The 144,179-nt window shown below is 39.8% G+C and overlaps 3 protein-coding genes across 6 annotated transcripts; 2 read left to right on the forward strand and 1 right to left on the reverse strand.

Annotated features, from left to right (window-relative positions):
• The first annotated feature begins 31,717 nt into the window (after positions 1–31,717).
• Positions 31,718–50,797, forward strand: LOC308692736 (tripartite motif-containing protein 16-like). Its single transcript, XM_081369048.1, has 6 exons — positions 31,718–32,374; positions 42,547–42,642; positions 42,730–42,963; positions 44,773–44,932; positions 49,532–49,579; positions 49,819–50,797. Exons 1-6 carry the CDS (start codon positions 31,796–31,798, stop codon positions 50,451–50,453), a joined length of 1,752 nt encoding a protein of 583 aa, XP_081225174.1. The 5' UTR covers positions 31,718–31,795; the 3' UTR covers positions 50,454–50,797.
• A 14,981-nt stretch (positions 50,798–65,778) lies between these two features.
• On the forward strand, positions 65,779–98,921 carry crfb1 (cytokine receptor family member b1). Of its 4 annotated transcripts, none has more exons than XM_081369052.1 (10): positions 65,779–65,989; positions 66,287–66,364; positions 71,625–71,718; positions 76,059–76,179; positions 78,093–78,262; positions 78,372–78,529; positions 80,732–80,912; positions 88,300–88,424; positions 91,619–91,795; positions 95,757–98,921. In XM_081369052.1, exons 3-10 carry the CDS (start codon positions 71,667–71,669, stop codon positions 96,351–96,353), a joined length of 1,581 nt encoding a protein of 526 aa, XP_081225178.1. In that variant the 5' UTR covers positions 65,779–65,989; positions 66,287–66,364; positions 71,625–71,666; the 3' UTR covers positions 96,354–98,921. The 4 variants fall into 4 exon arrangements, with proteins under 4 accessions (XP_081225178.1, XP_081225181.1, XP_081225180.1 ...); XM_081369055.1 differs by having other exon boundaries at positions 65,873–65,989; positions 78,099–78,262; XM_081369054.1 differs by having other exon boundaries at positions 65,899–66,086.
• A 12,735-nt stretch (positions 98,922–111,656) lies between these two features.
• Positions 111,657–141,842, reverse strand: LOC308692745 (uncharacterized protein). Its single transcript, XM_081369073.1, has 4 exons — positions 141,779–141,842; positions 130,606–130,738; positions 123,599–124,204; positions 111,657–112,978 (listed from the first exon to the last, which is right to left on the reverse strand). The coding sequence occupies exons 2-4, from the start codon at positions 130,688–130,690 to the stop codon at positions 112,227–112,229; spliced, it is 1,443 nt and encodes a 480-aa protein (XP_081225199.1). The 5' UTR covers positions 130,691–130,738; positions 141,779–141,842; the 3' UTR covers positions 111,657–112,226.
• Between the last annotated feature and the right edge of the window lie 2,337 nt (positions 141,843–144,179).

Consider the following 144,179-nt stretch of genomic DNA (forward strand, 5'->3'; position numbering starts at 1 on the left):
GGGACCACAGTGAACTAATGTGGCGGGTGGTTGCTCTCTGCGGATGTGAGCTTGTACACCTGACCAATGCCCAGACATGTTTGCTGCTCCATCGTAGGTTTGACCACGCAGACTGGAAAGGGAAGGTTTAGACGGAGGAGAACATCAGAAGCAATCTTGCCTATTTGCTCACCAGTTGTAGAAACCTAGGTCTAAGCTCTTGGTCCCAGGTCTGTGTCAACATAAAGTATGCAGATAGACACCTGCTCAACACCACTGATGTCCTGCATCCCTTCCATTATTACTGAATACTGCACTACTGGTAAAGCAGAAATTTCCTGTGCAATTCCGCAAATTATGGTGTTGCTCATTAAATTCATTACTTCATTTGGCATTGCAGGGCTTGTGTAGCAATGATTACGTTAGAGCCATGCCAGACCAGGATTACTCTCTGCCATGAAGAGGAGAAAATGGTGGAAATGTCCTTCCTCTTGGCCGTGCCCCCTCAGAGGCAAGCCTTGTTGGGTCAGGTATTTAACAGCATTTACTATTTTTGACTAATTTAACCTGGCCTCCTCTTGTGCCTTTGATGAAATGCTGCACAGTTGCACTTTTATTGGCTTTTCACAGTGAATGAATGTGTTCACTGCAATGTTGTGAGCTTTGCTGTTTGTATGTCTCTCGAAAGCTTCTGGACCATGTTTCCAGTTCCTGAAATGCTGAGAGACGAATGCTTGCTCTGTATTCTTGGCCAGTGTGGACGTCTGTTCGGAAAAGGCATTGATGCCGTAAAAACACACTACCCCTTTAAGTTCAGAGCAGGAGTGCAGCCATGAGAAGCTCTTAAACCAGCTCTCCTGAAATCTAAGAGTTTTGTTTGACAACTTCTGAACCTCAATGAACTTGGGATCAGGCTGAAATGGTTCAGTTGTTCTGTATTTCTCAGGTGCCTTGCCTGCTGTCCTGGCTCTATGGAAGGAGTTGGCTGTATTGATTGCTGTGTGATCAACTCTGTGATCTCCACAGTCAAGTTTTGCCCTGCTCACCCAAGCTATCAGCTGCCTGCCTCTTGAGGCGATAACAGTCCCACATTGTAGAAGGCCTTCTACCAGACACGCTGGTCCAGCTCAGCCCTACATTGCGAATACAGATGCGGTGTACTGTCGTGTGCAGATCTTCCAAGGTCTTGATACAGTGATGACACAGCTGACACATCGATTTGAACAGGAGGGTCTGCGCATCATTGTCATGCTTGAAAATGTCCTGATCTCTGGGCAAGTCAACAACACTGTTGAACTTTACCCTGAGCTGAAATCCCGGTCCCTAAAGATGCAGATGGCCCTGTTTCACACAAATTATAAATACCAAAGTTGTACAGAAGTGGTCAATATTTTGAAGAACATGGTACCTGAGGTCCGTAGACTCTTCAAGCAAGTGGAGACTCTGGTCCGCTTTCTTCTCGTAGTTCCTGCATCATCAGCTGAGGCGGAGAGAAGCTCCTGAAGACATGGCTTCGATCGATGTCCCAGAACCGTCTGAACAACGTTGTTGTTTGTCATGTTCACAAAGACAGAACCAATAAATTAGACACAACAAAAATAAGCCAGGGATTCATGAAGGCCTCAGAGAGACGTGCTTTCAGAGAAGGTTTTTGGTTCATTTAAGTGGACAAAGCTAACTAAACCTAAAAAGATGTTACTCTGATACTCTTTTTGACATCCATTACAATATTATTTTTATTTCTTATTAGAGTTCATTCTGATGTGTTCATAAACATATTGATGTTATTGTTAATAAACAAGATTACTGTTGACTTCTAACAAAAGCATGTATCTTTGTTGCTCAACGATTTGTCATACTATACATTTTCAACTTTATCACTTATTAAATGCTTAAAATACTATGTAGCATTACCTTAGAGGCAAAAATATATAAAATGATATACCAAAAAAGTAAATACAATAGACCCCTTCACGGTCGACGTCACAGGAAAATTCTAAGTTCGCAGTGCGCATGTCGGGGTCAGAAAGTTCATTCCATCCCATTGAATTGTGTGTTAACCAGAGAATTTCTCGTCAAGAAAAAATGCCTTATTGTTGCGTCGTGGACTGTGAAAATCACACCAGTTGTGGAGTCAAGTTTTTCAGGATTCCTGCAGGATCTCATCCGTAAAAAAAAAAAAAAATAGACGACATCTGTTCAGATCTATTTTTTTACAGTCTATGGTTCAGATACTGCTGCTATCTGCTAAGTAGGCTAGCATGACACAGGTCACAATTAATGCCAGATATCGAACTTCACCTAACTATTAAACCAGTCTACAGTTTACAGAAAACATTTGTTTACTTACCAGGGCTTAACTATACCGTTGTTGTCACAATAACTGTCAATAACACAATAAACACGAGCATCTTTGATCGTAGCATTGTCCCAGTCTGCCCGTTTATTATATAAAAAATACACATACTTAACAGTGTTAAATTAAAAAAAAAAAACACTGTTCGACAGAACTGCTTGGTTTTGTTACCACAGTTATCTGCGTGCTTCCTCGGCGATGAAGTTCCACATTTACGGCTATCCAACACGAAAATGCATGCAGCAAATAAGCCGTTCACAATATTTTCTTCAGATAACTCCAAATTTCTCCCACACACTGGACTTGATTTTTGATGACTGTCGACAACTTTACAATCTCCACTAGCTATTCTTCTCTTCAACTCCTCAGCATCCATCTCGACGACTGCAGGCAGGTCGCGCGCGCGCGGTTATGATGCATTTTTAAAAGTGAAAGATCCTGGGAGGGCGTGGCGCGTGGGCTAAAAAACTGATGTGGATTTTAAATTATTTTATCAACTTGAAATACAGGCAATCAGGCATATTTTTGTAGACGTGTTCCTAAAAATCTGAATATATTTTTACGTTTGCATGTGATTGTTTTAAACCCGTGTTTAGACCCGTGTTTCCCCCGTGTCCGACCCGACACACTTTGGATATTTTTCACCCGTTTGAGCAAAATTTGCGGGTCACCAGTCCGAACCCGTGCAGGACTCTAATCAGGCAGACAATCGCCATTAGCTAAAACAAGTTTATTATGGTTCTGTTCCCGTTCCTGTGATGGCAAAGACAGTGCATATATATGCCGGTCTATTAGCCGCACCATTTTTCTGACCCCATGCTGCGCGCGCACCCAACCTAAGCGTTCGATTTTTACAAACATTGAAGGGGTCTATTGGACATAAATAATAATAATAATGAAATAACAACAACAATAACATTCTATGCTAGCACAAACTTCCCTCTTTAGTCCGCACTTGTGATGGGTGAAATCCTGGAAAAGGCTGACATCAAACGTTTTCACTAAAACGATGTTACAGAAAAAGCCAATTCATTGTATTTTCACTTTCAAGAGTTCTCAAACCTATATGAATCTATATATGATTCTTACCACTAAATCGCATTTGCTAGCTAACGTCAAGCCTAAACCTCTTCACGTGCTTGTTTGTTACTACTGAATTAAGACAAGTTTACAAAATGAATTATTTACTTCTTACGTAACTTAATTTTTCATATAACACTTAATCATGACTTGTAAAAAAAACCATGACTTGTGGCTTTTCAACAATGCCTCAAGTGAACTCACTCACTGCGTGGTTGAAGAAGAACCATCGTCCACCGTCTAGTCATCACTTGATGACTACAGTAGTGATATGACTCGTGGACCAGAGACATTGTCCCATTCATTTTCTCAAAAATCTCAAATAAAATATTTCAACCTTGAAACAGTATCCAAACAATACGAACATCGCAAAAAGAAAAGGTACAGGAATCTGTAGACTAATTATAAGGAAAGGAAACTACATATCCCATGACGCATATCGAGTGTCTCGCGATAGTTTCACAAGAGATTTAATATTCATCGTTGAGGACGTTGAAAAGCTTCTGACCGACGGAAAAATTTGTTTAATGAATGAATTAGATTATGAAGAATGACGATTTGTAGATCGTGCTTTTCCTTTAATACATACCTTCCACAATCTATTTTTCAATTACTTTTAAAAAGTGGTGGGGACAATATCGAGCCTGGCAAAAAGTGGTGGGGACAATATCGAGCCTGGCAAAAAGTGGTGGGGTCACGTCCCTCCCGTAAATTACGCCAATGATGATATCTCTTGGAATGCAACAACCTCACACGTTTAAAAATAACCCACCCATATCTTCTCTACAAACAAAGGGAATCGTAATACAGGGAGCCTATTTAATGTTTAATATAGGCCACTATATTATGGGCGTGCCAGATGAAGCCGCGATTCGAGGTTTGTGTTGTTAACATGAAAATCACGTGACTAATGACAAACGAGGCCGCGGTTTGTGTGGATACGTCATCGGTTCGGTCCGAGTGTCGCTTCCGGATAAAGGGGGTTCGAAACTCAGGCCACCTTGTGGGTGTTGTCAGGAGTATTAGAAGTAGTAGTGTCAGAGAGTCAGAGAGTTAGAGAACTCCCATTGGCATTGTCGTTATTGTGTCTTATAAGTGTTAGGGCTGTATATTATTACATTATCAGGTTAGAATATATATAGTATATTGTTATTATTAATTATAGTAGGCCTAGCTATATTATAGTCTTGTTATATTAATTAGATACGATTATTTGGATTGATTTGGATTTTTGCATCTGGACTGGGTTGCTTTTTGATTTGGATTGCCCTTTTGAATTTGATTGCTTTTTGTGACTTTTTCCTTTTTCCTGGTGATGGACCAGCAAGAAAGAGGGAATCCTCCCCTGTCTGGGCTCAACAGAAGCATCAGTGTCCTCATTTATACCAGCTGGCACTGGCATTTTATGTTCCCCTGCATCCTCTGTTCCTTCTTTTCCAAGGTTGGAGAGATTGTGTCCGAGAAGAGGAATCGTCTAAACCCCAACACACTTGAAATAATTCTGTTTCTCAATAAAAATCTATTGTAATCCTTCCTTCACCCACCTCAAACTGCAGTGTTGCAGTTTGCACCTCTATATCCCCAGTTCAATAAGCACAACACTGCACTTAAACTAGTAACAGTTCACTGCACAATAACCCCCAGAAACTATTTTTCCCAACCCAGACTAGTATGCAGTTTACTTTATTACACTCCCTCCACCATAAGCACTGCACTCAACACAGTGTCACTTTTGCTGTTCATACTGTCACTATCCAAACAATTTATGAATAATTAATTAACTGTGTGTGTGACAGTTGTCTGCACAAGTAAATTCAGACAGAGAAAGATACGTATTTTATATTATACCCAGGCAATGGACAAATGTATGCTCAGGTCTTTTTATTATTGCAAATGAAAGGTTACAGACATTAACAGTGAGAAGAAAATAAATAAATAAATAAATAAATAAAATTAATTTGTCTGCTATTTCATTGCACAGTATCTAGGTGTCACTAGTGAGCAATGCTGAATGAAGCTTCGAGTGATGAACCTTTGGCTGAAGCAATGGGCTGCGAGGTCTCAGTGGTTCAGGAAGCCTCATTTTGCCATCACTAGTTCCCACAACAGAGACGTAAGCGCTGTCTCTCTGGCATTTTCAATTGGCTCGAAAATTCGTTTGGCTTGATACACAGTTTAATGGTCTAACAACTCTAACGAAATCCAAATTGTAAACATATTTTACTGTAGCAATTTTATGGGCCTCAGCCTTACACTTCCTATTTGAGCCAATGCAGATGACCGAGCAAAGTTAACTCAGGGCAAGACCGCCCAGAGTGTAAAGCCCTACCGTGATTGGTTGTAGAGAGAACGTGCTACGATTGGTCAGCTCAATGTGGCCGTTATCTGATTGGCTTGAGTAAACGGAGAGTGGAGTCCACTTATTTGTGGATTTGTCTGCATGTCGACGCTAGAAGCGTTTCAAAATCCACAGACGCGTGAGGGGATTTACAAACGCACAAGAAGAGATTCACAAATGTGTGCAGCGGTTCACAAATAAATGCCAGGCAGAGTTGAGTTTGTGACATAAAACACATTTATAAGTATTTTTTATTTTATTTGCAAATTTCATTTTATTTATTTGTGAGTTTTATACATTTTTGGGAAACTCTTTACATTTATTTGTGGATCTTAATCTATTTATTTGTGAATTTGATACATTTTTGTGAATCTCTTTACATTTGTTTGTGAATATCTATTTATCTGGAATAATGCAACAATTCTAACCCCATAGTAATTTCACAGGTTTTGGAGTGTGATACTGATACAGTAAACATAAAAAATTACATAAAATGTTATAAAAAAAAAACAAAAACAAGTAATAAAAACTCAGTGAGTGTTTTTAGCGCAATTTTCTGACCTCATGGGATCACAACACTAAGAGATAGTAAATCTTTTCCTGGATTTGTTTTGTGCGTTCCCGAGATTAGACCTTCCTTAACATAATGCCGAAAACCCGAAGTCTCTAGGTGGTCTGGTTGAGGAGGAGATAGAAGTGCAAGATTGGTGCGCACAGACGCACAGAACAGAAATCATGAGTTAACAATCGCAATTTGTCCGGTGGAAAATTGCGCTAAAAAGTCAGTATACTGTTTTCATTTTCATAAATATGTTCAGATATATATTTTTTGTACTGTTTGACAAATGTTGATATTAAAAGTTTACAGTTTGTTCCTGAATCTTTGTTGTTTTTCATATTGTGATTTTGGAGAAATTGTATTGAATCCAATTAAGGTCAATTTGACCCACTCCAGAAAGGGTGTACACAGAAATCAAGTGCACAAGGGTTAATAATTAATTAATTATGATGTGCCTTCTCAAGTAAAGTCATGACACAATGATGCACTTACATGTCATTAACTAAAATATGAATAAACATATACAATAAGAGTGCCATCATTATTCCTTTACACCCATGGTACAAAAAAAAAAACAAAGATAAACATTATGTGTAGTTCTTTTATTTTTATTTATATAATTAAACATATATGGACTTAAAAGAAAGCCCAAACATACCTGTAAAGACACACAAAGCATGTTTACCTGTAAAATAGGACATAAGCTAATGCTAATCGAAGCATATACATTTAAACAACAAAAAATACAGTTAATTACAGTACATTACCTCCTGAAAACTCCCAAATACAACATACATGCAAACATGTCTTTAATTATTAATTCTGTTAACCAAAACAGTCAACATTTATGAGATTATGCCAGCATTACCATAGGAACACAACTACCATGCTGAGCGAGCAACGAGTACACCACTAATGAGTGTCCCACCAGAAACAAACCCTACATACTGTAGTTCCGGGAAGAAAAGTAGCTATCACTAAACATAGGCCTAAATGAACTATAAAAATCAGAAAAAGGTTTAGATCAAATTAAATTTATTAGTGGTAGTTATTCGTCTATTTTCCACATTTGATTAAACAGATCTGTGTAATTAATGGCTAAATAATCATGTGCCATTCCAACTATTTGTCACAAAGCTGCAGATGGCAGATTGTGATATCACAGTTAAATTATGGCAGTATTAAATAATATGTTTAATTCAAATTAAGATTACTTATTATTTATTCTTACGGAGCCTGATTGATTTAGTTTACCCCTAAACGTTAGTTAATGCATTAACTATTAAACATGTTCTAACATGTTTGAGGCTGCTGTTATTCATTCATGAATCATTATGACTCCTGTCGTAGTCAAAGGGTAACTCTCGCCAAAGTGCAATCTAGGCTCTTTTTGTTAATCTACCCGAGGCAAACTTTCATTTAAAAGCATAAGTAGAATGGAAAAGCCATTTTTAAGTTTGACCAATTTTCATTTTAAGTTAAATGCCTTGTGAATGGGAGTGAATGGGGCACTTTTATAGCATCAAAAATCACTATTTTTAAAACACTAAGAAGGCTCTACACATGAACTTGTGCATTGAGAATATTGTTTGTGTACACAGAGTTTACTAAAAAGAAAGATTTTGAATAACTCACAGTAGCTGTGTCTGCCGGCATTTTGACAGTCAAAAATAATCGATTTCTGAATGTGAACTAACTGAATTTTAGTATTGTTTCTTATATGAGGATCCTTTTTCAAATACAAGGTCAATATTGATTTTCACTAACGACAAAATAACAAATTATCCGTGAATTTATATGGAACTAAGCTTTAGGAGCTTTCCATCTTTACTTTCCTCCTGTTACGTTGCATTCGGATCTTGGAGTCAGGATTAGGAGTCCTATCTTGGAGTCAGGGTTAGGAGTCCTGTCTTGGAGTCAGGGTTAGGAGTCCTGTCTTGGAGTCAGGGTTAGGAGTCCTGTCTTGGAGTCAGGGTTAGGAGTCCTGTCTTGGAGTCAGGGTTAGGAGTCCTATCTTGGAGTCAGGGTTAGGAGTCCTGTCTTGGAGTCAGGGTTAGGAGTCCTGTCTTGGAGTCAGGGTTAGGAGTCCTGTCTTGGAGTCAGGATTAGGAGTCCTGTCTCAGAGTCAGGGTTAGGAGTCCTGTCTTGGAGTCAGGATTAGGAGTCCTGTCTCAGAGTCAGGGTTAGGAGTCCTGTCTCGGAGTCAGGGTTAGGAGTCATATCTCGGAGTCAGGGTTAGGAGTCATATCTTGGAGTCAGGGTTAGGAGTCCTATCTTGGAGTCAGGGTAAGGAGTCCTGTCTTGGAGTCAGGGTTAGGAGTCATATCTTGGAGTCAGGGTTAGGAGTCCTATCTTGGAGTCAGGGTTAGGAGTCCTGTCTTGGAGTCAGGGTTAGGAGTCCTGTCTTGGAGTCAGGGTTAGGAGTCCTGTCTTGGAGTCAGGATTAGGAGTCCTGTCTCAGAGTCAGGGTTAGGAGTCCTGTCTTGGAGTCAGGGTTAGGAGTCCTGTCTTGGAGTCATGGTTAGGAGTCATATCTCGGAGTAAGGGTTAGGAGTCCTATCTCGGAGTCAGGGTTAGGAGTCCTGTCTTGGAGTCAGGGTTAGGAGTCCTATCTTGGAGTCAGGGTTAGGAGTCCTATCTTGGAGTCAGGGTTAGGAGTCCTGTCTCAGAGTCAGGGTTAGGAGTCCTATCTTGGAGTCAGGGTTAGGAGTCCTATCTTGGAGTCAGGGTTAGGAGTCCTATCTTGGAGTCAGGGTTAGGAGTCCTGTCTCAGAGTCAGGGTTAGGAGTCCTGTCTTGGAGTCAGGGTTAGGAGTCCTGTCTTGGAGTCAGGGTTAGGAGTCATATCTCGGAGTCAGGGTTAGGAGTCCTATCTTGGAGTCAGGGTTAGGAGTCCTGTCTTGGAGTCAGGATTAGGAGTCCTGTCTCAGAGTCAGGGTTAGGAGTCCTGTCTTGGAGTCAGGGTTAGGAGTCCTATCTTGGAGTCAGGGTTAGGAGTCCTATCTTGGAGTCAGGGTTAGGAGTCCTGTCTTGGAGTCAGGGTTAGGAGTCATATCTTGGAGTCAGGGTTAGGAGTCCTGTCTCAGAGTCAGGGTTAGGAGTCCTGTCTCAGAGTCAGGGTTAGGAGTCCTGTCTTGGAGTCAGGGTTAGGAGTCATATCTCGGAGTCAGGGTTAGGAGTCATATCTTGGAGTCAGGGTTAGGAGTCCTGTCTTGGATTCAGGATTAGGAGTCCTGTCTCAGAGTCAGGGTTAGGAGTCCTGTCTTGGAGTCAGGGTTAGGAGTCATATCTTGGAGTCAGGGTTAGGAGTCCTGTCTCAGAGTCAGGGTTAGGAGTCCTGTCTCAGAGTCAGGGTTAGGAGTCCTGTCTTGGAGTCAGGGTTAGGAGTCATATCTCGGAGTCAGGGTTAGGAGTCATATCTTGGAGTCAGGGTTAGGAGTCCTGTCTTGGATTCAGGATTAGGAGTCCTGTCTCAGAGTCAGGGTTAGGAGTCCTGTCTTGGAGTCAGGGTTAGGAGTCATATCTCGGAGTCAGGGTTAGGAGTCATATCTCGGAGTCAGGGTTAGGAGTCCTATCTTGGAGTCAGGGCAAGGAGTCCTGTCTTGGAGTCAGGGTTAGGAGTCATATCTTGGAGTCAGGGTTAGGAGTCCTATCTTGGAGTCAGGGTTAGGAGTCCTGTCTTGGAGTCAGGGTTAGGAGTCCTGTCTTGGAGTCAGGATTAGGAGTCCTGTCTCAGAGTCAGGGTTAGGAGTCATATCTCGGAGTCAGGGTTAGGAGTCATATCTTGGAGTCAGGGTTAGGAGTCCTGTCTTGGAGTCAGGGTTAGGAGTCCTGTCTTGGAGTCAGGATTAGGAGTCCTGTCTCAGAGTCAGGGTTAGGAGTCATATCTCGGAGTCAGGGTTAGGAGTCATATCTTGGAGTCAGGGTTAGGAGTCCTGTCTTGGAGTCAGGATTAGGAGTCCTGTCTCAGAGTCAGGGTTAGGAGTCATATCTCGGAGTCAGGGTTAGGAGTCAGGGGCCGTATGTATAAAGCCACTCAGAGTAAAATTTTAGTCTCAAGTCTGTCAAAATTCTAAGAATGACGTCATTTTACTTTTATTCCTAGACTTAAGAATAAGTGTGATTCATAAAGGTTCCTAAGTATCAAGACTAGGTCTCAGCTCCTAAATTATTTAAGAGAGCTGAAGAGGTCTCTTAACCTAGTTAGGAGTAACAAGATGACAGCAGAGAGGAGGAGGCCACGCACTTTTCAATGAAAATATGATGTATTGGAGTTACAGTAAATGATGACGGAGTTGATTTTACAGCAATTAAATGAAAGGAAAGTAATAATTACATTGTTGCTGACTAGAAAAAAGCAGCAGTGCACCAGGTGATGACTTGAGCTCATCATTCCACAGTAAGCAGGGTCTCAATAGCACTATTGTGGCACTGACCACACCAAACACATTAGTGGCTAAAAGTGATGTGTGGAGTTTTTTTTATTGTTTTTTTATGACCCAACAAGTTTGCTTAAACCATCAAAATATAAGGAAAATAAAACTTAGTGAAGATATTTATCTGACAAAATTATTTTAAGTCAAGTCACTTTTTACAGTACAGATTGTTTCAAAGCAGCTTTACAGTGATAACAGGAAAATAATGCAACAAAGTTAGTTGGGCTGTACAGCAGCTCTAGAAGAAAATAGTGTCATTGTGCAGCTTAAGTTAGTTCAATGATGATTCATTTCCAATGTAAGAGATCATTAGTTATCTATTTAGTTCATTATACAGCCGCTCTGAGAAAACAGTGATGTCTTCGTTCAGCTCAGTTCAGTTCTCAGACAATGGTGTCAATCCAGGCAGATCAATAATATTGTTGAAAAAATGGCAAACTACAGCTACAGGTTTTTTTAAAAAAAAAAACTAAAAAGCTCACAGGAGAAGAAAAAAATCATACATTGTCTGCAACATAGTCAGTTATTAATATTTCATTGTCCTCTCTTGTTCATTTGTTTAACAGCCTTGGCTAAAAATGTTGTCTGTACAGTTTGGCATGTTTCATTGTGTTGTCACAAATAAACAATTGATTCCAAGCACAACTACACAATACGCGTACAAAATCTTTAACACATTTTTAATACTATTTGAATAAAGGGTGAGTCTGTCAATTTTCCTTGGCCTCACTTTTGGCCAATACTATATGGCAGTTCTTTGACTTTCCAATTGATCTTCAAATCTCGCAGTAAAATAAAGCCACTTTATTGAGTATTTTGGGCTTTCCTGAGTTGTTGGATCCATTGATTGAACTCATGTTTGCATAATTGCTCCAACTGTAAATGAGGAGACACACATAAATAGAAAAGGGTTTCCACAGCATAAATACTAATTTGTGATAATTTTTCACAATGCACTGCAAAGCATTTTTTTTATAAATTTAAATATTAAAGCTTCAGTGTCTTAATTAAATTATTTTATTATAATTAGATTAAATGATTGGTGTCATGCTGCAGTGACCTCATCCTTGCAGGCTCACTATTGGCTGATTCAGTGGTTGAGGGCGGCCATTTTGGGTTGACGTCACTGTAATCCTTAGTTCACAACACTTAAGTGCCACTTCAGTCAGCACTTAAGAATCAGTCTTATACTTTACTGAAAGTTGCTTTTAGCTGCTTTATAAAAGTCTCCTACTCTTAGAAAAGTCCTACTCTTTACTAAGTATTTTCTGACACTTAAGTCAAAGCTTAAGACTATTCTTAAGATCATTTCTTAGAAGTTTTATACATACGGGCCCATATCTTGGAGTCAGGGTTAGGAGTCCTGTCTTGGAGTCAGGGTTAGGAGTCCTGTCTTGGAGTCAGGATTAGGAGTCCTGTCTCAGAGTCAGGGTTAGGAGTCATATCTCGGAGTCAGGGTTAGGAGTCATATCTTGGAGTCAGGGTTAGGAGTCCTGTCTTGGATTCAGGATTAGGAGTCCTGTCTTGGAGTCAGGGTTAGGAGTCCTATCTTGGAGTCAGGGTTAGGAGTCATATCTTGGAGTCAGGGTTAGGAGTCCTGTCTTGGATTCAGGATTAGGAGTCCTGTCTCAGAGTCAGGGTTAGGAGTCCTGTCTTGGAGTCAGGGTTAGGAGTCATATCTCGGAGTCAGGGTTAGGAGTCTTATCTTGGAGTCAGGGTTAGGAGTCCTATCTTGGAGTCAGGGTTAGGAGTCCTATCTTGGAGTCAGGGTTAGGAGTCCTGTCTTGGAGTCAGGGTTAGGAGTCCTATCTTGGAGTCAGGGTTAGGAGTCCTGTCTTGGAGTCAGGGTTAGGAGTCCTATCTTGGAGTCAGGGTTAGGAGTCCTATCTTGGAGTCAGGGTTAGGAGTCCTGTCTTGGAGTCAGGGTTAGGAGTCCTGTCTTGGAGTCAGGGTTAGGAGTCATATCTCGGAGTCAGGGTTAGGAGTCATATCTCGGAGTCAGGGTTAGGAGTCCTATCTTGGAGTCAGGGTTAGGAGTCCTATCTTGGAGTCAGGGTTAGGAGTCCTATCTTGGAGTCAGGGTTAGGAGTCCTATCTTGGAGTCAGGGTTAGGAGTCCTATCTTGCACTGGTTTTCTGTCAGATTTTGCATATATTTTAAAATTCTCATGCTTACCTACAAGGCCCTGCACGATTTATCGTCAGAGTACCGGTCTGAACTTTTAACTGTCTACACCCCAAGGCGTAATCTCCGCTCTTCTGATTCTGGCTTTTTAACTATTCCCGCTACTCGTTTGCGCTCTATGGGTGACCGGGCTTTTTCTTCTTTGGCTCCAAAACTGTGGAATTCTCTCCCCACTGAGATTAGACATGCTGAATCCTTTAGTGTTTTTAAATCTTCTCTTAAAACCTATTTATTCCGGCTAGCATATTTGTGAATTTGTTTTTTTCTCCATGTCTTTTAAATTGACTTTGTATGATTCTATTTATTAAATTTTTTGTATCTTTTCTGTACATCTTTGTAAAGCGCTTTGAGATGCAACTTTTAAAGGCGCTATATAAAATAAAGTTTATTATTATTATTATAACTTGCCACAACACCCATGGCCTTATTTACGCAATTTTTTTGAAGAAGTTGAAAAGAAGAACAAGTCCTTGATTTTTAAGTGCCTTCTCCTGCCTCGGCCTGTACAATTACTTCTTACAAGAATTCTCCTTCCAATCTAAGGAAACACGCAGAGGTAAGCCATTTTCAGGTCACTCATTTCTTAAATGAGACATCTAACAGTAGCTTGCTGAAAACTGTTTCATTGTGCATGTTAAAATATAGACTATGTGACTTTACCATGAACATTGTGTACGTCGTCAGCTAAGTTAGCTGTTTCTCCCTATTTCATATTTCATATTATTTGTATTTGAATCTCTTCAAGCTGAGTGCTCTGATATTGTTAAATGGCAATCAATCGATGTTAACATTTTATGTTGGAACATAAATTCAATTTTGACTAGCGTATTCAATTCACTTTTATTTGTATTACCGTTTTTCACAATACATATAGTTTCAAAGCAGCTTTACAGAAAGTATGTGTCTACATTACTATCTAGAGTGATCTGTTATCAGAGACTGTGTCCAAGTTATCTATGTCAGAAATGTACAGTTCTACGATAATACAAATCATGCTGTTATTAGCTAACATCATGTATTGATTTAAAGAAGGAAACAATGAGCTAATTAAAGTAAGTTGGGAACATGATTACATTTTAAGAATATTAGCATTGGTGCATGTACGATGCTAAATACAGTTGACTGGTGGAGTGGAGTGTCCTTAGTAGTGATAAGAGACACCTGATGTCAAAAATGATTGTTGGCTTTTTATTTAATGATGATTGATGGGTTGACCTTTGACCTTGCCCCTCCCCTTGCCCTTCATCTTCCCCTTGCCCTGACCTTGACCTGACCTTGCCCTAGTGTTGACCTGCCCTAGCGGTGACCTTACCCTCTCGCTGACATTGTCACCTTTGACCTTGTATCCTCCGGGGGTTTGGAAATGACCTATGACCGTTGATTAATTGGTTAATGGTATTATTTATGACCTTGTGAGTATAAGGGGATCCATTGATGAATATTTGAACTTTGGCCCGGTTATAAAGGCAGAGTATAAGGGGATTCACTGATGAAAAATGGGGAGTATTTATGACCATGTGAGTATAGGGTTTCCATTGATTCATATTTGAGCTTTGATATAATGGAAGTGATGAGGGTTATTTTGACATCAGCTCTGACATCAGCATGTGTGATAATAATGGAAGTTATTAGGGTTATATATATCAGGATGTGTGTCACATGCAAGCATCAGCATGGAGTTCCCTCCTTCCCACCCTCAGCATTCCAGAGTGCAGTGGGGATTGTGAGGCACTGTGGAAGTGTGAAAAAGAGGTTCTCTAATAATGACGTACATTTCACACTAACTAAAGTTGAAAAACATTCTGTTCTTTAAAGGTATATAAATGAGATGCTCATAATATAAAATAAACATCTTACTAATTTAACTTAAGTTGAAAATCATTCAGTTCTTTAAATTAAATATCTTACTAAAAGTCTACTGAACCAATTATTTTAGTTTTAGATAAACAAAAATAAAAATAAAAATCATCTTGCATTTTTAGAGAGTTGAAGAACTCCTAACAGTTTTCCCCGGGAGTCTCCTTTATTTCACACCCATCTCCCGCCCCCCTCCCGTTTTGTTATTTCTCCCGTGAAACTCCTGTTAATTGTATGGCCCAAATGTCGTTATATGAATAATCACATCAATATATTATTCCAAGGTTGTCCAGTTGTCAAATCTTGAAACCCATCCTACTCGCGCAATCAACACATCATACACATTTCAACCCATTTGTGAGCTCAACCTGGCAACCTACAACCCAGTTGTGCCGTCGATATCTGCGCAAGGAGTAGACGCGGGGAGTTGAATAAGCGTTACTGGTAGAAATGGGAAAAGACTCTGTGTTAAGTAAATATTTAACGCAATTAACGCAGCATCCGTTTTTTTTCTGTCATCCTTTGGCTGCATGGCGGCTGTGCTCAGATTTGTAAACCGTACAGATGCTTTGGTTTTTCAATCCATACCCGTTTCGCCCCGTGGCTCAAAAGGGACACAACAAAAATAGGGACACACGAGAAAGCCAAAAGAATGCAAAATTTATTAACAAAATAGAACTATACAGAAAAAAAAAACGAAAAAAAAAACTACGTACAACGGTAACAGTGAACAAATTCATAATGCGTGCACGCTTTCGCAATCGTTGTTTTGTAAATCGTTCCTTCGCAATAGTTGTTTGTATTCAGTTCCTGTGAAAAATTGTGAAATACTGTTCCAATAGGTGAAGTTACACAACAATATGGTGATTGATTACATAACAATATTTGGATGTAATATTCAGTTCCTGTGAAAACCTGTTCCAGTTAATGGGAGTATACACAGGTGATGTGTAATATCCAGTACCAGTAAACTCCACCCGCTGGAACAGTTTCTTACAGGAACTGAATATTACACAACATCACCTGTTCAGTCTTGAAAACTGTAGCCTACTCACAGATTTGTGGCCTATACCTTATTTTAGAAATCTGTTTTTCTGTATATTGATTTGATGTGTATTGTTAAGATGAATACAACTGTCTTAACTGAAGTTTTCTATGATTTGGCGATGGGGTGTGTAATGCATAGATGACATGAAACCGCATGTGGTTGAACTGAATACGCATACGGTCTCCTGTATTTTGGTACCCAAATGTTGACAGGTATGTACCACATGAATGGGCTCTCAAAAATGCAATGAGTTTAAAGTTGTAATACAAAAGATCCCAGAGTGTTTACTGAAGCGCCTCTCACACCAGCGTTTGACAGTCTCTGACTCAGAGGGGTGTATTCCGTGATTACAATGTGCCATTGTGATTGTTTTGTTGAATTTAATTTCAAAGTATAATCTTAAAAGTTTAAAGTATATCTTTTAAAAATAAAAGATGTTTTAAATTAAATTTCAATGAATTATTTAAATGTCTTAATAAAAACAAATATTCTACATCGATGGTCTGTGGAAAAAAGTATATTTTTTATTTATCAGGGGTATGTAAAATAATTTTGAAATTTGAAGCGTCACAAGTCATCTCACACCTGTGAAATCTTTAATAATTCCTTAAGTTGTCTCTGTGAGAAAATTACCACATAGGCCTATCTTCAGAGAGAGCAGGGGCGGTTTCTTCATTAGGGCGATTGGGCGACGCACCACCAAAGTGTGAAAGGGACTTTTTCAATCACATTCACAATCTCATTCGACCACAGAGTTACGCTAGCCGTCACTGTATGTTCTGCCTCTGGATATAGTCCAATCAGCGTCATGTCACGTTATGTGGAGTACCGCCTCTTTTTGGGCGATTTCACTCTGGCTGAGAATCGCCCAGAGTGTTCCCATAGACTTACATTCAAAGATGTTTTTTTTTTCGAACTGCAGGCACTGCAATGCATTCTCTATGGCCACGGTTCTCAAACTGGGGTACGCGTACCCCTAGGGGTACGTGGACTGATTTCAGGGGGTACGCGAAAATAGATCTAAGTCATATGACTTTTCATATGCGAAAAAAAAAAGAGATTTTGATTAAAAAAAAAAAAACATTCATATTCATATATTAAATAACAATTAGAAAACCTGTATAAACTGAACACCAAAGAATAATATTAACTATTGAGCGGTGGGGACGCGTTCATGTGTAAGGGTGGCGCTGCCAATAACACCTAAAAGCTGCCACAAAGAACTGGGAAAAGTAATGATAGATTATTAATATGTCAAATATATCAAGGAGACATTTCAATTGTTTATTAATAAACAAGTGTTTTCTGTGTCAAAGATGAACTCGCGATCTTCGCAGCAGTGAACGCGCCAGAGAGAAATGCATTTTTACGGATTAGCCTACATAAGCAGAGCAGTCTGTTTTCTTTCGTTTTGAATTGTTTTGTTACACATGTTTAAGTACACATTTCATGCTTTCTATATAGGCCTATCTCAGGTCTGTGAGGCAAGTAGCTTATACGCTGAGTTTCGGTTAATTTAAGAGACGATCTCCAGTTCACGCGCCGGCGACTCCGTGTCCTGATTTATTGCCTGCTATATTTTCATCTTATTTATTAAATCTTATTTCTTAAATTTATTAAATTGGTAGATGAAACATTGATTAAAATTAAGATAAAATTAACACAAAACGAAATTCACTTTAAAGAAAGGTTTTCTACAAAATCTCAATGAAGTGGTCAAAATATTGTCTGCCCACTCCATTTGTCTCTCGATATTTTCGGGATCATCTTATTCATGCTTTTCACTTTTAATATAGTCAACATAAAATAAAATAAATATATATTATTTTATTTAAACATGAATATGAAACTAAATCGTTTTTTAATGACTGGGCTACAACGCATAGGCTAAAGTAGCCTATAGGCTACAGAGAAATTTAATGTCGGAGCGTCTTACCGGTGAGCATGTGGGGAGAGATACGATTTTCGTTCAATCATCGAATATTATTTTGCTTGATATTCCAATTCTTAATATTTGGTGTTTTAAATGCATGTTTGAGATCTCTGTGAAAGTTTTAAAGCAGTTTTGTAGTGTCGCTTTCAGAGTGCTCACGTCCGTAACATTGTTTGTTCCTCATAAATGCGAACACGAAAAATTAAATAAAATGAATATATTACGTTCTGTGGAGAGCAAACCCTTCTTCATCCGGTGGGTATATTACTTTAGGTTTGCCAGTGTAATTCATAGAATTACTACTAAAACATATTTTACCACCTAAAAGTTAAAGATTTTTTGTGTCAAGTCCGGACCGTAACGCAAGTGTTCCCGCTTCTCATATTAAATATTAAACGCATGTGTATAGCCTACTGATATTTTTCTAACGTCTGGGCTCCTTTGTTAAGGCAGTATGGATGTATAAACAGACGTTTCAAGATATTTAACGCATTTTCTGATGAACGCATTTTTCTCCCTGAGTGTCGCGATTTCGGTTTCATTTCGCATAGGCCTAGCCTACAGCCCTTATAATCATAGATGACGCCACAGGTTTTTTTTTTTTTTTTAAGAGCCTAGCCTACGTTTGTATGTACGAGTATGGGTCATTTATATTGACAATACTTACTAAAATATAATTAATATAATTTTATTGCATTTGTATTAATTGTTTGAAGAGTAAAAAATAAAATAAAAAAATCAGTTGGTCTTATTTTTTAACAGTCTATGGTCTTAACGCAAATTTACAACCGGCAAGTCGGTCGGACTAAAAGAGGGAAAAAATATTATTTGTGTCGGCCCTAAATTGACAGGGTCGATCGGGTTACGGCAAACAAAAATATTTTTAAGGATGGCCTTAACTTCCGCATTTGCACTGCACATTAAAAACTTATTTTCTCCGCATTAACAAAATATTCGAGAGTGACAGAGAGGGTAAAAGTAGAGCTTTTATTATGATCTTTGCAATGATCTTTGCAGCCTGCTGCAGTGCTGATTCCAGCTCTGCGCGTCATAATAAACGTTGCTATGACTACAAATAGTATTTGTCGCGCAGCGCGCAAATGAAAAAAAAATAAAAAAATCCTGTCAGAAATCATCCCAGTTACGTCTATTTGACAAAAAAAATCAATTGCAATCGATGGATAAATGGCTGAAACGGGTTCAGGCCATACCCAGAACGACAACAGAAACTTCACAGGAGTCACCTGCTGTCCATAGACTGTAAAAAAAGATGGACGACGCCCCTTCGCTCTCTTCCATTGATGAGAACTGAAGCCGCCAGCGTCCCGATATGGCGCTGACATATTGGAACTTGAGTCTGCGCAGTAGCGATCTCGGGACCAGACCTGCGCAGTAGTGAGCAGGAAGTAAAGCCGCGAAATCAGCGCTCCGCCCTCACTCTCGCAGAATACACTCAGGGAGAGTGGATTCTGCACACTTTTTTAAAAATTGATTGCAGTACGACAAGAGGCTTGTTAAAATAAATTAAATACAATCTCCTCAGTCCTCCGAAGATCCCGAAAAAAATGTCCGTTGGTGCTTCAGTGACTACTTCGCTCAGAGAACCTGTCAATCACAGCTGTCAATCATGACGTTACACCACCGCATCACGTAACTAACTAAAAAACAACTTATTTTTGAAACAGACACTTGAACTTACATCAGCGTGATAAAAACGACAGCAAATGAAAGAAACCGCATTTGGAAAAAAGATATTTGAAGTGTAATTTAATTGTTTAGTTGGTCTCACGTCCCGTCGAATAACACAGGGAGGCGGGGCTTATGACCTATACTAGGACCAGTCACTGGGGGGCGATCGAGACGTTTTGGCTTCACTTTTCAGGGCTTGTGCGGCACGCTTGCTGCTGTCGGGACAAGCTTTTCAGGTCAAGACACTATCATAGCAAATCCTAACTCTGACGAGAGGCCTGATGCTAGCCAAACCATTAACATGGACAGTGATGGAGACGGGGGGAGACAGACTCTTCCCTCAAGACAACAAGGTGATGGTAGGGAGGCACACTCAAAGATAAGAAGATATAACGAAGATTATATAACTCTGGGCTTCACATACACAGGCAATGCGAATTTCCCTCAGCCACAGTGTGTCATATGTGCGCAAGTTCTGTCTAATAACTCATTGAAGCCTTCACTCTTACAAAGACATTTAGAAACGAAACATGGCAATTTGAAAAATAAGCCACGGGAGTTTTTTGAGCGACAATTGAGACTGCTTTCTAACACCAAGAAATGTCTGATCGCGCCAGATGCTGTAAATAAGGCAGGAGTAGAAGCGTCTTACATGGTCAGTTACAGAGTGGCTAAGGCAGGCAAGCCTCATACTATTGTGGAGGAACTGATTGTCCCTGCTGCTATGGACATGGCTGAGAAAATGTTGGGGGAAAAGGCTAAACATACTTTCCAGAAAATGCCTTGATCAGACAATACCGTGTCCCGACGGATCAGTGATATGTCAGCAGACGTTTTGAGACAGTTACTATGTCGCATACATGCCAGTGAATTCTATGCATTACAGCTAGATGAGTCAACAGATGTAGCAGGCCTGGCTCAGTTGTTGGTGTACGTCAGGTACATATATGGAGGGTCAATCCATGAGGACATCCTCTTTTGCAAACCATTACCGACGAGGACAACGGGGCAGGACTCATAGACTGTTTCATACGATCACACGGAATAACCTGGACTAAATGTGTTGGTATATGCACAGATGGTGCCAAAGCAATGACGGGGAGGCACAGCGGAGTGGTCACCCGTGTACAAGCAGTGGCTCCAGATGCCACTTGGGTCCACTGTAGCATACATAGGGAAGCGCTTGCCGCCAAAGGAATGTCAGACAGCCTGGCACAGGTGTTGGACGACACAGTTAAGATGGTTAACTTTGTAAAATCAAGACCCCTAAACTCGCGCATTTTTTCCACCTTATGCAGTGAGATGGGCAGTGACCATTTGACGCTTTTGCTCCACACTGAAGTGCGATGGTTGTCCAGAGGGAAAGTTTTAGCACGCTTTTTTGAACTGAAAGACGAGCTGAAACTGTTTTTCATCGACAATCCTTTTCGCTTGTCAGATAGGTTGCATGATGATGAGTGGCTCACAAGACTGGCCTATTTGGGAGATATCTTTGGTCGTCTAAATGAGCTCAATCTTGGGCTGCAAGGTCGCTCTGTGACAATATTCAATGTGCGAGACAAGGTAGAGGCCACGATTAAAAAGCTGAACTTCTGGTCTGACTGTGTCAAAGACAACGACATTGGCGCATTTCCATCACTGCAGGATTTTCTGTGTGAAAACGAACTACGGCTTGCCGACAGTGTCAGATGTGACATACGGAAACACCTTGGCGACTTGGCAGCGCAATTACGCAAATACTTCCCCGAAACAGACGACCACGACACATGGATTCGTAATCCTTTTTCGTCACCCAGCACATGCCAGCTTCCTATGCTCGAGAGAGAGAGCCTCATTGAAATATCCACGAACGGGTCGGTCAGAATTGAGTTCGGTCAGAAGACACTGACAGATTTCTGGATTAGTTTGCGGGCAGAGTATCCGGACCTGGCAAACCGAGCGATTAAGACGTTGATGCCTTTTGCTACAACGTATTTATGCGAGACTGGATTCTCAGCTTTGGTCTGCCTTAAGACCAAGTATAGGTACAGACTGTTTGTGGAAAATGATCTAAGACTGAAACTGTCCCCAATTCGGCCTAACATCGCTGCATTATGTAAGAACATCCAGGCACATCCCTCACATTGATTAAACTGGTGATGTGGATGGAGAAGTGGTAGGCCTATTCTGTGTGGTTTACTACAATTTAGTTTACTGTTTACTATTTAGTTTACTATTGTTAATGTGTTCTCTTTTTTATTATTATTTTACAGCAGAGAAGTTAAGAAAATATACAATGTTATCATATGTGAAAAGCAATACTTATCAGTATGTGAAAAGTTAACAATAACTTTAATGAGATGTTGGATATGTGTTTAAAATCATTATATTCAGCACATTTGTATCATATGTTGACTTTTGATGAGATTTGTATCGTTTGTTTATGATTCTATTCACTATTCTCGACAAAATTGATAAAAATAAATATTAATAAAAAAAAACAACTTGTTGTTAACAATTGGTGGTGTTGGGGGTACTCCGGAAGATCTATAATGTCTCAGGGGGTACATGCCTGTTAAAAGTTTGGGAACCACTGCTCTATGGGTTCCGGAGGGCTCGCACTAACGTGCTTACGTCATCATACGTATCCGTAACTTGTGCAGCGATTGGTGGGAACAAACATACACTATTAAAAATCTTTAAGATTAAGTGACAAATAATATTTGAAAACAATTTTGAATTTGAACAACAAGAAAAAATGAAACACTACTTTAATATCTTTATCAAATGTGATTAAAAAAATAAATAAAAAAATGAGAGCGAGAGAGACTGTTGGGACATCTCGCGAGTTGAGGCCAGTTGAACTTGAACAACGTCATGGCAAACGCAGTTAATTCTATCGTGTCATTAAATTTTTGATCACTTTGCTACTTTGAAAGAGAGAAGAGCAAAATTTCAGTATAAGTATTATAAGTATATAACTATATTTCTTTCACAACAAATATTTATCTGAAGGAATAGTTTGTTTATTAAATGGAGAAATAAAATGTAGCCCTTCAGATTCAGAGCGATTTGCGCTACGCTGGCCTGAGCAAGTAACGTAAATATTGAGTTATGTGATTTCAGTTGTTTCTTATTAAATTGAAACTGTTCATTTATCCATTGCATGGGTGGACCTTATCCTTATCAATCATCCAAACATTTGCCCTCCCTGAGAGATTTTACAGGAGCCGCCACTGGAGAGAGCAACAATGAAAACATTTAGAAACTGTGAAGCCTCAGGCTGTCCCCATTGATAGGCTGCTTATAAGGTCCTTCTGATCAGCGCTGCGTCTTCTGAGAAAGAAGTTCCTTGCCCATCATTAATGATAGCTTCAGGATATCGGGTGACAGACCAGAGGAGCCTCTGTGCATCATGTCACAGCGTATGTAATGTTAGTCTGCTAACGCCTTTCCAGAGACAAAGTTTTGTTCGTACTAAATTTATTTCAAAGCATAATCGTAAAAGTTTAAATATGATCTTTTTAAAATGAAAGATTGTTTAAATTAAATCTTTAAAGTTTAAATACATTCGTATCTTCTATTCATCTTTTAGAAGATTACTGTAATGATTTTGTTTAACGGTGACCTAAAGTATAATTGTTATTAAACAATGTCTGTTCAAAAAACTTTAGATTGTTCAAAAACTGTACTTAGTCGTCTTAAATCTCGTTTATATGAAAAGATTCAATCAGTATTTATTTGTCCATGCGGGGTTTAAATTTTTATGGTGGGGGCTTTCCATAGCCATAATGATTTTTGTACCGTAACTGCATATTGTATCCGGTACACCTAAACACGACCATCACAGAAAACTACATTTGTACATTTTCAAAAATTAAATAAATAAATAATTTAATATAATTTCTAAGCTGTTTTGCGCGCGCGAGCACACACACACACACACACACACACACACACACACACACACACACACAGTTCTAAAAAATGAACTAATCTCTATTTTTAAATTAAATTATTATAAATAAAATATATAACCAATGAATAATAACATATGTTTCTAAAATGTATTTTTTTTAAATGTAAACATAGTTTTAGCTAAATGAATATATTTATAAAAACAACCTTACATTTTCAGAGCACTGAAGAAGTAGTTGTTTATGCAATGATAAAAAACAACCCAAAAAGCAAATAGTTTAAGTTGTCATAAACAAAACAGCCCCAGATCCTTCAGGGATAAACCACAGTGTGAAATGAATGTTCCAGACCCGTACAGAGACGAGAGGAGTTACAGGCCAGATGATCCTCGGGGGATAATGTCACAGTAGAGCTAGTCTGCACTCCAGAGCACACTACATCCAGAGTTTTATACTAAATTCATTTAAAAGCATAACCTTAAAAGTTTAAATTAGATATTTTAAAATTAAAAGACTGTTTAAATAAAATCTTTAAAGTTTTATTAAAATCGTATCTTCTATTTTTCTTCTTAGAAGACTTATGTATGATGTAAATGATTTTGCTTAAATTTAACCTAAGGTATTATTTTTACTAAACAGCGTCTGTTCAAAAACTTTAGATTTAAAAATAAAAATAAATAAATAAATAAAGCAAAAAGTATGCTTAGGAATCTTAGATCTTATTTATACACAAATATTTCAAACAGTATTTTTGTCCATACAATATGAAACACGTTGTCAAAGTTTGTCACAATGTTTTGTTTTTAAGAAATCCGAGGACTCCACATTGCTCGTATTTAGATTAAGTTGTATCTTTTAGAAAATCACCACACATTTTTCAGAGATGCTGGTGGTCCGTGGCGCGGCACAAGTAAAGTTTGTCTTGAGCGAATATTTAATTTTACTCGTCTTAATTCAAAGCATGATCTTACTTTTTCTACTGTAGCTATGATCTTTTGCACTTATAAGATGTATAAGATCTTTTTCACTTTTCTTGTATCTCCCGAACTATCCTTAATCAGTGTGGAAACACAGTGTGGAAACACACAGTACCCTTTACTGAGAATATACTATCGGTTATCTACTCAAAATATATGTAGAAGTTTGAAATGTTAGCATTTGTTGATGCGACAGGCTGTCTGTCTGGTGGCCGCATGAATAGACTTCGGGGAGAGCTGATGATACTATAGCAGGAAGCATGACCTTTGACCTCCTTGATTTTGGAGGCTTTTTTGTTAAACTCGATGAAGTGCTATTGGAAGACATGTTGTCATAGCTTCTTGGCACATAACGGCTATCGTAATTGCAACAAGCATTTGAAAAAGCAAGGCGCTAGAGAGCACTATTCGTTTAACACTAGAACGGCCATGGCGGTCATTTTGACCGTTTTGAATTTTATATCTGCAATAACTTTGTTGAAAAAATAAATACAATGCTGCTGGTACCTGACTTTTCCTAAAAGTGTCTGTATTTTTATTTAAAATGTTTTTCATATAAATTACACATAAGGCAAAAAAATAAATGAACATATTTACCTATTTCGGCCATAGACGGTCATATTGACCGCACGGAATTTCGCGGTATTATTATAGGCTAAACCAATATACACAACAATAAAATGTGGTTAAAAATACACTAAACATATTCAACAACAAATCATTTAAATGTAATGATATTCAGAACAGAACAAGAATGAAAAGAATAACTATAAACAAGCCAAAATGAAATGCGTTATAAGCGAAAGTGAAAGTAAGCGGCGTTATAGGCTCACGTAACTCTCTAATTAGAATCAAAATGTTTCAACATTTGCGATGTATTTGGATTTTAAACTGTTTCTTTATTATAGGCTTTGTACTTCACTCACGATCCAATATCGACGGAAAAAATCATCCTCTTCACATGCGCAAAATGGTACGAATTGTAGGTATAGCCTACTATAGGCTACAAACAGAGCAGTGGAATTTTTATATGTTAGGTTGACTATTTCATTATTATATTTTATTGTGGCTATAATGAACAGGCTGCAATGTCAAGATGCAATAGGCTACTGGAATATGGTTGGTGTGTGTGTGTGTGTGTGTGTGTGTGTGTGTGTGTGTGTGTGTGTGTGTGTGTCGGCGGGTGCGGACGCGGACGCGATCGAACTGTGTAAACAAATATGGGCTACTCCGTCATTTTGTTCAGGACATCTACGGATATTATTTATTTATAAATGTATAATTAAACTTGTTTAAATGTACAGTTTGGTGTTGTTTTGTTTTTTAAAGACATATTAACACAATAAATGCATTAATCTCTCAATTGGGTATTTATCATTAAAATATGAGTTTGGAATATAGCGGTCAAAATGACTGCTTGCGGCAGTTCTAGTAGTTATGGAATTCTGGCACTTCTAGTGTTAAATGCAAAATAGAATTTCACCGCTAGATGGGAGAAACTCCTACACAGCGTACCTTTAAGGACTAACTTGTAGGGTCCCCTTACCTGTCAGGGATCACTGGTGATCCCAGATTATTTTAGTTCAAAATATGTTTGAGCTTATATATCTCAATATTAATAACAGTCTGGTTAATTTTGAGTCTTGAACTATAAACTCTCAAGGGTTGGCTTTCTAAATGTATGTGTGTTATGTTTCTATTCAGAATTACTTATGAGCAGTAACCTTTTTATTTTGGGCATTTCATGTATGCAGCACTTGCCAAAATTGGGGGTGATGAGGAAGGGGTTAACTATACATGTTCTACTGTTATGCTGCCTATATAATGATTTAAACAACCAAGCAATGAAAAAAAGCTTGTAATTTAGACCGTAAATTTGACTTACCTGTAGAGAAGAAAGCAGGAAACGTCAGCGTCCCTTTCAAAGTCTTTCTCCTTCATTAGCTCTTTCCACCTGGGAAAAGCTATCCCGATATTTACCCTCGTTTTGAATTCGCTGGTCACGGTTCCTTTTAAATTAAATTTTTGCTTTTTGGCGACGAGGATTCCTTCTCCTGTGGCTCGGCATAACTATGATCCTGCATTATATTGTACCGTGCAGTGCAGCCTTTCAGATGTGCCGGGGCAGTGACCAGCGCCTCTCGCTGATCTCCGTGTCCGCCTCAGCTGGTCTCAGTCAGCCGGCTCTGAACGAACACGCGTTGATGAAACGCATTGAGGTAACTTGTGCTTTTTTTCCCTCTTTGCTATTATAGTTTTTCAAGATGGCGGAATGACATGGAAGCCTCCATGGACTTACCCGTCCCATGTAAATAAAGATAAGAAATTCTTCGCTTACGAGGATGAGTCAGATCATTGGCAGAGGTCATTTTACACCAATGAGGACATATTTATGAATAAAGACAATGATTTTAGTTAATAAAACACATTTAAAAAAACTACTGTACCTTTAATTTCAGATGTTTGAATTACAAAATACCATTTTTCAACCGAGTGAATCTACACATGAGAGGCCTTCAGAAGTCATAACTTCAGGGGCCGGTTTCACAAAGCTATTTTAGACCGATCTATAGTGTTAGGCATGTCTAAAATTTGCTCATAGACTAGTCTAATGCAAGTTAGACTGTTTCACAAAAATAAAGACTGACTTAATTTAGACCAAAAAATTAGACACCTTACCCCCAGGCTAACTTAGGTCTAATGGGGGTCGCACACCGGACGAGAAGCGTAGCGCCGCGCCGCGTCTAGGACAACTCGAGGTATCGCACACCGGACGCGCATTTTCTCAGTTTATGGCCAGCAATATTGTTATGTTTAAGGATATTATGGAATTAAGATAATGTCTGTACTATTTTATGATTGTATGATTGTATGATTGTACAATTAAATACAATCGTTGCAAACTAAAGTCTGCAGTCTGAACACTTTACCTCAGAGCGTACGTTAACTGAATGAATTGAGAATATCACCTGAAAATCCGATAACATCAGCAGTTTTCATCCACGCAACTGATTTCTGTGAATGAATGTAAAACTAAATACATATTGCAGGACAGGGTGAAGTCAGTATATACATTAACGACGATTTGAGACAAATATGAGACAAAAATTTAAAAGGGCGCTCTGTGGCGCGGCAGGATTTTGAACAAGGTCCTGAGCCGTTGCTGGGCGCCGCGGACAGACGCCGAATGGCGCTGCCGGTTTGCATTGCGTTGAGATTTTATGCAACAGGAACTTTCCTGAATGCTGTTGGTGACACAGTGGGTCTCAGCAAAGCTTCTGTGTCACGGGTGATATACAGGGTATCTTGTACCATGTTTTTGTATCTTTTGTGTACGTCTTTAACACTCCGCTCAACGATCGGATTAACGCTGTTAACTGCCGTAGCAATCTTTTTCCAAATTAAACATTTCTTCTATTTAGTAAAATTAACTTAGAGCATGCGCAAAATGAAATACATCCTAGCTACTTTCTAAATGCTTGTTACGGAACTTATTGCGAACAATTCACACATTAATTAATTAATTAATTTTATTTTTTTACCTCCTAAAGAATCAGTTGTGTAATACTATTTTTATGAGCTCAGACATTACCGCAACAGATTTAAAAAAAAAAAAAAAAAGTATTAATCAATGGTCATAGGTCATTTCCACCCCCGGAGGATACAAGGTCAAAGGTGACAATGTCAGCGAGAGGGTAAGGTCACCACTAGAGCAGGTCAACACTAGGGCAAGGGCAGGTCAAGGTCAGGGCAAGGTCAGGGCAAGGGGAAGGGCAAGGGCAAAAGGTCAACCCATCAATCAATTAGAGTCAGGTAAGTAGTGTCGTAGGAAGAGTCAGGTAAGTCCTTTGGTGTGGAATGACGAGACCAGACAATGTAGTGCTGTGGGTATGGTGACTAAATAGTGCTGGTGATTAGTGGTGCTGAGTGCAGGCAGGTGATGGTGATTAGCATTCAGGAGGCAGGGAACGAGTGGGCGGAGTGTAGAGGTCTGGTGCTGTTGATGCTGACTCTGTGACAGTAACAAAGCATATATTAATTAACAGCCCAGCAAGCAAATATTTATAAAGTTATTTGGCGTAGGGAAGCGGAAACTGCATTTCATGCCTGAAGGCGACAGCAGGAACGCAGCCGACCCCTGGGAGGTATGGGAAGGGACAATCCTGGTGGAGGTGGGGGGGGGATGGAGGGGAAGGGACAATCTTAGTGGAGGTGGGGAGGATGGAGGTAATTGGCAACGTCAGCATCTGCAAACTCAGACATGTGTAAGTACCAGTCTTTTATACTGCAAGTATTAAAACATGAATGGTTAGATGTGGAGGTAATAAGTGACGCAACGATTGAGTCTTCCTAATATGGTGGGACGTACAGAGTTTCGTTTTTAATTAATTTAATGCTTGTGGGTAATGTAGTGTCCAATTATATTCCGCGAGGGAGTGTATAAAAAGGGATTCGAATGCACCGTTTGTGTGTGTGTGGTCACCGCCTGTGCGTCATTGCCGGGGACCGTCCATTCCGGTTTGTTTCATCCCTTCCGCTTGAGGTATGTGTTTGGCTAACTAGTTAGCACATAGATTTGTGACTTTATGTAACAGTCATTTGGTTTATAGCATTATGGCGGATGTTTCGTTGCTGGGCGTTGTTGGCGGCGGCTATTCATATGCCCCTCCTGCATTCCCGTGCTTTTGTTGGCATGGCGATAGTCTTCTGTGTGCATGACTTGGATTTGCGACCCGCTATGAAATGAAGGTACGTGTAATTACCGCTACTGCGCAACGTTCATTAATAGTTATGTTGGGAGTAATTGTAATGTTTAAATTCTAACAGGAATAATCTGTTCTCGGATACCGTGCGTTCAGTGAGGCCTGCGGGGCAACACTATTTGATGCTGCTGCTTTGTCGATCCTGGTTTCTCCTGGACAACTCGCTCGTCAGCGCGTGTGCGCTCGGTTCATGTGTTTGTGTTTTTCTTTCTTTGCTTTTTGTACATTTACTTTATTGTTCTTCAGTGCCATTGTTGTATCTCTTTTGTTTGTTTCATCTACCCTGATTTCTTCTGTGACAAACTCGCTCGTCAGCGCGTGTGCGCTCGGTTCATGTGTATTGTGACACCTGCTTTCCAGCATATATTGTTTGTGATCGCTGGGTTGCTGGTGAAGTATGAAAGCGGAGTGAATATCCACCCAGTTTTGGTGCCCAATTCTTAACCTCAGTGTGGTTTGATGCATGATTCTATAGTTTACTAATTAAATGTTTTTCTTCTGTAACGTTTAAGTTTCAGTTGTTGTTGTTGTCGTTATTTGTTTATTTGGAGACCATTTTGTTAATTTTGTATCTCATTATAGGAGCCGATCAGGGCAGGCCGCTCATAGGCCCTTGTGTGCGGTGGTGGGGTTCTGTCACGGAGTGCTGTGTGTTCATTCTTGACCTTATTGGTGTGCTTGTGTTGTGGTGAGACCTGTGCACAGGGTGGTATACTGTAGGAGTCTTGTGCTCATTAAACTAGTTTCCCTGCCATTGGTAAGCCTCTGCCTCCTTTTCATGTTTGGTTTCTTTAATGTTTGTATGTGTAACCTGCTCCATCAGTCTTTTAATGTTTCAAGATTACTGATTGATGATTGAAATAAAACTTTTGTATCTTGTGGTATCCACGTCTCAGGCCCTTCTTTCGATAACCACGTTCCTGTGTGTCCTGGTTAGATTCATTAATATTTATATTTCCCTGTTTAACAGGGTGGCGTAGTCAGCTATATCGTATAGAGGTTACTTGCTCTCACCTCAATGCGGCGTCCCGCTACACTAAATTACGCTAAAGCTTTCATTTCACTGTGGATTCTTTAGTAAATGATTTGCAATTTCGGCACAGGCTTTGCAAACAGACTTCTAAGATATGGGGCCCTATCTTGCACCCAGCGCAATTGACTTTGTACACCGACGCATGTCTCATTCCTATGTCTCATTCCACACCAGTCTTGGGCTACAGGGTGATATGGCTGCTGGCATTATTACGATAGATAGATAGATAGATAGATAGATAGATAGATAGATAGATAGATAGATAGATAGATAGATAGATAGATAGATAGATAGATAGATAGATAGATAGATAGATAGATAGATAGATAGATAGATAGATAGATAGATAGATAGATAGATAGATAGATAGATAGATAGACAATTTATTATAAAAGCATACATCTAGCTTACACATTTACCCAAATTATCATATGCCTTTTTAACCGAAGTTAATTTGGGTGGGTTTCTCCATCCCCAACGTCCCTGACGAGAGCGTTGCTCTCCTCGGCTGTGAACCGCTCCTGGCAAATCCGCCGTTATAATAGGAATCCGCTTTAGAACAAGCGCGCCTGCTCTTAAAGGGAATGTGAGATGACGCTCTGATTGGTTTATTTGACGTTACGCCCAAACCACAACTATGAATAATGAAGCTACTTCAGAACAACCCATTTTAGATTTGCGCCTGGCGCAAGAGTCATTTATCCCACCGGGAAAATAGCAACAGCGCCAAGACCCACCCACAAAGTTACTTGCGCTTTGTGCTTTGACACTTGCGTTTCAGATCGTTAAAATAGGGCCCATGGACTCGATAGTAATGCCACAACATGTAAGTAACTGTTAATTATAATGCCTGATCTGTGACCAGTGATTTCTGATGTAATGATTAATGTACAGTCAGATGTTCTTTGTCTATGTGTCAGTCAATCAAACCAGTGACTAAACGATCAACTTCACATAGTTTCTCTTAGTAGGATGAAAATATTCTGTTATTTAAACTGGGAATAAATTATATAATCGCTGGAACTGTCAATCAAACAGAGTTTATCAGTGACTTACGCTGAGGCTAAAATCAGGGTAGCAAAAATGCCTTTTATTTCTAAATTATGACAATTTTTGATGTCAAAATCATACTAACATTATAAGTGCACACCCCAGGAAACATTATAAAATGATACAACTTCGGTAGAGACGGCCTGTACGGATCGACTCCACTTTCCAAGAGTAACAATGCCGGCTCAAACGTTTACAACGGCGCTAACGCCTTCCTCAGGAACGAGAGCGAATCCATGCAACCCTGTTAGTATGAAGACAAGAGCCTGGATTCTGGGGAAAAGCTGAGTGATTCTTTGCTGAACATCCTGGTGTTTTGATGCACATTTCCAAGTCGGAATATAAACTCTAAGCTTTTGTTTTAATAGCTGTTCCTGCCATGCAAACCTTTCGAACAAACATTCTTCAAAAGAGTGCGTCATACGTAGCAACGAGCTCAGCCCCGCCTCCTCACTAAGATGAAAGTTTTTGTCTTTTCCTTGCTCAGAGTTGCTCTCAGATCGACAGATAAACCTGTTTTGCACACGTCACTCAAACACAGAACCAGGAAGCAGGAAGAGTTTGTGAAGGAGAAACTGAAGTTGATTTGTTGTGTGTTTGTGTGTCTCATGCAGTAAAATGGCAGAAGCCAGAATTTCCGTGGATCAGGATGAGTTCCTGTGTCCAGTGTGTCTGGATCTCCTGAAGGATCCAGTGACCACTGCCTGTGGACACAGTTACTGTAAGATCTGTATTACAGGCTGCTGGGATCAGGAGGATCAGATGAGAGTCTACAGCTGCCCTCAGTGCAGACAGACCTTCAGGCCAAGACCTGCTTTAGCTAAAAACACCATGCTGGCTGAACTGGTGGAGAAACTGAAGAAGACTAAACTTCCTGCTGACTGTTACGCTGGAGCTGGAGATGTGCAGTGTGACGTCTGTACTGGAAGAAAACACAAAGCCATCAAGTCCTGTCTGCTGTGTCTGGAGTCTTACTGTCAAACTCACTTTGAGCGTCATGAGGAATATTTCTCCCGTAAGCCACATAAAGTGACTGATGCCACTGGACGACTGCAGGAGATGATCTGCCAAACACATGATAAACTCCTTGAGGTTTTCTGTCGCACTGACCAGAAGTTTATATGTGTGCTGTGTACGATGGACGATCATAAAAACCACGACACTGTATCAGCTGCAGCACAGAGGACAGAGAAACAGGTATGAAACTACACACTGATGAAATAATGTTGACACTATTTATATTGGCACCATATGATCAGGAAACATCATTCACACTGCAGACGTCACAGAAGTGAACAGAAGCTGTAAGTGGACTTTCACTGCTGAGCGTATTTGTGCTTCACATTTAACTTAACAGAAAATATGGTGAAAATACACTGTAAACACAGGGGTGTGAAGTAACGAATTACAAATACTCACGTTACTGTAATTAAGTAGTTGTTGTTTTTTTCAGAAGTTGTACTTTTTTGAGTAGTTTAAAAATTGTGTAATTTTTCTTTTACTTGAGTATATTTTAAGTGATGTATCGGTACTTTTACTCCGCTATTTTCCTTCTGTTTGTGGTCGTTACTCGTTACATGCTTGTTTTAATTTTATTTTTATCCATCAACGTGATTGGATCGAGTAATCGGTCTCGTGACTGTCATCAAATCAAATTAAGCATAGAAAACTTTAACCACCTATTCCTGCTGTTACTCGTGACTGCTGTGTGGAAGTGCATTCTTCAAGCATCAATTCAGTCCAGATATCAGCGTCTTCCTCTAATATGCTTAGGTACATTTCACATTTCTGCTTACTATAATATTTATATTGGCTGGGCTATCTACAGGGCCTAACATTTGGTGTGAGGTTGGGTTGGGGGTATTGCAGCGTGACGAGTTTATAATGCGGTGAATTCCCGCTCACATTTACTTCACAATCACATTATAGAGCTGGTAAGTCCCGCCCATCCGTAAAACCCCGCTGGACCTCTAGGTTGAAAAATCGTCAATGCAAGTGAATGGGAGAAAATAATTATTTTCTGGTCCTGTTTGAATTGTGCCATGAATGTGAACATATGTTGTCTGTGAATTTTTTATATAATTTTTCATGTTACGAGTTTGACAGTATATGGTATGATTCTTCGGCTAGCAGTTGTGGAAAAGACAAAATGAGAAAGACTACATGTCGCCTATGTGACGTCACCCCATAAAGTTGACTTACCCGTGGTTTTCGCCAACCTCAACGATTTAGTCCTCTCCCTGAAAGAAGGCGGTGAAGTGCACCAAAGACACAGCCATGTTTAGCAGGATCCGTGAGCTAGTGTCCGTGTGATAGTGGTGTTGACGTTTCAAACGCGTCGAAAGCAGCAAACAGTTGTAGTCCACAAAGTGCTCACACACAAAGTCTAACCGTATCAAACTTCTACCCGCTAAATTGTAGCATTCTTTACACGAAAAATTATATTAAAAATTCACAGACAAAAAAAGATGCTGCTGATAAAACAGCTTCGCAGAGACTACAAAGAGACATGCATTTGTGTGTGTGTGTGTGTGTGTGTGTGTGTTTGTTTCTTTTGTAAATGTTTCCTGGATATAACTTCCCTATTTAATGCACAATTTTCCTTACAAATGATATTATCAGCATTACAATGTGAGTAAATGTAGCCGTGTAAAATGTAAGGGATGACGCCACCCTTCTAGAACAATGTGCATTTACGTTTAGATTGTAACATATTTAATAGCATGGAATTACAGTGTAATTAGTGTTAGCTCACTATCTTAGCCTTTTTCAGTGCATTAGGTGAGGTAATCTGATAATATTAGTGATTCTCATTTATCAAAATACTAAAATTGGTACCGTTTTGGAGAGAAATTGGGTATTTTTTAATCTCTCTATTTAACCCATCTCATGGTGTGTGATGCTGAACTATCATATGAGTTTCTAAAGGTTTTTGAATTCTTTGCACAGTTATGAATATTGATATTGTATGTGCAACAATAGCATGCTCAGGCTCAGTGGCCTTACACCTAATTTTAAATGTTTTTGTTTTTTTAATAATATGATTTAAATGGTGATGAGTGTACTGATTTGATGCATTTTAAAAAGATAGATGATAGATATTCTTCAATCTTTCTGACAAAGAACAAAATATAATGGCCCTCATTTATCAAAAGTGCGTACACCAAATTTCCAGCGTACACCTGGCGTACACCCAAAACCACGGTGACTTTGAGATTTATCAATATGGACTTTGGCGTACGGCACGCTCAAATCCTACACCTGCTCAGGAGGTGGTGTACGCACGTTTTGAGTGCGGGAATGCGCAGAAAAACAATTCCTAACACCACAAAACGCACTGACAAACTAAAAGATATGATATATTATGACCCACTGTAAAAAAAACAACAACATAGTAATTATAAACTTCAATGTTTATTTTTGTGCAACATGGACTTCAATGATTAATTTGTGTGACTTTACCAAATCATTTGATTTGTAGGCATATGTATTCCTTCAGTTGCGAGCCTGTGCGCTTTACCTGACGTTTCAAGCCTTGTTTATACTTTCGCCTGGCTCCGCAGCGCGAGTCTCCGCAGACTGCGCGCGCACCTCCCCAAACTGACGAGGCGTTTATACTCGACGCGCTCGCCGTTGTACTATTCTTTGAAACGATGGTTAGGCAGGGTTAGGCCCGGCAGGTATGCACGGACTGGGTTTAGTAATGAAAGGCTTTCAATGACCAAAAAAATAATTCAGACTGACAAAATAATAAAAATGCCATTCTTCTTCTTTTAAATAATAATAATACAAATAATAATAACGACATTCTTCTTCTAAATAACAATAAGCGTCATTAATAATAAAAATCTGGAAATCAATTTTGTTTCTTTCCACTTCTCTGGTTTCGCTTTCTCTTTCTCAAAGAAGTTTCTCTTTAATTTGCCGTCTTCCGTGTGTCCATGGCGTAAAATGAGGGCGTGGGGGGAGCGGAAACTTGAATATATAGGGGCGTGTTATTCTAATGACGATCGATTTCAGCCGCAGCATTTATCAAGGGAAGGTATTGCGTACACCAGAATTTCAAAGGTACGCACAGCTTCATAAATCAGGCGATGAGAGGAGTGTAAGCATAATCTTACGCCAATATATACGCCCGTTTCTACGCAAGATTGATAAATGAGGGCCAATGTGAATTACAGTATGTGCATTTTTTTTTTTATAAATTGTAGTGCACAGTGTTTATTATAAGGGGGTAGAATCTGCAGCTCAGTACTCACTACTCACTACTCATGAGTACTTTTAAATAAGCTACTTTTTTACGCTTACTCAAGTAGTTTTTTTTTTTTGACAAGTACTTTTTACTCTACTCACACTACATTTTTTGGAATGTAATGGTACTTTTACTTGAGTATGTTTTTTCAGTACTCTTTCCACCACTGAGTAAACATTGATTTACAAACATTTACAAACTTTTGTAAAACAGCTTTAAAGGGGTCATGAACTGAGGAATCAAATTTTCCTTGAGCTTTTCACCTATAAGACGTCATCATACTATAAGAATGTACTGTAAGTATCAGATCTGAAAACTTCCTTGTTAGTCTAAAAACAGCTTTTACTGTAACCAAGCCCAGCGAACAACTGGTTGTGTCCACTGGCGTGTTAGAGAGATCAGATCACGAGGAGAGAAGATGCAGGATCACTCGACTAAAAACAACATTATCTTCTAAAGGATCGTAATGATAGGAATGTGGTTATTAATGTGAATGTCTCAGTTGAGCATTATTTATTTGTATTCACTACATTTCACTGTGGATTCTTTAGTAAATGATTTGCAATTTCGGCACCGGCTTTGCAAACAGACTTCTAAGATATGGACTCGATAGTAATGCCACAACATGTAAGTAACTGTTAATTATAATGCCTGATCTGTGACCAGTGATTTCTGATGTAATGATTCATGTACAGTCAGATGTTCTTTGTCTATGTGTCACTCAATCAAACCAGTGACTAAACGATCAACTTCACATAGTTTCTCTTAGTAGGATGAAAATATTCTGTTATTAAAACTGTAAATAAATTATATAATCGCTGGAACTGTCAATCAAACAGCGTGAGTTTATCAGTGACTTACGCTGAGGCTAAAATCAGGGTAGAAAAAATGCCTTTTATTTCTAAATTATGACAATTTTTTATGTCAAAATCATACTTACATTATAAGTGCACACCCCAGGAAACATTATAAAATGATAAAACAATGCAGTTCATGACCCCTTTAATAAAGCAACATAAAATAATGGACAATATTCACCCATTGTTTGACAAGATACTGTATATCTCTGTCAAGAATAATGCAAGTTCAATGGGTAACACTTTAGAATAAGGTTCTTTCATTAATGAATAACTACACAGGAACAAATGAGTAAAACAATATTAACAATCCAGTAACTACTATTAACTAACAAGAAACGTACTCGGTTACCTATTGTAACCTCGGTTCTCTCTAGAAGAGGGAACGAGTATTGCGTAAGTTGCTTACGCATCGGGAAAGTCTTCTTTCTTCGAGATCTGAAGCCAAAAATTTTCCTTAATTTTGTATTCATTGTCAACGCAGTGCGGCAGCAGGCAGACATGGCAGGCTGTATAAGTATGCTCATTGGCTGCTCAGCGGCAACTGCTTAAGCCTACCAGTGAGCCCTGTGTGACGTCACATCCAATGGGGGCGCTTCGCGCCCTCCACACCTCTCTAACCGTCAAGATGGGTGTGGCCAGTGTGTATATAAGGAGGGCTCACAGGCTGAAATATCTGGTTTTCATAGTCTGAAGCGCAAAAGCTCGTGGCGCGTAACGGCAGGTTACGCAATACTCGTTCCCTCTTCTAGAGAGAACCGAGGTTACATTAGGTAACCGAGTACGTTCTCTTACGAGAGGTTCTCTTGTATTGCGTAAGTTGCTTACGCATCGGGAACCTCTTGTCAACGCCGTGCGCGCCGAGCATCCAGCACATGAATCCCAGGGAGACCGGGGAAAACATAACGCTGAAAACAGGTGGCCGGTCGGAGAAACGGGCCAACACATGTACAAAGCACTTCACTTCGTATATAAATAGAGCGGCACAGCCAGTCTATACATATCAATGTAAACAGTGCGGCCGGCAGCGCGGGCCCACACAGTACATAAGCACATATTAGGGAAAGAAATAGAGCGGCTTTACTAGTCTATTTGTGGGGAGAATAATCCCCGGCGTGACAGGGTGTAAGACGGGCGGCCAGCAGCGCGGGCCAGCACTGGTACAGAAGCGCGTAACGGGGGAATAAGGAACAGAGCGGCACAGCCGGTCTGAGTGCAAAATACTCCTTCCCTTTGTGCCATACCAGAAATATCACCAGTATATGAACGTAATCTGCTCATGAGCGACTGGGCAGAGAATACATGCCACTTATACTGATAACAGTTTAGTCTGCAAGGCAGGAACTTCCAGGTTATAAAACCTCACGAATGTCGATGGGGAGGCCCAGCCCGCCGACATACAAATATCGTGAATAGAAATTCCGCTGGACAAGGCCCACGAAGAGGCCATGCCTCTAGTGGAGTGGGCTCTGATACCCAAAGGGCACTGCAGGTGTTTGGAGGCGTAAGCTGCTGCAATCGCGTCCACTATCCACCTGGGCAGGCTCTGTTTCGAGGCGGCGAGACCCTTGGTGCGTCCGCCGAAAGAAACGAAGGGCTGATCGGAACGCCTGAAAGCGGCGGAGCGTGTGATGTAAACTCTCAACGCCCTAACAGGGCATAGGAAGTTATCACTGTCCCCGTTATCGGATGCTGGCAGAGCCGAAAGGGAGGTGATTTGTGCCCTAAAGGGGGTTCCAATCGCTTTGGGGATGTAACCGTGTCTCGGTCTGAGAATGACTTTTGAGTCATTTGGTCTGAACTCAAGACATGCAGGGCTAACAGATAGCACATGCAGATCCCCCACACGTTTTACTGAAGACAAAGCTATCAGAAAAATGTTTTTGAGCGAAAGGTACTGTGGATCCACGGATTCAAGCGGTTTAAAGGGAAAAGCCTTCAGGGCCTCCAGGACCAAGGACAGATCCCAGATAGGAACCGAGGGGGGCCGCGGGGGATTCATCCGTCTAGCTCCTCTGAGGAAACGGATAATAAGCTCGTTCCTTCCTATTGCTCGGCTGCGCGTCGTCTCAGCGAACGCTGCAATAGCCGCCACATATACTTCGAGCGTGGAAGGGGACCTGCCCTTATCCAACAGCTCCTGTAGGAAGGAGAGCACTCGCGGGACCCCACATGTACGTGGATCCAAGCTCTTAGTAGCGCACCATTTAGAGAACACAGACCATTTAGACGCATAGAGCCGTCTCGTGGAGGGGGCTCTAGACTGCGTGATCGTGTTCACGACCCCTTCTGGCAGGTCAACGGGTATCCGTTGCAGAGACGATCGTTCCGGATGGGGATGCAAGATCGATCCACCGGCTTGAGAGAGGAGATCCTTCCTCACCGGGATCGGCCATGGGGGTGAGTGCGACAGCCTCACTAGCTCTGGGTACCAGATTTGGTTCTCCCAACACGGGGCTATAAGAAGCACTGGGTGGTGCGTTTCCCTGATCCTCGCTATGACCTGTGGTAACAGGGAGATCGGAGGGAAAGCGTACAGCGGGAGGCTGGGCCAGATTTGGGACAGCGCGTCCACGCTTTTCGAGAAAAATATCGGGCAATGAGCGTTGTCTTTCGACGCAAAGAGGTCGACCTCCGCTCTGCCAAATAGGTGCCAGAGGAACTGGACTGTCTGGGGGTGCAGGGACCATTCTCCCGGGGGAATAATGTTTCTGGACAGTCTGTCTGGGCCGACATACAGATGGCCCGGCACGTGCGCGGCTCTCAGCGAGCGCAGCGAGCGGTAAGCCCACACGAGAAGGCGTTCTGTCAGTTTGTACAGGTTCCTGGACCTGACACCGCCCTGTCGGTTCACATAGGACATCACGGACATGTTGTCCGAGCGGACTAGCACATGGTGATCCCGTATGAATGGGAGAAAGCGCTTGAGCTCTCGACCGCTATCATCTCCAAACAGTTTATGTGGAGGCATTTCTCCTGGTCTGACCACAGGCCAAAGACCGGGTTGCCCTCGAAAAGAGCGCCCCAACCTGAGGTGGAAGCGTCCGTCGAGATAACTTTGCGGTGTGAGATGGCTCCCATTGTCACTTCCCGCTGGTACCAGTCGGCCGCTAACCAGGGCTTCAGTGCTGAAACGCATCTTTGAGTCACTCTGGTTCGAATGCCGCCGGAAGCCCAGGCTCTGTGAGGCACTCGGGCGTTCAACCAGCGTTGTAGCGGGCGCATACGCAATAGACCCAGCTGAAGCACTGCTGCAGCTGAAGCCATACAACCCAGCATCCTCTGAAATGTCTTGATAGGTGCGGTGCTGCCCGGTTGGAAGGATGCGGCCAGGAGTCGAATGCAGCGCGCGCGCTGAGTCGACAGGCGGGCTGTCATTGCCACAGTGTCCAGATCCAAACCCAGGAAAGAGGTTGATTGACTGGGCACTAATGAGCTCTTGGTCCAATTGACCGTGAGCCCCAGGCTTTCCAGGTGGCTGAGAAGCACTGTCCTATGGGCGATGAGTTCGGCCTCTGACTGTGCTAGAATCAGCCAATCGTCCAAATAGTTCAAAATTCGCATTCTCCGACCTCTCAGGGGAGCGAGAGCCGTGTCCATGCACTTCGTGAATGTACGGGGTGCTAAAGACAGGCCGAACGGCAGGATGGTGTATTGATATACCTGACCGTCGAAGGCGAATCTCAAGAATGGCCTGTGACGGGGTATTATCTGGATCTGAAATCTGCGCCTTTTAGATCGAGAGAGATAAACCAGTCCCTCGGGCGAATCTGCGCGAGGATCTGCCTGGTTGTGAGCATTTTGAACGGTCTTCTCATAAGAGCTTTGTTCAAATATCTCAGATCCAAAATCGTTCTGAGAGCTCCGTCCTTCTTGGGAATGAGGAAATAACGGCTGTAAAAGCCCAACTCGCTCATAGAAGGGGGAAACCGGTTCTATAACCCCTTTGCACAGAAGTGTCACTATTTCTGCTCGAAGTAGATGTGCTACTTCCCCATTCATTCTCGTCTCGGTACGCGCCTGAAAGCGCGGGGGGCGGCGAGCAAACTGCAGAGTATAGCCCTTTTTACTGTGCTTAGCACCCATTCTGATGTGCCTGGAATAGCTTCCCACGCTTTTGCGTGTGCAGCCAGGGGCAGAATGGCCTCCGGGCTCTGATCGCCACGCGTCGCGGGCTCGAGAGCTCGAAACGGAGGGGTGGGCGCAGCACGCGTGCTCTTGGTGCTTAGATACGGCGGATTGCACGCAGCAATCTGCACGGCCCAACAAGGGGGAGAGCGGGTTCGCTTTCTGTATGTAAGAAAAGCTGGCCTCAAGCTCGGAGAAGCGAACAGCATACATTTTTAACTGCCGCGAGAGCCGGGATCGAACACAGGTCTCTGGCGCGAAAGCCTAAGATTCCGCCACTGAGCCACAGGGGAGAATACACTAGCTTTTGGTTAGAGCGAGCATATAAGAGAGCGTCATCATGAACAATTCCAGTCGCCTGAACTTAAGAGGGGACTGAGAAATGTGTGAGAAATGGAGGTAGGTCCGGCCACGGCGGGACGAAAACACTCTGTTCTCCTTTTCGCCGGTGAGTGACGCGCGAGGACAGAGTAGCTTTCTTGTAACGTAAAGAGAGCTCCAAGACCGTCTGCTTCTGCCGTCCCTTGTGAGCTGCGCAGTTTGCGCGGCTCGAACAGAGGGAGAGGAAGCTCGCTCCGAGACCATCCGCTTCTGCCATCCCTTGTGAGCGGCACAGTAGCGCGGCTCGAACAGAGGGAGGGTGTCTATCTCATTTGCAGGGACATTGAAAGTTCTTCGCACTCAGGGCAGCCGCCCGTAGAGAGTGCGGTGGCGGCGTGCTCGCGGCCCAGGCAGAGAGCGCAGAAGAGGTGGCGGTCTCCGTTGCTGAGCGGGGCGCGGCACGAGCCGCAGGAAAAACGAGGCATTTTGACAAAAACGCCTCGTGCTCTTTTAGAACAGTGAGAGAAAGTGTGTGTCGCAGGGCGAACACACACAGCAGTAATAAAAGGATATGTCGCCGGATAGCGTAGCAGGCACGGATGGCTGAAGGCGGCCAGCTTCCTCAGGCGCTGTCCTAGGCTTGCTGGTCGCTGGTTTCAACGGTGGCGGCTCTCAAGATCCAGCGATGCGTAGAGCTTCACTGAAGACAAGAAAATCTGAATTTCAGCCTGTGAGCCCTCCTTATATACACACTGGCCACACCCATCTTGACGGTTAGAGGGGTGTGGAGGGCGCGAAGCGCCCCCATTGGATGTGACGTCACACAGGGCTCACTGGTAGGCTTAAGCAGTTGCCGCTGAGCAGCCAATGAGCATACTTATACAGCCTGCCATGGTCTGCCTGCTGCCGCACTGCCTTGACAATGAATACAAAATTAAGGATAATTTTTGGCTTCAGATCTCGAAGAAAGAAGACTTTCCCGATGCGTAAGCAACTTACGCAATACGAGAGAACCTCTCGTAAGAGAACTCTGATTAACGAATTAGTAAGTAATAGCACACAGATGAAAGTCTTAGTTCACTATTAACTAATCAATAACTACTATTTTGTAAAGCTTCCCAGAGAACTACTGAAACATTTTCATAATTCATGCAAAACTAATCAATAACTAATGCAGGACAAATGACTAGCACTACATTATTTATTTATTTACGTTATTTACATTATCATTATGTAGTAGCATAGCAGACTTATGATTTATGAAAGCTGTCAATAATTAGCCTATGCTGTCATATAGAAATAATTAGCTAGCTCATATATACATATCTACGTGTGTGTGTGTGTGTGTGTGTGTGTGTGTGTGTGTGTGAATATCTTGTGAATGATTAGAAGATTCTACACTTTAGGATTGGCTTTTCATTAGTAACTACTGTAAGAATCATGGTAACTAACTAGTAATGACTCAAGTGTTACTGTATACTTCTATGGGACTTACTAGCTAAAACTTCACCAAAAACCTCAAAAGCTTAAAATGATTTCAGAAACTAGTTAATTACCATGATCTTCACTTTAGAATACGGATCCAAATGATTAGTAATTTAACTCATTTACATATAAATTGCACGATAAACACTATGCCTTATGCTTCATGTAAATTCATGTACAATGGTGGTAAAACTGATCAATCATCCCTTCAGGGGTTTGAACCTCCAGCCATTGGTTATTAATTCTACTGTTACTGGATTCAACTCTTCACATGATGATATAGTGCCAGTATAAAGTGCCATCTGTGTTACTGGTTTGTGCTGCAGAAGCAGCTGAAGGAGACGCAGAGGTCGTTCCAGCAGAGGATCCAGCAGAGAGAGAAAGATCTTCAGCAGCTGAGAGAGGCTGTAGAGGCTCATAAGGTGAGTCTGGAGAAGAAGAGAAGTTTGAGAAGTCTCAGTCAGGACTCACTGAAGCTCACTGTGTGATTGTGATGTGTGTCCTAACAGCGCTCTGCACACACAGCAGTGAAGAACAGTGAGAGGATCTTCACTGAGCTCATCCGCTCCATTGAGAGAAGCCGCTCTGAGGCGACACAGCGGATCAGAGATCAGGAAAAGACTGCAGTGAGTCGAGCTGAAGAACGACTGGAGCGACTGGAGCAGGAGATCAATGATCTGAGGAGGAGAGACGCTGAGCTGGAGCAGCTTTCACACACACAGGATCACATACATTTCCTGCAGGTAACAGAGATCCAGAAGAACAGGATCATAGTGGACTTGAGCAAGAGACTCTCAGAGAAACATTTCATGAGAGCAGAATGAGCCGCTGACTGAAGTGTTGATCTGTGTGTTCGGTTATTATATAATCATCAGTCAGACTCTCATCTGATCATCTTCACTCACAGTTCAACTTTTTTACATCATTTTCCTTCTGATTTCTTATATAATGGTGGAATCAGTGAACTTCATGGTAGCAATTTGAGTAATGCTCATCAAAGTTGCATCAGATGATTTTAAAACTTGACAGAATTGACAGTATTTTCATAATGGTTTGCCTTTAACATGTTGATGAATTTGACCATGAAGACCCTAAACATGAAGTCTGTATATTAGCAATGCTTCAACATACTGAAACCACACAAAACCTGACCTTGGGATCGTGTCCTAAGAGTCCTTGTGGATTTCAGTGTCATTAACTGCTCAAAAGTTATAAATAATGTTCAATCTGCTCATAGATTTTGAACTGCTTTTCCTGAGCGAATCTACTCGAGTCTACAATGAGACCAGGGCCATTTCTCAACATTTTGCCCCTTCCCAAAACTTACACTCTCAAAACTTAAACTTAACTTAAACAATTAAGTTTTGAGTGTGTAAGTAAACATTGATATGATTCTTTTTTATAAAATATATGAATAAGTTGTTTCTTAACATTGAAATGATTCCCAACTGATGTACATTCATTCTTTTTTTCTGCTCTCATATTGGTTGTAGGAACAACATTAGTGTTCGGTGGTTCACCGTAGTTTGTTAGCAATGAAAGTTTCACAGGTTCCAGTTCACAGTATCCAAATCTAAACTCATTTATAGTAAACTGATTGTTCAGTTTATTTTCTATGGAAATTTCTAGTTGATCATTTCTCTCTCCTCATCACTCGCTGCCCGATCACTAATAAAAAACGTCGCTCTGTATTCACTCCATGTCAAAATTAATTCAGTGTGCTTTTAGATAAAGCCAATCTCTAGACACACAATGAATTAAACGAAAAATAAATAGACAACAAATAGAATAAATGAGAAATGTTTTATTATTTCCTTTAATACAACAGTATTGTTTCTTCACTTTTAATAATGCAACAGTAGCCTATTGTTTTTTCAATAAAACTTAAAGTGCTTTATTAAAAATGAAATGACCCCAAACCCAAGCATATATTAAATTATATAGTACTTCACATTTCATAGAAATTAAAATTAACGGGAAAAAATCACATATTAATGCATTTTCATCACACAAATATGAATTTAGCAAACTTTGCCCTATAATTCTGTGAATAAAACAAAGGTTTTAATGACATTCCCAGTGTATTAAACTTGTTAAATTTACACAATATAATACAGCAAAGATGGAGATTGATGCATTTGATCAGGATAATGACATGATTATTTCTAATATTTAATGTGAGAGAGATGTTGGTATATTACTGACCTCTAGATTTTATTCACATGTGATTTTTTTATTCATTTTTTAAATAGATAATTTCAAAACACACTAAACATTTGGATTTATGATCCCAGCATTTTTAATAAAATTATGTATTTCTCAAGCTAATATTGAGCTTAAATTGATTTCCTAGGAAGTTCACATATAGTGTAAACGCTAGAACTTGTGTCTCTAATGTCACATAATGAATATGAGAAGAATGAAGCTGATGCTGTGAAAGTGCTGGATTGAGGAGAGTTACTAAAGATCAACAAGAGCCGCACAAATCTGACAGTAGAGCAGGTTATTGATGAAGTGTGGAGGTGATGAGCTTTGATTTCTGTTTTCTCTAGAGTTTCCAGTCTCTCTCAGCTCCTCCTGAATCTACAGACGTAAATGACAATCCCTTCAGTTCTCTCTCCTCTTTTGATGGCGTGAGAGAATCTGTCCGTCAGCTGAGAGACAAACTGGAGGATTTCTGCAAAGAGGAGCTGAAGAAGATCTCTGACAGAGGTAAAGTCCTGGAGATTCTGCTCTCAGAAATGATCCTCCATCAGATCAGATCATGTAGAAGATCATATTAGAAATGTCTTAAAGGGGACCTATTATGCCCCTTTTCACAATATGTAAAATAAGTCTCTGATGTCCCCAGAGTGTATAGAGTGTACAGAGTACAGAGTGTGTATGTGAAGTTTTAGCTCAAAATACCCAACAGAATTTGATTTACAGCACAATATTTTGGGTCTGTGAAAAACGCACCGTTTTAGTGCTTCTCCTTTAATGCTAATGAGCTGCTGGTTCACGTCACAGGGGGCGGAGCCTAAGCAACCGCGATCAGAGCCAGAACAGGGAAGATGATAATAATAAAACAGACAGTCACAGTAATTGTTATGAATTGGAAGACTCAGAGGGATCCATTTGCAGCTTGATTTATTAATAAGAGTGGTCAAACAGGCAATGGTCAGAACCAGCAGATACAGCAGTGAAGACAGGACTAAATCGTAGTATAATACCAGGCAGAAGATCAGGGCAGGCAGCAAACAATCAGAGTCAGAGATCAAAGCAGAGGTAACGTAGGCAGGCAGCAGACAGGGAGAAATCCAGAAACGGGGAAGGTCAAAAATACAAACAGGCAGTCACAGGAATAAACGCTCAGAAAAGTTCACAACAGTAAAACAAGACTTCGCACTGGGGTGAGAATGTGTGTGACATAAATAGTCTATAGAATGAGGATCAGGTGTGACTGTAATCAGAAACAGTGCAGGTGTATAATGCAGTGCAGGTGTATGAAGTAATCAGTCCAGGTAGATGCAGGATGGGAAATGTAGTCTGTGAGTGAATATAATAAGTCCGGTGTGGAGTGCCCTCTGGTGGCTCTCAAGGGCACTCCAGCTGGTGACCGTTACATAACCCCTCCCCAAAGAGCGGCTTCCAGACGCTCAAACTGTCCAGGTGGGAGGTGGCCCGGAGGCGGATCCGGGGGCGGGATGGAGGGCCAGGTCCGTGGAGCGGAAGAGGATCTTGAGACTGCGGTAATAGAGAAGGCCAGGGTTGAGCAGGCTGTGCAGGCGGCCAAGGCGGAGCAGGCTGTGCAGGCGGCCAGGGCGGAGCAGGCTGTGCAGGCGGCCAGGGCGGAGACGACCCTTCAGGCGGAGACGACCCTTCAGGCGGAGACGACCCTTCAGGCGGAGACGACGGTTCAGGAATATGAACGGGCTCAAGAACAGGAACGGGCTCAGGGGATGCGGTGGCCATCTTGTCCGAAGACACAGGCGTGGAGTCGGCCATCTTGTCCAAAGACACAGGTGTGTAGTCGGCCATCTTGTCCGAAGACACAGGCGTGGAGTCGGCCATCTTGTCCGAAGACACAGGCGTGTAGTCGGCCATCTTGTCCCATGACACAGGCGTGGAGTCGGCCATCTTGTCCGAAGACACAGGCGTGGAGTCGGCCATCTTGTCCGAAGACACAGGCGTGGGCAGAAGAAGAGGAACAGATTCAGGTTCAGTATCAGGATCAGATTCAGGCTCGGCGGGACGAGACTCCTGACGGGCAGACGTGACGTGAACAGTCTCTGGATCGGCAGAAGTGACGTGAACAGTCTCTGGATCGGCAGACGTGACGTGAACAGTCTCTGGATCGGCAGAAGCGACGTGAACAGTCTCTGGATCGGCAGAAGTGACGTGAACAGTCTCTGGATCGGCAGACGTGACGTGAACAGTCTCTGGATCGGCAGACGTGACGTGAAGCGTCTCTGAGCTTGACGGGACCAGCGGCGGCGAGGGCTTTGAGCTGGTTAGGACCAGCGGCGAAGAGGACTCTGAGCTGGACGGGACCAGCGGCAAAGAGGGCTTTGAGCTGGGCAGGACCAGCGGCGAAGAGGGCTTTGAGCTGGGCAGGACCAGCGGCGAAGAGGGCTTTGAGCTGGGCGGAACCAGCGATGAAGAGGGCTCTGTGCTGGGCAGCGATGAAGAGGGCTCTGTGAGGACCAGCGATGAAGAGGGCTTTGAGCTGGGCAGGACCAGCGGTGAAGAGGGCTTTGAGCTGGGCGGAACCAGCGATGAAGAGGGCTCTGTGCTGGGCAGCGATGAAGAGGGCTCTGTGCTGGGCAGCGATGAAGAGGGCTCTGTGCTGGGCAGCGATGAAGAGGGCTCTGTGCTGGGCAGCGATGAAGAGGGCTCTGTGCTGGGCAGCGATGAAGAGGGCTCTGTGCTGGGCAGCGATGAGGGCTCTGTGCTGGACGGGACCAGCAGTGAAGGCTCTGTGCTGGACGGGACCAGCAGTGAAGGCTCTGTGCTGGACGGGACCAGCAGTGAAGGCTCTGTGCTGGACGGGACCAGCAGTGAAGGCTCTGTGCTGGACGGGACCAGCAGTGAAGGCTCTGTGCTGGACGGGACCAGCAGTGAAGGCTCTGTGCTGGACGGGACCAGCAGTGAAGGCTCTGTGCTGGACGGGACCAGCAGTGAAGGCTCTGTGCTGGACGGGACCAGCAGTGAAGGCTCTGTGCTGGACGGGACCAGCAGTGAAGGCTCTGTGCTGGACGGGACCAGCAGTGAAGGCTCTGTGCTGGACGGGACCAGCAGTGAAGGCTCTGTGCTGGACGGGACCAGCAGTGAAGGCTCTGTGCTGGACGGGACCAGCAGTGAGGGCTCTGTGCTGGACGGGACCAGCAGTGAAGGCTCTGTGCTGGACGGGACCAGCAGTGAAGGCTCTGTGCTGGACGGGACCAGCAGTGAAGGCTCTGTGCTGGACGGGACCAGCAGTGAAGGCTCTGTGCTGGACGGGATCAGCGGTGAAGGCTCTGTGCTGGACGGGACCAGCGGTGAAAAGGGCTCTGGATCGGTGGGCATGTCGTTTGCTGTCTCAGGGGCGGCGGGCACGACGCATACTGCCCTGGCTTCGGCAGATCTGGCGTAAAGTGTGGGCTCGGCTGGATTGGCATGAAGTGCAGGCTCGGCTGAACTGGCGTGAAGTGCGGCCTCAACCTCGCCCACTATGAAGGGAGACCCACAAAATAGCAAAACAAAATCTATATATTGAACCAAAGTCCATCTGGGGTCAACCTCAGGCAAAGAAAAACTCACGTCCTGATCCAGTCCCATCCAAAAGCAATCCTTGAGTTCCCCATCGTCCAGCGGTGCCAGGTGGCAACAAGCCACAAACTCACCCACATAGTCCTCTATGGGGTGACCATCCTGGAAGATGGAGCAGAGTCTAGTTACTGGGTCCATGTTGTTGTTGCTGCTGGATCTGGGTATGGCGAAGTCTTCTGTTATGAATTGGAAGACTCAGAGGGATCCATTTGCAGCTTGATTTATTAATAAGAGTGGTCAAACAGGCAATGGTCAGAACCAGCAGATACAGCAGTGAAGACAGGACTAAATCGTAGTATAATACCAGGCAGAAGATCAGGGCAGGCAGCAAACAATCAGAGTCAGAGATCAAAGCAGAGGTAACGTAGGCAGGCAGCAGACGGAGAAATCCAGAAACGTGCAAGGTCAAAAATACAAACAGGCAGTCACAGGAATAAACGCTCAGAAAAGTTCACAACAGTAAAACAAGACTTCGCACTGGGGTGAGAATGTGTGTGACATAAATAGTCTATAGAATGAGGATCAGGTGTGACTGTAATCAGAAACAGTGCAGGTGTATAATGCAGTACAGGTGTATGAAGTAATCAGTCCAGGTAGATGCAGGATGGGAAATGTAGTCTGTGAGTGAATATAATAAGTCCGGTGTGGAGTGCCCTCTGGTGGCTCTCAAGGGCACTCCAGCTGGTGACCGTTACAGTAATGGTGTTCATTTCGACCATAAAAATGCCTACAGAGTCAGAGAATATATGCTGTATGGAGTTGGAACAGGTATAGTTTAGTTTAATTACGATTATAACCTATTTGGCATTGCTTGTATACACTATTAATGCAAGCCTGCTGTAGGACTCCGTCTGACGATCTAATTGTCTGAATGATGACACAAAATATACTGATGAGTTTAATAAAGTTTACTGTATGTCACACAAAAGATGAAGCATCAGTTTTTCTTCAGAAAATCACTGTTAGAGCTGAGTAAACAGTATAAGAAGTGCATAAGTAACTTATATAAATTTCTGTAGAGTTGAGGGAGCATTTTCTTTGAAAACAAAATGAATCCACCTCGTCTTCAGTGGCTGGCAGATTTCAAGAGTAAATAGAGAGAGCTATGTGAATGAATACATCCAGCTACAACACCTTAAACGCTTCTCGTGAGTGCATTGCTGCAGCAATGGCTGATGTGTACAACTCGCAGTGAACTCGATCCGGGCGGGTCTAAGTTATAACGGTATGTCAGTCAACACTCGGGGGCGGGGCCTGTGGCTTTAGTGATGTCACTAAATCCACATTCTGAAAACGGGTCGTTGGGAGACACTGCTTTTGATTTATGGAGATTAAAAAAAAAGGAGTGAGTGGATTTTTATCACTGTAGGGTGGTTGTGTACACACACTGCCAACACACATTTATGTCCAAACACCATACAAAAGTGAATTTTGCATGATAGGTCCCCTTTAGGAACGGATGCAGGGATCATTTTCTCTTGACATGATAATCACACTCTTCATTTCTGTTGATTTCCACAGTCACTTTCTCCAACATTGTTCCCAAGACCAGGAACAACTTCCTACAATGTAAGTCACCGAGAAAACAAGCAGAAAAACTCACTGAGTGTGTTCATGTTCTTCCTGGAGAAGTGAAAGAAAACATGACAGAAGAGTTTTAGAGTTGATCATGTAAATGATGATTTGCTCAGGATATCTGGTAAACTGCACTGAGACACTGATGATATATTGAACATGAAGAGTTCAGATACATTAAAAGATCAGACAGATTCATAATTCCTGATTCTGATGTGTTTTATCTCCATCAGATTCCCATCAGCTCACTCTGGATCTGAACACAGTGAATAAATTCCTCCGTCTGTCTGAGAGGAACAGAGTAATTTATAACACTAACCCAGAGCAGTCGTATCCTGATCATCCAGACAGATTTGATCATTATGCTCAGGTGTTGTGTAGAGAGAGTGTGTGTGGACGCTGTTACTGGGAGATTGAGTGGAGTGGTGGTGTGTTTGGTGTGTGTATATCAGTGTCATATAAGAGCATCAGCAGGAAGGGACGGGCTAAAGAGTGTGTGTTTGGACGTAATGATCAGTCCTGGAGTTTGTTCAGCTCTTCTGACAGTTACTCATTCAGACACAATAACATAGAGACTGAACTCCCTGTAAAGACCATCAGCAGTAGAACAGGAGTGTGTGTGGATCACAGTAGAACAGGAGTGTGTGTGGATCACAGTAGAACAGGAGTGTGTGTGGATCACAGGAGAACAGGAGTGTGTGTGGATCACAGGAGAATAGGAGTGTATGTGGATCACAGTGCAGGAACTCTGTCCTTCTACAGCGTCTCTGACACGATGAGCCTCATCCACACAGTCCAGACCACATTCACTCAACCGCTCTATCCTGGGTTTAGGGTTGGTATTGGATCATCAGTGAAACTGTGTTGATGAATCAGGATAGATTGTAGAGAAATTCTACCCATAATGCTTTGAGCTGCATGATAAATCAGAGACTGTCACACACTGGCAACTAGATAATCCAAGATAAGAGGCTTGACGCAGAAAGACGATGAACACTCACATTTAATAAACACCAGCACAAAACATTAACCCTCTGAGGTCGACAAACGCGCGGGCGCGTTTTGCTGGATCTTCTCCACATTGTAGCACTATAAACTTACATTTCCCCGTCATTTATAGTCATACAGAAAAAAGAAATATAAAAAAAGAATCTGATATTTCTCCTTTTGTATGTGTCCACTCACAATCAAATCAAAACATTGTGCTTTTGTAAAATAAAGAAAATAAACAGGGTGTGCGTTCTGCCTCTCTGTCGCGGTGAACTTTTTTTTCTTGAGCACGTCTATAAACTGAAACAAAACTCAGCGAATACTTGTCACACATTTATGAGCCATATACCTTTATAAACATTTAAGTATGTACTTTTAAATGATCGGATTCAAACTGAAAACAAATATTCTCTGTTTAAGTCATTTGTATAAAACCAACAAGATGTCCAGCTTCTTAAACGCTTCCTAATTATTTTTAATTTGGCAGTGTTCGAATTGAGGGGGGGCTGGGGGGGTCCGGGACCCCCCATAAGCATAAAGGGACCCCCCATAAGGCCCAAAAAAATTACCTCGGGGGTCCCCTGGTTTTTCATTAAAACTAAAATAATAGAAACATAATTTATTATGTGATATATATATATATATTAATCAAAGTATTGCGCTGCCGCTCCCATTAGAAAGTAATTCAAATTAGATTTGTGTCTGAAAAGACGCTCAAGTGCGCCACACGCTGTTTTCTGAAGGAATTTACAGACTGTTGAATTTATAAACAGATACATTTTATTTATCGTGCCATTTATACGCCAAAAATAGTTTGTTTGTTTTTTTAAACCCCTTGGGTAGGATTAGGGGTGTGGAGTACGTGCGTATTACACACCATAAAGTGCGTATCATATGCACGCAAAAACTATTTTTGGCGAATAAATGGTAGGCTACGAGAAATAAATTTCGTGCTATAGATAAGCACTTTCACGAGAGTCTGGCAGAGTGGATCCTCATTTTCACCCATGGACAGTATATAAACGTTTTCACCTCACGATGACGGTAAGATAATATTTCTTTCTTTTATGATTGTTTGGTAATTTACTGATCTGAATAGAATTTCGACATTAACGCTTGTCCGGGACACGTGCGTGTGTTTTTTAAGGGACAAGTGAAAGAGAATTGTACCCAACCGGACAAATGCCCTGATTAAAACAATTTTCAATATCAAAAAAATAAAATAAGAAATAACGTACTCGGTTACTAACGTAACCTCAGTTCCCTGAGAGTAAGGAAAGAGTATAGAGAGTAAAAATTAGGGAAAGAAATGCCCTTTAAAAAGCTAAAATATTATTCTGATAAGAGTGTTTTCCAACAGTGATGTAATGAAACATTGACAATTTAAGTTTGAAGGGAGTAAAACCTCTGTTTAGGCTGGAAATGTAATTTTGACAAAAGAAGAACTTTTATTTTAAATCAATCTTAATTTTAAATCAGCCAACTTCAGTGTGATATTTTATCATATTATCATGCTTAACACTGAGAATTTGAATAATTGAAATGTGATGATCAGATGCAGATATCTAAATCAGAGAATATCATATAGGTTCGGGAGGTTGGCGGGTGGATTATTTATTTTTAACAGCAGATTCGGGGGACTCAAAGTGCACCAGATTAATGAATTTATCTTTAAAATGTACAAAATTTTCTTACGGGGGGGCATGCCCCCGGACCCCCCTAGAGGTACCGAGCTCAACCCACAAAAATACTGTGGGAAAAACAGTAGGCTATATGATGGTCTACAAAAAATACACATTTAATTGTCTTATTAAAATACATGATCGGGATTTTAGCACCTACGCTTCATTTCGAGCCAGGAAAAACACAGATTATTAAATAGGTTTTGGGTGGATAAAAGTCTTTGTTCATCAATTATGCACAGAGTTAATGCTCAGCTGCAAAAACATGTTCTGAAACACTAAAAGTTCAGTAAATGAAATTATAGTATTATATGAAATATATATATATATATTAGGGTGCATCAAATTTGAATGGGAAATTTTAATTTCAAAATATAAATTTGGCTGGCATTGCATTTTGTTCCAATTAACATAAAAATGACTTTTGCAAAGTTTTGAGGAATTCCATTGAGATTTAGGGGTGCCACCTAACACATGAACTTTGGCGAAATTTCGAAAAATTTGCAATTTTTAGTCTAATTGCCAAAAGGTTGACCTGGAAATGTTGAGTACAGTGAACTTTTATACAGTAACATGTTCTATAGGGTTATCAAAGTAAAAGTTGTTTGTTTGAACCCTTTGGGCAACTTGGGCATTTCTCAGAATTCAACTTTCAAGATTCTCCATTCATTTGTCCTATAGACAAAATGAATGGAGGTCAATGGGACATGTTCACGTGGCCTTACCCTGTTAATTTACTGTAACAATTACAATGCTACTCTCAATACACATGAGAAATCTACAGTGGGGAGAACAAGTATTTGATACACTTCAGATTTATCAGGTTTTCCCACTTACAAAGCATGTAGAAGTCTGTAATTTTTATCATAGGTGCTCTTCAACTGTGAGTGACGGAATCTAAAACAGAAATCCAGAAAATCACATTGTATGATTTTTAAGTAATTAATTTGCATTTTATTGCATGACATAAGTATTTGATACATCAGAAAAGCAGAACTTTGGTACAGAAACCTTTGTTTGCAATTACAGAGATCATACGTTTCCTGTAGTTCTTGACCAGGTTTGCACACACTGCAGGAATTTTGTCCCACTCCTCCATACAGACCCTCTCCAGATCCTTCAGGTTTCAAGGCTGTCGCTGGGCAATACAGACTTTCAGCTCCCTCCAAACATTTTGTATTGGGTTCAGGTCTGGAGGCTGGCTAGGCCACTCCAGGACCTTGAGATGCTTCTTACGGAGCCACTTCTCAGTTGCCCTGGCTGTGTGTTTCGGCCCATCTTCAATGCTCTTACTGAGGGAAGGAGGTAGTTGGTCAAGATCTTGCGATACATGGCCCCATCCATCCTCCCCTCAATACGGTTCTGTTGTCCTGTCCCCTTTGCAGAAAAGCATCCCCAAAGAATGATGTTTCCACCTCCATGCTTCATGGTTGGGATGCTGTTCTTGGGGTTGTACTCATCCTTCTTCGTCCTCCAAACACGGCGAGTGGAGTTTAGACCAAAAAGCTCTATTTCTGTCTCATCAGACCACATGATCTTCTCCCATTCCTCCTCTGGATCATCCAGATGGTCATTGGCAAACTTCAGATGGGCCTGGACATGCTTCGGCTTGAGCAGGGGGACCTTGTGTGCGCTGCATGATTTTAATCCATGACGGCGTAGTGTTACTAATGGTTTTCTAGACTGTGGTCCCAGCTTTCTTCAGGTCATTGCAGGTCCTGCCGTGTAGTTCTGGGCTGATCCCTCACCTTCCTCATGATCATTGATGCCCCACGAGGTGAGATCTTGCATGGTGCCCCAGACCGAGGGAGATTGACCGTCACCTAGAACTTATTCCATTTTCTAATAATTGTGCCCAACCTAGCATCCCAGCCTTGTGCAGGTCTACAATTTTATCCCTGATGTCCTTACACAGCTCTCTGGTCTTGGCCATTGTGGAGTGGTTGGAGTCTGTTTGATTGAGTGTGTGGGCTGGTGTCTTTTATACAGGTTCTGAATTTTTGTTTTAGATTCCGTCACTCACAGTTGAAGTGTACCTATGATAAAAATTACAGACCTCTACATGCTTTGTAAGTGGGAAAACCTGCAAAATCGCCAGTGTATCAAATACTTGTTCTCCCCACTGTATACTCTGAATATGACATTGTCCACTCTTGAATACTGTTGATGTTAAGCTTAATAGCTTAGCTAACATAGATAGCTAACTGTGGTTAGCAAACTGTTGCTAGGTAACATTAGCTAGATGTAATGAGCACCAAATACCTATAAATATGACTTAAATGACTAATGTTAAATAAGTATACAAAGACAAAATTACAGATATGATAGTAATTATGTAATAATACATACCCAACACAGAAAGATCACCTCAAACAGAAAGATCATCTCAGTTTTCTTGAGCTGTAGTATTGTTTACCTCAGATCTCCATTGTGACCATTGAGCACTGTTGACCACTTTATCCAATAAAAACAGATGTGCGGTGGCACCCCTAAATCATCATGTACTGGAAAAATATTTTGCATGTGTTGTTTCTACATATATTGGAACATTTTTAGCACCCAGCCATATCAAAATTCAAGAATTGTGTTTTTTGATGCACCCTAATATATATATATATATATATATATATATATATATATATATATATATATATTATCACGTTTGTTTTTTTTGTTTTTTTTGGGGGGGGGGGGAGCCCCCAAGAGCTTTGACACAATTCGAACACCCACGCCCACTCGCGCAAAAGACATTCACATGCAAATCTCCACATGGAACGCGGACTCGCTCATTACCTCAACAACAAAACACCAAAACACTTCACTTCACTTTTCGTCGAGTTTGAAAGACGCGCCTGAGCTTACATTGGATTTAGGCTACCTCAGAAGAAGAAGAACGTGATTAGGACAAGAAAGATAAGGTAAGAAATTCTTACATATTAGTTTGTTATTGTTGCATAAATGTCACGTTGCAGTTGAACTGTTGCTAGATATATGGGGAATATTATAATATTTAGAACCGTGTTTACTGTTACTGTGTTTGTGGATATCTGCTCAAACGTAGATATGTATATGGTAACCATAATGTTTTATATTTGAGCGCGATCGCGTTTGAATGTATCATATTTTTGATAGCGATCGCGTTTGAATGTACTGTATCATATTTTGGATGAAAGCAAAACGCACCAAACGGCTTCATGTTTTTATTATTATCTCATTTCATATCATCATAACGAATGGAAACATTTGAAGTAACATGATAATCAATATATTTTTCTCTAGCTTAGTTGTTACTGAAATCTTTTGGAAGATTTATACTGCTATAGGTTATTTATTGTTATTATTATTTTATCCGGCACTGCGCATATACCTTATGCCTACAAGGCACAACAAACCTGGTGTTCATTATATTATGTTGGAAACATTTGTGTGTGTGTGTGTGTGTGTGTGTGTGTGTGTGTATTCTGTGAATTTTAAAAAGCAATTTTAACCAGAAAAATCTAATATTTATTTCCAAAATCGTGCAGGCCTTTCTCTTGATATCAGTATGTTCACTTTTTTTTTTCAGGGCCCAGATGCCACTGAGGACTTCAACATTCACATGAGTCTCTGTACGTGAACACGGTAAAGTGAAAATCTTGGAAATGAAAGGTATGTACAATGTTTTTAGGAATGGCACAAAGTTCTCTGTCTTTGAAGTGCTTTTTTGTCATTTGTTGTTTATCTTTGGATTATGTTGTGTTGTAAATAAATCCAAACAATCTAAAAGCCATTCTTTTTTAAATCTCCTCATTTACAGTATTGTGCAAGGTTGCTCAGAATGATAGGGTCTGATAGCTCCTAATAGGGCCGTTAGGGGAGGTTCTTTGTCTTTCTCAGGTGAGAAAAGCTTACATATTAATGAGCTCCCGCATAAAGCTTTCTAACACAAAACACATCGTAAAATCTTTAAATCAATATATTATCTTATCTGAATGAGCAGTCAGGTTGATTTTCACATAGTTTTGCAGCAAATATTCTAGGCTACGTCATACAATTTTCAAAAGTCTTGTGAAGAAATAATCAGTATGGGTTTCATGACCTTATTTCAGTGAGGATTTTTTTTTTGTATTTTCACAAACCGCGCATAAATGTCCATTAACCATGTAACCATTAAGTAAAATACAGACAAAGACACAAGCAAACAACAAAGCATAGAAAGACAGAACTCATGAATTATAAGCCAGATCGAATAAAAAAGATTTTAACTTAGATTTAAAGAGATAGATATTGTGGAGCAGTTCTGATTTGAACAGGACATGAACATTAGATGACTGAGGGCTTAAATACACTAGATAACAAGAGACTGAATGAAGGAAAGGTGATGGTGCTAAGTTGTCATGGTTACAAACAAGGGTTGCTATGGAATAATAATACTACAGCTGGACTTCTGTCACTGAAATAACATGTTCAGGTTCTTCAGTCGAGCGCTAGAGCCGTATTGGTGGAGTGAACGATGAGATCCCACTAAACTCCATAATAAAAGTCAGAGCATGTTTAACACGGTGTCCTACCAGAGGCGACACGAAATGTAAAGATGAGTGAGAGACTGTAAAGTGATCCACTGGAGGCAAGTGTAAATGAGAACCCAAGTGCAGTTTATTATAAACAATACTAAACATGAAACAAAAACATGGTGTAGCATGAAAACAAAATCCAAAGCATGACCATGAACTTACAAACAGTGGTTACAGGGGACAATACTTGACCAAGACACATGGCAAACATGAGGGCTTAAATACACAGACTAATGACTAGACAAGGGACACCTGTGCACAATGAAACAATGAACCAATGACAACATGACACATCAGACAAGGGAACACATGGCAGGATCACATGACAGACAAGGAAACATGATGTGAGCAAACCCAAAAACAAAACCGTGATAGAGACACAAGGTGAAGAAACAGGCCAGGATACTAAGACAAAAGAGAGAGGAAATATGAGACAGAAGAAGTTGGAGACACAAAGACACTCACTACAAACATGTCTGGATGATACGAGCAAATCCAAGACTTTCAACTCTAAACTGAATTTAAGACATTCAGGGCCCTATTTTAACGATCTGAAACGCAAGTATCAAGTGTGAAACGCAAGTAACTTTGTGGGCGGATCTCGGGCGCTGTTGCTATTTTCCCGGCGGGATAAATGACTCTTGCGCCCGACGCAAATCTAAAATGTGTTGATCTGAAGTAGCTTCATTACTCATAGTTGTGGTTTGGGCGTAACGTGAAATAAACCAATCAGAGCGTCATCTCACATTCCCTTTAAGAGCAGGCGCGCTTGTTCCATGGCGGATTGCTATTATAACGGCGGATTTGCCAGACGCACACCAGGAGCGGTTCACAGCCGAGGAGACCACATGATCTCAAAAGACAAAGACGTTAATATAGAAGCAACAAGGAAAGAAATACAGGAACAGAATATCAAAGTTGAGGGAATTTAGACGCAAATTCAAGAGAATGAATCAGTCGCAGTTTGTTGATCAATTCCTGTTTAATTGAAGGATTTGAGGATCTCAAACCTGTGTGTGTGTGTGTGTGTGTGTGTGTGTGTGTGTGTGTGTTCAACCATACATCTGTGTTGTGCTTTAGTTTCTTTGATTTGATTTTTAAAATAATTTATAATCATTAGTCATGTATGAAGCTGTCATTTGATTTACACACTTTATCATTTATTCATTTTATTATTATTCATGTCATGTTATGTTTTTTTATATGTAATATTACTTATTGTTTCCTGAATCTTCTGATTGTGGGGTGTCACATGTTTGTCTTCATGAATAAGAGATCAGAGGAATCTCAGTTTCAGGGTTTTATGGGATGTTGTTGTGAATCAGTCTGGAATAAACACACTTGTTGTATTTGTGCTGGTCAGATAGTGATGGAGAGTCGACTACAAAAGAGTGAAACAAGCACCACTTTAATTTACAGCCCGCACTGACCCTGTAACTACATGAACAAGAGTGTATTTCCCCAGTATTATTACACAAAAGTTTATGTCTCCCATAAATTGCTCCCAGATGTAAGAGTGTTGTATCATATTAGAAGAATAAGTGCCCCTTTATTTCTAAAATACTTACAGTGTAAATAATTAGTTAATTTTCCTGGTTGTTACCCCTTTATTCCCCAAACTTCCCTTATTCCTACACATACATAATGTATATTACTCTTGTTTCAAGGTGTGTGTTCTCGAGCCGCCAGACACTGTTGTGTGAATGAGCGGCCGGAGTGTGTTAAGGGTTTTCTGTGAGAACGGTGTCGTGTTAGCGGCCACTAAGTTAATAAGTAATGATCTTTGCAACGGAAGTGAATCAATCAAAACTAACTTTAGCTGGACAATAACTTTATTCTAGATCTGCTGTAAAGCCTAAACAATCTCTGTTACTGTAATCTCCTATTATCACTGTAAAGCTGCTTTGAAACAATCTATATTGTTAAAAGCGCTGTATAAATGAAGGTGACTTGACTTGACTCTACGGCTGTAATCTAAAGCGTTACTCTTGTCTACTACTCAGTGTTTTTGATTATATCCTTACGTAACTTTTTAGTAGATGATTACATGTATAACATTCTGATTAATCTTAATAAATTAGTTATGGTTACACCATTTACTAAATTATTTCATATGTTGGATCAGTGACTGCTGTAAAAACATACTATTTACATCTAATGACAATTTGTTTTGGTGCTCTGGTCCCTGAAATATTGCACCTCTTCTTAAATCTGTCAGCGAGAGACGTAAGAATCCTGCAGTGATCCTCCATCATCCACAGATCCCTCTCCTTGACCATCATAATCCAGGAAGATTACACTTCTCTTCTCACGGTCAAACCTGTTCATAACACAGTTCATAACATCAGACCTGCAGATGTTCATCATGTTGACGGTCAGCGTTGATTCAAAGTCACAGTGGGACACGAGTTCTTGAAGAAGAAGTGAGACCTCTGCCCTGTAGCGAAGTTCAGGAAAACTTGATTGTATTTTATATACAGTATATATATTTAAAATCTATAAGATTATTAACTAGATGTACCGCATCGCGTTACAAAATATGACCGCCGCTCAGGCCTGCACTGGCTTTCCACAAAAATAAATGACGTGGAGTAATTTGGCTGTATTGCGTGTTTATGTATATACCTAAAAAAAAGTAATAGTATGTGCATGTCTGTCTGTGTGTGTGTGTGTGTGTGTGTGTGTGTGTGTGTATGTGTGTGTGTTTGTGTATGCGTGTGTCTGTGTGTGTGTGTGTGTGTGTGTGTGTCTGTGCGTGTATGTATGTGTGCGTACATGTGTGCGCGTGTGTGTTTGTGTGTGTGTGTCTGTGCATGTGGATTTGTATGTGTGTGTATGGGTGTGTGTCTGTGCGTGTGGATGTCAGTGTGTGTGCATGCTTGCGTTTGTTTGTATTCCTGCATGTGTGTGTGTGACAGTATCATCCTAAACCAGCAACCCTTCGCTCAACAGCACCATCTACAGGCCGATGAGTGTACAGTCACTAAATGTGCACATAAATGAATTTATTTTATAACCCCCCATGGATGAAATTCTACAAAACTTAGCAGAGGATACCCCCAGAGGATGTCAAGTTAATCATACACATGAAATATGGTGCAGTTCTGAACATCTCCACTGAAGATAGGGGCGATTAAAGCAGAATAATATTGCATTTTCATTTTTTATGGGAGGGGCGCAAATCACAAATGAGTGATTATGGGCTAGGTTGATGTGGGCCCTTAAGAGCAACATACCATAAAAATTTCTTCATCCTCGGTGCCACGATTCAGGTAGTTATTTAGGAAAAACTGCATTTTTTTGGGTTTGGGGGGGCCCAGCGCAGGGGGGGGAAGTGGCCCCCGGGGACCAAACGAAATTTTTCCGTAAAAGTCTAGTAGACCAACATACCATAAAAATTTCTTCATCCTCGGTGCCACGGTTCAGGTAGTTATTTAGGAAAAACTGCATTTTTTTGGGTTTGGGGGAGCCCAGCGCGGGGGGGGGAGTGGCCCCCGGGGACCAAACGCAATTTTTCCTTAGAAGTCTAGTGGGGCTACATGCCCACCAAATTTCATGTTCCCCGGTGCTTCGGTGTCCCTGGTATCGTTGACGAAAAATTTACGGGGGCCCCAGCGCGGGGGGGGAAGTGGCCCCCGGGGACCAAACGAAATTTTTCCGTAAAAGTCTAGTAGACCAACATACCATAAAAATTTCTTCATCCTCGGTGCCACGGTTCAGGTAGTTATTTAGGAAAAACTGCATTTTTTTGGGTTTGGGGGGGCCCAGCGCGGGGGGGAGTGGCCCCCGGGGACCAAACGAAATTTTTCCTTAGAAGTCTAGTGGGGCTACATGCCCACCAAATTTCATGTTCCCCGGTGCTTCGGTGTCCCTGGTATCGTTGACGAAAAATTCAGTAAGGTGACGAAAAAAAAAAAAAAAAAAAACTTTGACAATCCCTATATGACCGCTTTCGCTAGCGGCGGTCATAATTATTTTAAAGCTATGATCTTAAAAGCTTTCATAAAATCAACAGTAGCAAGACTGACACTGTTCTAATAAACCCAAGCATTACATTTACTACTGTAGGTTATTTGAAGTGCTTCAGTTTTCTCGTTGCTCCTCATTCATATCAATAGCAGAACAAACAACACATAATGAACATGATTCAAGAAAAAATCATAACAGAAGCTATCAAAACAGAACACATCATAGTAATTAAGCCTATTCAGACATTTTTAATTGGACAGTTAAGGTAGATTTGTAGCTCACATTCGTAGCCCACCTAAACTAATGAGGGTGATGCCTGATGGGTCAGCCTCTCTCTCACAACACTTTTTGTTTATTTGTGGAGTGTTGGACGCGAGACAGACTCTCAGATCATTCTCCACATTCAAACGAACCCTGAACTTTATTGCAGCCAAAGTGGAGAATGAGGACTCCCAGAGATAAGTGGTAGGAAATGGGAGCAATATTGTCATGGGCTTGGCAGTGAGTTCAGGACACTCATGTGAGAGGGAGGTCTAAAAGCCTGCATGAGGCCTTCTGTGTCCCATCACAGGATAAGTCCAACAGCTCTTCTTCTGTGTTACCAGCAAGGCCACTTGTTGCAGCTGGGGCAAAAGGATCCCGCACCCAGTCCCAGATACCCGTGTTCACATCCCAGAAGTATGAGCTGAGGTGAGTTTCTCCACACAAACAACCTGTCTGTGGCTAAAGTGAGAGAGACAGTCAGTTGGGGAACTTGTCTATAACTCCATCTTGTAACCTCCTTCTCCATAGCTCTGTTTTCTTCATGAAGGCAGTGATTTTGTCACAAAATGAACAGCAGTGACAGCTATGTTTAAAACAGAGTAAAGGTCCGCTTCTATGCTTCCATGCGAGCGCATGCCGATGCAGAATCCAATAACTCCACTTTTTGGGCCTGTCATCACCGCTGTACCATCAGTATGAACAGCCACGCATTTATCCCAGCTCAGTCCTGATTCAGTCACGAAAGCATCCAGGAGTCAGTCAAGTCACATGTATTTATACAGCGCTTTTTACAACACATTGTTTCAAAGCAGCTTTACAGAGTTAACAGGAAAATAATGCAACAAAGTTTGTTTCCAGAAGAAAATAACGTCACAGTCCAGCTTAAGTAAGTTCAGTGATGTTTCATTTTTGTTGTAAAAAGTTATTAATTTAGTTCATTTATAGACGAATCCGACGAGCGTTCTGTGTAGGCTGCCATCTTGTGGCGACGCCATTACTGAGCTGTTACTAGTATAAACAAACCTCCGTGATAACGCACCCTCGATGACAGCTACAGCCAGGCAGAATGACTTGTTGGGTTGATGATGTTAGACAGTGGCCTCCAGTCACAGATGAAGGCACAAACGATCTTACAGATTATTTATGAAAATAGCTTGGCAATAACTATGCTAGCTAGGCTAGCTAACGAGGAAACTTTAAAAAGATATGTCCATTTGGCAACAATAAATAAATGAATATCAAATAAACGAATTCATGTTTTTCATTTGTGACCATTATTTATCTCATTTTCACATTTCAAAAGGAAAGGGTGGTACAGCTAACTGCTAGCGTTGTTGGTTCTCAGAGTGAGAGTCACAGTCAAGCAAATCAAACATTAACAACAGACATAAGTAATGTTACTACTGCCCCAACGCGCCCCTTCGGTTGTTTTAAAGGTATTCAAGAGTATTTTCTCCTTCGCCTGGCATCCGATGATCAACAAAATGCCAACTACAGGTCACTGATAGAGGGTCAAAATGATCTGAGCTCCGGATGGTTTGGATAATGCACACTCTACCAGATGATAAACACATAACGTTAGTTCTAAAAGGACCTGTCCGATTTTCACAGACCATTAACAACACTCATACTGTACAAATAACTCGGCAGAGGAAGAATAGGAAAGTTGTAGATGTAACGTTAGTGACAGTCGTAAATCGCGGGCTGTATATTCCAGTGGACGCAACCAAACCAATAGGAGGCAATGGCGCAACGCTACCCAGCAACAGCTCAGTAATGGCGCCCGCTTACTTCCGGTAGTTTCGCCGGATTCGTCTATAGCCGCTCTGGAAAAAAGTGATGTCATCGTCCAGCTCAGTTCAGTTCTTGTATAATAGTGTCAATGCAGGCAGATCAATAATATTGTTGAATATTAAATTAAATATTAAATTTAATGTCCCCAACTAAGCAAGCCAAAAGCCAATGGCAACAAAGGTGGAAAGGCGTCAAAGGCGACAGTGGCAGGAACCAAAACTCCATCAGTGGCAGAATGGAGAAAAAACTTTGGGAGAAACCAGACTCAGTCGCTCAGTTCTCCTCCGACCAATGAACGAACAGTGTGTGATTATGATGCAGGCAGCATTACAGGTCAGAGGTCAGATTGGAACAATCAGAATATTATCCAGTTCATCTGGTTGAAGATCAGAGTCACGCCGGTATGGAGACGAGTTTGTTGAGGATCAGTGCCGATGGCTGTCGTGTCGATGAGGCCTTCACAGGGGAGAGTCTAGTAGACATACTCTCTGCTGACACTTCAGGGATGCGTTGTGGTCGTGTCTAGGTGCAGGTCCTCCATCTGATCTGGATACGGCCCGGTAAACTACGGTAAACCTCGGGATAAACAGAGAGACTAACATTAGCGTAGACGCCATTCTTCTTATGATGTAACGAGTACATCAGTTTATTTGCTGCCTCTATGCCGTGCATAATTTCACACATTTTAACGGCCGCTGGAAGTATGAGTTCTTGAGCAATTGTGTGAGGTTTTTACTTTTAGCGGTTCATTGATCCACCAATAAGAAACTTTCTGTGCTTTTTCTAAAGCTGTGGCCTGGTTCACCATCTGTGTTTTCTGGTGGACGTATTCCTTGCTTTTTCAAATGAAAAACTCTTTTGTTTTGCCGTTATATTCTGGGGGCTTCGTAATCAGACAACGCTTTAACTTGACTGGCTTCATGGCTTTGTTTGTTAGCACCTGAAGACACAAGTGGTGTCCGCAAAATAATATAGAATTCATAGACGATTGGAAAAGTTTTTGGGGCAGACCTGACCTGTTGAAAAGAGATGGTATTAATCCCTCCTGGGATGGTGTCGCTCTTCTCTCTAGTAATACGGCTCATAGTCTTAGAGCTCAAACATGACAATCTGGGGCTCAGGTCAGGAAGCAGACAGACTGGCTAAACCGACCGTCTGCTAGCCATCTCACGTCACCAAGGCCAGATAAATCCCATCACATAGAGCCTCTTTCACCTATTAATCCGTATTAATGGTAAATTTAGTTATTTAAAAGTTTTTTTTTTTTTTTTTTTAGATTTACAATAAAACTGTCTAAGTTCCATGTACAAAATACCATAATATTTTAAAAGTACAATAGAATAAATAACAATTTAATTTACAGCGCCCTCATAAATTGAATAAAAACATAAAAAAACATTTACATAAAAACAAGAAGTTAAACACCTGTCTTTATTAAAGGTGCTGTATGTAAGTTTTTCACTCACTAAAGCATAAAAATACCATAATATGTTGCAGATATTTAGGAAACATGCTAAGTTCACATACTCGTTTCTCTGAAAAACACTTCTACTGCCAGTTATTTCACTTATTATTTTACACAAACCTGTTGTCAGTTGGGTTTTGTTTTGGTCTGTGTGACTCCGCCCACTGCCAGTTCAGCCAATAGTATTTCGACACCCCGGGATGCCAGTTGGCGGGAAACACAGCGTATCGTAGCCTTGGAAACGAAAAAATAAAAATAAAATAAAAATAAAAATCTCTATGAACGAGAGCATATTAAAACGCAGATAAATCAACTCATTAACTTACAGTCTGTAAGTCTCCTTGGTTTTCGTCATCAATTGCGCTCGCTCCTGTTGTGTCCTCACACTGGCGACCCGCCTTAGCGTCGAGTCTGAGGAGGCGGGGCGGGAGAAACAACGATCTAGGATATTTTGAGTTTGGACTGCAGTTACAATTTCGACCACGAGTTGTCATTCTTACAGACTGCACCTTTAAAGTTAAATATATACTGTATATAGGGGAAAATAAGCGTATTTTGGGTGTCTTGATCATCATAATTATTTTTATGACAGGCCTATTCAATGAGCAACAAACCACAAGAAAAAAAATATTTATTTACCCACAACTCTCTTTGCAGAAACACACTCCTTGCTCTCGTCCCCTCAACCATTCCCTCCTGCATAATCTGGTTTTCCTTTTCGCTGCAAATCAGCGCAGACCATTCAAAAGCCTCAAACAATAATAAGGCACATATTTTCATCTAAATTACACAAAAAGAGAAAACCATTGAACAGCCTGACTAGATCTAGAGAAAGATGCAGTATACACGCATCATATGTGAAGCTGCTAGTTGCAATTGTTAAATAATAATTGTTCGCTAATAACACAGCATGTTATTAGCCTGTTCCAATAATTGTTGTTCAATGTAAGAGAAAAATATGCTTTAAAAATGGAAAAGATATTGGTAATTTTCTGCCTGGACGTTAAAATACAGTTAAAACACCTGTGAAAAAATCAATAGGGATGATTCCTAATATTAACACAGTACACTGCGCCCTATTCTTACTGACTTTAAGAGTGTAGCACACACACTAACTACCAATACACTGCTTAAATACTGTTAATTAGAAAATACATCAATGTAATTGTTAAAAAATGTTGCAACTCTTCAATAATTCAATGCTGTATTTAAAGATAAATTCTGATCATAAAGACTGTTGTTTATAGTACTTTTACAAATAAAATGTTTATATTATGTTTTACGAACAAATCTAAATGAACATATTTGAGTCGTTTGTGCCCACGTGATTTCAGGCAAACTTATTATTAAGGCAGTGGAACAAAACAGAAGCCGCAAAACACTTAAAGTCTGCACACACACACACACACACACACACACACACACACACACACACACACACACACACACACACACACAAGCGAGTGTCTTTCCCGTGAACACAGCTGGTTGTGTTTGAGTGAAAATCACGTGACGCGCCGCTGTGCCGCTGTGCCAGGGAAGCGCGTGCGTGTGTCAGTGACGTGTGGAAACAGAATCAGGAACCCCCTTCAACGACGGATCGTCTATTAATATATGCGCTATTAATCTTCATAACCGCTCGCTCTCGCATGATTACCCGAGAGGACAGATCGCCATGGAGTTACAGGTAATGCGAAGAACTTTTAACGTGTTTAGACGAGTGTTGTAAACAAGTGGACCTTGATACATGTAAGTTATGACACCTGGCGCGGGCTTTAATACAGGTAACGTTAAGTTAACTTTATCTGTGTTATTAATCTGGTATTTAACATTTGTGCTACACGATATCGATTTACATTTTAATGATTTTAAATGACACATCAATGTACTTCAAAGAATAGCAACATGCTAACTTACATGTTAATAAAACCTAGCCATGTTTACGTCGAGTTCTCTAAGTGTGTTTTTCATCTTTCCTGAACAGATCTCAGGTCAGTCGCCAGTGGCTTAAGAGTTTACAGGACTGAGACTGGCTCAAGACCACATTTACACACCGATAAAGGTAATTATATTTAATATGAATGGTTTGATTTTGAGATTTAACTTGTGTGGTCATCCGGAGAAGCTGAGGACATGAATCAGGAGATGAAGAGGAGAATATATAAAGGTTTTTAGTCTATATTGACCTTAACATTACGTTAATGAATGAATTCTGTAATGTTCCAGTATATTAAAGACAAGGAGGCAGTTTAACAGAGACTTAACTTCACTCTGTTCATAGTGCAATACTGTCTGGTTCCTTGCTTTTGGAAGAAGCCACACACACACACACACACACACACACACACACACACACACACACATGTTTGCATCTGTCATTACAGGGACAGTTCGCCCAAAAAATGAAAGTCCTGTCATCATTTACTCGCCTCAAGCTGTTCCACACCTGTGTGAGTGTCTCTCTTCTGCTGAACACAGAAATACTGTGGAAGTCACTGGGGTCCATCAGCCGTCTGGTTACCGACACTCTTCAAGATCTCTTCTTCTGTGTTCAAGAGAGGAACTCACACAGGTGTGGCACAGCTTGAGGCGAGTGAATGATGAGGGTCTTCATCTTGAAGTGAACTGTCCCGCTAGCAGAGAGGAACTGTTGACATGTGTTTGACATCAGTATTGTCCAGTTTGTCCTGTTGGACACGATCACACACATCTACACTGTTAGCCGTTGATCTGAGTCCTCCTGAACCTTCCTCAGCGCCGATGATGAGGGGTCAGCTTCATCATCATCATCATCATCTTCTTCACCTCTCATTTCAACAGAACAAGTTGCGTAATGTTGTGTTTTTATTTTTTATGGGGACTTTCCATAGACACACACTAACCAAACCCCTGAACCCACCCATCACACACACACACACACACACACACACACACACACACACACACACACTAACCCAACCCCTGAACCCACCCATCACTCACACACACACACACACACACACACACACACACACACACACACACAAACCCAACCCCTGAACCCACCCATCACACACACATACACACACACACACACACACACACACACACACACACACACACACTAACCCAACCCCTGAACCCACCCATCACTCAAACACACACACACACACACACACACACACACACACACACACACACACACACACACACACACACACACACACACACACTAACCCAACCCCTGAACCCACCCATCACTCACACACACACACACACACACACACACACACACACACACACACACACACACACACACACACACAAACCCAACCCCTGAACCCACCCATCACACACACACACACACACACACACACACACACACACACACACACACACAAACCCAACCCCTGAACCCACCCATCACACACACACACACACACACACACACACACACACACACACACACACACACACACACACTAACCAAACCCCTGAACCCACCCATCACACACACACACACACACACACACACACACACACACACACACACACACACTAACCCAACCCCTGAACCCACCCATCACTCACACACACACACACACACACACACACACACACACACACACACACACACACACACAAACCCAGCCCCTGAACCCACCCATCACACACACACACACACACACACACACACACACACACACACACACACACACACACACACACACACACACACACTAACCCAGCCCCTGAACCCACCCATCATTATTCATATCAGACAAACATAATGGAAGTAACTATATTAGTTTACTCTATTCTTCTCAGTTCACCGGCCACTTTCTTGCATTTATTTCGGGAGAAACTGATGAATTCACGTGCTGTAAATCCGACTGACAGGACAACATTGCGGCGCCCATCTCATGTTATAGATCAAGATTATTTATAAAGGTTTTTAAACAGCCAAACACACTCACTCACACGTATTTGAGAATCGGAATATCAGATAGGCTAGTTGATGACATAAGCAAGTTTGTGAATATTTTGAATAAATAAGGAAAAGCGAAATAAAAGCGACACATCTGTCATACAGTATTATTGTGGCTGCGGTGTATCGCGTGTCGCGTCGCCATAGAAACAATAAAGGGAAAGTTCGGCTTGAAAAAACTCACTCTGGGGGTGGGGGGGGGGGGGGGGGTCAGTTAGAATATTTTAAACTTACACGTGAAAGGGTTAAAGAAAAGATCAAAAATAAATATTTGTGTGTGCTGTAAAGTGGTTAGAAAATAAATAAATCGGAATCGGCTAAAATCAGAATCGGTGCATCTCTATGTCTACAAAATTATTTTAGATATAGTATACAGTAAGTCTAACTAGCTTGTCTAGCTAGCTTGCAAATACTGAGGATACCTACAAGAGTCACCACTTCCTCTGGTGATGCACTGCACTCCAGCGTGCAAAGTATTAATTTGTATTATGGAGTCTGGAGATCTGGAGATCCTTATTTCTTGTTGAAGGGGAACTCTGTTCTTGGGACATGTTCCTTTCTACTGTTTCAACTGAATTTTATTAACATTGATAGTGTTTGGATGCTTTCAATGGTTTGTTCGAATTCTGCATTAGCAAAACACACAAAAAAAAAAATGATAAAATTATAAATCTTTACCCGGACAAGTGACTTTTGTGCATGGACAAGTAAAACATAAATTTACTTGAAAAGTTAATGTCAAGCCCTGCACACACACACTGACCCAACCCCCGAACCCACCCATCACTCACACACACACACACACACAGATGCTTTCCAACAGGTGTTTTACCATTCGCTGTAAAACTGTGGACCTATTTTTCCAAACGCGTCACACCCGTGATTCTTCCGTTGAGAGCTTGAATAATAAACACTCCAGCCCAGTTGGTGGCGATAATGCACCTTTGCCAATTGCAAGCAAACCACTGGCATTTAATTGAATACACAGAAGAAGCAGAAGAAGAAGTGGCAGAGTATTACCGTACCGCACACAGCCCATCCAATTCAAGTCAATGGAGTTGGACAAAAACTACGATAAAACCTGTTGGAAAGCATCTTTTGAAGCGATTTTTGTGTGAGCATATCAGTGAACAACCCTGACCACTCGGTGAGTTTCACGTCTTTGTAAACGAAAGTTTAATGCGTTTTGTGAAGGATTGTTCCAGTGCCCATAGGCTGCCATTGTGGAGGTGGGGGGGAAAGCGAAATAAACCTAAAATTCTCGGGACAGCAGCATGTGTCCACATTTTATCTCAACCGTTCTATTTCATCCGAAACGATCTGTAAACAGGGCTTTAAGTGTAAAATACCGAACTTGTCCTTTAATGAGCGAGTCATTGAGTCATTCATTCAAACGATTCGTTCAAACGGCTGATTTATTCAGATTGAGGCAGTTTATGAATGGGTCATTGAATTTTTGACTCAACCGATTCGTTCAAAACGCTGAATCATTCAGTAATGCTACAAGTGTTGCTGTGAGATGCGCGATGGTTCTACTGTGATCTTTGTTTGGAACTATTTTCGCTGCTGAAACAGAACAAAAACAGTCATTGCGTCAGAAATGTAAGTGACTTAATTTTAACTGTTTAATGAACTGTTATGAAATCAGTCTCGGTTTCAGTCTTGATGGCATTCAGGAAAACAGCACTCTTGTCGTGTGTAGATTAGGCTATTGTTTCTTAACAACATTGTTGCAACATTGTTACCGTCAGTACATTAGGTAGGACTATATTATTATCAACTATAGGCTATCAATCGCCACTTACATTAAATTAAATAAAACAGAATCATCCTCACATTTTCGGTGATTCCCTAGTTATTTTTTATTTTTAAATAAAAAATTGTTTTAATCAGGGTATTTGTTCGGTTGGACAAGTAGTACAATTCTCTCTCACTTTTCCCTTAAAAAAAAACAAAAAAAAAACACGTGTCCCAGACAAGCGTTATTGTCAAGCCTTGATGTTTTCCTTGATGGGTTTTCCCTGAAGAGAATTAACGTTACGTTGTTGAAAATGAAAGTAAAAGTGACGCACGTTCATTTCGTTTTACCGTGATGAGAGTTCCGTGTCTTTATTAAACTCAACACATTATGATTTATCGGTCATCCACCCTCGATTAATTGGAATGGAATGTTTGTATTACTTGGCCCGCCCGACCCGCGGATTATCCGCGATCCCGGCAGCACTATACGGGTTGAGAACGGACACAAGCCGGTAACCGCAACAGAACCGTCACGGTGGAAAAACTGTATCTGACCATGTGACTGTCCGAATTTTGTCGAGAGCCGGAGGCGGCACGAAATTTTACGGAGGCGGCCGCCTCATAATTCTCTATGCAGGAAAAGCACTGAATAATTACCGGCCCATATCAATTCTACACACTTTTTCTAAAGTAATGGAGAAGGTAGCATACAACAGACTTAGTGGCTATCTTGATAAATTAGATATTCTTGTTCCCTCTCAATACGGTTCAGAAAAAAGATCCCAACCTGTATGGCAATACTAGACCTAATTGACATAAGCCTTTGATACCATTGATTTTGACCCAACCCCTGAACCCACCCATCACACACACACACACACACACACACACACACACACACACACACACACACACACACACACACACACACACACACACACACACACACACACACACACACACACACACACACACACACACACAACCCCTGAACCCACCCATCACACACACATTTTTTATAGTTTTCTAGAAATCCCCCCCCAATGCAAAGTCCTCGGATCACCAGCCTGTGTACATGAGCTAGACCACCACACACACACACACTGTGTGTTTCTGCTCAGAACTGTTGATTTCTCCCGGGATTCCCTCATCCAGGTTTCCCTCGCTTCACACAACACACTCAACCACAGCCTCTCACACACTACAGGAAACACAGAGCCAGTCAGTGTGTGTGTGTGTGTGTGTGTGTGTGTGTGTGTTCAGCCGGCGGGATCAGTTTTGTGTGTGTCTATCAACCGCTCAGAACGTTTATCTAAATTACATGTTTCCTGGATACATAAAATAAGTAATACATAAAAACCACAAGCCGGACATCAGTGGTTATGTATATAAATATATATAATGTATGCATGTAATGTAATGTGCACTAGGACATATTGTGCTTTATTGTCTTATAACGGGAGCTTTGTGAAATCAGGGCTTGTCATCTGTTGATAACGTCTTCTGAATGTTTATACCGTACACACGATTCACACGTCTAATATTATCGCTCTCTGATCTCCGTGATTAATGCACTGGTGTCTGTCCTCATCACTTGTGTGTGTGTGTGTTTCAGTGTGAGGTCGCTGCTGTTGCTGAATTATGATTGACAGTCATAATGACGTCAGCATACGTGGGCCATCTCTTCCTCATGTCCCTCCACATTACAGGTACAGTACGCTCTGAGAACATACACACACACACACACACACACACACACACACACACACTGAAGAACGAGTTTGACCCTGGTGTATCCTGGGGGAAAGTTTCTCTGGGTTCATGTTGTGAATATTTAGATCTGGTGATTGTTCAGCATTCAGACACAGTATGTCGTCCTGTTGAGGGAAATCTGCTCACCTTCAGATCAAAGTTCATATAACTTACATTAGGGCTGAACGATTAACTGCATTTGCGATAATATCGCGATATGATGAAATGCGATTTTTTTATTTTTTTTTACCGCAAAGCTGCGATTACACTCTGGTCACGTGACACGCGAGAGTAAACCAGTCTGTATTGCAGATGAAGCATCAACTTGGCACGCTACGCGCATAGGCCTGGCGTAGGCTACAGGAAATAACAGTTTATGTTTAATTTATGTGATATTGTGTCCAACGATTCTGTCTCGATTAAGATAATTTCAGATTTATGTCTGAGCTTAGTTTTAAACACAAGATATGTGATGACGCTACGTGTGCTTTATAAACAACCATATTCTGCTTGCTTCTAATTCCTCTCTCTCACACACACACACACACACAAACACACGACACACGACACCACTCGAACCTTCCGAAAAATAATCTTTCATAAAGTTCGGAAAAGTTGACGCGAACTACAAGGACATCCGCGGGCTTCATTGCACAAGATCTGCGCGGCGACGCGACACGCGATACACCGCAGCCACAATAATACTGTATGACAGATGTGTCGCTTTTATTTCGCTTTTCCTTTTTTATTCAAAATATTCACAAACTTGCTTATCATGTCATCAACTAGCCTATCTGATATTCCGATTCTCAAATACGTGTGAGTGAGTGTGTTTGGCTGTTTAAAAACCTTTATAAATAATCTTGATCTATAACATGAGATGGGCGCCGCAATGTTGTCCTGTCAGTCGGATTTACAGCACGTGAATTCATCAGTTTCTCCCGAAATAAATGCAAGAACGTGGCCGGTGAACCGAGAAGAATAGAGTAAACTAATATAGTTACTTCCATTATGTTTGTCTGATATGAATAACATATGTCGGCAAATTATGTTTGAATAGATTGTTATTGCTGCTTCCACAGACATCAGTGTGTATTTTACAAACTCCAAATGCATTGTTTTACTCGTGCTTGTGTGTATTTAAATATCTGAAACCTAAAATAAACATTATGAGGTTGAAAACACTGCTTAGTCGTGATATATGACAGCGCTGAACGCGTCCGACTCTGGCTCAGCGCCAGCCAACGCGCGAAAGCACAGTTTGAATCTGGCAGTGATGCGACGTCAACATTCTGAATGTGGCGCCGTACTCTCAGGGGCACAGAAATAACAATCCCACATATGAGACCGTACCGCTCAAAAGGTTAATCATGCGGCGCCCGAGTGCATTTGACCGGCATAAAATCGGCATATGTCAGACTGACCGGCCAGTCGATCACGTGAAAATCGGCCAATTCCGGTCACCAGCCGATCAATCGGTGCATCTCTAATAAAATTATTAACATGTAATTGTATTAATTTAGTTTTTTAATATGTAATTATTTTGTAAAAGTAGGCCTACTTATAATTGCATATGTAATTAAATATTTTAAGTTTTATTAATAAGATTAATTAACTAATAAGAAAAAAATTAGATCGGCTCATGAGGTGCCTAAAGATTCCCATCTCTATTTTACAATGATTTATTGCTTGTTTTTGTTGAATAATAGAAAAGATAAAGAGCTTAAAAAAATAATCGCATATTAAATCGCAATCGCAATTCGGTTATTTTCCAAAATCGTTCAGCCCTAATTTACATATTTACAATATTTGGAGGGGACTCAGAATGTTGTAGCTTATGTTTTTTATTTTTATTTTGGTAATCTGTCTGTAAATGTTTGTATCTGAGGGGAAATGTCGTTCTTTTATGTATAAAGAGAAAGAGACTGTGTTGTGTAGACTTTATACTTGTGGCCTGTTTTAGAGAATCGGTTCAATAATTTAATATTAGTCATTAATCAATTAGTTGGCTATATTGAATTCAGTTTTAGGTCAACACAAACGTGTGTGTTTGTATGAAATATGATACGCAACAAAAACACGTGTAATTTTGTATATGTATTCATATGAGTTGTTTGTGGCTTTTATGGCTCATAATCATGGCAATTCAATGATAATTGAGAGATGGAAAAATAAATGTTTCTCAAAAGCCTGTTGTGTCATATTTGAAGAAAGTAAAAAAAATGTAAAAAAATAAAAACATAAAAAAATGATGTATGAATACTCAATTAAAAGTAAAAAGTTGCTTCTGTCAATAACATTACATTTACTTTATGCAAATCATTAAATATTTCACAGCGAAAAAGACTATGGAGAGTTATGAGCTCAGTCAGAGGACAGAAGACATCGAGCACACCAGGCTTTAGGTCGTGTTGATCATTTATAGGCCCTAGAAATGTGCGTATTAAATATGATACAGTAGGCTAATATATTCAGGAATAGGCATTATACTTATGAGTTTTCACAGAATCTTTGCTGTAAGTTATGAGTGAATACACGTTTTAATAATGTGGCACTCTAAACAAGCACTATTTTTTCAACACCATAACATTAAAATAAAAACTAAATGCCATGTTTTTTTGTTTGTTTTTAAATCATGAGATTGTATTTTGGATGTCATAATCCGATAAAAAAATTGCCATTTCTGATGTCTCTTTATGATCTTGGCCTTTTGAGAGTTAAAGAGTTAGGCTCAGTGTTGAAGAAAGCTTTATTAGCAGACTAACTCTTCAGAGTAGTGTTCTGCATCCGGCCACGGGTGCTCAGTTTGAGGAACTGGTGTGTGTTTCCCAGATGTTTTACTTCTTTATTATTGTAGAGACCTATAATCATATTGAACTGACCAGAGTAAATCAGTACATGGAGGATTTTATGTTTTGTCTTATTATTATGTTGCTTTTTGTTGAAATGTACAGCACTTCAGAGCTACGGTGGCCTGTAAGGTGCGATATAAATAAGCGAAACGAAGCGAGAGTAATGTTCTTCATAGGGCCCTGTGATTTCCGTGATGATGAACGCGGATGGAATACATTCATAAAAATGGAATTCACTGTATAACGCGGAATTTATATAAAAAAAAAAAATGTCACTTAACTCAAATCGCAATATAGACGTGTGTGAATATTAAACCGCAAAAAAGACTATTTAAATATGAATCCTGCATGTTGTGTGTGTGAATGAATGGTCTGATTTCCCACACACACACACACACTGAAGCTCGCAGCGTTTTCAGCCTCTGACGCCTCAATATGTGAAGACATGAACGCATGAACTTCAGCTCCAGAGTCACTTCATCAGCATCTCACCGCTTCATTTGAGAAAACTATCATATCATAAACGCACAGAAACTCAAAGGTCTTCACGGCGACCCATCATAATAAACATTTCTGTTTAATTGTGACAGAAATATATTGCTGTTGTACAGTAGAATTTAGCTACGTCTCAATTTCATAATAATACTAACGCTAATAATAATTTACTTTTTAAAAAAATTTAAAGGAATAATCACTATTTTTCTTCCATGTTTTAATTTAACAGTAAAGCTCTGTTGTGCAGCACTTTGTTTGAAAAAAAAATCATTCGATTTTCATTTGATTGCCAGAAGAAGAAAAAAATGCACAAAACAGAAAAAAACACTTAATAAAAATTTGATTATTAAAATTTTATTAAACCATTACAATGGAATCGAGAAAACTTAAAACAGAAAACACAGAATTTGGTTTTATTAAAAAAAAACTGAATTTGATAAACAATTTAAACGTATTTCATAGGACCCCCTAAACATGTAATTTTTCATAAATTGTTGTGAAATTGTTTGTTTCATGATTTCAATTTATTAGAAATGCATTTAGATTTATTTAATTTAACCTTTAAAATGGATTTAAAAAAAAAAGAAAAAGAAAAAACGAATCCAGATATTAAAACTGAAAGAAAAAAAATGGAATTTGGAAAAAATACAACGGATTTCGTAGGGCCCTATCTTTATAACTATTTCATGTTTGTATTTTATTTTATATACTGAGCTAATATTGTGTATGAAACACAAACACTGCAAACATCTTTAAAACAAGATGTGGAAAACCACATGACGAATATGAAACCTGACCAAATTGACAGGATGGTGAATGAAATGAGGAATCGTGACTATGAAATCTGCTCATTTCTTTTCCTGTTTTGTTTATTGAATTATTTGTGCTTTATTTTCTTTGTGACCATGTTTCTGCTTAGTGTGTGATGTGTGTGTGATGTTTTCTTCTAGTGCTCCACACACTCCCTGCTCCTGCCAACCTTACTATAGTGTCCCACAACTTCCGGCACATCTTACAGTGGAATCCTGGGATAGATTCTCCTCCACGCACCGTCTTCAACTTTAAACAGCGGTGAGTCTTCTCAAAGAACAAACCAGTCGAGCAACACCAAGGATAAAACACTTCTGGAACACTTTATCTAAAGCCTTCATGTGTAATGCATTAGAAAAGTATTCATAATGTACGTTATAGTGCATTATATATGTTCAATAATAAATTGTAACAAGTTAAAATGCATTGGAATGTTTGCAGATTCCTATTTCAAATATTCATGCAACCACACAATCATTACACAGCAGCACATAATTAATTAATGAATACTACACTGCAAAAAATGCTTTTCTTATTTTTGTTTTGTTTCCTGTCCAAATGTCTAAAAATTCTTAAATCAAGAAGCGTTTACTAGAGAAGTAAAATGACATTGTTTTAAGATAAAAAGAAAGTAATTTAAGTAATTTTTGCTTAAACCAAGCGAAATTATCTGCCAATGGGGTAAGAAAAATAATCTTGGTTTCCATTCGCATTCAGATTTTTTTTCTTACCCCATTGGCAGATAATTTTGCTTGTTTTAAGCAAAAATTACTTAAATTACTTTCTTTTTATCTTAAAACAAAATAGAATTTCTTATGTCATTTTACTTCTCTAGTAAACGCTTCTTGATTTAAGAATTTTTTGATATTTGGACTGGAAACAAAACAAAAATACTAAGTAAGAAAAGCATTTTTTGCAGTGTAGTGCTGTCAATCGATTAAAATAATTAACGGTTTAATCACACATTTTTCTGTAATTAATCATGATTAATAATATGAATGGTTTTTCTCAATTTTAGCTATTAATTATAGACATTTAACATTACAGTGTAATTGAAAGCTGTAATTTGTAACATTTAATAGGCTTTAAAAAAATCTCCTCATAAACCCATTGTAATAAATGTCATATTTAGCTTGTGCCTGTAATATATCAGGGCTCAACGCTGAGGGTTTCCCTATTGACCCAATCGGACCGGTTCAGATTTTTACCTGCACTGCTAAAATCCACAAAAAAGTTATTGTTTTTGACCCATGTAACCTTGTGAACAGTGCTTTAAGATTTCCAGGTAGATCTAACAGGTGAATATAATAATTTCTGTATCTGTGCTGTTAATAAACACTGCATAAATTATAAATTGAATAGAGATTAGTTCCTATTAAAGCTACTGAAGTTGTTCAGTCAAGAGCAGAGAGTGATGATCTCTGTGTTTTGTTGTTTGATGAGCATTAATGACAGACAGCAGCAGGTTTATTAGGCTTCTGTCACTTTAAGACCTGAAGCACATGACGTGGATCTGACTCACATTAACATTCTCACTACTCTTTACATTTATTTAAAGCTGCAGTCGGCAAGATTGTTTTGGTCATATGAGAGTTTAAACAGTCAACATTTTGGCCAAGTCCCCTCAATCTGCCAGACATCCTGACTGCAGCTTTAACACTATTAAACTCATTTAATTCGGTGCTTATGAGATTACTCGCCAATAACGGGCATTTCAACATAATTTTGTGTGTTTTTGTCAAGCGTTAAAAAGCGGCGCGCTGTCTAAAGTGGCTTACTTTGTGTGTTTCAGATGTTTGTTTGTTGATGCCAGGAAAAAGCAGATGCTGCATTAATTACATTAAATATTTTTAACACGGCCTATATTTCAGTATGTTGTGCAGCCTTAGTGGCAACATTAAGAGATCCAGCGTTCAGTCATGATTCACTCTCAGGAGCTTTAAGAAGTTCAGTATTCAGCACAAACTCCACAGTCCACAAATGTGCACAGCTCTCACTGACGTTCCTGAAGACATGCACGTTTCCACTGTGACTTAAACGTAACTGTAAAAGACAGCTTTTGTCAGTATCACACAAATCCTAAGAAGTGTTTCCTAGCGCAAGCTCACACTTTCTTACATTTTGTCCTATGTTCACCCTCTTTAAATAAAGACTGATTGTTTTTATTTTCCCAGCTGTAGTGGAAACTCAACAGAGCGTCTGAACATCACAAATACATCAGTAGATGTCTCAGAAATGCTGAGCGACATCAACATCCATTCACACTGCACTTTCAGTGTTTGGGCATCGCTTGACAACACAACATCATCGAAAGTTAAAAAAAGTTTTACACCCTATGAAGAGAGTAAGTACCTGAACATCTGGGGGTTGATGTGATGCGAGTCATATTTTCTGTTTCAGATGTTTCTCAGAGTTGTTCACTTTTAAAATGGCTTTGATTTTGCTTTGTTTAGCGATCATCGGCCCTCCCATTATATCCCTGTCTGGCTGTGGAAACTGTCTGAACATCAGCATATCTCTACCTGTCGAAACAGCAGCTACAGATGAAATCAGGCGGTTTTATAAATCTGCGTCCTTCATTATCAGCTGGAAGAAAGCGGGACAGAGTGAGGTGAGTGCTCCTGTGGGAGAAGTGTTTATCTGTGTCTGCCCAGAAGGTCACAGTGGTTGCCAAGTCGTATTTCTCCACCAGATTGTGTTACGCTGTAAGCCAAAGGGGTTCAGCTGATACTAAACTTTGTGAATCCGACAAATCAACGTCCAGCTCGATCGCTCGCATTTGTCCATCTCAATGCATTATCTGTTAGTTATCTTTTTGTTAAAGGTGCTCTAAGTGATGCCACGCATTTTTTAGGCCAAAACATTTTTTGTCACGTACAGCAAACATCTCCTCTCTATCCGCTAGCTGCCTGTCCCCTGAACACACTGGAAAGAAACGCGGTCTCTCTAGACACCACAGAGTCCACAAACGGCAAGAAAAACAAACTGGACTCACCCACACCACGAAACACAGCAAACAGAGTTCCAGCCAATAACCGGCAAGAAGTATTGGAGGGTGGGGTTTGGGGGGGTTAGCGCGCGTGCACGTGAAAGGGGTGTGGAGGAGAGAGAAGCATGAAGAGGGAAGTTTGAATTATGGCCGAAACACGACCAAAGAGACGACGTTCCGATGAACAAATTGCAAACAAGAGGGACAACGATAAGGAACGTGCGAAGTCCCGAATTTACATCGGAGAACTCCGCCGGCAGAAGGGCTTCCAATCCGACATTCAGTTGCTCTGTTTTTGCAGAACAGGTAAATCCAGATTTTTAAACTGACGTTCATGTTCGCCAAACCAACACAAGGATGTAATTAGCTAGAACTATGCAGTCAGCGTTAACTTTGGTGAATACAACATGTATGTTTCTAGCAGCGATCAATCTCTGTTGTAAATGATCAAGCAAATTCACAGAAGGGCGACAATTTGTGAGAATGATTGTTTTCATCCACTGTTTATGAATTGTTCATATGTTCATATATAGGCTATTGACAACTTTGACTAAAATTGTTTACGACGCCGCCGTTGTTTATGCTCACTGGGAAACGCGAAGCTAACGTTATCTTGTTATTATTGCGTCCTTGTATGGGAGCTATAGTTATAACCTCAGGTGGCGAGACGATTTTAAGATAATGTTTCTCTTTTTCTGCAATATATAAAACCCTTTATCTAACTTGGCGATATTACACATTGAATGAAGTATCAGTAAAACTTAACTTTGTTTGTACTAGTGACTACTTTGACTTTCCTTTATTATGCCGGAAGTGAGGGGAGGAGGGCGGAGACGGGATGAGGAAGAGGGAGGAGACGGGATGAGGAGGAGGGAGGGTCTAGCTAGCCTCCGTTTTGTTTGACAACAATTCAAATGTCAACAAGAAGTTACGACTCCCGGCATCGCTTAGAGCACCTTTAATAAAATTCACTTTATTGTGTGGATAATACAGAAAGTGGCTCTACAACTGTTTCCGTATCTCACAAATCCTTCAGATAGTTCAGCTGACAAACTCCCTTTAAACTACATCACTTCTGTGTATGGTGTGTTACGGTCGCCTCCTAAACACTGTGTCTGATCCAGCATTCATTTATTTACACATTCATTTACTGTGAGATTCACCCAATTACGAGTCGCTCTAGGCTGGTTGAGATTGAGAATATAGATTACTCTTACTTAAACTGTTGAATTATTAAATTTGGTAAATTATTTTGTAATATCTTAAAATCTATATTTATTGGTAATAACTTAATCACTGTTGATTAGGGATGCACCGATATGAACATTCTGACTGGTACCGATAATTATTTATATTTGAAAAACGATAACCGATATTTTGGTCGATAAATCTAAATCAAAATTTTTTATATAATTTTTGAGAGCCTGATTACAAAAACAAAAGTCTCACCATTAAAAGCCACATCCCAAACACACAATTATAATGATGTTCTCATGATTTTATGTAGCCGATATGATGTTATGTAGCCGTATTTTCCTTTTCCTTTTTTAAGTGATGCCAATCATATTTCAAGCAATTCAAACCCATCATGGTGAGCACATCTGAAGGAAATAATCCATTATTTATCTGCTTTAATATATTGGACACATTTTCTTATCGGGCCAATAACGAAAACATCAAAACTGAGCGTATATCGGCCGATCCCGATATGATTGCAGATGTACTGTTGATGCTCACGCGCTTGTTGACTGTGTTTAAAGCTACACTTGTAAAGTCACGTCAGCTGAATTCTCACGTCTTGTGCTGGTGTTTTGTCAAACCTAGGCCGAGCAGATCTCTACATCAGTGCTTCAGGATGTCCTGCAGAGCTTTCAGCATGTCCTGGAGAACCTTCAGCCGGGACATCAGTACTGTGTGAGAGTTCTTCCCGATATCAACTCCAACCGCAACACTCGAGCTTCTGCGTGGCAGTGTGAATACTCCAGTAAAGTGGAGCCCAGAGGCGGTAAGAAAACACCTTTTAACAGCAGCACTATATATATATATATATATATATATATATATATATATATATATATATATATATATATATATATATATATATATATATATATATATATATATATATATAAATATATATACACACACACTAGGGGTTGCACGACTACTGATTTCTACTAGTCGATTTCTTATCAAAACAATACTCGAGTTACTCGACTACTCGTCGTTTATGCTACTGTATATGAAAAGACATGAAATAGCTAGATCTTATCAATAAACATTTATTAATTCATAGCCTAATGCAACAATTACATAAGTAAATTCTCAAAACATTATAATTATGACATTTCATTTTTAAATTTTCATGTAACAGTCTAAAGCCAAATAAATAGCCGTTCTTGCCTTTCATTTCAGACGTCTGCTTCTAGGGGCCGTTCACATATCGCGTCTTTTCCGCGCTCAAGGTCGTTATTTCAAATGTAGGCGCGCGGCGAGCGCGCTCATAATGAAAGCAACGGACCTGGTGCGCTAGTTTGTCCAGGCGGGTTTTTCCTTCTCATCTCCAGAAATATATCTAGTAGTAAAGCTAATGCAAGGGCTAGAAATAAATGAATCATTTGCTGAATGATACTTCTTCGTCGTCATCATGTGGAGCGCAGTTTGGTTGCATAGCAACGACAGACGCCACGGGAGCGCAAGCGCTTGTAGGAGACAGCGGCACGGCCGCGCGCGCTTTCCACACGTTTTTAGAAGCAATATGTGAACGGCCTCTTGCAGAGTTGGCCAAATTACAATATTTTTGTCATCCTTGATGAAATTCTTCCACACATCTGACGCGTGGTGTCTGTTGGTGACGTTCGCCATTTTTAATTCATTTATGTTTAATGGACGCTCGAGTAATCGATTGTTTCCGACAGCGTCGACTAGTGGTTGAAGTAGTCGATCTATCGACTACTCGACTAGTCTATGCAAGCCCTAACACACACACACACTACTGGTCAAAAGTTTTAGAGATTAGAGAGAAAACAGCTGTTTTAAATTGTAATAATATTTCACAATATTACTGTTTTTGTTTGTATTTTTAATACAAATAAATGCAGCCTTGGTGAACAGAAGAGACTTCTTTTAAAAACTTTAAAAATCTTACCGATCTAAAACTTTTGACCGGTAGTATATATGTTATATATATATATATTAGGGGTGTAACGATACACATATTCGTATCGAACCGTTCGGTACGAGGCTTTCGGTTCGGTTTTCGGTACGCATTACGTACCGAATGGTTCGTTGGACCATTTTTTCTGCCGACCAAAATTTCGTATGAAAGCGCGTCGCGGGTGGCAAGCGTGCTCATAGAGGCTGGCGCGACCACAACATCAACTGGCAAATGCAATGTAAGTTACGAAACTGACTCTTATTGTGTTTGTGTGGACCGTTTATCAGTTTTGACCTGTGAAGCGGGACTCGAGAGAGCCCTATGCGCGAGCCTGATCAAGCAACACCACAGCGCTAAGAGATCCAGATCAGTAAAGAAAGCATTTGAACTTCATATGCTTTTCGAATTCGCCACTGAAGTAATAACATCGCTGCAAGATCTAGTGAGAAACATTCACATTTCTCCGTTATTAGCGGATCAAACAGCGCTGACGTGGAAACCAGGAAGAAACATCGTGCCATGAATGAACTATCCAGTGTCCACAGATCTGCAACATTTACCATGGATTTACTGTAGTAACACTCACTGCAACCATGGAAGTTTGGCAGGAATAGTGGGCTATAATGCCTTCAAGTAACATTACGTTGGTTTTATTTTGACATTATGAATACAGTTGCTGCCCTCAAATGTTAATCTGAACTAAAATAAACCTTTGTTTATAACTACTACAATATTACATTTAATTTTGTCCAAGGAGCTGTTTTGCTTTATATGCTCATAAGAAGAGTCAAGTATAGTTCCATTATTGCTCAGTAAAAAAAGCAATAAAAAATAAATAAAAAATATTTTTTTTTTTAAACCATGACTTCTGGCCAGTTTTGTGGATAGAAATGGACATTTTGAGACATACAAATTTGACATACCATCAACAGAAGGCATGATTATTGCAGCACGTACCTTGAACTGGTAAGAAACAGGATTAGGACAGGATTATTCATGTTTTTCATGTCAAAATTCATGTTAATTTTCAGATGTAAGGTAGAAATTGATCTTTTTTCTCCCTCACCTGCACTACTGATCCTTTTTTCTGTAACACACTTTAGCACTTAGATACATCATCATGTAACCAGTACTTTCATTTATTTTATCCTGTTGACATTTTGAACATTAAAATCCAAATGAAACTTTTCATTAGTTTAAAAGGTGACTAGCTTGCATAGCCTATTTTACTTCACTAACCTCCAGGGACGTGCAAAGAGTTCATCAGGGGCAGGGGCTCCAATGTAAGAAAGGGGCAATATGTATATATTACAGCTGGGAATCATTTAAGAAATTAATTAATCGCATTTCCCCCAAACTTGCAATCATCAATATTTAAATGTAGAATCACTAATTAAATCAAACACTCAAAAAAGGGGAAAAAAAGAAAAATGTCCACACAAATTGGACAGAAAATAGCCCTATATTAAAATATAAAATATCAATATATTATTCTTCATTCAGTTTTATGGAACATACTCAGGTTTAACAGATTTATTTTTGACTATCAAAATAAAGTATAGTCATACAAAGCTCTTATTACTAGAGCATGTGATCTGAGCAGGTAATTTTACCATTGTATGTTGCCCAGCATGGCTATAATACCAGCTCAGCAAACAGAAGTCTGTGAGCGGACTTTGCTTTTCCAGTGCGTGATCGGTACATGATTGGAGCGTTTGGGCCATTAACGACAGAGCAGAACACGCAGCGCAAACACAGAACGGAACATTGAGCAGAGAGCGCAGTGCGCCGATACACACACAGTCACACACACACACGGAACCGAGAGCGTGGCGCAAACACGGAGCGGAAAAGACCCGCACGTGAAGCACGCTTGCCGCGCCCCCACATTTGAAATATTTGCATTTGAACGTGAATGTGAACGGTCCCTTATGGCAACGTGACATTAGCCTAATCAAAAATATTGCGGTGCCGCCGATCACCATGTTTCAGTGTTTTTAGGTGTGTAAGTGACTGTCATGATACTACTGATCATGTGAAGATTTTGCTGCGCCGCTGCTTAATACATTGTAAGGGAAACACTGATATGTAACAGTAGTCATCCTCTCAGTAGCCGCGTTTCCATTACCCTTCAAATTGCGCAAATTGAAATTGCGAATTGAAAATACGCCCAGTGGAAACACGTCAATTTCGCAAAAACTCGCATTTATTGCAAAAAAGTTTTTCCGCTCGCATGAGGAGGTTTTTCAGGCAATCAGAAAAATAAATATTTTGCAAAACTGCAATGGAAACAGTTTTTGCACATTTACAGGTCACCTGACGTAGACGAAGCGATATAGGACAGAATTCTTTAGAGACAGAGTTCTTTATTCAATTCATAAAAGACAAAAGAATTACAGGAATACTGGATTCTAAACCTCAAATAAATGCCACAATCAAGACCTCGAAGCAGAAATGAGGGAGTAACACCCAGAAACTCCTCATATCAGCCACTTACAGTATAATAAGGGTCATTCCTTACCATTAATGCTTGAAAACACACACACATCTCCTTCCATTAATAATAATGGCTAGTGCAGTGGCTGGGATATAGTACATAAACCTACCAGCATCCGTTAACATGGTTTTTGGAATGATTTTACTTATCGCGAAAGGAAAAAATGAAGTTTCAGTCGCATAACATCGGTTAACCCCCTGAGGTCGGCGGTATCGCCAGCGATACCAGCTCGCTTTTTTTTATCAGTGTAAAAGAAACTCATAAATACTCTGTTGACTTTGATTGTCCATAGGAGTTTCATACATCAATCGATTCTGTTAAATGTGTATTATTTTTGTGTATACTCACAATAAAAACAAAGTGTTGTGCTTTTCGCCAAATAAAGAAAAATAAACACGAAGCGAGTTCTGCCTTCTCTCTGTCCGTGTAGTCCATTCTGAAACGCGTCCGAAAATGAATCATAACTCAGCGAATACTTCTCACACAGGCACGTGAGATATGTCTTTATGAAGCTTGAAATCTCTTCTTTTAAATGAAGTAATTTATATAAAAAACAAATGTTTTCAACTCATGTAATCCGTTTGAAAGCAAGGAGAGGTACCGTTTTTCCTTCTCCCTTCATTATCTCTAAATGAGCTGCAGCCGCCCCGCCCCCGGCGCGATTCACATGTAAATAGTTAGGTGATCTAGTATGCATCGCATACGCCCCCCATCAATGCCATAAAAACACAGTTTCTTCATCAGACTTACTGATAGTTCGTCGCGTTTTGAGTATGGCACGCTTCTCCGGTAATAAAGACGCCCTTCAGATGATTCTGGACAGCGAGGAAGAATGCACCTTTTCCTCAGAGGAAGTAACTCAGTAACTTGTAACTCAGACGATGAACGGCAGCATTTTGAAGAGCGAATTCCGCCGAGAACACAATTTCGGAGTAAGTTTTACTTAAAAGTCTTTTGTCTTTTATTTTTCGTGTTCGCATTTATGAGGAAAAAACAATATTACGTGACAGTTCTCCATTATGGACGCGAGCGCTCTAAAAAAAGCACTAAAAGACTTTCAAACTTTCACAGAGACCTCAAAACAGAAAGTACAAATCCTTTCTTTAAAACGAATTTCGTTTTGTATCAATTGTATCTTAATTTTTATAATTTTTTCATTAACAAATTTCCTGGATTTAAAGTAAATATAGGCTAGCAATCACAACATAAGGTGCTTGAACTGGAGATCATCATGAACCAGACCGTAGCCTACTCGCCTCACATGTCTAAAAAATGTGAAATATATTTACAGAAAGCTGGTTCTAAACAAAACCATCCAAAACACTAGCCTACTGCGAAGATCGCGAGTCAATAGCCTATCGTCAACTTCATCTTTGCCAGAAGTTAAATTTAAATCGCGTGTGTGAATGAATGATGATGTTTTAGCAAACTGTATTGCTATACTGAGATGAGTAAAAATCGACTGAAATATGAATACATAGATAAAATGTAGGCCTATAATAGTTTTTTTTTTACAAAGAAAGAGTACACTTGAAATATTGTTGCAATTGTAATTATTGTTGTAATTGTAACCTTTTTAATAAAATAGCAAAACATATTTACAAGATAGATGTAAGCAAAATCTTAAATGGTCAATTTAAGTCTTCTTCTAAATATTACTTTTGTCCTTGCATTGTGGCTCAGCCAGTGTCACACCTGAATGAATGGCTAATTATGCAGAGTGGGTGGGACATTCTATTCTCAGGTGTAAACCACTCCTCGTTCACGCCCCCCTCGCATATTGGCTTTCCAAGCAAAACCTGTTTTACATCAATTTAAATCAATGTATGGTTTTATGTGAACGATAAAGCAAGACTATTTTCACATCATTTTGAAGAAAAAACTCTAGGCGAGGACATCCATTAGTCAAAAGTCTTATTGACACATATTTACTATGTGTTTTGTGGCCTTATTTCAGAAATTTTATTTTTAATTTTTTTCAATAACCATGCATAAACATTATTCTCTCAAAAATGAAAACATGTACATACACGTGGCTCACATATTATTGTAGCCCTGTTTGTGCTTTATAGAGTGAATTTACACCTTTGCCATTAATATGTTTATAAGTAACTGAAAAAAGCACAAATGTCAGGGCATGTCAGAACATCTCAAGGGCCCCAAAAACACCTCAGACCCCAGAGGGTTAATGGTACTGCCATCATTTTGAAATAGTTTTTTGTCGAAATTTAGAAAAAATCGCAAAAGTTTTGCGCAAATCTGTAATGGAAACGCGCCTAATGACATTATATAGCAGCATTTTTCTGTGCTTGAACATGATTGGCCAGTGAATTTACACTGCCGTTATTTAATCCGGCTTCGGTATATCTGTGAAAGAGGGTTTCCTTACAGCGTCAGCTACTGACGTAATGTTGAGTGAGCCAACTCCAAAGAAAACTATAGGCTTACTTGTCAATTTACTTTTGAGTAGTGAAAGGTCTCAATTGACTTGCTTTTTTTTTTTTTTTTTTTGATCTACTATTGAGTTCTTACTAGTAAAACGTTTAATTTGAGGGCTCGCTAATTAAGAGTTGTAACAATTCAGACATTTCCGATGTCTAGAAAGAACATGTAGATGTGTGTTATTCAATTTTAACTAGATCTCTGTAATTTAGAACTAGTAATAATTGATTTGACCATTCAGAATGACTTTTCTGATATCATATTAATGCTATAGATAATCTCTCAAAGTGTTCTCTGTAGGGATCATCTCTTCTCTAGTAAGAAGAAAACAAGAACTAGTAATGATTCATTTTAAAATTCTGTATAAGTGAAATTGAGTCGTCAGTATAATTACAGATATCATCAAGTTGATTTATCATGTGAAGTGTAAGACAGACCCATGTGGGATTTGAAGAGAGGAAAGGTGTATTATCAGTTCTGCTCTGCATATGATGCGTTTTAAGGATAAAAAATTGCAAAGCTCTATAATGAGAACTGTCAGTGGGAAGTTAGATAACATTTGTTGATAGAATAATCCATTTGTAGATCACTTGAATTAGATTGAATAGAATTTAATCATGAATTGGATTTGTAACAGAATTGGCTCAAAATTTGAGCTTTATGTAGCGATATATGGTTTCAGTGAGAAACACCAAAGTTGGTCGGGGGTCTGTTGAGATGCACCCCAGTCGGTGTGTCAACTTTCACAACTCTTTACCATATGTGACCCTGGACCACGTCACCAGTCTCGAGTCGCACGGGTATATCCGTGGCAATAGCCAACAATACACTGTATGGGTCAAAATTATCCATTTTTCTTTCATGCCAAAAATCATTAGGATATTAAGTAAAGATCATGTTCCATGAAGATATTTAGTAAATTGCCTACTGTAAATATATAAAACATGTATTTCTGTGTGTAAATGCTGCACAATCGTCAACATAAATGAACAACTTTAAAGGAGATTTTCTCAATGTTTCGATTGTTTTGCTCCCTCAGATTTCAGATTTACAATAATCGTATCTCAGCCAAATGTGGTCCTATCCTAACAAACCAACCATCAATGGAAAGCACTTTCAAGTGATGTAAAAATCTCAAAGAGTTGACCCATGTGACTGGTTTTGTGGTCCGGGGACACATGGTCCTATGGGCTGCCGTGGACTCTTGTCCAGAAGAACGATCTGTCCTAAATGCAGTAGAGCTGCAGTTTTCCTCTATAATGACTGATAGTGATAGTGATGTTTGTGTCTCTGCAGGGCTGTATTTGATGAGCTGGATACTGGGAGTGTCAGTGCCGGGTGTAGCTCTGCTTCTGATAGTGTTGAGTCTGGTTTACACTGGGTTTCTTTGTAAGCTGAAGACCCCTCCTCCTAAATCACTGGTAAGAGCCTGTCCGCACTCGCATACAGCATCAGGAATCTCTTGTACATTTACATCATTACTTTCTCTCGCCTGGTAGCACTTCTGATTTAAGAAATGGTTATGATTGTTATGAGTTCATTTCATCTATAAAGCAGCTCTGCAAAAAACAGTGATGTCATCGTCCCGCTCAGTGCAGTCAAATCAATAATATTACTATTGAACTGCTGTATAAAATCAATATTATTAGGGATGCTCTGATATGAAAGTTCTGGCCGATAAGGGTAATTCTTTATATTTGACAGAGCCGATAACTCAATTTTTAGATAATTTTTAGAGCTTGTTTCAAAAACAAAAGTCTCGCCATTAAAAGCCATTCAGCTCTTCATCGTGAATCAGACATACGCAGGACAGTAGCCTATTATAGTGAACCTGTGTGAGATTTAAAATAATGGTTTTAATTCTATGGTCAACTTTCTCAACAAAAAAAACAAACATTATATTGCCTTACAAATAAATAAAATAATGCAAACAAGTCATTGGACAACATCACTTGCATATAAAGGGCCCTATTTTAACGATCTGAAACGCAAGTGTCAAAGCGCAAAGCGCAAGTAACTTTGTGGGCGGGTCTTGGCGCTGTTGCTATTTTCCCGGCGGGATAAATTACTCTTGCGCCAGGCGCAAATCTAAAATGGGTTGGTCTGAAGTAGCTTCATTATTCATAGGTGTGGTTTGGGCGTAACGTGAAATAAACCAATCAGAGCGTCATCTCACATTCCCTTTAAGAGCAGACGCGTTTGTTCTAAAGCGGATTCCTATTGTAACGGCGGATTTGCCAGGCGCGCGCCAGGAGCGGTTCACAGCCGAGGAGAGCAACGCTCTCGTCAGGGACGTTGGGGATGGAGAAACCCACCCAAATTAACTTCGGTTTAAAAGGCGTATGATAATTTGGGTAAATGTGTAAGCTAGATGTATGCTTTTATCTATCTATCTATCTATCTATCTATCTATCTATCTATCTATCTATCTATCTATCTATCTATCTATCTATCTATCTATCTATCTATCTATCTATCTATCTATCTATCTATCTATCTATCTATCTATCTATCTATCTATCTATCTATCTATCTATCGTAATAATGTATGATTTGCAAAAATGAAAACTGCTGCTTCTGTGTAGATGAGAGAATCAAAGTGTATGTGCGTTGTGCACACGCTACATTGATTATGGCCAAGCATGCGCCCTTAAAATAGCATATTAATAACATGCGCAACGCGCCACTGACTTTAAACCATTTTTTCCTGGTTAGTAGCGCAATTGTTTTCTAAACCTGCAAAATAGCATGAAGGAACGTTTGCGCTGGAACACGCCTCCTCTTTGCGCTGAACCGCCCCGGGGAGCGCAAGTGTATTTCTTAGTTAACCGACGTGCTTCTGTGGAGGGAAAAGCGCGCTTTGCGCGAGTGCAAAATAGGAATGAGACATGCGTCGGTGTACAAAGTCAATTGCGCTGGGTGCAAGATAGGGCCCAAAGAATCAGATAAATGAAATGGTTTACCCTTCGCACGGACAATAGTACAATTATTTGTATTAAAGGAGAACTCCGGTCAATTTTAACATTGAGCTAATTTTTTTTGTACATTTGGAGTGCTGTCAATACAGAACGACAAAAATCGTTTTTTCTATTTTTAAAATTTGCACCCTGTTGACTTCAATGGGGCAAGTACTAAACTAAAATCGATTGCCGAGTTCACGCGCGTGATCATAGGTAACTAAACCTATGCGCGTGAACTCGGCAATCGACTACTTTGGACTTCGACTGAAAACAGGATGTAAACACAGGTATTTGCGCTGGCATAAATAACATCATTTTTATACATATCTTTCACATCTACTGCAGTCAGATCCACTCGTGTTCACTCAGAAGGAATCACTCACCTTTTCTGTGCACTTGTAATGACACATCAAGGATGTTAAGAGGCTAAAAGCCGGTTTAAACATTGCCCCATTGAAGTCAACAGGGTGCAAATTTTAAAAATAGAATAACTCGGTGTAGGCAACACCGATTTTTGTCGTTGTTCTCTGTATTGACAGCACTCCAAATGTACAAAAAAATGAGCTCAATGTTAAAATTGACCGGAGTTCTCCTTTAACAATATTGATGAAGTAATATTAGATTCTAGATGCCGTAACAACGGCTAAAAGACGTGCAGAGAATTTACAACTTTCTTTTACAGTAGTGTTTTCATTTTTATGTAGCGTATATCTGACCCTGGATCACGTCACCAGTCTCGAGTCGCACGGGTATATCTGTGGCAATAGCCAACAATACATCATATGGGTCAAAATTATCCATTTTTATTTCATGCCAAAAATCATGAGGATATTAAGTAAAGATCATGTTCCATGAAGATATTTAGTAAATTTCCTACCGTAAATATATAAAACATGTATTTCTGTGAGTGAATGCTGCACAATCGCCAACATAAATGAACAACTTTAAAGGAGATTTTCTCAATGTTTCGATTTTTTTGCTCCCTCAGATTCCAGATTTACAATAGTTGTGTTTCAGCCAAATATGGTCCTATCATAACAAACCACACATCAATGAAAATATTATTTATTCAGCTTTCAGATGATGTATACATCTCAATTTTAAATAATTGACTGGTTTTGTGGTCCAAGGTCACACATATGACTTTTCCTTTTCAAAGTGATTCCAAATAGATATCAAGCAATTCAAAACCATCATGTTGAACAGACCGCATCTGAAGTAATCCATTATTTATTGGCTTTAATATATCTGGTTAATAACGGTAAACATTAACATATGTCGGCTGATACAGATATATCGTGCATCCCTAAAATTATTATTAATAATATTAGAATGAAGCTTCTAATCAGAAGTTGAGAGCTGCAGTTTCAAGCACACCTCTTTGCTCTGCTGTTGGTGAATGTTGGAGCTGTGGTTAAACTGAGGCGTTGATCTGTGTTGGTAACGAGGGAAACTGAGACTAGTTTGCTAATGATGTTTTAGGGAACACACCCCGGGCCATTAACTGTTGTAGCTGATCTCAACACTCCAGTGTCTCTCTTGTGAAAGAAACCTTCGACTAGTAGAGTTGAGCAAGAGCTCCTGAATCTCATGTGTCCTCCTGCCACTTATAATGATTGTTCATCTCTTTCTCTCGGTTGTTTTTCCTCATTCAGAGTAACATGGTTCAAGCCCACTATCTGATTCCTGAAGAGACGTTATGTGAGATCGTGTCATCAACCAAGGCTCAGTTAAACAGTGCATCTAAAAACTATCCCAGCAAAGCCAGCAACCCTCTGAATGTGGAGGAGGACTCATGGATCAGCCGACACGAGGACAACTATGCCAATCAGGTCTGGGTTTCTATTGTCATGGGTTGTGAAATTTTTGCCTTTAATATTCTGTGATGTTCCAATCAGCCTGTGTCTATAATGCAGATGATCTGATATCAGTTCATCAGCTCGAGTCCTTCATTTGCTGGAGTCATGCAGTGGTGGAGAGAGCATGATCATTCACTGAGGACAAGTAGAAGTGCTGAATAATAATATGACTCAAGTAGGAGTAAATACGTAGTTTGTAACGTAGTAACTTGAGTAGTTATTCAGCAAAGTACTTTAGTATTATTATTATTATTATTATTACCCAAAATGAGACGATGTTAGCAATATGGAGAACTAAACACTCATGTAGGGCTGGCCAAAAAAAATGATTTTTCGATGAATCGTTTTTTAAAATGTTCGCCACGAATAGATTTTTTTTTCCATATTTATTTATCTATTACCCAAAAGCTATTACCCAGTATTAGTTTTCCTCCACTGTTCATAGGCTTGCGAACTCCATTTTATAGCTAATGCTGTGAGATTTTATGTTTGTTTTATATATTCATTGAGTCGAATTGAAATCGAATTTAGAATCGAAATCGAAAATTGAATCGAATTGTAACATCTGAATCTATACCCAGCCCTACACTCATGTCATTTCTCTTTCTCTTTAACACTGGAAGCCGGAGGGCGTCCTCATGCAGAAAGTGCACAAGTCTAAACTTATCTTAATCTCAAAACTTAAGACGTTACAATCAGGGTTTGAAATGAACTTTCTCACTCACCGGCTACAAAATGTTTAAGTTACCGGCCATTCAGAACTTCTACTAGCCAACAAAAGAGAAATAAACCAGATTAACTTTGTCAGAGCTTGTGTGTATATAGACATAATGTGTGTGTGTGTGTGTGTGTGTGTGTGTATGTGTGTGTGTGTATATATATATATATATATATATATATATATATATATATATATATATATAATAACAACTGTTATTTGTTGTGTGGTGACGTGTGTGTTCAAGGAAGCCAGATATGAGCAGATTCTGTGCAATACACTGTATTTAATACATCATGATGATCAGTATTAGAGCTGAATCTGGTTTACACAAACTTCCCCAGCAAAGTGATTTGCCAGCGTTACACCGACACTGTTGATTTATACCCGCATTTTGCAGGTGTTCATTTCTAACCCTGATCACTACAGCTGAACAACATGCAGATAGAGACAGTCTGACTAGAGGAACATGAAGACATGAACACGACTGCGATGATCTGTGTTCATCTGTGTTCTTCAAGCCATAAGAATGGCTTTCATAAGAATGATGTATATTAGGCTATAATGCATCGTTAATCAACATATCCTGTATCACAGTACAGAATCCTCTAAGTGCCATCTGAAGTTTTCTTCTAAAATTAGTATTTTTATCAAGCTCGTATATTTAATAGGGCTGGGTAAAAAATATAGTTTTCTCGATTTTAATCGATTCTCATTTTTACAAACCGATATCATTTCTTAAATCCCAAGAATTGATTAGTCATCAGGCTTGTGAAAAATTCAGAATTTCAGAATTTGCCTCCATTCAATTCATGAATTGGAATTTGAATTGAATTTACTCCGCCCCACAGGACGTTGAATTGAATTTGAATTGGAATGACAGGAAGTAGAATTAAATTCATGGCAATTCAAAGAAATTCCACACAGTCACACAACAGAAAGAATGTGTTGAGTCTCGCATGCATTCAGTGTTAGGAAGGTTACTCTGGAAATGTTATTGCTTACTGTTATTAGTTACCCTTTATAAATGTGGTTTGGATTACTTTATTTGGATAACTTTATCAATGCAAAGCAATTTTGTTTAAGTTGATTAGTAACTAATTGAATTAAACATTTTACCTCAGTAATACAACTAAATACAATTACAATAAATCAAACTTAATTATTTGTTCTGTGACTAGAGCTTTTAAAATTCATTGCTGGGGGAAAACATATCATTTTAATGTAATCTGTACAAGTAGTTCAAACTAATATCATTTGAAGAGTTCAGATGCTAAAGCCTCTAAGTGCCATCTGAAATTTTCTTCTAAAATTATAAATTTTTATCAAGCTTGTATATTTAAGTTCAGTAATTTCACTTAAATGGCAATGAAAATGACCTATTAATTGTCATTTAAGTGAAATTACTGAACTACGGGCTTGATAAAAATGATCATTCTAGAAGAGAATTTCAGATGGCACTTAGAGGCTTTAGCATCTGAACTCTTCATTTATAATGCAATCATATCTGACATGTACTGTAAAGCTTCATTGTTAAACACTTCACTTAAAATTTTTATATGAATTTCTTTGAATTTTTTTTTAATTGCAATTCTGCTTCATTTAATTCAAATTCGAATTGTAATTCTAGATCCTGTTTTTGACATCAATTCAAATTCAAGAATTGAATTGGAATTAAGGAGTCATTCTCAATTCAATTCTGAATTGTGCACAAGCCTGGTAGTCATCCTGTTGTCAGCTGATGAATGAATGGAACATTGTAGCGCATCCCATCCAATAAATCACAGTAATCTTTGTGCTTTGTTACTATTGATATGAAACAAATTCTCAGATTTCAAATTACGTCCATTTTCTTACGAAATTCAAAAACATAAACACTGTTTTGTCGCTGTGGCGTGAGATCGCTCTGGCTCAGCTCTAGAGAAGCACGTGATCTTCTCTTCCACCTTAATAACAGTTACAGCGCGAAATAAACATGAATGAGCTTCTGAAAGTGTGTTAAAGATAGAGTACAACTTATCGAAGTCCGTATCATGTGACATGGAGTCGCTCAATCAGTGTTTCAGCCGTGGAAAGACGTCAGTAAACAATGTCATGTAACGTCACATTTACCTCAGAAACACCATATCCAGTGACCATAAACTCGTCAGTCAGAGAGAAATATTAACTCTAGCATTTTGCTAAATATATGCACCATATTACATATTCATTATAATTTATGTTCTTCAATTTTGAATGCATGTTTGAATAAATCTGTCAGGTTTTTATGACAGCCACCATTTACATGTTTATATTTCATATAACTTTATTATTATAAAAATAAATAAGTGTTTGTAAACAAATCAGTTCATTTGTACCTTCAGTATTACAGTAGGCTAATGAAGCCTATAGGCTACCACTGACTCCCATAGTTTACAGCATTAGTGAAGAGATCTGTTTTTCTTGAGAACATTTGCCATGTATTGAACCTGATATCCAAAATAATCCATATTGAATCGAAATCGAATCGAATTGTGAAATTTGTGTCAATACCCAACCCAGCCCTAATATTAAAGTTCAGTAATTTCACTTTAATGACAATTAATAGGTAACTTTCATTGCCATTAAAGTGAAATAAGTGAACACAAACATACAAGCTTGATTAAAAATGATCATTCTAGAAGGAAATTTCAGATGGCATTTTGCATCTGAAGTCTTCATATGTTGTGTCTCTCTCTGTGATAGGAAGCAACATGGACCACAGAAACAAGTTATTTCAGACACGACTGACGTGTATATATATAGTATATATAGTGATTTTGTAGCAAAACATGATATTAATCTCATAAATTGTGTGCTTGACGTTATGCTAAGCAAACCTACTAATTCCTGTTGCCAAGAATGATTGTTTTGTTACTAATTTTGAAAAGTAAGTCCACGTTTAAGAAGGGAAAAGGCAAAGAAGGGCAAGTGAGTGGTTCGATCAAAAGAAATGAGGGATTAAAACAGTATGAATAGAAAAGTGGCAGTAAAAAATAAGTAAAAAAAAAAAAAAAATGCTCTTCTTTTTTTCCTTTCTCCTGAAAATACGCCGGGAGACCATTGTTGCTATAGTAACGAACTACACTTTTACAAGCTCCTGATTGACAGATGAATCATGTGATCTTATTTCACTGTTGTTGTTGCTTCCACCACGGAACATGTTTATTGACCGCTCCTGCACTGTTGTTCTCACAGGCCGACACAGACGACGAGGAAGACTACGAGGAAGAGCATAAAGGCACTTACACGGGGTGTGTGATTGATGACAGTGGTTTGGAAACTCATAAAAGCAAAGAGAAGGCTGTAGTTTCAACATTGCACGGGAGATCGCAGCACTTTTCTGGAGAGGCGAGGGAAGCAGTCATAGAGGAAGTCCGTCATGATGAACCCGAGTGTGCACATGCACTCAGATCAGAAGTGTTTGGAGACAGACATAAACAAACTCATTCAGAAGCAAAGGGGAATGAAGACGGCTCAGGGAACATCAACTTGTTTTCAGTCACTCTGAGGGCTGTGGAGCCACCGGATGATGAGGATGAGGTATGTGAACCTCTGCTACTGGAGTCAGTGCTGGGATTATCTACATCTGACGACTCCGTGCTGGAGGAACACACTGAGGAAGAAGAAGAGGAGGAGGAAGAGGAGCTCCTACTGGAAGCCACACTGACAGACACGAGAGCCGGTGTGGACTCGCCGTCAGGATATATGGCGACCCACACTGGAAACATAAGTGAACTACAGAGGTCCTCGTCAGAAGAGACGGATTGTGACATGGACTATATAACACGGTGAAGACACGGATGTTTTTGTGAAGACTTGCAGAATTTAAAGCAACACAAAGGAACATTTTTTACCTTAAAATAATGTTTCCAAAATCGTATCAGTGGTTCAGCAAGTGGTAACAGGGTGAAAGGCACTTCTGCCTCTGCTTTGCGTCCCTATATCTGCTATAACCACACGATTGCCAGATCGGGTCGCGTTTCTGTAGTTGGAATGAGACATAAGAAAACTACACATTTGACTTGCGTTACGTCAAGCGTTACTATAGTATTATTTAGTTTTTCTTCGTTTCTGATGTCGCAATACATCATGCTTTCATGAAATCATGCAACATACTCTACCTTGTCTGTGGACATCATTCATTCCAAAGCCGGCGCTGGATAAACAGCGAGTAGGGCTGCACAACATATCGAAAGATTATCATTATCGCGATAATAGTGTGTGCGATATCCGTATCGCAGAGAGGTGCGATAAACTGCATTTATTTTATGTGCCAAGCATTTGTGTGATGCATGCATAGGTTGTTTATCCAAATTCAACCAATCAAATGTGGCCTTACCCCGTGTGGTTTATACCCGCCTCCCCAGTAGGTGCTATTATGCTATTGGCTAGATCGGGCCCAAAGGGGAACCTAGCGGCTCAGAGCAGAGAGTGGGAAATAAAAACTAATGGCGGGAGTAGAGACAAGCGAGGAAAATGACAACAGCGAAGAACCTGTGCCTAAAGAGAACTGCACGTCTGAAATATGGCAACATTCTGGCTTCAATAGAGAAGACGTGTCATTAATGCAGGTACTGTGAAAGGGGCCGTTCACTTATCGAGTCTAAAAACGCATGGAAAGCGCGCCCGCGCCGCTATCTCCTCCTCACAAGCGTGTGCGTCTGTCGTTGCTGTGCAACCATGACCTGCGTGAGCTTGAGGAATTCTGAAAAGTTGAGATGTTCTCATCTCGTCACGCACAGGAGGGCCGGGAAAATTGTGCTTCCAATTTGCACGCAAAAAACGCGATATGTGAACATAAGTGTCACTAAGTCGTGCCGAAAAATGCTGGCCACATCAAGAGGAAACTAATCTCGTCATCTGGAACGCCACCTCAGGGAGCTATATGAAGACTTAAAGTGTTAGCCCAAATCTACCAAAACTGCTAACGAAATGCCAAGTAACAACAACAGAGTCTCACAGACAACCAGTAATCAAAGTGTTGCATGTATGCGTTAACTTTATGAACAAACTGAGATATTCTTCTGAAGATCAGCATATCGCATGTTTTCCCAGTATCGTGCAGCCCTAACTGCGAGCGAGCGTGCGACAGTCGGCTGCGGGCGGCCAAATTATTTACGACAGCGGTAATGGACAATTCCGTTTCCAACCTGTAGGGGGACCGCAGAGGAAAAGTTCCTTAGTGTTGCTTTAATGCACTTATCATAGAATGAAGCATATCATTGTTATTACCGTTGCATAATTTAGTGAAGATGTGCCTCAATCATGGAAATTATCAGAATTAAATGAAGAGACAGATGCAACAACATGGTGATAACCCTGGTAATACACTGCAACTCAATGAGCGAGAAATGGAAGAGCTTAGGGTTTTATTTTGTGAAGGGATGTTGTATATTTATAGGTCTGGTCCTCGAAACTGACTGGCCACTATAATTGTGAAAATACCGTATTGTTCCGAATATAAGATGACCCCCTGTTTTCAAGATGTGGGCTACCTTTTGGAAAAAGAGATTTTGAAGACTATATTTTTATAAAGAATATGCTTTTAATTAGAAAATATTTTTCATATTGCATATTTTTGTATTGAAAGTATGCTAAATACTGGTAAAATGTCCCAATTTTTCCATTTTTTTAACATTTAAAAATAAACACTTTTTGGCATACCATAAATAAAGCCTGTAGCCCGTCTGAATTACATAACAATTAGACTATCCATCTCATAGTGAAAACCATGTAGCCTACCAACATTTCATTCACAGTAGAGGTGAAATCTTACTGTAGTTTTGAAGTCTAGGTACCGTTTTAAGACTGTCTTTTTGCGCTCGCGATTACACTCTGACACACTGTATTTCTTGGTTTAACACGTGTTTGGCGCCACCTATTGTTGCAGGCGTATTATTGCCATGTATTTCTAAGAAAAAAAACATTGTCTTATATTCAGAAGAATACGGTACTACTGTTGTTGTGTCAGAATGTGGTTTTACAGGTAAGAATGTGGTGTTTAATATAAAATCTGTGGTTTATATATAAAAATAGAGCCTATTTGAAAATATGGTCCAACTTTTTGTGAAGTTTGTGAGGATTCTGCAGTGGCTAAACTTGATATAACCTGAGATACTGTATCTCATGAATCTAGTATTTGACCACAGTCAAAATGATTAGCTTTGGAACAAAGTAAAGTTTTATAATTTTATATTTAATATAATTTAACTGACGGACTATGGCACTGCTTTTGTTGCCCACTTTTGACTAAATTGTTGGCTTTTATATGTCCTATTGTACAAATTTCTTATACTTCTATAAGTGCTATGTTTTTTACATTTAATATAACTGTTCAATAAAAAATATTTTGTATAAATACTTGGTTGAGAAACAGTCTCTGTGTTAGTTTTGGGGTTTTTTCAGTGACCTTAATGCAGGTTACATGCCGAGAGCTAGCGTCCACGACTAACTTCTACTTGACAAAGATGCAAGTAGCGTCTCTGTCAAAAGTAATTTTGTAATTTCCTACTTCTAAATTCTGAAAAAACAGAGTTTCTAATTATTGGACAAAAAACTTCCTCACGTAATAACCTAGAATACTGTCTAACACTTGATGGCTGCTCTGTTAAGTCTTCGTCGTCGGTTAGGAACCTGGGTGTGCTCTTTGATACCAATCTTTCATTTGAAAGTCACGTGTCTAGTATCTGTAAAACTGCATTTTTCCATCTTAAAAATATATCTAAATTACGTCATATGCTCTCATTGACAAATGCGGAACAATTAGTTCATGCGTTCATGACCTCAAGGCTAGATTATTGTAATGCTCTACTGGGTGGTTGCCCTGCACGCTTAATAAACAAACTACAGCTGGTTCAAAACGCAGCAGCTCGAGTTCTTACCAGAACCAGGAAGTATGACCATATTAGCCCAGTTCTGTCAACACTGCACTGGCTCCCTATTAAACATCGCATAAATTTTAAAATATTGCTGATTACTTACAAAGCACTGAATGGTTTAGATCCCCAGTACTTGAGCGAGCTCTTAACACATTATAGTCCGTCACGTCTATTGCGATCTCAAAATTCCGGCCAGTTGATTATACCTAGAATATCAAAATCCACTGCTGGCGGTAGATCCTTTTCCTATTTAGCACCAAAACTCTGGAACAGTCTTCCTACCATTGTCCGGGAAGCAGACACACTCTGTCAGTTCAAAGCCAGATTAAAGACACATCTCTTTGACCTAGCTTTCACATAATACATTATAGACTTCTATAATTTAATGTTAGGCTGCATATATTAGGTCAGCCGGAACCGGGAACACTTCCCAAAAATCCTGATGTACTCGTTACATCATGAGAAGAATGGCACCTACGCTAATTTTAGTGTCTGTGTTTATCCCAAGGTTTTTCCTGCAGCCTGCCGGATCCAGGCCGTATCCAGATCTGACGAAGGACCTTCGCCTGGCCCGATGACAACGCAGTGCTGAAGTGCCAACTAGTCTCTCCCTATGGAGGATCCCACTACCACTATACAGATAAGGCGTTTTCGGGGAAATTCGTCTCACGGTCCTACCCCAAAGCAACAAATAAAATAAAATTCCTTATCAAAATTTATAAGGAAAGACAAGTATTTTGTTTAGGCTTGGCTTGTAGGGAATTCCAAACCTGCGTATATTCAAACGCACATAACTATAGAACCCATTCTAAATGCGCATGTGAACGCCATCAGCGTTTCTCACAGGTTCGCGTTTAAAGTCTGTGTAGAGAGAATGGTGTCGTCTTAGCGGCCCCTAATTTAATAACAAATGATCATTGCGACGGAACCAAATCAATTAAAACTAACTTTAGATGGAAATAACTTAACTCTGCTGTAAAGCCGAAACAATCTCTGTTGCCTTAAATTATACGCTTATCTCTGTAAAGCTGCTTTGAGACAATCTACATTGTTAAAAGCGCTATATAAATGAAGATGACTTGACAAAGATGCAAGTAGCGTCTCTGTCAAAAGTGTTGCATGTACTTTATTAGACAAGTGAGCAAATGTTTTAAAACTAATCAATGTTATATAGTTCAACATGATGAAATGTTAGAATATGATCAGTATGTTATTCTAATGTTAATCTAGCTTACTGCTAGTCTCATACAGCCAACAAACTAACATTTAGAATAACATTCAACACACTCAAATGCACTTTAGTGTGATAGTGAAACTGTTAGACCAGGTGAAACAGCGCTGCGTTACCTCACAAGTTTCATTCGTCTAATAAACTGACCTGTGTGAGTAGTAATCCAGACATGCGTGTAGTTTGGTAGAATGAAATGTCCTTATTCCTTTATATACGCGGGACTCGTGTGTGACGCTGATTTCTGTCTCTCATTAGCACTCGCGCCCTGCTTCATACCACAGTCATGTTAAACACATCAGTGTGTTCACTCATCCATAAACATTATTAGATCCATCAACTTGACGACAAGATCCATAATTCTGCTTAATGCTTGTGCAAAAGCAACCAACGCCTTTGTTATTGTAAGAGGTTAGCAACCCCTAGCGGCCAAAAAAAAAACTATTTTTAGCTTAAGTGGACTCCGTATGTTTGTTTGGCAGGATATGAGCAGTTTCAAGAGTTTTCAGGGTCACACATCACAGAGCTCTTGCTGTTGAATTCAGCGACATGTTTTGAGCATAGGGAATCCTGAAAGAAAAAGTGTACCTTTATTCTGAGGGATAATGCAAAGAACATGGAAAAGGCCATGAGGGATGTCAATCTACCCAGCTCACCGTGGCCAAGGGAGTTATGTAACAACGCAGCGTCACTGATATAATTGCCTCTTGAAGACGCTTCATTTCAATTCAAGTCAGTCATTTCAAAAACTCCCTGCTTGCCTACTCTCAACTTCAAAGTGTCTGTAAACATCCACCGGTGGTACCTTGGGGTACGTACAGACGAGAGCAGGAAGGTTTGCCACACATCAAACTTTACTGAACATGTTTTAAGAACAATAATTATTGTCACAAAAGAAACATGAAATTATCAATAAAAAACATGATTGTAACCAGGCTCCTCGGTAACATTGAGGTAAAGTGTGTTGCAACAGGAACAAGGTAATGCCAAGTCTTCGGGACGACCTGCAGTAAAAGGCAGGCATTAGTGATGTGCTGACAAAGGGAAATGGAAGTAAAGTGGAAGTGGAAGACATTACTAATGTGCTGAGGATTTATTTATTTTTTAATACCAAAAAAGGAAACACTTACTGAAAGGAGTCACTACCTCTTGCTTCTGAATGCTTTGAAGGTTCTTGCAGGCCTGCCTCTAACCAGGTCTACTTCCTCATCAGACCAACCACCTCCATCCACGGCATCCCACTGTCCAGACGAGCGCAGCTGCCTGTGTCTCTGTGGCCTTGCAGAGCTCAATATAGTCTTTTTTGTCCCATTTGACCTTCAGGTTTCTTAGTTCAGCCTAGTAGATGAACGCCAGGAAGAACTTGAAGCCCGAGAGGCCTACCTCAAGGTAGTTGTGGACGTCGTGGCCTGCCGATTGTGCCAGTTCCACTGTCCAGGCAAATACCCAGAGCCTTTTCTTTCTGCCAGGTGTTTGCAGAACTCTGTGGTTGTCCGGCACCCAACCAACTTCGCCAGCTAGTTTCAGGCTTTCAATAGAGATCCTGTCATTCCTGTCGTGCAGGTCACAAAGAAGGACCCGCACGAGGGCCTCCCCGACGACAGACGGGTCTGCGCCCAGCGCATCCGTGAATGGAAATATTCTCTCCACCCTCATCCTTTGCACTGGGTCATTTATACGTGTTTTTAAAGAAGGTGGAGAGTCCCTGACACTGGCACTTGCTACAGGTGAAAGGCCCAGGAACCCTCGCCTCCTCGTCACGTTGTTGGGGTCTATAGAATCGGTTCCTAGGCTGATGGAGAGTGGCATGGACTGGGGGTAGAAGGCAAAAAACATCTTCTCCAGGGCCAGTTCATGTTGAAAAGCCGTCCAACTGTTTGTAAACCCACCTCGACAGTTACATTTGGTGAGCAGGATGTTAAGGGTGCTCGTGAGGGTGTTGGCTACTGGCTGCACGACGTGCCGCAGGCCCATCCTATGAGCTTTATCCTTGAATGGCAGGAGCACGGGGTCTGCTCCAGGAGGTGTTGAAGGGTCGTAGGCCCGTCCCTGGCTTCAAGATTGACCGGGATGTGGCCCTCGAGTCGAAACACTGCCTCGATTCTGGCCTGGGTCAGGCAGATGGACAAAGCAACCCCAAAACATCTTTGAACCTCCATAATGTTTGACTGTAGGGACTGTGTTCTTTTCTTTGAAGGCCTCATTTCTTTTTCTGTAAACAGTGCCATGATATCCTTTACCAAAAAGCTCTACTTTTGTCTCATCTGTCCACAGTACGTTCTCCCAGAAGGATTGTGGTTTTGCCACACAAGTTTTGGCAAACTCCAGTCTTGCTTTTTTATGGCTTTGTGTCAGCAGTGGTGTCCTCCTGGGTCTCCTACCATAGCGTCACTTTGCATTCAGATGGTGATGGATAGTGCGAGCTGACACTGTTGGAAGTTAATCAGGGTTCTTTATCCACCATTCGAACAATCCTTCGTTGTAATTTTTCATTAATTTTGCTCTTCCGTCCACGTTGAGGGATGTTCGCTACAGTGCCATGGGCTGTAAACCTCTTGATGATATTGCGCACAGTGGACACAGGAACATTAAGATCTCTGGAGATGGACTTGTAGCCTTGAGATTGTCCATTTTTTTCCACATTTTTTTCTCTCAAATCCACAGACAACTCTTTACACTTCTTTCTTTTCTCCATGCTCAGTGAGACACACAACACAAAGGTCCATTTTAACTGGATGCAAATGTGATTACTATATTGCCCACACCTGTTACTTGCCACAGGTGTTTGAAATGCTTGAAAAGCAATTATTTCTAACAATTTTGACAAGGTGCCAATCATTTTGTCCAGTCTACTTTTGAGTTCTGTGTGAAATTTTATCAAGTTTGACTTTTCTTCTCAGATTTTTTTGTGTTGATCCAGTGCAAAGAAAAACAATAAGTACGTTAATACCAAAACATTTGCCATTGCAACAATTTTCTGACAGAATTGCAAGGGTGCTGATATTTTTGACCACGACTGTATATATATATATATATATACATACATGTATACATAAATATAAAAACACACACACACACACACACACACACACACACACACATACATAAATACATACATATATACATATTTACAAATACTCTTATGTTACCTAACCAAACTGACATTTTTTATGTCAAACATATTATATAGTGTCAGTTTGGTTAGGTAACATAAGAGTATTTGTAATATGATAAAACATTACAGTAGCCTACTATTGTTGTGGCCAATTCACGATCTTTGGTTCAGGTCTTCAATGTTTGGTTCAAGTCTCAGAAGAAATGTTTCAGAGTCGAAGTTTCAGGTTCCAGAAGAATAAACTTTATTGAGCAGTTCAACAAAGTGAGATGTCAGCTTCACATCTGATCTTACAATGGTTTGCACCCAATTCTTATACCTCTTTCTTATCCAATCAGCGTTCAAATTATCTTTTTTCCTCTTTGCCCCTCCTCAAAACTTTGCCACGATTAAAACATCTGCATCCATATCTCATTTTTATTGGTGGCATGTCCTTGCACATGTACTTTTTTTAAAAATGCAACCAGTTCCCTTACAACCTTGTTTTTCTCTGTCTTCTCTTAGTTTTCTCTAATATTACAGCATTTATTTAGACCCATGTATGAGACAAATGCAATTCTCCAACACTATCACATTCAGAGAGGTTTTATTTTTGTAATTAAAACAAATGTTCTCATAACATAAATCTTTTTAAGATTTTTAAGATATTCAGATTATGTCATAAAACAAGTTATCGCACCCTTGATTTCACTGATGTGTCCTCCTGGGCTTGAGTTCACAGCACAATGTAAACAAAGTCGGCACACCTCCCCGTTTCAGTCTAAACCTGTGAGCGAAAGAACAATGCAGTCCTGAGTTAAATGTTTGGAGCATACTCTTGTGTTGTCTGTAATCTTATGAGAGAATCAGTTAATTAGTTTGATAACTGCCATCCAAAACGTGTGTAACTTGGAAAGATAGCATTAGCTATCTAAAGTTATTTCGTTTACCTGAAAATGAGGTCCATTATCCCTTCTTATCTTCACAATTCACTCACGACAGGCTTTTGGGTCACCCGGAAAGCGATGAAAGGATATATTTGTATCACTCTCTTTCCGTTGATAGGATGTACAGCTTGGTACTCAACAATACAGCATCGCATTCGCAACTCTCCAGTGATTCAAGGCGATCCTTCCGGGGTTCTTCCCACCGGAGCCTCACTTTCGATTTCAAAATGGCGGCTGCGTTAAATCAGCGTATTGACTATGAAAGCCGAAAAGACTTATACACTGTAAGTTGAGGAGTTGATTTATACACATTTTTATATGTTCATAGAGATTTTTTAATTTTTAAATTAAATGAATTTTTAGGCTGGTTATAATCTGGAATTCTCTGACCCAGTTTGTTGGCTGGTTTCCATTGCTGCAATATGTAGTGTTTTCCTCCAACTGGCAACCTGGGGTGTTGAAATACTATTGGGTAAACTGGCAGCGGGCGGAATCACACAGACCAAAACAAAGACAGAAAATTACTGGCTGTAGCATTGTTTTCCAGAGAAACTAGTATGTGAACTTAGCATTTTTCCTAAATATCTGCAAACATATTGGGGTATTTTTATGCTTCAGAAAAGTGAAAAACTTACATAAAGCAAACAACTTAAGTTTTAACAGACTATCATTTTAACAGTTCTACTCAGAAGAATGCAGGTTTCAACTACCATTGGCTATAACTCTTTTGCTACCATCCTGCAACCCATGATTACTCCAATCTATCCAATCCAGTTTGCAAAAGCCAAGTCAAGAGCTTCTTGCAGTGCCAGCTTCAGCTGCAAGAATGCCTGCTCACATGCAGGTGTCAATTCCCCTAAAACAGATTCAGCCCTCCAGAAGACCTTCTTGGGGTGGCCGATTTTAGAAGAATTCTTATAAACCGATGGTTATATCGAGCTAAATCCAATAATGATCTTGCCTCTCACATTCTGAGGATGAGCCAATCAGCCAGTGCTTGCACATTATCCTGTAACAAGGTCACTCCCTCCTCCGAAACGATGTGCCCTAAATACTGGACACTGGACTAAAATGAGCAACGCTTATTAGACTTAAGCTTTGCCAACCACTGAAAAACAAGCTCAAGATTTTTACTATGTAAAGAAAAATCTGGGGAAAACACAATAACATCCTCAAAATATATAAGCAAGCTTTCAAAATTCTGGTCCCCCAAACAGGACTCCATTAAATGCTGTAAGGTCCCTGGTGCATTACAAAGCCCAAAGAGCATTATATCAAATTCAAATAACTCCACAGGTGTTGTAAAAACTGTATTGGACCTATCATCAGGATGTGTCCGGATCCTGTCAATAATCACTTGCAAACATCCAAAGTTGGGGGAAAAATAAGATTTAGACAACAAGTGACTCTTCTATGTGGGGCAGAGCAGAGATTGGCAACTTGGAGGGCCACTGTTCGGCAGTTTAACTTAATCTCTAATCAAACACACCTGAAAATGCTAATCAATGTCTTCAGGATTACTAGAAAGCTTCAAGCAGGTTTTTATCTCGTTTGGAGCTAAACTCTGCCTTTGTGTGACTAGTGTTAATTTCATTAACGAAAATAATGACGAATACTATTCGTTGACAACCTTTATGTCTAGACGAGACAGTGATGTCACATATATCACTAAACACTGACAGTGACTACATCAGAATACAATGTTGTTGATGAAAAAAGAAGAGAAAATATAGTTAAAAATAATAAAAGCTAACCAAAAATATCTTTATTTTCGTCAACTTTTTTTTTTGTTACAATCCATTGCAATATGCTGTTCATTCTCAGACAGCAATAGATTAGCATAGATATCTCCTACTGGGTCACAATTAGTTGCTAACTATCCTGACCGCTCAACAGTCATAAGTGTGTAAATTCATAATTTAATTTCCTTTATTTTTTAAAGGTCCCATGACATGAAATTTTCACTTTCTTAGGTTTTTTAACATTAATATGAGTTCCCCTAGCCTGTATATGGTCCCCAAGTTTCTAGAAATTTTAATCGGTGTAAATCGAGCTTTTGCTATCTTTCTCTGCCTTTGAGAAAATGGAAGCTCAATCGCGCTGATCTTGAATCTCCTCCTTGTGACGTTATAAGGAGGAATGTTACCTCCCCTGTCTCTGCTTTGCCCGCCCAGAGAATATTTTCCGCCCATGAGAAAATGAGCTAGGAAATAGGAACGCGATTTTAGTTTGTCCACGAGAGATATCATGGCTTTTGAGCGAGCGAAGCATAATAATTGCTCAATAATTGGATGTACAAATGAACACCGAAGGGTTAATACAGAGCTGGGCTTGCTGAACGTCTGAAACTAAAGTCTGGATCAGTACCAACTCTCTTTGGCTCAGCTAACGTTACACAACTCGGACAAGTAAGTCAACTAATAATACAAGTTGTTGCTTTACTGTTTATGGTTACCTAGCTTGTTACACGTAGAATGTGGCTTTAACATTAGCTATGCAGTTACTTGCGCTAATGTAAAGGTAGACAGCATCAAGTATGTGTGTGAATACACACACTGTAACGCGAGTGTTGTACACTTCTTTTGTTATTTGGATAGCGTTTTCCGCATTTCAAGATCGCAGAGCTTGATGTAATTGTAATAAGATAAATACAGACGTTACAGATCTCTCATGAAAAGGCAACAGTAGGTTAGCGTTAGCTACATGATAATAACTAAACCATCCGAATAAAGTACCGTATCCAGACATAATATTTTAAACTTACCATTCGGAAACGTCCTGCTGGAGCCGCTGAGTTGCAACTTCTTCATCCGTTGCTTCTCCATCTGGATCAGATTCTGGGTCAAACTGAAATGCTTGAACGACTGCGTGTCTTCGTGCCATTGCTATATCCAACGTAAACATGCATGGTCTACCGTTGCGCAAGATGGTCAAGGCCACACCCACCCTCCACCTTACGCCGCCTTTCTCCTCCTCATTAACATTTAAAGCTACAGACACCGAAACGGCCTGTCTGAAGGAAGCTCATTCTGGGACTGGCTTATAGTGGCTATAATTCTGCACCGAGACTGAATTTTTGGAAAGAGATTTCAGATACCGTACTAGGGACCACTAAGGCCTATATTAAAGCCTACAAAAAGTAGCATGTCATGGGACCTTTAAGTTTCATTTAAATTGTTGGATTAATAAAAATAAATAAAATTAACTTTAGAATCGAACCGTCTTTCTTTACTGTGCAGTGGATGAGCAGCAAAAATACCCAAGAGCACCACCTAGTGTCCACAGTTCAGACTACCATCAAAATGAATTTAATTCAGGATCATTAATGCTATAAAAATCAACATATTAATGTTATAGAAACCAACTGTCTACAAGAACTTTATGCAGGATAAACCTCAATAAAGTAATTATTTTGTAAGTGTAATACCACCTAGTTTTCATTCTATGTTGTTCTTTTTCTGTCAGAATTGAAGTTTGCAGCATCAACACTTACTGAACTGAATTTAATCAACATTGAACTGTCTTGAGCTAAATAACGACGTTGCGACTGCTGTTTTCAGTAGGGCTGGTTATAGCTGAATTAAACATTTCATAAAGCATGACATTTACACAATTATCATTACAGTTACTATTGTCTTGCTACCGCCTCTTTACGCCAGAATTGAATCATTGAATCTAGTACTTTCCTGTAAATAGGGGGAAGCTGCTTTGAAGCAGTTTCTATTGTATAAAGGGTTATAAAAAAAGGTTACTTGGATGCTAAGGGTTTGGGTTATTAAGTTAAAATCATATAATTTATTAACTTATAGTGCAACACTTGGGTTACCTGATTTTGCATTTGTCCCAGACATCATTGTACTTTTTCTGCTCTAGATCTCAGACAGAGATACAGCAAAGCAAAGCAACCACCCAGAAAAAAGGAGAGGCCAACTATATCAATCTATTCTTTCCTGACATAAAGTACAACCCAGACTCACAGGAACAGAAAGAAGAGACCATAGATTAATGGATAGCCAGGACAAACTGGACTAAAAATACTTTAGTTTTTAGTTTTTTAAACTTAAACTATGCAGAGACTTTTAGTTGGCTAAAACTTGACCAAAAAATATAGGATAAGGTTGACTAAATTATTCAAACTAACAAGGACATTTAACACAGGACTAAGACTAAAATTGAAAATAGCTGACACAATTAACACTGTGTTAACTTGCTCAGTTTGCTGTAATCTAAAAAAACTGAGAGCCCTGTTTTTCTTCTTTACCAAAACTATTGTTGAGGCCCATGGGCTACAGCTCTTATGAATGATACCAGCCTCCAACATATCCTGTGGCAATGTACAAACTTCCTGATACAAATGGGATTGAATCTGATGGCACTCTCAAACTTGTACTGTCTGACCTGTAGGAATCTAATGAGCAATTAATTGAGCAATTAATTAATTAATTAACTGATAACATCTGTAAGAAGGCTCACCAGAGGTTACATCTAATTAGGAGGTTGAATCATTTTGGTGTGAGCAAGATTATACTCGAAATGGTTTATAAAAATGTTGTGGAAAGTATTCTGGTTTTTAATATGACATCATGGTATGGCGACCTGACTGTTGTGAATAAAGCTAGACTGTCCAAGATTGTGATTGAGGCAAGCAAAATAATTGGCAAGACACAGAGACACTTCAATGATCTCTATCGTGGAAAAAGTAAGGAAAAGGCTTTAAAGATAGTAGGGGATGTTTCTCATCCTCTACATAGCAAGTTTCAGTGACAACCAGGAACAGACTGGGTGACAACCACGAAGAGTGTGGTGACATCTGGAGAGACAGATGACGGCCGGAGAGACGGCAACCTGGGGTGGAGAGGGTTGGCAGCCCAAACCACCTCTTCCGTAAGGAAGAACCCAACAGCAAGCTACAAAACCCACAAAAGAAAGATACCCCCAGGGGTGCCCGAGAGGGGGGGAGGATGAGCACCCCAACAGGACGGACTCAAGGACAACGACACAGAACAAAGGAATAATTAGAACAAGGAAAATGCTCCACATTGCTCTGTCATCCTAACTGCTGCCATGCAACGAAACTAGGAGTACGACCGGTTTAAGATGGCGGCCGCATTTCTCAGTGCCAAGCGGCCAATAGGGCATCTAGTCTCTATATAATATCTATGATTGCTAGGGTTGGGTAGCTAGAGACAGACCCGGTGCTAATACGGCACTGGTGCCTTAACGACCATTATCTACCGGACCGAATATCAACGCGGATTTCTGTGCTTCATTTCGGTGCTACTGTTATGCCTGTGCTTCTCTTGGATGCTCTGAAAACGGACGTTAGAATAACAGAAACCTCGCTTCGCTGCACGTGACGCTAGTCAGCAGCTAACTTTAGCATTCTGTTAGCTAGTAGCTGGATTAAACACGGTTAAAATGCTGGCCAAACAGTAGTGTAATGTGTGACTGTATTTTTACTGTAGACTAGGGGTGGAACGGTACATGTATTCGTATTGAACCGTAACGGTACTGGCGTCACGGTTCGGTGTATAAATTTGCACGGAGAAAACACGCTATGAAAATAAATAAAACTCGCGTGCAAAGTAATGCGGAACTACTGTTAGATACGCGGGTTCTTTAGGGACACCTAATCTGTAGCTCCGCCTTAGCTCAGGCTGCGATGTAAAGATTGCAATGCTGGAATATGTTGTGTGTGTGTGAGTGTGTGAGAGAGAGAGAGAGAGAGAGAGAGGGAAGCGCGGGCGCGATCGAAAAGTCGCGTGTGTTTAAAGTCGCAAAGTGTTTACATATATTTGTGTGCGGGCGCGATCGAACAGTGGAAACATAAAAACATACTCCGTCATTTTGTTAATCAGGACATCATTTAAACTGCAAAGTGTTTAAGTTACTGTGAATTAAAATGTTAAGGAAAACAAACATTAATCTGAAATGTAGCAAATTAATTTTCAATTCATTCAGGTACAATTACCAAACATATCTCAAGGTCTTTTTGTCTTTTGTACAAGTGCAGATTGGTAAAGTGTTCAATAAATGTTTTTGTTGAGAAATGTTGTCTATCTTAAGTAATTATTTGTGTTACATTTTTTATTTCAAATAGAGGTTAAAAACAAGCGCATAATCAGCCAAAATAAATCGGCCGTCGGCCGACCCGGATTTCAAAAGATCGGCATCGGCCTGAAAAAAAACACATCGGTCGACCTCTATTGACAAATGCAAACTGATGTCTTACCTACATTTCTGACCCTAACTGGAATGCTGAACATGATTTCATCTAGTACAACATGTTAATGGATCAACATATTTGACGATTCTGGAACAAAATTCCAATCAACCAAGCAGATCTGAGGGACATGACTAAGTTTATGTCAAGTTTATGTCAACCAGGGTTAAGTGCTTCTATATCAGTATTATTCACCTATTGTTTACCTCTGATTTCAGGGATAAATTATGGGTAGGGTTCAATTTAGAGGCAGGGATAGGACAAAATTTACAGTGAACTAACTGGAACACCTCCTTTAATTTGCCTTAAACACAGCCTTTCCAACTAAACATTACTGGGCTTCTGGCACTACTCCAGGCCTAGATAGGGTTTACCACTAGGGTCTACTTGCCGATAACTTATTCTTATTTATTCGAAATTATTCTTTCAAGGCACAGCCTGAAATTATGCTGTAATCTCCTAAATTTCTTTTGTTAAGCAAGTCATCTGCTGCTGAAGTTCTACTGCCATTTTCTCCCTTAACTCTTGTTTAAGCTGGTGCAAATCAACTGACCTGTAATCTGACTGTGACTCCATTCCTCACAGCAAAACAAGTTGTATTACATAATTCCCCCTCCTCCAGGGTTAAGAACAAACACATACAAATCTAACTCATTCAAGTGTCCACGAAACTTACATTACTCCAACGTGATCACTCGCTCTATTGAGGAACTAATAATTCAGTGCAGTGTTCATTATTTTATTCAGTTTATATCATTTTATTTTTATTTTACATTTAGGCTTTTCACAGTAAGACATTTTGATTTTGAAGTACTGAACTTGAAATCAAGATTTATTTCACAAAGAGTTGCTGGTGGCATTTAAAATGGCTGCGCCATTAAACTCTTTCCTCACAAAAATAGTGACTCACGTCTGCAATACTTTTAATGTCCATCTGCAAGTGTGATGGCAAAAAAAAAAATTCTAACACTAAACAAAATTAAATCACTTTCTTTCAGAGTGATTGTGCAGATGATTTTTGAAAATGCTTTTTTCTAATTCTCTTGACTTAGACAGTTTCTTTCCAGAATGAGTTTTTAAATGTTTCATGTCTCTTTGATATGTAAAACTCGCGTCACATTGAAGACATTTGTAAGGCTTCTCTCCAGTGTGACTTATGTGAATCTTCAGGTTTCCCTTAGCTGCGAAACTCTTTCCACAATGAGGGCAGGTGAAACACTTCTCTTTGTTGTGAATTATTACATGATTCTTCAGGTGTTTACGTTCTGTGTAGCTCATTCCACACTTACGACAAATCAAACAGTTCTCGAGTGAATCCTCATGTGGGTTTTAAGAGCTTCTTTACATCTGAAACTCTTCCAACAGTGATCACATGTGAACGGCTTCTCCCGAGTGTGAATATTCATGTGTTGATTTAAGTGTCCTTTTTGTGCGAAGCTTTTCCCACACAGATCACATGTGAACGGCTTCTCTCCAGTGTGAACTTTCATGTGGATCTTTAAGTGTCCTTTATGTAAAAAACTGTTTCCACACTGAGGGCATGAGAATGGCTTCTCTCCGGTGTGAATTCTCATGTGAGTCTTAAGATTGTCTTTTCGTGCGAAGCTTTTCCCACACAGATCACATGTGAACGGCTTCTCTCCAGTGTGAACTCTCATGTGGATCTTCAAGTGTCCTTTATGTGAAAAACTCTTTCCACACTGAGGGCATGAGAATGCCTTCTCTCCGGTGTGAATACTCATGTGAGTTTTAAGACTTTCTTTTCGTGAGAAGTTTTTCCCACACAGATCGCAGGCGAAAGGCTTTTCTTGAGTGTGAACTTTCATGTGGACATTAAAGTTTCCTTTATGAGTGATTTTTTTCCCACACTGTTGGCAGGTGAAATCACTTCTAGTTTTCTCCAGAGCTCTTTTTCGTGTGGAAAACCTTTTTGTCATTGAGCAACTAAACGATTTTTCTCCAGTTTTGAAATCATGATCTTTCTTATGCTGATTTTTCTCTTCCATTTCCATCAGTTCTTCACTCTCCTCTTTCAGCTGCATCCAGTCTAAAGAAAAGCAAAAACAAATACAACTTAACCCTATTTTAAAGGCACAAAGCAACACACATCAAACCCAACATAAAAGCATTAAAGCATCAAAACCAGCAACAAGTATATTACATCCTATATGCACCAAGCTACAGAAAGATGTTTTAAAATGTTTTATCAAATTAATTACATAATTACAAATTAATTGAATTAACCTCAAATTAATCTCACATCAATTTTGGTTGAGAAATTATTACCCTCTAAAAGATCATTTAAGTCATTGTGTTAGATGTAAAAAAGCATTGAATAAACAATTACAAAAAGTAGCAATAGAAACAACAAAAAAATCATTCAACATAGATTTCATCTATGAAATCTCTACATAACATTTGGCTAAAATGTGACCTAATTGTTTTTTACTATTTAACATAAACCTATCCAGGATCGTCCCAGTAGGATCAGCGTTCTCACAGGTTAGCATTTTAAAGTTTGCACCTTTTAAAATGGTGTCATGTTAATGGCCCCTAAGTTTTTTTTGTTTGTTTTTTTCAGAGTAGTAGTAGTAGTTTATTTCAGGAATACATGGCCTCTCAGATCATAGTTCCAAAGTTACAATAGCATGACTGATGCTCTTTTTTTCATTCCATGATATATGTACAATGCTAATCTCCATGCATGCTTTGACTCACAAACCTGTGACACATCAACACAAACATCACCAAAAAGTGTGAGATAATTCAGATATTTCTTACGCAGATCCATATACAAAGAACAGTCATACAAAAAATGCTTCTCATCTTCAATCGCAGAGATATTATTTTACAATAACTACAAATTCTTTCTGTCATTGGTGTATTACTCCATCTACCCGTTTCAATAGCCAAACAGTGTCCTGAGCATCTGAATAACAACAACGATCGTAACAACTGTATGATATATACAGATGCAATGTAGCTCTCCTGGACCACCATTGAGTTGCATTGTGAATATATATTCAACTTCTTATCATAAGTTAATAACTAATGATCATTGCAACGGAAGTGAATCAATCAAAACTAACTTTAGCTGGAAAATAACTTTATTCTAGAGCTGCTATAAAGCCAAAACAATCTATGTTACTTTAATCTCCTATTATCACTGTAAAGACGCTTTGGAACAATCTACATTGTTGAAAGCGCTGTAAAAATGAAGATGACTTGACAGTGCCAAGAGGAATTCATGGTGTGCAGGGCCCCACAGGCCTGCCTTGCCTCCGCATATGCCTTGCCATGAGCCGCGGACCACACTTCCTGAACCGACATGAAAGCAACATAGCTAGCAGGAGAACCAGTCCCTACCACCCACAGACTGATGGCTTGGTGGAGCGGTTTAACCAGACCATGAAAACGATGTTGTGGAAATTTGTAGAGGACACATGACATGACTGGGACAAGTGGTTGCCCTTTCTTCTCTTCACCTACCTAGAAGTTCCACAAGCCTCAACCGGTTTCTCACCCTTTGAGTTACTGTGTAACTGGCATATACAGGGACCATTGGACATGTTACAGAAGGAATTGGAGACCTATGGTGGCCTTACTGAGGAAGGAAGTGGGATCGCACTGGAGATGCTAGACCAGCTTGAGAGCTATCGAGATCAAGCAAGGGAGAACATGCAACAGGTACAACAAGAACAGAAGAGATTGTACAACCAGCGTGCAGGACTTCGGCAGAAGGTGTTGCTGTTGCTCCCTACCTTTGCAAACAAGTTACTGACCAAGTGGCATGGTCTATACACCATAACCAGGAAGATGGGGAACAGTGACTTATGAAGTCTTCCACCCAGAGAGAGGAAAGCGTTTCAGATATATCACATCAACTAGTTGAAACTGGAAAGAGCCAAGCAATTAAACTACAGTGACTACACTGTTGATCAGGAAGGTAGAGGAAGAAGATAATGGACCAGCAGAAGAGGAACCCCAGAGGCAGTCTTCAGTGGTGTCCCTAGGTCACCTAGCAGAGCCCCAGATGACTGAATTACAAGACTTCCTGGATCAGTTTCCTATCTTATTCCGTCAAGAAGCCTGGGTTGACCATGTTGATACAGCACACCACCCATCTAACCAATACCAATCTTGTAAGACAGCGACCTTATAAAGTACCAGAAAGATTGCCAGAACCTTTGAGAGAGTAGATCAAAGAGATGAAGAGGCTTGGAGTGATCAATGAGATCGAAGCCTCAATGAGCGAATGGAGCAGCACCCTAGAAATTGTCCCGAAGAAGGATAAGGTTCTGCATTGATTTCTGCAAGCTAAATGCTCAGTACAGGTTGTATGCCTACCCTCTGCCTTGGATTGATGCACTACTGAAAAGAATAGGACAGGCTTGCTTTATACAATACAAATTTAATTTCTATAGCACATTTAAAACAACTGCCATTGACCAAAGTACTAACCAGCATAGATAATGCAACAAAAGCAATTACATAGACACACAAACAAACTTAAATCCTGTTCACTCAATCAGTTCTAAAACCTATACTAAAAAAAGATATGACTTCAAACTAGACTTAAAAGCATCCACAGACAGGGAAGATTTAATGTCCATTGGAAGAGGGATCTATAAGCATGGAGTTATCTCAGAAGAAAGCCCAATCACCCTTTGGTTTTAATATAGTTTTAGGAACATGAACAATCATCTGACTAGAAGATCTCATATTTATTGTTTTGTTAAGGCATCAAAAAAGGTCAACAATATATTTTGGGGCAATACCTTGCAACACATTAAAGACCATCAACAAAACCTTAAAACTCAATTATGAATTTTACAGTCAGCTAGAGTAAAGAAACCAAAACTGAGGTAATTCACTCTCTCTTCTTTCACTTCTTTGTACTAGTCAAAAGTCTGTCCGCAGCATCTTGCACTAATTGTAGACAAGATAATTGACCCTGTGAGATACCTATATATAAAGAATTACAGTAATCAATGCGTGATGATACAAATGCATTAATAGTCTTTAAAGCAGAGAATTGGTTTTAGCTTAGAAACAGTTCTTAGTTGTTAAAAACCAGCCTTAGCAACACTAGTGACCTGTTCATCTAAAAACAAAGCCGAATCCATGACACAAGATCCACAACACCCAATTATCACCACACTGGACATGTACAAGGGGTACTTGCAGGTGCCCCTTGATACTGCAAGGTCCTACACTGCCTTTAGGACTATACAAATTTAAAGGACACTGTTCTGTAGGGATGTGAAGAGTGATCTGCTACATATCTTGATGATGTTGTTTAAAGCAAAACTTGGCAGACAATCTCTAACCCTGGAGACGATCCATGCAGCGGGTCTGTTTTTGAACGTGGTGAAGTGTGATTGGGTTCAACAGGAAACCAGCTATTTGGGGTACCGCCTGGGCAATGGTGAATTGAGGTCTCAAGTAGACAAATTAGAGGTAATTAGATGAAGTTCACAACTGAGGTCCAAGAGAGAGTTTGGTTTTCCAGGGGTCTTGCAGGCTGGCACCGACAATGTATCCCAAACTTCACCACCATAGCTACACCAATAACCAGTTTAATGGCCAAGACAGAATATATTCCAGTTAAGTGGACCGAAGACTTTGTTAAAAGAAAAGATATGCTCCAGTCCAGATGTGCTCCAGAGTCCAGGTTTCTCCAAACGATTCCTGGTGCAAGTCGATGCCTCAGATAAAGGAATAGGGGCAGTACTGGACCAGGGAGCTGAAGGAGAAGAGAAAACAGTCATCTACCTCAATAGGGAAGGTATTGCCCAGATAAACCAAGAGTGCCACTATTGAAATAGAAAGTCTGGCAATCAAGTGGTTCTTGGATAACCTCCGATATTACTTCTTGGGCCAAGAGTTTGATTTGGAGACCGAACATTGGGCGCTGACCTAAACTTAACCCTCTGGGGACCAATGTGTTTTTGGGGCCCCTGGGATGTTTTGAAATGCCCTGACATTTGTGCTTTTTCTCAGTTATTTATAAACATGTTAATGGCAAAGGTGTAAATTCACTCTATATAGCACAAATAGGGCTACCATAATATGTGAACAACATGTATGTACATATTTTTAAGAGAATAATGTTTATGCGTGGTTATTGAACAAAATAAAAATGAAAGTTGCTGAAATAAGACGACAAAACACTTCATGCATTTTCTCAGATCGGATAGCTATCTAATTTATCAAAACGATTCCATTTACACCTGGTCACATAAATGTGTTTTTGCGAAACGGATTTAAATCTGATCTTCAATTCCCGCGCTATATGCAGATTTAATGGAGTGCACGTCACGAAAGCAACAGATATGAGCTGCATTTTATTGATCATCAGCTAAAATTTCAAAATCAAAGACCACAATAAGAGAGAGCAGCAACAGCCCTGGTTAGATCATTGCGTTTCTTTACTTTTAATGATGATGATTGTGTGTTAAGCCTCTGCGATTTACTTTTACTTTGATTTGCGATAGTTTGCATGCTGGCTTAATGAATAGATGCTCAGCTGCTCATCTGCGGTGACGCGCGTGTTCCAGTAGCGTCGTCATATCTGGCTATAACATTACATATAGCCTATAACACGCTCTCACACATTTATATTTTAGCATTTTTGGGAGGAGTACAATTTACATATGTGGTTTCAACAACCAGATGCATTTACACTTGTCCAGTTTCGTCTGGAATGCGGCCCAGACCACCTCCTGAAGTGGTTTGAGCGATCGGATTCAAATCAGTCTCGAATGCGTTTCGGAGGGCATTTACACCTGGTCTTTTCACGATCGGATAGCTATCCGATCTGAGAAAACGCATGAAGTGGCCAGGTGTAAACCGCCCCTAAGTGTCCACAAGACATTTGACTAATGAGTCACTTCGAGTTCTGGCTTCAAAATGATGTGAAAATCATCCTGCCTAATCGTTCACATAAAACAATACATTGATTTAAACTTTGTAAGACAGTTTTTTTGTCAGAAGAGGTTTATGTGTGGGAGTGGTAATGGCCTATCAATATTAATGAGATTCAGACCAGGGGTGTGACATAGACACTCCCCCAATGGCTAATGGCCCATCAAGTGAGGCAGCCTGAACCTGTTTTGCATAGATGGCTTAACACATTATCTTGTGAATAGCGCGCTCCGTGAGTAGGCGTGGCCAAATTAAAGTTAATGAGCTCGACTGGAATCACTCTCTTTTCATACAGATTAAAGAAGCTGAGAATATTTTTTTTTAATATAAATTACTTCATTTAAAAGATGCGATCTAAAGCTTTATGCCGGTGGGTATGTTTGCCTGTTTGACTGAATTTTCGCGGAGTTACAGATCATTTTCGAATGCGTTTCAAATTGGAGTTCACTGACAGAGAGAGTGTAGAACTCGCATCATGTTAATTTCTTTATTTGGCAAAACACTTTATTTTTATTGTGAGTATACAGAAAAAAAAAAAAAAGAAACTAACCAGGATCGATTGATGTATAACATGAAAATGAAAGATCAAAATTAACAGAGCATTTTGAGTTTATTTTGCATTGCTAAAAAAAAAAACAAGCAAAACGCGGGGGCGCGTTTTTGGTCCCCAGAGGGTTAACAATTCCAGGCTGACTAAGTGGTACTTGTCCCTTCAGTCCTACTCCAAGATTCGGCACAGGCCAAAGAAATTAAATATTGTGGCCAACTACCTGTCAGACTACCTGTCGAGGGTTGCCAACACTATGCGGCTAGGAGAGGAGGAAGGTGATGTGATGAAGTAGTCGTCCCCAAAGAGTGCGGCAGTACTGGAATCATACATACACTTCATACACATAATAATTTACCCTCTACTATCACCACGGTCAGGAGAAGCAGATGCACATGTGATCCCGGCCATACATGGACATCATTCCATCAACACATCAGAACAGATCCATCAGAATGTTTGTCTCCTCGGCTGTAAACCACTCTTGTCATGCGCCTGGCAAATCCACCGTTATAATAGCAATCCGCCATGGAACAAGCACGTCTGCTCTTAAAAGGAAATGTGAGATGATGCTCTGATTGGTTTATTTCACGTTACGCCCAAACCACACCTATGAATAATGAAGCTACTTCAGACCAACACATTTTAGATTTGCTTTGGGCGCAAGAGTCATTTATTAACGGCAGTATAATAGCAACAGCGCCCGAGATCCACCCACAAAGTTACTTGCGTTTTGCGCTTGATACTTGCGTTTCAGATTGTTAAAATAGGGCTCAATGATGTGACATAAATACCTGATGTCGTCATCCACTCTAAATGTAGGCATATTCAAGTCATGACTGAAACAGTGTTTACTTGTGCATTCTCTCACTGAAGAGGAATCAAATAATTCAGTGCAATGTTCCTTATTTTATTCAGTTAACGTTCTTTTATTTGTTATTTCTCCATTTATATAGTAGCATTTCACAGCAAGAAAGAAGTTTATCTAACATTTTGATTCTCAAATTTAAGATTTGCTAGTGGCATTAAAATTGCCAAGCCAAGTGTAACTGCAAGCAAGATTTAATCACTTTCCCCCAAATTAAATTTAGAGGTGACATTTACTTTTACTATTACAAAACATTGAAGTTTTTTTCCAGAATGAGTTTGCAAATGATGTTTCAAGTCTCTTTGATATGTGAAACTTGTAACTCATTGAAGATACATGAAAGGCTTTTCTCCAGTTTGATTTCTAATGAGATCTTAAGGTTACCTTTAATTGTGAAACACTTTCCACAATGAGGGCAGATGAAAGGCTTCTCTCCAGGGTGAATTCTCATATGAATCTCAACATTTCTTGTGCGAGTCACTCCACAGTGAAAGCACATGTGAGGCTTCTCTCCGATGTGTGTTATTACATTATTCTTAAAGGGGGGATGAAATGCTCATTTTCACTCAATCTCCTGTTAATCTTGAGTACCTATAGAGTAGTATTGCATCCTTCATATCTCCGAAAAGTCTTTAGTTTTATTATATTTATAAAAGAAAGATAGGCTGTACCGAGTCTTTCCGGAAAAAAACGAGCGGCTGGGGACAGGCCGTGTGGGCGAAGCTAAAGCTGTGCTAACGCGCCGATAGCTAACAACACACAGAGACATTTGTTCAACAGTTTTACTCACCGTCCGGTTCCAACGCACGACCGCGAACCTTTATCATTGCGACTGCTCAATCCTTAACCCTCTTAACCCTTCATGAAAATTTTTTGACATTTTCATGAAGAAAAAATTTATTAATTTATTGAAAACATCAATTTCTTTAACTAAACACTTGAACAAACATATTTATCAAGTTTTTAATGAATTACACATTTCATATTTAATAAAAAGTAACATTTATTATCCAGCTGTTGCCCTCAGGCAACATTGTACCATCGTGGAACGCAAGTACTACAAACCATCATATCATCAAGTTATCATATCAAAACATTACAATCGGTGTTGTTTCAAGGTAAAACATTAACAATCACCATAACCTTATCCTAATATGAACCTCATCCTAACTCTGCTGTCTCTCCGGTAGAGGAGCCAGGCCTCAACAACAGCAAGATCAAACATGTGGAAGACCTCCCTGGCCGACCTAATGACCCGTGTGTGGTCAGGGGGGGCCTGACGGGAGCCCCCCGATTATCCGAGACCCCCAGAATTAGCGCCGCCTTCATCCTCAGTTTGGTGCCACTCGCCCCTGTCCCACTAACCCACTATTTGTCCGATTGCCCACTATAGTGGCCAAATGTCCCATCGACCCCCGCTGACCAATCACAAGCCACGCCCCCGTCCCACAGACCCACTATTTGTCCGATTACCCACTATGGTGGCCAAATGTCACGTTGACCCCCCTGACTGGTCCCAAGCCACGCCCCTGTCCCACGAACCAACTATTTGTCCAATTGCCCACTATTGTGGCCAAATGTCACGTTGACCCCCCTGACTGGTCCCAAGCCACGCCCCCGTCCCACGAACCAACTATTTGTCCGATTTCCCACTATAGTGGCCAAATGTCCCGTTGACCCCCCTGACCGGTCCCAAGCAATGCCCCCGTCCCTCGGACCCACTAATTGTCCGATTACCCACTATAGTGGCCAAATGACCAGTCGGCCCCCGCTGACCACTCACAAGCCACGCCCACGTCCCACGAACCCACTATTTGCCCGATTTCCCACTATAGTGGTCAAATGTCCCATCGAACCATGCTGAGTTTTCAGTTTGCAAAAATGCAAATACATTTAGATAATTCAAACTTCTTTCCTTACAAATAAAATATACTTTCAAGTATTCAAACCTAGTATGCCTGGTATGGCCTTATGTGATTCCATTATGGTACAATGTTGCCTCGAGGCAACATGCAGTTTTATGTAATTTCCTATGAAATATTTGATGATATATAATGTAAAGTTTTTGAAAATACTTCTTTACTTACCAATGAAGGTGACTCTGATTTTTTGTAACTGATTATCTGGACAGAAATGAGTAAAAAATGCCCTTTTCAGTGGAGAAAATATGGAGCCATGTGACATGTGCACGTGTGCTGAAAGAGGGACCAAAATGGACCCCTGTGGGTCATGTGTCCACTCTTTTGCATTTTCATCAGTTAGTATTTGAGTTCCCCTACCCTTAGAGAGCATTGAGCAATTCAATTTTATTACGTTTTTATTATAAAAAAGCTAAAATAGACTATGTTGCCTGGAGGCAACACCGTACCATAGAGGGTTAAGCATTAGACGATCTGCAAATCTGTCGATCTGGGCTTTGTTTATAAAACAATCATCGTCGAAATGCAGGGAACAAACAGTCTACACAACTCCGTTTATGCTCAGGAAAAACAAACTCCATCCACGAGTTCCTTAACGCTGGGTTCTTTGGGAATCTGTGCAGGGTTGTCTTGCACTGGCAACCAAAAACACACTTCTTTGGTGACATTGACTTCCAAAAGCCGAGCAGGGCGCTTTGATGGCGAACTGCTTTCGTTCTCTTGCTCTGGTCTACGAGTGCGCGCGCGGCCGCGATCTTACCGGAGAAGTGCCCTTAGGACCCGTATAAGGAAATTCCGCCCTATCTTACGTAAGACAGAGCCATACTCGAAAAAAACTTTCCGAAACTTGTGACAAACCGGAAGGAGTATTTTTGGAACAAAAATACTCCTTCAAACGTACAACTTAGTTTTTGAAACTTTGTCCATGTTTAGCATGGGAATCCAACTCTTTAACAGAGTAAAAAACTCGGTATGCATGAAATAGCATTTCACCCCCCCTTTAAAGTGTTACAGTCTATTGTCTATGAAGCTCCTTCCACACCAATGAAATATAAACAGTTCTCTCTTGAGTGAGTCCTCATGTAGGTTTTAAGAGTTACTATACCTCTGAAACTAGAGTTTCTGAAACTAAATTCTCATGTGAATCTGTAGATTAGGGGTGCACGATATATCGAATCAATATCGTTATCGCGATATCACGTTGCCCGATATCATATCGAAAGTCTCGCGATATTTATGCGATATTTTGTTTATGATGCGTCCCGTCCGACATGCACCGTTGCATTTCCCCATAGACATTATATAAACGCATTTCCCCCGACTGATTTCCTGGTTCTACTTCTCTATAAACATGAAATCAAGGAGAGGGATTTCTTTTCATGCTACAGATTTCCAACAGTGGTCAGAAAGAACAGGGGAGACACTTTGTTTCTCTGAATATGACTGTAGAGTCACTCCAAAGCTAATCGCCGTCACTCTCTCACTCGACGCAGCGCGCCAGCGCGCAAGTATAAACATCAGGCCACCTGGCCACTTCATGCGTTATCACAGATCGGATAGCTATCTGATTTATCAAAACGATTCCTTTTACACCTGGTCACATAAATGTGTTTTTTGCAAAACGGTTATAAATCCGATCTTCAATTCCCGCGCTATATGCAGATTTAATGGAGTTCACGTCGCCGAACACAGTTATGAGCTGCATTTTATTGATCATTAGCTAAAATGTCAAAATCAAATACAGCAATAATAGAGAATAGAGAGATAATTTCGCTTCTTTACTTTACTTGTGTGTAAAGCGTCTGCGACTCACTTTCACTTTGATTTGCGGTAGTTTGCGCGGGTTTGATGAGTACCGGTAGATGCTCAGCTGCTCATGCGGTGATGCGTGTTGCAGATGTAGCGTCGTCATATCTGGCCATAACATGACATGTAGCCTATAACACGTTCTCACATGTTTATTTTTTTCTTTTTTGGGGGGAGGAGTAGGCTACATTTTACATGTGGTTTCAACAACCATATGCATTTACACTTGTCCAGTTTCGTCTGGAAAGCGGCCCAGATCTCCTCCTGATGTGGTTTCAGCGATCAGATTCAAATCCGTCTCGAATGCGCTCAATAAACCTTATGTTGTAAGAAAACTTGTTTTATTTGTTATGAATCTATTTTGATGCGTTTTCCCATAACTTTTGTAGTTTTACATATGTTTAAAAATATCGAAATTAATATCGATATCGCAATATTCATTATCGATATCGCAATATAATTTTTTGTCAATATCGTGCACCCCTACTGTATATTTCCTTTTAGTGAGAAGCTCTTCCCACACAGATTGCAGGTGAAGGTTTCCTCCCGTGTGATCTCTTATGTGGATATAAAGGTTTGATTTTTGAGTTAAAATCTTACCACAATGTTGGCAGGTGAAAGGACTCTCTCCAGCGTGAACTCTTATGTGGACATTAAGGCTTGATTTATGACTGAAACTGTTTCCACACTGTTGGCAGGTAAATGGGGCCTCTCCAGTGTGAATTCTCATGTGGACATTAAGGCCTGATTTTTGAGTGAAACTTTTTCCACAGTTTTGGCATGTGAACGGCTTCTCTCCAGTATGAATTCTCATGTGGATTTTAAGGTTTCGTTTTTGACTGAAAATCTTTCCACAGTGTTGGCAGGTGAATGGGTTTTCTCCAGTGTGAATTCTCATGTGGGCATTAAGGCTTGATTTATGACTAAAAATATTCCCACACTGTTGGCAGGTGAACGGCTTCTCTCCAGTGTGAATTCTCATGTGGACATCAAGGCTTGATTTTCGGGTGAAACTTTTTCCACACTGTTGGCAGTTGAGATCACTTATACTTTCTGTCTTCAGAGCTCTTTTTCGTGAGGAAACCTTTTTTGTCATTGAGCAACTAAACATTTTTTCTCCAGTTTTGAAATCATGATCTTTCTCAAACTGATTTTTCACTTTAAATTCCTCCGGTTCTTGACGCTCCTCTTTCAGCTGCACTGGGTCTAAAGCAAAACAAAAACAAATACAAATACAAGTTAACCCTAGTTTAATGGCGCAAAGCAAAACATCAAACCCAACAAAGGCCCTGTGGTAACACTTCATTTTACAGAATCATTGTTACATATGTACATGTAGTAATAACTATATTATAGTTATAGTTATATAACTATAAATTATGCATAATTACATACAACTAAACCAAATAGTTCCAGTGATATGTGAAAATTATGTTAACTTTTTCATAAAAGCATGAAAATTGGTACACATATACAGTTTGGGGCCCTGAACATTTTCAGAAATGGAGCCATTGCAAAAACACCCCGTGGCGACCAAGGCGGCCATTTTGCCTTCCGCCATAACAGATTTTTTTTTTTGTATTATATCTCCTGAACCAAATAGAATCACATGGAAAATGTGATGTCTACCCCTATGTTTTGATGGTCAAGGATTACAATGATATCATTCATATAATATTTTCAAAATGTGAGAGACCACAAACATAATGATAAAAATGAACGGCAAGAAGAAATGGTTCTTATTGTGTATGGACTACTATTTAAGCCAGGGACACACCAAGCCAGAGTCGGCAGTTCGGCAGTTTTTGAGCGTCGGCCGACTTAGTTTTTCCAGTGTGTTCTGCACCGTTGGCTCTAGTCAACACAGTCGGTTTTCATCAGCGCTTGTTCTTTGGCGTGGGTTGGGTGTGTCCCTACTCTTACAGAAAATAAAATAAAAATGTTAGATGAAATTGTGGAGACGGTGTGAAAATTAACTTTACATGTTATAGCATGAGCTAGAGGTGAGTCTTCCGTCAGCTCGCTTTCTGATTGGGTATTGTTTTGTTTCACGTGATAATCTCCAGAGCATGCGCTCGTTTGTCCTCTGGGTTCCCCCCACACAACAGGATTTCTGATTCGATAACAGGGCGGTTCCAACGTTCTTCCGAGCAGATTCAGTCACTCTTAACAAACACACCTCACACTAGAAGAAAATCTGTTAAATAATCTGAAGAACCATCAAGATAATCTGGACATTGGCATGTCAGAAGGGGAGAAATTGGTACAAAATCACCCCGAATATCTTGTAGTGTGTACCCAGCATAAGTGATGAGTTTGAGAATGCCAAAGCGTTCAGCAGTAAGGGTGTCTCTGGTTGATGTGAGTGAGGAAACCCCTTCGCAGAAGACAGCAACAACCGTCTGAAACTAAACTCAAGAGAATGAACAGACCAAGCTGTTGTGGATGCTGTTCGGGTTGCAGAGAGGATGGGCCAAGATCAGTACAAACTCTTTGTTGCAGTGAGGATGCAGGGCACAAAACGCATCAACACCCTTTGAAGAGTAACAAGCACCCTCTTTTTAAAACAGCTCTGATAAGAGGACAGACAGTCCAAGACAAAACTTGCTGAAAAATTACTTTTCCAGACTCTATATTGCCTGTCAGACTCATGATGAGAACCTAGAAAACTTCTTCAAAAACGAAAATCAGGCCTACCCTCCATCACTCACACATCATGGAGGACTACGCTTGGGATACAAGGCTGATCTGCCTAGATCTATGGGGTGTTCGAGGCACACATACAATACAGACTGCCGACAGTTCAACAGGGTGCGCACAGCTCTTAAAGGGGCCACACCTTATTTACACTCTTTACAGCTTCCATCCTACTGAACAGGTACCGGTATAGAGGGGGGAGGGGATCAGGCCGTGAGTGCAAAGAAGGCTCTGCGTGAGTGTTTTTTACGACAGTAACATTAAGGCTAGTGGCAAATGGTCAAAAAGTGATTTAGTTTTTGAGATACCCCTACCGGAGGTAGAATAACTAAACCCAACAATGTTTTTCCTCATTTCTAAGGTCTCCCATAAATGAAATGGATTCTTGGCTCAAAATTAGGGCTGGACGATATATATCGCATGAGATTGTTGTTTCTTGATTAGTAGTAAATCGCCATCACCTGCCTTAAGATGGAGCGACATTAACAACACAGTGCTGTAGTTAACTGACAAGCTGAGCCATATCGCATTAATTATCGAGGACGTATCGCCTGCGATAATTAATGCGATATGGCTCAGCTTGTCAGTTAACTACAGCACTGTGTTGTAAATGTCGCTCCATCTTAAGGCAGGTGATGGCGATTTACTACTAATCAAGAAACCGGCTTTACTGACGAGATGCGCATAATCTCATGCGATATGTTTGCATGTATGCATGTTTGACTGGATGTGAATATCTTGATGTATGGAATAAATAGAGACATATACACACATACCTAAAATAAGCTGACATGTACAAATTAATATCTATGCAGAATGTTTTCATTTACTTTGTGGTTGCTTTGCCAGGGATTATCATAGAAACACATATGATGACTTGTTGGAAAGATGGGGTTGTGCTAAATCCAGCAATACCAAATATGTAAATATAGCACGACAAATCAGGGTGTTCTGTCACTCAATGTATGAGGTGTCTAATTTAGTCCAAAGCCCATTATCAGTGGTGAGAAGAATGGTGAGAAATTCAAATATAAGATACATTTAATAATGAAACATTTCATATGGCACCTTGTACTATATGGAAACAAAGATTGATATCGAAAGATAGCACCTTACCATAGCACAAACAGGAGAATAGGTGTCAGGATTGCAGTTTGACCTTAATGAGCCTTTTAATAAAACTAGAACTTTACGTAACACAGTACAAATTAAATTACTGCCTTAAATCAAACAAATGGCAATCTAACAAAACAAACACTCTGAGGGGGAATGAGCCTTCTCTTCTCAGGCTGTTCTGGAACGTGAACTGCTTTTGGTAGCCATTCTGAGGTCAGCCCCCCATGATGTTACAACTGCAACACACCAATGTCACTCATCCACACTGTCATCAGTGACAAAGTGGGTCATATTTGGACAGTCTGGGAAAGGGCAAGAGCAAAACTCTGTGCAGGTCAAGCCTACTGAAAGACACTGGCATTTGGAGGCATCGTTGCAGTTTCTGTTCTTTCTCTACAGTAGAGGTGGGTGATGTCTCTAACTTCTTTAGGTGCTGGTGCCTTCTGGAACATCACAGGTTCAATGCACCCATCTTCTCTGAGCCTCCGTCCTCTACCAACTGGCTTCCAGAGAAGAGGTTTGGCTAGGTGGCTGTGACGCCACACTGCTGTTTGGCACAAGGCTCTCAGCACATGTTGCTCGAAGGCATCTTCTGTTGGGGGTAGATTTGCTGCTGAAAAAAATCTGTGGTAGATGCTAGTGTACCTCAGCTCATCCAGGTTGGTCAAGGATGCCCATCCACCTTTTTCTTTTGGCCATACAGGAGGAGGGAACACCTTCTTGCCACAAGCAAAGCCTTTTCCAGGCTACCAGAGAGTCCAAATTTGGTCATTTCCTGTAACTTACAAAGATGGGTCTTGTGAAGTCAGTGGCCTTCCCAATTCTGTACAAACTGCCTGTGGTGTCACAACCCGTGAGGGCGTGGCATGCAGGTAAACACTCACAAAGCACTGCTCCAAGCTTCTGAGCGATCAAACAGATAGGGACAAATCTTTCCTTAAGGCCATGTCCAGAGTGCATAAACACGGCTGAGGATCCAAACATCCCTTTGCTTGAATAGTACAGAAGCAAAACTAGTACATCTGTATCATCACATTTGACAATTAGACGAGAATGTGACTGTGCAAGATGTATTGCATGTAACACCAGGCTTGTGTCAGCCTCCTCCTGGTCACTGTAAAGATCTTTCAAGCAGTCAATGCCTGACTTGCTAATGTCACCAAAGATAATTCATCCTCACCGCCTCCTCACGGATCTACAGCCGGATTATTACAAAATCATCTCCTGTCGCTCTTTTGAACCCTCCATTCCAATGCATTATACCTCGTGCCATACTTCAGCGTCGAGCTTCTGTGGCATTGGACTACACATTTTCAGAGATGGGATGTGAAACTGTGTAATGTTCACCATCTACACCCCGCATCACCGGTAAATGATGATCATATGGTGAAAAGGCTGACCTTCGTCAATGCAAGATCTCTTTTAAACAAAACGTCATGTGTGACTGAAACACAGGCTATTAGTGGAGATCTCAGTCCATTTTCCGGACTTGACCTGTAATTTTTTAAATAATCCTAGACTGACGGGACGAGGAGGAGGGCTTTGATAGATTTTTAAAAACTCTTCAGGATTTTGCGTGCTGAAGTTTTTTCCAGCTTTGAACCACACCGGTTTCCAGAGACGGGTAGTAACGAAGTTCATTCAGGCCGTTAATTTACTTGAGTATTTTGGGGGGAAATTTGTACTTTTAAGAGTAGATTTAAATGTGGTTACTTAAACTCGAGTTAAATTCTAATGAAAAACCTCTGCTTTTACTTCGCCACACTGGGGGACGTTACTCTCATTACTTTGTTTTAAGAAATGCGGTATTTATTCTAAGCACACAGTCTCTTTTTTCTGGGAGCAATGCCACAGTCTCAAATGAATCTCTATTTTGAGTTGTTTTCATTTTCATGTTCAGTTTCGTGCAGGCACTGAATCGTCTGAAGCGGTTTATCATAACAGGAAACTTAAAAACATCAAGAAAATAGGGCTTGGAAAATACGGTTTTGGAAAATAATCTAATCGTTAAGTGAGTTAAAACTCACTTTTTTTTTTCATTTGCGACTATCGGCTAAGGTTAAAACCTTTTCTGTCTTTTAATGATTTTGAAGATGTCTTCTCCTGAAGATGATCTGGTTAAATTTTCGTAAGAATCAGTCTACGAGGTGGCACGACGCTGTTTTCACACGTGTACTTTTTGTAGTCCTGTGTGTCTGTGAAATTTCTTGTCCTTACCTTTGTTCTTTTTTATTCTTGATTTAGTTCTTACACCACTTTTCTTGTAGTGTGTTATAGAGCTGTTTGTGAATGTAAAAGGTCTGCAAAGTTTTTAAAAGTTTTTGTCGCTTAAAAGAAAGAAGTGATTCTGAACTGAAACGGGTCGTCAGTAATTCCAGTGTCACTTCCTGCTGAACCGGCGTAGGTTTGTACCTAATTTGCACAATAGCAGCCCATTGGTTGCAGTTGAACAGCGTCTGTTTGCCCCGCCCTCAAACACTGTAGCTGTAGCTGAGACTGGACCGTTTGGTTTGTGTGATCGACATATGACTTATTTATTGCTTTGATTCAATGAATATTTATTACTGCTTGAAATTTTGACTGAATACAAAGTTTTTGACCCACCGAATTTCATGAGGTTCTGAATATTGTTAGCAAAAATAAATAAATAAAACAGCATTTATTGCATTTCTTTTTAAAAAGATTATCTTTTTCAGATGCTCTTGAAGCAGGATTGTGTTCAAATCCTCCTGGAAAGTTCGTACGTACGAGGTAGGAAGCCGTGTTTACGACGACATTTGTGTTCAAGTCACTTTCGTCGGAGTAAGATGGCGGTGTACTTTCTCTTAATTAATTACACAAAAATAAAGCAAGGTTCTTAACACTAGTTCTAGAAAATGAAGAACAAAGAAATGTGCATCAGGTGTGCTTAGTTTTTTTATGTTTTTAATTCATTTACGAAGCCACTGCAAACTTTACTGTTACATATTACATTGTTATATTATAATGGCATCATATTCTGTGCAGGCAATTAGCTTACAGTGCTGTAAGAAAAGCCTGACAACATCACAGCTAAATACATTTAAGTATTGTGGTATTCCGCCATGTTTCTCACTGACACGACCACAACTCGTAAAGATCGGGCTTAAAGGAGAACTCCGGTCAGTTTTAACATTGAGCTCATTTTTTTGTACATTTGGAGTGCTGTCAATACAGAGAACAACGACAAAAATCGGTGTTGCCTACACCGTGTTATCCTCTTTTTAAAATTTGCACCCTGTTGACTTCAATGGGGCAAGTACTAAACCTGCTTTTAGCCTCTTAACATCCTTGATGTGTCATTACAAGTGCACAGAAAATGTGAGTGATTCCTTCAGAGTGAACACGGTGAATCTGACTGCAGTAGATGTGAAAGAAATGAATAAAAGTGATTTTAAAAAGAGGATAACACGGTGTAGGCAACACAGATTTTTGTCGTTGTTCTCTGTACTGACAGCACTCCAAATTTACAAAAAAATGAGCTCAATGTTAAAATTGACCGGAGTTCTCCTTTAAAGAAAATCCCGAGCTCCCCACTCGTATTTACGACATTGTGGCGGTGTTCATGTGCGTTCAACTCGTACATACAATCTTTACGAGATGACTTGAACGCACCATTAGTATTTGTCTGATCATCTACAAACATCTCAGTCCATATGAGGCTCTACTCTGTAATTAGGACAGTCATATGACATTCTTCAGAAATATATCATATATATTCATCAATATAATTTCTGAAGAGGCTGACATTTTTATAAGGATTGTATGAAACTAACCTGTTTGTTCCTCAGTATCTTCATGTTTCACGCTGAACACTTCTTCAATCCTTATGTCTTCACTCTCCTGTTTAATCAACGCCATCTTTATAATAGTGTCACGTGGATCTCAGATGCTTCTCCAGGAGTTTTCCTGCGTTTGGACAATTTGTCATGTTTAAAATGAGAATAATTAAGAGAAACAAACTCCATTTGATAGCGTGCGTGAACACATGCGCTCTAGAAATATTCATCTTTGTCCAGTTATTTTTCTCCAAAAGTTAAGAGCGAAAAAAATGTCTCAAAAAATTTTTTACAGTACGTACTATTCTGGTTTTGACCAAATTTGTGTCACGCACTGAACCCTCGCGTACATGTAAAACCAAAGTATTCTTTGAGCTTTATTTTTAATAAATGTGAAATGAATGTGAAATGAATGTGCAAGGCTTCCAGTGTCGTTATTCAGTTGTGCAGAAGCTTGGTTATGTTGTAAACTGGTATGTTTTCATATTTAAATTATTAACAATCAAACACATTGTAATGCAAACAGTTTTACCTTTTACTGCAATTTAAGTCAGTCGCACACAAGATGCAGCATGTAATGAAACACAAATCTCACTCATAGACAGAAAATAGCTTACTTAGCCTAGGCCTACTAGGGCTGGGTGATATGTAAAAAAACAATTTATCCATAATTGCCTTAAAAATAATATTGTGATATCCAATGAAATCTTCTACCCGGAGATGACACTGCCAAAAGACAGACAGACACTGTAAACACATTAGGGTAAAAACCCTATTCTATTCCTAACCCTACCCTATACGAGTCATTCTACGAAACGGGAGCCATTTGTGTCCGCAACGTTTGATGAGATGCATAAGGCACAAACTTGTCCCAAAATGTGTTTACAAATGTTAAAGTTATTCATTCAAGTGTTCTTGTTAACATGATATATGATAAATATATATGTTTTAAAGAACAACATACTATTTTAATAATCTTTCATTAGCTCATAGCCAATTTCACATGTCCGTGTTGACCAACATGACATTTGCATCTTAAATATCATCAAATAAGTTATGTATTTTTTTTTAACTTTTATTATTTTCATTGAATATATGCGTGTCCCTTTTCACAAAAGATGTATTTTATTCAAAATAAACCTTATTTTTTGTAATTATTTTGTTATTTATGTGCGTCCCTCAGTTTGACTTACCACCCCGTCACACTAACTTGTTTTATTTATAAATAAAGTACTGTTGCTTTAAATGACATCACAAAGCAGAAGTGACATCATTGGAGCTTTTTAGCCACCAAGAACAAAAGCAGGCAAGTAACTGACATTCCTCTACATTCTTTATTTGTTGATTTTTCATGTTAGGCAGGCTCCGTAAAGCTCAGATCAACCACCCCGTCACGCAAAATAGAGAGGGAAAACTGATTTTTATTTTTTATTTTACATTATTAATGCAAATATATACAGTACAGGCCAAAAGTTTGGACACATTACTATTTTTAATGTTTTTGAAAGAAGTTTCTTCTGCTCATCAAGCCTGCATTTATTTGATCAAAAATACAGAAAAAAATGTAATATTGTGATATATTATTACAATTTTAAATAATTGGTTTTCAATTTATTATACTTTAAATTATCATTTATTTCGGTGATGCAAAGCTGAATTTTCAGGATCATTACTCCAGTCTTCAGTGTCACATGTGACATCCAGTCAATCACATGATCCTTTAGAAATCACTCTAATATTCTGATTTATTATGAGTGTTGGAAACAGTTCTGCTGCCTAATATAGTTGATGAATAAAAGGTTAAAAAGAACTGCATTTATTCAAAATAAAAAAAATTTTTTTTTATATAAATCTTCTTTATTATCACTTTTTATCAATTTAACACATCCTTGCTGAATAAAATTATTGATTTATTTAAAAAAAAAAAAAAGAATTACTGACCCCAAATTACTGACCAGTAGTGTATATTTTTGTTATAAAAGATTTCTATCTTGAAATCATTTGCTTCTTTTTTTTTCTTTTCTTTTTTCTTTTTCTTTTTTTTATTCATCAAAGTATCCTAAAAAAGTATCACAGGTTATGAAAAATATTAAGCAGCAGAACTGTTTCCAACTTTGATAATGAATCATCATATTAGAGTGATTTCTAAAGGATCATGTGATAGACTGGAGTAATGATCCTGAAAATTCAGCTTTGCATCACAGAAATAAATGATAATTTAAAGTATAATAAATTGAAAACCAATTATTTTAAATTGTAATAATATATCACAATATCACATTTTTTTCTGTATTTTTGATCAAATAAATGCAGGCTTGATGAGCAGAAGAAACTTCTTTCAAAAACATTAAAAATAGTAATGTGTCCAAACTTTTGGCCTGTACTGTATATATATTTAAGATAGAATGAATGTATGCTAGGTGAGGAACTTGACCGCATGGGAGATCGGCAGCCATTTTGGGCTGAAATTTACCACCCCGTCACATACCACCCCGTCACATATTTTATTGTGATGTGGTGGTAAGGGATTCCCATTTGAATGTAAGGATAAGTGAAATCAAGGATTCTAATAGAGGCTAATAATTTTTTTCTGTTAACTTAACCCTGTTTTATAAGTGTGTAATAACTGTTTTGTTCATTCACTCACACACACACTTATTACACACTTATTACTCATTTATTACTCACTATCTCTTTCACTCACCATGTCACTCAATCACTCAATCACTGTCACTCACTCACTCACTCACTCACTCAATCACTAGGGGTGTAACGATACACCAATGCCACGGTTCGGTTCGGTTCGGTTCGGTTCTGTTTGCTGTGGGGGCAGGGTTCATGGCAGGGCACCACCAGCAATAATAACACTAGAGTCACTTTAAACTTAATAAAAACAACAACAACAATAATTTAACTTAACTTTATTCATTTTATACATTGGCTTCATGTTTTCTTTAGAGCAGTTAGCACACCTGAGTTAACTAAAATGAAATAGCCTAAATGTCTCCACTGACTAGTCAGAAATAAACTGCACACCTGAGTAGGGTTGCCAACTTCAGAAAAGTAAAATGCGGGACAATTGTGGTTCTTTATAGGGAAATGAGGGACACTCAAAATATTTACTGTATCGCACAATGTACATAATTTCAGTGTCTGCAAACTGTAGTTAAGTATAGGCTATGTTTAAAAGGTTATCAGACAAACACATTTGTATTGCTTAACCTATTTAATTCTAAAAATAATTTTAATGTCATACAAAAAAATATATGTCACATTACAAACAAACCACCATTCAAAATAACCGCATTTATCTGAAATGGAAAGCTTTTTTAACATTATACATAGGCCTACAGTTCAAAAGTTTGAGGTTAAGATTATTTTTTGGGGAAAGTAATTAAAGAAAGTAATTGCCTACTTTTATTCAGCAAGGATGCATTACATTAATCAAAAGTGACAGTACATTTATAGTGTTACACAAGCTTTCTATTTCAAATAAATATCTTATGATCTTTACATTCATCAAAGAATCCTTGGGGGGGGGAGGGTACAAAACCGTTTTAAACAAATAATAATCAGAAATGTTTTGTGAGCATATTATTCCCTCAGGTAGATTACATGTTTTCTTGCGTGGCTGGATGTTGGACTCGTGAACAATAATCACGTTGTTTGCATTCGCCAAAAGTGATTTGCCGAAATCAAAACGTGAACAGTGAAAGGAAATTACCGTTAGCGCGAGACGAGTCCGGCTTGAAGCGGAAGCGGCCAGACGGCAGAGGATTATGTTCGCAAATCAAACAATGATTAAAAAAAGCTGTGATATGTCATCATATTGGATGATGACAGGTGTCGGTGATCATTCTCAAGATTCGTGATCAGCACTGCTGCTGTTGCTGCTGTATCAATATCAGTCAGTGGTTGTGACCGCAGGGTCTTCAATCACAATATGCCGTGGCGCGGAGTTGCCATCCTGAAGTGCGTATGTAAACTCCCGAGCGTGATCGATCACCCAAATCACGTGACATGCACTTTCTTTAGTAAATAATATTATAATAATATTTATTAAAACTACAGCTCTTATTAGTTGTTAAAAGTGTACTCATTAATTACTATTTAATCAAATGTCAAGGAAGAAAAAATAGTTTTGTGACAAAGTGAAGTGAGAGTTGGGCAGCAGGGGGCGGGGGGCGGGGCACGTTCGGTTTGACATGAGAGTATCGCGGTTCGAACCGTGGCTGTTGTATCGCGGTTTTTCGGTTCGGTTTGAATATCGTTACACCCCATCAATCACTGTCACTCACTATCTCAATCACTCACTCACTATCTCACTCACTCACTCAATCACTGTCACTTACTATCTCACTCACTCACTCAATCACTGTCACTCACTATCTCACTCACTCACTATCTCAACCACTCACTCACTATCTCAATCACTCACTCACTATCTCACTCACTCACTCAATCACTGTCACTCACTATCTCACTCACTCACTATCTCAACCACTCACTCAATCACTGTCAATCACTATCTCACTCACTCACTATCTCAACCACTCACTCACTATCTCACTCACTCACTCAATCACTGTCAATCACTGACTACGTTTACATGCAGCCAATAACCCGGTCGCGCACGGCCATGTAAACACCGGCAAAAACCCGGATATGCTCATATCCCGGTTTTAAAAAACCCGGATATGATCCCTGGGGTACCCCCTTTTCTAACCCGAATATTTGGTCATGTAAACGCGCATCGGCATATCCCCATCAAAAGGAACATTGATTTGTGTTCTGCGCATGTTCTATTCGCAAGGAATCTAGAGACGGCGCATACAAAAACCCGTGTGCAGTATACCGGAAGTAAACAAGAAGTAGAGGTAAACATGGCGAGACGCAGCACAGCAACACACTTTTGGAGCGAGAAGGAAAGCGCAAACAAAGGCGATCGCTATCTGCCCCGCACTATTCATTATCTGCGTGCTGCTGTTGTTGTTGTCTTTGGATACAGGAAGAAGAATCGGAAATGACGCATATTGCGTCTTAAGGTTGTCCGTACGTCCAGACGCTAACCGTGCGTCGCCGTTTACATCGGGATATTGTCAATTGATTACAAAATCCATGTATACAGGAGTAACTCTCTCTGCTCACGCATGTAAACGGGTTATTCCGAATGTTTCAGAAACTCGAATAGTGACCTTAACCCGACCATAACCCGGTTATTGGCTGCATGTAAACGTAGTCACTGTCACTCACTATCTCACTCACTCACTCACTATCTGTGTTTAATGAAGGATGTACATTTTATAACATTTGCAGATAGATCTGTCTCCATCATGGCTCCATTAAGCGCTGCAGAGAGACAACGGCGATGCCGTGCACGTCGGGATGCTGATACTGAGAGGAAGCAAAAATATCTAGAGAGTGAACGTCAGAGATGGAGGCGGGATGTAGAGCAAGGAAAAAAGAAGATTAGTGATCTAAGTGAGCGAGGGAAGCGTCAGCTGCGTAAAAAGTGGAGGAAGCAGAACAAGAAGAGAAAAGAGAAAGCACAGTCAGGACACCTTTCCTTTGAGTCCAGATCCTGTCCAACAGTCAAAGCAGCAGTTAGGATCTTCAAGGTCAGGGTTGTGTGCAGTTACTTAGGATTATAAATAAATGGATACATGCGGAGAATAAGAAGCAGGAATATCACTGATGATTAATTGTTTTTATATATGGTGTACATGATTTAAACCCCTAAGTTACCAGTAGATTTTTGTTTTGTTTCAGGCAACATAAAGAAGGAAAGTAGGGTTGCACGATATATCGGCCGCCGATATAATATCGGCCGATATGGTCATTTTTTTTACACATCGGTATCGGTCCGATGTCAAAATAGGGCCGATGTGAACAGGCCGATATTTGACGTGTGAAGTTGAAGATTAAGTTACTGATGCTGACTCGTGCAGTGAACGCGCCTGAGAGAAATACACATTTCATACAGATGACATAAGCAGAGAACAGTCTGTTTTCTTTCATTTTGAATTGTTCTGTTTAAAAATAGATGTTTCAAGCTTTCTATATAGGCTATGTCTCAGGTCTGTGAGGCAGGTAGGTTTCGGTTCATTTGAGACGCGCTTCAGTTCACGCGCTTTCGCCTCCATGTCCTGATTAAATATTTTCTAATATTTACTTTGTTTATTTTTGATGAAACATTGATCAAAATTAATTTACAATTAATACAAAATGAAATTAAATTTAAAGACAGGCTTTGTGCTTTCTGTTTGAGGTCTCTGTGAAAGTTTTAAAGCAGTCTTTGGACGTGCGTTACAGAGAACTGTCCCGTCAGTAATATTGTTAACGCAGTCCAGTGCGACTTATGATTTTTCCCTCATGACACATTTTTGATTGATCGTTTTTTGACTCGTAGATATTTGAATATTGCTTGATATTTGATACCCGTTCGAATTTGATTTTTCTCAAAAGTGACCGCACGTGTGATTTGTGGATTACTGATAAGCGCGAGTGGAGAAACAGGCGTTTATTTATTCATTCTCAGTGTTGAGAAATGAAGCCTTCATGTGTTACGTTATTGTGTTAATAATAACTAAAGTAGCCTACCTAATTATGTTACATATTTATTTTGTATGAAAACTAGCGCGTTCGTTACTTATGGATTAAAAAGTAGGCTAGGCTACCGATGTATCAGTGCTGCGCGAGCTCTCCCTCACAAACACGGACGCGCGCACACAGAGAGAGAGAGAAGATAATTGTAAAATGAAAAATTGACGGGCTAAGTTTAAATTTTGTTCTTGCTTGTTTTTTTTTTTCTTTCAAAATGTCAGAAAGCATTTTGTATTATCCATCCGTGTTTTTAAAATTCGTTAAATGACGGACGTTTTACTGTTAACACAGCCCATATGTCGGATTCATATCATATTTGGATATTGGAATAATAAATTAAGTAGCCTTAATTAATCTTAATTGTACACAATGTTCCTGTTTTTTTTTTCCTGTTTTCTAAGGGTTTCTTAATTTTAGACAAGTTGACCAGCACACATTATATGCAATGCAATATAATGCATGTGTGTCGTATGTGTGACATATTTTGCATACAGGTAAAGGTGCCCAATATCAGTCATTTCTATAGTAAAAAAAAAAAAAAAAAAAAAAAGTGTTTTGGAAAATAGCTCTTTATTTGATAATCATTAAAATTTGTTTTCTATAAAGAGATATCGACATCGGTAAATATCGGTATCGGCCATAACAGCAATATTAATATCGGTTATCGGTATCGGCCACAATTTTCACATCGGTGCATCCCTAAAGGAAAGCGAATTTCCAGGAAGAACAGGGATACACTACAAAAAGAAATTGAAAAACTAAAGAAATCGCTAGAGAAGGAAAGAAAACGTGCTGACAAATACAGAAAAAGATATAAGCGCTTAAATAAGAATGACTCCCCTCGTTCAAAAATAAATGAATTAACTAAGACGGGAAGAGTAAGCTCCAAAATCAGAAAAACACTACTCTATCATGAAGCCTTGATTGAAGACATAAAGAATAAGTACTGTAAAGCAAGAAAAGAAAAAGAAAAACAAGTAATAGCAAAGGTAACAGCTGGGAGGATTGTGAAGAAGTATTTTCTTCTTCACAATGGAAGAAGAAAATTCTTCTTGGATTTTCAAAGAAGCGTCGCAGTGTTCAGAGTGAAGACCTCTGTTCCACCAGCAGAAATCCCACAAACAGGTTCACTGCTGCTTTCAAGTCCAAAGTCAAAACCTTCTTCACTCGAGATGACAACAGTCGGATAACGACTGGACGAAAACAAACAATTACCAAGAACAAGGTGAAGAAGCAGAAAAGGTTTCTGGCTGACACAATGAAAAATCTTCACAAAAAATTTCTTACTGAAAACACACACAACATATCACACTCCCTTTTCTGTAAGCTTCGCCCATTTTGGGTTGTACATCCCACTCTCTCTGACCGGAACACGTGTCTGTGCAAGATCCATGAAAATCTCAGATTTGTCATTGAGAAGTTGCATAATTTGAGGCTCATAGATACTTCAGATCTCGAGAGCTTGACTAAAATGATAACCTGTGACACCTCCAGGAAAATGTGCATGTATGATGAGTGCGAGGAATGCCAAGACAAGACTGTTCAGCTCTCCAGATATGATGGCTCAGCAAAGGTTGCATTCACTCAATGGGCCACAGCAGAGAAAGCAAGGGAAGATGCGAGGGAGGGTCCAACCACTGTCAAGATTACAGTGAAGAAAACAATGGAGGACACACAAGACAATCTTGTGGAGTTATTCCACACTCTTCTCCATAAATTCAAGAGACACACATTCAACATAAATCAACAGTACTCCTACTGCAGAGAGTTGAAGAAGAACCTGTCAAAAGAGGAGGCAGTGATCCACATTGACTTCTCTGAAAACTACACATGCAAATACAGCTCAGAGATCCAAGCTGTCCACTTTGGCTCCTCGCACCAACAAGCTACTCTGCACACTGGTGTTCTCTACATAGGTGGTGAAAAAGAGCCCATCTGTTTTAGCACAGTGTCACCCTCCAAACACAAAAGCCCCCCAGCTATATGGGCACACATGAATCCGGTGCTGAATTATCTACAAGCCACATACCCAGATGTATCTGTTCTACACTTTCTGAGTGATGGACCTTGTACCCAATACAGACAGAAAGGGAATTTCTTCCTTTTCAGCACAGAGCTAGCAAGACGAGGCCTGAAAGGTGGAACATGGATCTTTTTTGAGGCAAGCCATGGCAAGGGCAACACCCTGACGGTGTTGGGGGAACCTTGAAAAGAACAGCAGACAAGATGGTGACCAACGGCCACGACATACCCGATGCCCATGAGCTATATAAGGCCCTCACTGAAACATCTACAACTGTTAAGTTGTTTTATGTAGCATCTGAAGCAGTGGAGCAGGCAATGGAAAAGATGCCAGGCCAGATTCCACCAGTGCCATCCACAATGAAAACACACCAAGTGGTCACATTCGCTCCAGGAGAAATCCTTTACCGGGAAATTAGTTGCATGTGCTCCACGCAAAAGCAGCTAAGATGTCAGTGCTTCACCACACAGCATTTCACTTTTAACAAAACAGCCCAAAATGTGCCAACAGAAGCAATTGCTTGGGAAAGTGGAGATCTTATTGGGAAGTGGTGCGTGCTTAAATATGACAGCGACCTTTATCCTGGGATCATCATGGAAACAGAGGAAACACATGCCCTTGTAAAGTGTATGCACCGTGTTGGTGCCAATAGGTTCTTCTGGCCTCCAAGAGATGACTTCCTGTGGTATCTCTTCGATGATGTGCTGGAAATCATTCAAGCACCACAGCATGTGACATCCCGCCACATGGAAATACAGAGGGATGTGTGGATGCGACTCTCCCTGTCACTGATATGATGCTCTTTTTTTTGGTTTTCAGAGCATTACCAATGTTTTCCATTAACTCTCAAACTGTAATGTTTCCCTCCCCCAGTTGTATAAAGTTTAAAACAAGCATTTCATATAGATCCATACCACCCTGTCACAGTCAACCAATCCGTGACATCAGTTACCACCCCGTCACGGGGGTCTTTTTGTTAAAAATTTATGTAAAAGAATTGAAATTTTACATAAATTAATGTTGAATGATGTTCTTGTTGTGTGAACTAATCAAATAAATGTAACTTTTTAAGTGTATTCGTTTTTTCAGTACAAACAATGAGGCCATTGAAATGTCAAATTCATATTTCAAGATTAAAAAACTAAGAATAATAATAATAAAAAAAAATTACAGACTTTCTATTGATGGTATACAAAAAAGGGACAATTTACTATTAGGAAAACATTAGATTTAAAAAAAATATTTCTTTTTTTACTACTCTAATGGCATACATATTGTCCGTGACGGGGTGGTACAAGAAATACTCCCATACCTGAATAAAAAGGATAATATTATTTGGGATTTTGTGCCTGAGGTGGGAAAATATATTTTTTGGAGGATTAAAATATCTTTAAAGTTGTAAGTTTTTCAAAAATAAGTTTGTTCTTAATGAAACTTTGGAAAATTGCAAAGTGGAAATGGCACCCGTTTCGTAGAATGACTCATACTCATAGAAAATAGTTTATTCATGTGATAGCATATTTTTTCCCCCAATGTTGTTTATGATCGTCCGGTAACTGATTGTTATAATAGACATTTCAGTAATTGCAATACATCGTCAATATACGATAATATCGTCATATCGCGCAGCCCTATTACTTGTGTAAAATAAGGCCTTTCTTTCCATCAAAACTGAATATGGGCTCATATATTGAAACAAATTAGGTTGAATATATCAAGAGGGTTACCAACGGTTATGTTTAGGGTTAGGAGAAAATATCAATTAAATAAAAAATAATTAAATTGTAAGTAAATTGCTACTGAAAAAGAATAACACTTATACAGAATTGAACAGTAAGTGCTATAATACTGCTAGTAAACAAGTAATAAAAACTCAGTGAGTGTTTTAGCGCAATTTTCTCACCTCATGGGATCCCAACACTAAGAGATAGTAAATCTTTTCCTGGATTTTTTTTTTTTTTTTGTGCGTTCCCGAGATTAGACCTTCCTTAACATAATGCCGAAAACCCGAAGTCTCTAGGTGGTCTGGTTGAGGAGTAGATAGAAGTGCAAGATTGGTGCGCACAGACAGAACAGAAATCATGAGTTAACAATCGCAATTTGTCCGGTGGAAAATTGCGCTAAAAAACTAAAATAGTGTCTTAGAAATGCGGTCCTGAAACTGCAGCCTCTGGTATTGCAGGATCATGAACTCTTTTCAAGAGCTGCGAACACATTTTGACATTATTTGGTTCAATTGACTCAGTTTCTCCATCACAACTTTTACCATAGACCGAATTCGTGTTTAAACTGATTCACGATAAAGAGCGCGCAATGAGACGCACCTTTTTACCCGTGTGTGTTTACCACATAGACTGTAAAAAATAGGTTTACCACTAAAAAACTGTTAAAAATGACTACTTACTCACAGAAATAACGCATTTAAAGCTGGATGACGCACTATATTATCACATTAAATAATCAATTCACACTCTCCTGAAACCAATAAAACTATCTGAACGCATTATATCTATTTGAAAACTTTAAAGGTTTAAAAATACAAACCTTTCTTCAGCAGATTCACAACAGAGTAGCGCGGCGCAGCCTTATGACGTCACAGCACCACACCAAAATAAAAGTCCTGGTCACAGGCTAAAATCACTAAAGTGCATATAAATTTAGACTATATACAAAAACATGTACACGACGTGAAATTCATGTTTAAATACTTGCTGTCCAATGATGCTAACAATATAAAACAGAGACAGACTGATGACTGATCGTTTAATTTAAGTTCATTCTTTTTTTTTGGTAAGGTCATCAGTCCACACTAACTGATGTAGAGCAGTGTTTCCCAAATTCCTGGTATCCCTTTGAACATCATAACATTTAGAAAACCAACCTTAGTTTTTAAACAACTTGTTTAATCACTATAGGGATTTTTATGAAACAAAATGGTAATGCTTTAGATTACAGCCCACAAAGAACTCAATAAATAAAACAAATTTACAGTGTACATTTCAGTAATTATAATGTACCTATAAACAACGTATGTGTAGGAATAAGGGAACAATATGTAAAGTTTGGGGATTAGAGATGTAACAACCAGGAACATTAACAAATTGTTTATACTGGAAGTATATTAGTATGGAAGCCCCAAAAGGCCATAGATAATTTTTTTCTTTCCTGTTTTCTCTTAATCAAGACTTAATTTTCTCGCTATCTTGACATAAATGTTTTCTCGTGATCATAAAATAATAAAGTTTTCTTCTCGTGATCTTGACATAACAAAAGTGTTTTTTTTACAAAGATTGTTTGATTCTGAATCTAATGCTCCTGGGGCCTGTACCATGAAGCCGGATTAGGTGGCTAGCCAGCTATGTTTCAGCTTAGTTTCCGCCAACCCTGGGTTTTAGGTACTATGAAAGTAGCTCGGCTTTAATCTGTGTTCGTTGCCATGGTATCTTACGCTGCACGGCTAACCTGCTCCGGGGCAGGTTATGTTCTGGATTCAAGATCTCAGACTGAAGTTTGACCAATCAGCTGAGAGCAAAGAAACATATAGGTGACGTAACTTATTCCCAGTGTCTGTTGCAATGACTTCACCTTTTCTTCCAAATCTGGTGGACATCTCAGCGCAAATTGTTTGACGAGCACTTCGTAGAGAAAGAGTTTTTAGCCAGACAAAATCCCCTTGCCTTAACTGATAGTTACTTGTATGAAAGATACAGATTTTCCGCGGAAGTAATTTCTTATCTTTGCAAACTTCTTGAGCCGCACATAAAGAATTTAACACGTCGAATTCATGCACTTATTGTACCGCAAATGGTATTGCGTTGCGGTTTTTTTTTTTTTTTTTTTTTGTGCAAGTGGTACATTCTTGCACGGTGGGTGACGCACAGAAGCTATAGGGGAAAACACGGTTAGTCGAACCATTCGTAAGGTGGTCCTCACTCTGCAGGAGTACATGAAAAGTTTCATTAGTGTTCCCCGGACATTTATCGACCATGTCCATAAAAGAGGGCTTTTATAAAATTGCCAGTAAGATATATTGATAGGGTGACATCACATGAACACTTTTTTTAAGCAAATTTCACAAGTGTACTATACAATATAATACATGTTAAGAATTATTTTGAATCTTTTTTTTATTATTCTTCTGTTAATCTTATGATAGGATTCCCAAGTCATTGCAACATGTATGCATTCTATTGCTCCAATCTCCACTGCTCTAGGGGAACATGAGGCAGATTATGTTAATAGGAAGTCCTATCACAGCCATAATGTTCAGGTAGAGATGATGTGAATATGTGAGATGATTATTTTCTGTGAGATGAATCTTTAAATTAATAGTAACATTAACAGATATAATGATTTACTAAACATTTCATCTGCAGACGACTTGTGGTCATGAACATATGATCAAGTTTGGATGCCAAATGGCCTGGCTCCAGTGCTTGTCTCACGAATGTTCCATGATTCTGTGTTGTGTCAGCACTTTGAGGAAAGCAAATTAAATTTGGTACAATACAAAACACTGTTAATTTGAACGGAGCTAGAAAAACCTACACAATAACCCCCTATCATGACCCTCAGACAGGGCCACAGCACCGCTTCAGTGTGGCCCTCAGTAAAACCAGAGTGAAGATAGAGATGACCTTTGGCATCCTAAATGCACACTGTTCGGCCCTTAAGAGTCACCAGAGCGGGCATCACAGATAGTGTCTGCATGTGCCATTCTGCACAATAGTAGAACGGAGCGAGAAACACCACAAAACCAGCTTCTCCCCGATGAAACTGACCCGATCACACTTGACCACCCAGCTGGTGCAGATGTAGATGCAATCACCATACAATATTACACTTAATAAAAGCACATTGAAACTGCAGATATGTCTCAAACTGTTTTATTGGTTTTGTGGGATGGGAGGGAGAAAGAGAGCAAGAGAAAGTTGCATTAATAAAT

The sequence above is a fragment of the Scardinius erythrophthalmus genome, assembly GCF_964197995.2.
Source record: "Scardinius erythrophthalmus genome assembly, chromosome: 6".
NCBI lineage: Eukaryota > Metazoa > Chordata > Actinopteri > Cypriniformes > Leuciscidae > Scardinius > Scardinius erythrophthalmus.

Coding starts and splice junctions, on each gene's coding strand:
- LOC308692736 (XM_081369048.1), top strand. CDS start 31,796: ATGGCAGAAGCCAGAATTTCCGTGGATCAGGATGAGTTCCTGTGTCCA. Junction 32,375..42,546: donor CACAGAGGACAGAGAAACAG/GTATGAAACTAC, acceptor TTTGTGCTGCAG/AAGCAGCTGAAGGAGACGCA. Junction 42,643..42,729: donor AGGCTGTAGAGGCTCATAAG/GTGAGTCTGGAG, acceptor GTGTCCTAACAG/CGCTCTGCACACACAGCAGT.
- crfb1 (XM_081369052.1), top strand. CDS start 71,667: ATGACGTCAGCATACGTGGGCCATCTCTTCCTCATGTCCCTCCACATT. Junction 78,263..78,371: donor TTTTACACCCTATGAAGAGA/GTAAGTACCTGA, acceptor TGCTTTGTTTAG/CGATCATCGGCCCTCCCATT. Junction 80,913..88,299: donor TAAAGTGGAGCCCAGAGGCG/GTAAGAAAACAC, acceptor GTGTCTCTGCAG/GGCTGTATTTGATGAGCTGG.
- LOC308692745 (XM_081369073.1), bottom strand. CDS start 130,690: ATGGCGTTGATTAAACAGGAGAGTGAAGACATAAGGATTGAAGAAGTG. Junction 124,205..130,605: donor AGATACTGAGGAACAAACAG/GTTAGTTTCATA, acceptor GTTTTGCTTTAG/ACCCAGTGCAGCTGAAAGAG. Junction 112,979..123,598: donor TTTCACCTGCCAACATTGTG/GTAAGATTTTAA, acceptor GCTTTTCTTTAG/ACTGGATGCAGCTGAAAGAG.